This window comes from Lineus longissimus, chromosome 8 (genome assembly GCF_910592395.1).
Source record: "Lineus longissimus chromosome 8, tnLinLong1.2, whole genome shotgun sequence".
Classification (NCBI taxonomy): Eukaryota; Metazoa; Nemertea; class Pilidiophora; order Heteronemertea; family Lineidae; genus Lineus; species Lineus longissimus.
In genome coordinates, this window is record NC_088315.1 from 11,615,163 (window position 1) to 11,759,341 (window position 144,179).

Sequence of the window (144,179 nt, forward strand, 5' to 3'; positions counted from 1 at the left end):
AAAACTTATTTTGAATCACTGGGCCCAGCCCGAGTTGACCATCCCCTTTCATCTAAAATAGATCCCTCACGCGGTAACAAATAATGAGTGGTTCGGCTTCAATCTATATATATGCAATGGTCGACAGGATAAAGATAACTGTCTTCGGGCACTTCATTGTAGGCCTTCTTGCAAACATGTTTATATCTTTAGAATCCGCACTGGTCGACAGCCCGACGACCTCTGTTGGCAGGGTCTTTCTTCATTACCGGTATCAGTATCTCGCCGGATCAATAAATATTTGTTTATACATTTCTTGAATTGCTTCGTTGTATAACCATCGACCTGTCAACCTGTCAATTAGTAACACTATCCCGCACCTGTCGACCTAACCTGTCAATCAGTCACACGTAGGCCTACTATCCATCAGTCGACCTGTCAACTTGTCCACCAGCATCAACCCCTTCAGAACATGTGATTTATTTTTTCACACCAGGCGACGCCACTTTGTTTCCCATATTTGGCACACGCGTCATAATTTATTCATACGAATGAGGTTATGGGAATCCCCATTTCGGCTCGCATGTCTCAGTTAGTGCAAGCTGAGAGGCAACAGGCGAACGAGGTTGACAGAGATAATCAACACTAGGTACCTTCTCTCAAGGTACTTTAGCCAACACTAGGTACCTTGTCTCAAGGTACTTTAGCCAGAGTTCACACTGGATGACCTACCTGGAGCGGTTCTTTTGTTTTAGCGCGCGATTTTTACTTGACTCAGCCGTTTGTCAGTTTCTTGTTTTTAGCCACTGGAAGGCATCGATTGCTAATTTTTCCATGAATTTTTCGAAAATGGATCCTGTTCCTGGTAAGGTTTTAGTCTTGGCATCGTCTTGGGACATGACTGCACGTGGTCAAGGGCGTGGCCCGGGCAGGGGGGGGGCGTGGTCAAGCGTATCACAGTGAGGATGTCAATTTCCAGAAAAACAACGGGTAACATTAATTTGGTCCAACAGTAACGTTCTGCGAAGAATACTAGTACGTGTTTTTCTTTAGTTTGTGGACACCCAGTGGCCACTGTTTGGCAAAAAAATATGAAAGTTAAACAAACTTTGGGAATTGCTGAAAAATCGCTGAAAAATCGTCCTTGGGCACAAAATGGCTTTTGTTTTGCTTACCGGTAGAAGCGCGAAGCGCTTAGCACACGCACGCACACTCCATAAAGTTTTCAAAAATAAGCCCTAAGATATAAACAGAAAGGAAACAATTACCATTACCATGGTTAAAGACCTATATAGTGTTGACTATTTTCGTAAGATGCAGAGTAAATCAAGTGGATTTTGTGATTGGGAGGCCTGCTCTCGAAAGTTCATGCGACGAGGTGCAAACGCCCCGTAAAATACCTGGGAACCAGATGCTTAATGAAGATAAGGAAAGTAACCTTGTCCACCCGCTGCATCAAGCACAGGTATGTCGATCTACGTACATTCTACATGCAATGATGCTGCGGCATAAATTATGCCAAATATGGGAAACAAAATGGCGTCACCTGGTGTGAAAAAATAAATCGCTCAAAACATGCGCACACGCTACCTTATTACTCAGCACGTTGCCAGTGTTGTGAGCATGTGCACTTGTAACCAGGATAGTGAAAGTAGTCCTTTGAAAGTGAAAGGCAGAGTAAACTCGCTGTGGGCCCTGCACTCGCTGCAGGGAATCAGGATTTGCAAGGAAACTGGTCATTATCAAGTTCTATGAAGTAGTCTTTCTAAGTGAATGTATAATACAATCTTGGCGAAGATTAAAGAGATCCAGTCATGGCATAAGTCTTTATCGTGGTAAAAATAACTGGCTTACTGGACTTTGCGCAAAGAAAGCAACGCAACGCAACGAGTGCAACAGTCCCTAGACACAATGGTCCCGGAACCGCCGACAGGCGGCACCACCTCACGACGAAGGCTTTTGCAAACCGCTTCAAATGGTTTCATAAGTCATATTCCTGGTTGTGGATTTCGACCTCCAGTTATCTATGATAGAACCCGCTCCAATCGGTTTAACCGCATGGAATAGTTAGCACAATAATTTTCAAGGTAGTTTACGGTGAAAAGGAGCTCGGACGAAATTTGACTAGAAGAAAAAAAGGATTTTATCGGTGAATATCAAAACTGATGACGCGTCCGAAATTGTGAACTGATAATTTTTAGCAAGATCCGATGACGACGCAGACATTGCACAATTTTGTGACGTTGCACCACACACGATTTTATGACGTTGTACACCTCGTGTATGCACGTGTATGCTCATGTCATCGTGCGGTAAAATATAACAGCCACGGCTGCCGGTACTTTCGGTGTTTGCGCCTTGTAACTGGAAAGTTTGTGGAAAGAGCCATGTTTCAAGTGACATAAGCCATTAGGAATGCGTGTGTATTCTTTGGGCGGCTTGTAGTAATTAATGACACCGAGCTTGAAGTCAAGTAAGTAGTACCAGTGTGGGCCTAGGCCCGACCGGCATCCACTCTGCTCATTTCATGATTTGGTCAACGATTTGAAGCAGCCGTATCATACCCAAAAACATTCACAAGTGCAATGTTTCATGCCAGAAAGTTCCACAACATGACATGCACCAAACTTCTTGCAATTATGACGTCAGTGCATACAGCACATTCCAGTGCCCAAATGCAGCAGGGACAAAATCACATCAATGCATCCTTCTTCTCGTCAACCACAACTGTCCGATATTCCACGACATTTCTATCTGAATGTGAGTACAAACAGAACCAATCAACTTGTATCCGCTTCATCCATTTAACATCTGCAGCACAATGTGAGAGGACGCATTGCCTTCATAAGCAATGCATCCTCTCACCTCTCACCTCCAAACCTCAAACTGTCCAAATAAAACTTTCCCTTTTTACAAACTCTACAACAAAACTGAATGTCAGTATAAACAGCTCCTAATCAACTCATATAACCTTAAATCACTTTACATGTGCAGTATCGTGCGAGAGCTTCCACATCATTAAAGCCCTATGATCACCACAGGAGAAAAACCATCCACCATTGCCACCCCAAACCCACAAATACAACCCTACAAGTCGAGAACACCCTCCATATGGCCAAACCCACTGCTCCTTACTAAATAAGAGAAAAGACCACTAATGAATATTCATAGGTTGGAGGGCCTATCAATTAGACGAGTGCATGTTTTTCACTCTCAAGTACATATTTGGAGAGGTATTGAAAAAATATTTGTTGTGGCAAGTCTACAGATATAAAGAAATTATTTGATGAAAAAATTAATTTCGAATTTTGCTAATTGGGTAATAGTCTGTCTAATTTGTCGATTATAAAAAAATTTCCGTGGTCAATCACCATTTTATTTTTCACCATTTACTTGCCCGACTGTCCGGAATAACATAATCTAAATTTCAGATTCACAACACCACGCGTTCTTTGATGTGTCGCGGTCAAACACTGACAATTTAACTGCTAAAAGGCTTAAAAAATCAATTGTGGTCTTGTCTCCATTTACACTACATTTTGGGTCAATATAGTGAAAAAATTTGAATGTGCTCAAATCACTCTAATTCATTTAGAATATTGTATTGCTGATGATTTAAGGTCAAAACAAGCTAAAATAATGAGAAAAAAATCTAATTTGACCCAAATAAGAGTCAACCTAACCACGGTCTAAGTTCGGTTTCATTTTTACAAGTCTTGTTGTGTTGCCATTCATTTTGTAATTTCTTTGAAACTACTTAGGCCTTGATTCTGAAAGTTTTGCCCTAAGCAGCAAAGATATTCCTAAATCACATCCTAAATTTTCAGCTCCATAGCTTGCTTATTCTGGCCAGGGCAGGTCTTTGAATTTGGTGCTGTTGGCTGCAAAATCATGACTTTTTGTCGATTTTGTCCTCTTTCGTCGCTTTGGCACAGTTTTTACCACTCTTTGAAATGTCTCTCATTTCTCAAAAAATGTCCAGATATGACTTTCCTTTGTTGGAGAGTTGTGGGATGTCATCTACATTAGTTTGAAAAAAATCTCAAAATGTTAACCCCTGAAATGTACCTTCATTTACACTACATTTTGGGTCAATATAGTGAAAAATTTGAATGTGCTCAAATCACTCTAATTCATTTAGAATATTGTATTGCTGATGATTTAAGGTCAAAACAAGCTAAAATAATGAGAAAAAAACTTAATTTGACCCAAATAAGAGTCAACCTAACCACGGTCTAAGTTCGGTTTCATTTTTACAAGTCTTGTTGTGTTGCCATTCATTTTGTAATTTCTTTGAAACTACTTAGGCCTTGATTCTGAAAGTTTTGCCCTAAGCAGCAAAGATATTCCTAAATCACATCCTAAATTTTCAGCTCCATAGCTTGCTTATTCTGGCCAGGGCAGGTCTTTGAATTTGGTGCTGTTGGCTGCAAAATCATGACTTTTTGTCGATTTTGTCCTCTTTCGTCGCTTTGGCACAGTTTTTACCACTCTTTGAAATGTCTCTCATTTCTCAAAAAATGTCCAGATATGACTTTCCTTTGTTGGAGAGTTGTGGGATGTCATCTACATTAGTTTGAAAAAAATCTCAAAATGTTAACCCCTGAAATGTACCTTCATTGAGACAAGACCACTAATGAATATTCATAGGTTGGAGGGTCGAGGCCTATCAATTAGACGAGTGCATGTTTTTAACTCTCAAGTACATATTTGGAGAGGTATTGAAAAAATATTTGTTGTGGCAAGTCTACAGATATAAAGAAATTATTTGATGAAAAAATTAATTTCGAATTTTGCTAATTGGGTAATAGGGGGCGTGTTTTGAGTTTTTTCTGCAAGTTGGCTGAAAAGAGTGGAAATATTAAAGTCTGTCTAATTTGTCGATTATAAAAAAATTTCCGTGGTCAATCACCATTTTATTTTTCACCATTTACTTGCCCGACTGTCCGGAATAACATAATCTAAATTTCAGATTCACAACACCACGCGTTCTTTGATGCGTCGCGGTCAAACATTGACAATTTAACTGCTAAAAGGCTTAAAAAATCAATTGTGGTCTTGTCTCATAAGCTCAAATAACCAAACCCAGCTTGTTCCGAAAACTCTGGGTGTATTTTCCTGTATGCAATACACAGCCTGGTCATCCTAAGATCGTGGTTACATGGGGAGTTATCATTGCAAAAGTAGGCCAAACGCAAGCTGGAGGCGATCAAGCTAGCACACATAACTCTAGCAGTAGCACATGCAAGCCATGACATAGAATTCCAACAGTAAGGTTACACATACCCTTGGCGGTCGAGGCGATGGAATACTATTTTTAGTCACAGGTGATTCACGGGTAGTCAAAGGGACAATTATCTTGTTCTATTATGTTAGTTTGGAGTTTGAGTTTGGCTATGGTAATTGACAGGTTGCGCCAGCATCTTACTGTCCATACATTGCTGCTATGGTCAAATAGAGGGGCTACACTACAAGTGCAAATCACTGGGACTAGTATATTGTGACATGGGGATGGATAGGTGCCACAGCGCGACAAACGGAAGGTATATTACATATTGAGGTAAACAGGGGGCTGAGACCCGCACCACACCAAAGAGTAAATCTCAAAATTGAACCCATGACCGAAGCACTACACCACCCCATTGAAGAGAATATCTCAAGAATCGAACCCATGACCGAAGCACTACAGCACCCCATTTAGGAGTAACTATCAAGAACTATACCTATGACCAACACACTACACCATCACTTTGAGGAGTAAATATCCAGATTCAAACCCATGGCTTACGAACTTGAGGAGTTAATCCCCAGAATCGAACCCATGACCAAGCATTACACCATCCACAATATGCAGGTACGGCTATTCTATGGCAGTATTCGCCCCAAGTTTATTTTAGGAAGACAAAATGGCCAAAAATGATGGTCGCTCCACCATTGCGCTCGTTGCTTTATTTGCGCAAAGTCCAGTAAGCCAAAACAACTAGAACTAAATTGGTGATTACTTCTGATGCAGCTCATTCAGGCTACATAATCAACAACCTGAAGGGAACTCGAAACTGCCAATATTTATCAATGGAAGCTTACTACCCGCCTTAGGTTTTAACCGGGCCGTTCAAAACTCCCCATTTTGATAAGCGTTTCGCTATAGGTTTCCTTTTAAACAATTGATCATGATGTTTGTAAGGGATTTCCGTGCAACATTGCGGGATTAAATCACCATTTTTTTGGTTGGTAGTGAAAGCTGTTCTTTTCAAATTGGTTTAAATCATCGATGAAATTTGTTGGAACACTAAAAGATGATTTCATGGTACAAAGGATAGTAATAATATGCACATTTAGCGTGGTCCTCCTTTAATAAGGATATAATAATAATAATAATATGTATTGCACCCCCATAATTGGGGAAAAGAAATATACAAGTACATTCAAAGACAGTACATAGTATTTTAAATCATCAATATACATCAAACAGCAATACTGTGTTGACATGAATTTTATTACTGTAATATAGGAGTAATCATATACAAAAATTGTTCTATTTTGGCACAAACATTTTTGTTTTTAACAAAAATAGCACTATTTAAAAGGCAGGAACACCCAATATAAACACAAAATCATACATTTTTATGGATTGCCATTTCAGCATGATGTTAGTGAAACAAGGAATAATGTGACAGCGGACTACAGTGCACATGCTGCTACCAGCCATACAGGACAGTGCACTTATGCTCCTACCAGACATACAGGACAGCACACATACATATAAGGTAAGGGACTATGTATAATTGTACTCTGGCTATAATTATACCACTTTATCCAACTACAAGTACAACCAAAAATATGATGAGCATGGGAACGCTTAATAGTTTAAAATAAAAGTCCTAATTAATACATGGAGCTAACACTACCTCATTACAATATCTAAAGGAAACAGCCAAAGGTACGCATGTTTCATTTTGAACATGTGTAATAAATGTACATTCTATGGTTTACAATAAAATATCCTCACATTTCAATGGAACAAGCCATTCTGTAATAATTGTACATTCAATGCTTTACAATGTGTGAGCCATCACAGCAAAACCAGGCGCATGTCGTCCAGAAGATGAGCCTAAATGACACCAGGAGATAATGGAAGAAATTGATGTGCTCATATTTCACAATAGGCAGACAATAGAGAAATGAACAAACAGCCCGTCTCAACCTGCCAAGCTCAGAGCGACATGCGCCTGCTTTTGCTGTGACGGGTCACATATGTCATTTTTTTCAATTGCATGGAACTGAACATTTTCGGAGACATGATTGGCTATTTCTTTTAATTTTGTCATTACATTCAGAAAGCACATAAGGTTTTCTGGTTATCTCGAAAATACCTTGATGTACCATATACCGATGAAAAAAATATCTTGGTCATGAGCGAAGATGAGGGTGTTTTTAAACCCATACATTCATATACATACTTTCGTATAATAATAAACATACGCAAACTATAGGCAGCATATCACTTGCATGTAGAGTGCAAGAGAAATATTTTACGACCAAAGTGAAAGTTATACCAAACACATTATCCATGTTATAACATTATGATACAATAAGTAGCACCTCACCTCACTAGAGCTGGAAACCACTTTCATACAGTGATGTAAAAATGTATTAGGACACGTGGCATGGTCAGTTTTTCTGTTACAACATGTATAATTCAAGATAAGTGTACCGCATGAGGCTGACACGTCAATGTTATTCACCAATATCTCAATGACATTTCCTCAATGGTTGGTTAACAAAGTATCGATTGACATCAGGATATTGGGAAATTATCCCAATTCAAAATTTCACAAGGCTTTATGCTATAAAGCTATCTGACAAAAAAATATAATGAAAAATTCACAAATTATATTTTTTTCCATACTTTTCATAATCTCATCTACAGGAAACCGGCAAATGATTTTGGAATTATTTTCCACAAAAACCCATATAACTAATCACGGATTATTGATGAAAGTCATTTCAAGAAAAATATCTGTCGGCTGAACTGTTGTACTGTTTCGTGATATTTTGTGATAGTTTCTCAATATTCTTATAAGGCCATACTTTGATTACCAAATTTTGTGCAATTGGAAATGTTGGTGGGTTATTTGCGAATAACATCCTCTACACCACTGTTCATCTATTTAAGTTAAAATCAAAAAGCATTTATATAGAACTAAACTACTATAACATATCAATATCTAAATGGTAAGAAATACCCAGTAGGCCTACTACTAGTTCTACTTTTCACTCATAAAAAAATCCATAAGTAATAAGAGTGTGAAAGCCTACATTATACTGTGTAGTTACATTACAACGAACAAAAACCCTAGATGACTTTTTTGATGGTTTTGAGTACAATAATGTAAATAGAATATAGCACATTCCAGTCATTGTTAAATTTTCTAACAAACTGCTACACCTGAAGTTTACCTCTTCTACATGATTTCAGCTCATTCCAGACATGTATTATTGCATATACAGTGGAACCTCCCTTAGCGGACACCTCTCTATTAGGGACACCCTCTCCATTAAGGATTAGTTTTGGTCCCAAATTGGTTTTTTTCATTCAATTTGACCTCTCTAATCAGGACAGCACTGATTTGTCAGTCCCGTGGGTAGAGAGGTTCTACTGTACATCTACATAACATTACAGAAAACAACAGCAAAATTAAATAGGTAGGTGATTTATCTGCAGAGAAATTGTTAAGTTTTTAGCGGATCTGGAACATATTTCATATTCGTAGCCTATCTGCAGAACTCCCGAAACAAAACCTGACACCAAAATATTACAACTCGGGTAAAACTCTTTTTGGTACTTCCAGTACATTGAGCCTAATACATATTTGCCAATCACATGGTTGACACCAGGAGAGAAATGATACACTGCCAGCTAGTTATCCGCTATTATCAATTTTTCAAAAAACATTGTGCACAACGGCCATTTTCATGCAGGTTTTTGAATCAAGATCCTTTTGTTTTTTAGACTTAGGCAAGTTAGGTAATAAGTACCAGTAATATACACACATAAAACATACAAGAAATATCAAGGAAGTATTTCCTTCAATATAAGAAGGAACAAGCTGAAACAAGACATGTATTACATTTACATCTGCATGTATACAGAACATTACAGAAAACGTCAAAATTACATATATTTATAGCATGGCAAACTGATATTGCCCAAGCGAATGTAGATATATTCTCTATAAAGCTAAATAGGTCAGGTCTAAATAGATATATGTAGATATATTCTCTAAAAAGCTTTAACAAGAGGCCCAAGGGCCTGGCGCTCAGCTGAGTTGTTGCTGCGTTGTTCGTATATATTACATTACTCGTCAAACTCTACTAAACTAAGGACTCAAAGCCTAAGGATATTAGCTTCTGGATGTGTAACAGTGAATTACGGTAGACTGGCGCAATCTACTTCAAGCAAGCTCCACCCTTGCAATGTGTGCGCAAACAGATAACCTAACCTATATTGGACCATCAATTCTACACACAGCAACATGATTCATCCTCAGCTGTTACCATGATGATGATGATGATGATCTTTTTCGCAAATTGGTCGTCTTCTGTCTTTCTTCCATACTTCAGTGCCACCGGATGTAGTCTGCCCTTGTGGAGGGATCCTTTCAGCACCGGGACACAAGATCCATGCGAATTGAATCACATGGAGAGACTAGCCCAATCACCCGCTTTTGGCTGGGTAGAAATGGGTAAATCTCACAGACTGGACCTTAAACTCTAATGCCGACGTGTGAGGCCGGTCTGACAGATGAGTAAGTGGGGTCCACCTAATGCAGAAGGCACCAGTTTCCCTAACTAAAAGGGTAACATTAACAAAATGCTCTACCCAACTCTATTATTGCCTAAAGGCCTGTGTACACTAGTAAAATATTAGCAACATTTTTACATTTCCAGTTGCAACAAATGTTGCAAAAATGTTGCGTAGTGTGTACAGAGCAAAACGCGTCTTACAACATGTTGTAAAATTGTTGCAAATTAAATGCAATGCAATTCTTTGTTGCATGTTGTAAAAATGTTGCAAACTCTTCAGCCAATCAGAAATAGGATTTGCGTCATGTGATCTACCGGAGTTCATGTGACTTGAACAAGAAGCAGGTATAGCAACTCTCAAGTGAGTGTCTTGCTTCGTAGGGTGATGAAACCTTTTCTAGAAGTTTTTGTGTGACGGCTTGTCAGTCAGCCGCAACTCCTTTAGGCTGCGTATCCATAGGCTGTTCCGTGCCCTGCACAACATTCCCTTTTTACCGCCTGGCGCGCCACACGGACAATGAACCTTCGTTGGTGTTATTGATCGTTCCCATAGGTTATGCCGTGTCACATTGCGGGCATATATGCACTGTGGATTGGGAATATAGGCCCATATTGGGATTGAACATGTCCATTCTTTTGCGAGTGAACAACACGGAAGCAATGTCTGAGGCGAAATTAATTCAAGAGGTTCATCAACGGAAACTACTCTGGGACCCCGAAACTGATGATTATCATAACAAGCACGAACCTGTAATTTGTTGCTTAAGTCAGGTTTTATATACATGTACATGTCAATTTGATGTTGCAAGTGAAAATACAAGTTACTTGTATTTTCATTTTCAATATTCATAAGAAATTGTCTTCTGAAATAATGACAGCGTGCGGATAAACGCGATTGACCGCTGCGAAATGAGGACTACAAAGGCCTACCATGACCAAAAGGGAATATCCAATGGAGACTCAGGGCATAGTGCCAGGTCACAAGGCTGTTACGCCATAACGCCACACTACACAAGGGCATACCCTATGGATACGCGGCCTTAACAGGCAGTGGTATGCCCCATCATCCACCCTCATTTTGATCCAGGGCCTGGTCCATATTCTCTTTGGTTATTTCGCCGCCTCTTCCGTCTCTCAACAATGACAGCTAAAATTGCTGCAGAAGCACTCAAAACACATCTTCTCTCCTTGGAATCATCCATTTTCCCTCCAAAATACCTATTTCCCTTTGTTCCCACTAAAAAGTTTGCAACAATTTACCAACATGTTGTAAAAATGTTGCTAATTTGTTGCAATTTTGTTGCTAGTGAACACAGGGCCTTGAAGGGCTTGTTGCAAAATTGTTGTAAAAATGTTGGTAAAATGTTGGTAAAATGTTGGTAAAATGTTGGTAAAATGTTGGTAACATGTTGCTAATATTTTACTAGTGTACACCCTGCTTAAGTCAAGTGAAACTCTTAACAAACCTTAGCAGAATGCCACCATTGAAATGTTGATAATAATGATAGCAAGTAAAAACTTTAAACAGATAGACTTGATTTTTTTAACCAACTGCCACATGCGGTTTTCTTTATTTAGTAAATTTTGAGGTAAGTATTACAGAATGAAATACTTGAATACTAGCATTGCCTGGCTCTTCTGATGATTGCACTGGTGAACACCGAAGTCGATTGGATGTGCAAAGTCATAGCTCGATCCTCTCTCTTGGTCATCTTTGAGATGTGGTCACCAAATATGTTCAAATGCAGCTGCAGATCATTCCTGTCCTGCAAAACATGATGAGGAGATAACATTTTAATTTTGATAGAATAGGTAAGCTAGCCAAGTTTTATATCAAATACAAGGCCAACAACAACTGATAAGGCGCTAGGGCCGAATGATCAAGGAAGTTCATTGATATGATTGGGAATACATTGTGATAAGAGTGATGAATCGGCCCCGTTTGAAGCATTGTGCTATGTACAGTGTGCAAGTGTCAGTGTGTATCATATCGCATTTATTGTTTGTTGACATTTCAAATCGCTGGCGTCGATCCTCAATTACACTGTTTATGTACATTGGCAACCTTACCCGATGATATCAGAACGATGTTTATTATTGTCTTGTTTATTCACATTAGTTCTGCTATGTGACAAGAGTTATTTGTTGAGAAATCCATGATTTAAAGCCGGACTTTGACATCGTTTCTCAGACCAACCAAGCTGCATTTCGCAGATCGTTTTTCAACGATCGTCGACGAACTATTTCAAATTAATCACATCCAATTAAACAATCCAAGCCTTCCCTAATGTCATCAACATGCAATAACACAAGCAGCCAAATATCATCGCCTATGAAATTGTGAATTTAATGAGAACTTACCTCTGAATTGACAGAACGCGATCTATTCCATAGCATGGTCTCCTTACGTCTGAACTGCGCAGACTCGAGACGTGACGTTCGCTGCATGTGTGATTGGACGTAGGATAACTCGCGCGAAATTTAAAATGCTCTTCTTGGGGGGTGCTCACTAAATTGCGCCAGTAACACCACCTGGTGAGAAATTCATGAACTACGCCTATTGATAATGAAAGAGAAAGCTTTGCTCTATAAAATTAGATTTGATTCATGATCCCCAACTGAGAAATCAGCTGCTGGAAAAGTTTTTGGAAAATTTCGCTCGGTGCCACCTAGTGGCCAAACCGCTCATCCTGCCAGACCCACATTTGGTCTATTCAGGAGTCCTGAAGGGTCTCAACGCCTCAGAGGGAAAATCTATCGCCTATCCGCCATAGTTTTGAAACGTGCCTGTTTAACGGACAGACAGACAGACAGACAGACAGACAGACAGACAGACAGACGGACACTCATTCTACCATTTACTCATATGAATAGCTCAGCTTTTCAGCTGAGCTAAAAAACCCTCATGTAAGACAAATAACGTATCAATTAGCACACAATTGTAATTATATTTACCAATTCAGTGACTCCGAACAAACGCATTGTCCTTAAAAACTTTTTTCGCAATGACCTTCTCATGTCATTTATCGGCAAAACTTGCAGGAATTTCTGCATTTACTGGAACAAATTTTCTTTATTCACAGCCTCTAGGCCATTGATATATATCCGCATTGTTTAGGGCTCTGGAGGGTGAACTACTGGTCAGATTTATTTGAAGTTTGGTTTTTATTGATCCTTGCCTCAAGAAATCCGACCAGTAATTTGCCCTCCAGAGCCCCAAACAATGTGGACACAACATTTACGAATTGACTATAAAAGGCTTATCTGTTAAATGCAAAAATATTGCAATTTCGGTAAGATTACTTCTTGCCTTTTACGTCGAAATGAAACATGTCAAAGGATACTACCACCTGCAAGGCCTGTATAATAAAAAAGAAACTAATATGACCCATTGGGCGATATGAATAAAGACAAGTAAATGCTTTTACTATAATTTTGTACAGCAAGGCCTAGTGTAAATGTACATGGAGTTTTAGATAAAAGCATTTGCTGGTCTTTATTCATTTCACCCATGATGTTCACTGGCCTATTACCAGTATAAGTCTCAGCATAAAACTTTGACTGATGTGATTGGGAGCAGTAAATATGACATCATCAGAACTAGGCAGTATAAGTGTTGCTTATAGCTGAGCTATCAGAAATTCTTTATATCTCTATGGCATAAACCTGTCCTTATTATTGTAGGAAACTGTACCAGCTGTTATGTGATTAAGGTCATATTCTATGTTCTCTCACCTCTATGCCCAGAAAAATGCAAAGCGTCTATTTGATGTTTATAACACAATTAGTCAATCAACTGCTAACATTGCAATTGTTTACATTATACAGAGTCAAAATCCAGTTTGAGGAATTATACCACTTTTGAAGATGTTTTTTAACATATTATTGGAATTTATACAATATATTTTTCCCATGTTACCCGGCCAGTACACCTGTACGTCATTACAATGGGAGGATATCACAACACTGATGAAGGCATACATGTACGTTAAAAGAAATATAGATTGTGTTCAAACTAACGCTTCTGGCGATAAGCCCATGCTGCCAAAGTCATATAATAGGTATATATATATGTATGGCATGCCTGAAAAACCCTCGTAATGTCCTCATTAATGCCTCCTGTTTGTTTCTTCCTTGTTTTGAATGGTGACGGCCTCTGTCCAGACAGAAACAGCGTGCTTCACAAGAATTTCCCTGGGAAACATTCCGTTACTCAGCGAAGGAATTTCTGTGCCATCCTTGGAGTTGATGTATTCTGTTATTACATCAGCGAGGCTGAAAAATTTAAAAGAAACCTTGTTGATGCACATGTTGGGATTGCAGGTTATGCCTGACCCGCTCAGGCTATAGTAGACACTTTGGGGCAAAGACATGTATCCAGTTATTGGCATGGGTTGATTGCGCACAGAATGTTTTATTTTCAGAAAATATCTTTAAAAAAAAGATCATCAAAGTTACTTAAAGTGTCAGTATATAGCATTTAAAATCGTTCGAATCACAGTTTACTTGGGAGACAATAAGTGAGATAAATCAAAACTGACCAAATTTCTGTGCATAAATATTGACACATGAAAAACGTTGGGCTTTTTTAATCGGCCATTCAAGGGACAAATATCTTGGCGCCAAAAACATACGTCAGCCATGTTGGCGAAAATGACGTCATACCATGTAAAATTTAAGAAGGATATCGGGGAGTCGCTGATAAAAATGACACACCTCGCTTCAACAGTGGTTGTTTTGATGCAATATACAATCTTGTGACGTCACACCATGTAAATGGCAGCCCTCATGGACCAGTGCGGTTTTTTTGCAAGAATTGCCAGCGATTTAAACTTGTAATTAAAGGTAATTGAATGTGCATTAATTTAAGATAATTAGGTCAATTTTGGCAAAAATGCAGATACAACTAGTTAACCCTGAGCCGGCGAACTGTGACTTACCCGAAGTTAGCATTATCGACTGCATCCTCATCGTTTCTACTTTGCTGGGCATTAATGTTCAAAAGAATGCACTCGTGGAGTTCTGACACGAAGGTGTCAATGTTAAGATGCTGCAGAGCATTGTGAAGTGAATGAATAACATCATCGTCCAATGGTTGATGGTAGTCGTTGGACACAGTATCAAATGGGTCCTGTAAGGAGAGTTTGCTCAACATTAATATAATGCACAATACAATGCATCAATGATCACCCACCAAAATACTTCTCAAGACGAAAGCCTGCAGCACACTGGCCGCCAACTTTGGCGACAAGAAGCGTTCAGCTGACGCCTCTCGACGCCGAAGTTGGCGGCCAGTGGATCCCGGTCAGAGCACACCTGCCCAGAATCGGCGTCCAGTAGCGTCTTTTCCGCCACTTTAGGCTGCCATTTTGAAATCATGTGACATCAAGACGCATACTGATTGGCCATAGGCTTGCCGCCGACGCCAATTCAGACAGCAATCCGTAGGACACCTGGCTTCTTCTTGCGACACGCGTCAAAAATCAAACATGTTAGATATTTTGCGTTTAGTTGCGGCAAGTGGCGGCAAGTCGCGTTCGCCGACACCATTCGTAGCAGACTAGGGATTTTTCAGGTGTTCAGGACTTTTGCGGCAAAAAACGCCTGTGAACGCCGAAGTTGACGGCTAGTGTGCTACGGGCTTTAAATGGGCATCACAAGAAATCAAAGGTTTTGATTAAAACCCTTTTAATGTCACAGAGACCACATTATGTGTCAGCATATAAAATGTTACATAACGTTACATATTCAACCAAAATTACGGACAATGCTCCAGGGACTGGCTTTTATAAGACAACGCAAACCCCACTGCTCTTTATAACTTTGCAGACTTTATTTTGAGAGAAATGTGCAAAAGATGCATGAAACATTTAGCGCATGACCTGAGAGTGCAATACAAATGTTCAATAAAAATGTTTAATTGCACGAGAATGCTCGAGATCATTTCTCATGCAATCCAGACTCTGATTGTTGAAAGACCGTTGACTTTTACGTCATTTTCATTGTCGTCCTTTTTCCACATTATTGCGTTGGAATTCAGCCAGGTCGCGAAGTCTTGACGATGTCATGAGATCGTGACGTCGTCAACTCAAGCATTACATCTTCTTCGACGTTTTCACGTCATGAGGGATTCGGGTCAACAATGACAAAACTTGCCTTTTTACCTTCATTTTTGTACTATTATGGCGATATTTGTGGTATATGATAAATAAAAACTGCACTCGTGTCTGATCCTCATCATCCAGATCACACTCAATGATTTTCTACCGCCTGTAAGCTCCTGACCTGCCACCTCGAGTTTTCAGGCCGTCAAAAATCATCTTGTCCAATCTGGATATGAGGATCAGCCACTCGTGCAGTTTTCTTAATTGAATGTTTAATGATGGATTAAGAACATTTCGCTAAGGGGGGAAACACACTATGGACTATATTATACCAACGTTTCGCTTTTATTCAAGCTTCTTCAGGGTAAACTATTTTCACAAAATACAGACAGATTAAGGTACTGCATGCTTCTTGAGAGACTAAGACCTCATGACCATTAATATCTTAGAGTAAAAGCACATAATAGAATCATTTGTTGTCGGGACACTGTCCTTGATACTTGAAACTGGCCCAGCAATATTTCTTGCAACTGCTTTCCCTTAGGTTTTGAAAAATGTCCAAGAGAAGATGAAATGAAGATGAGAACTGATGTACATGTATAACACACACATTGTTAAATAAAATGATGACGGTGTACATGTAGTTACCGATTGGTAGTGGAACATTTGTCTTGACCTCTCCAAGGACAGAGTCAACCATAGAGACTGGATGTGCATCAGTAGGCAATGTTGACGGATCTGAAATTTAAATTTCAAAACAAATTACTTTGGAATTAGATCAATGAGGTGCTCAAGGTGTTCAATGAGTGGATTTAGGACTTAAAGAGAGAGAAATGGTCAGATTAAAAATATTGTGAACTTTCATAAATTCGCCCGAAGAGGCACATACCTGCGTCGTGAAAATCTTCTCAGACATCTTAAGGGTGTCACACATGAATGTGATCAGTTTTGCCTTCGGATCTCCACCAACCGAGAGGAGGAAGTGGATAGCCACATCAAGATGGGCCAAAGAGTCAGGTAGGCTGTGATAGTGGAGACGGCAGTCTTGCACTATCTGCATCTGCATGGCATGGCTCAAAGGCACCTGTAGAATGAATAAACAAACAAAGGGTATCAGGACAATTCCCTCCTGGACAATCCCCCCTCCCCCCGTCAATTGCCCCATTCAAATTGCCTCCCAGTAATATTACCCTTCGAAAAATTTCCTGAGATCTTCCTTTTATTTATTATGAAAGATCCGTTTTTTCCACAATGATTCAATGAGTTCTTGAGTTTCACAGGATCCGCCATACAATGTTTCAAGATCCTTGTAGTCATAGCCATAGACAATTTCGAAAAATGAAGTTAACTACAATTGGTCGACAGCTTCTCTTAAATGGGTTTGCACAATGTTAAGCAGAAGGACTTGGCTGGAGGGAGAGAGACTTGGGAGTGCAAACAGAGGAGAAAACACCTTTGTAAAGCAAAAGTTCAGCTCCAAAGGGGCAATTTAACAGGGGCCCAAAGGGGGCAATTTAATGGAAGGGGGGGGGGGTAATTTGACTGGGAATTGTCCTAGAACCCAAACTAAGGATGTCTTTTTGTCAGAATTTAGCTCAGACATATTTAGAAAAACAAATGTTATAAATTTGATGCCAAAGTAAGCCTCCACTAAATTTCAATTCAAGTGAATAAAACACTTCAGTTGCCTACCTGAGAAATCTTGGACCTCAATGCATGGAATTCAACAGCGTTACTGTAATCCCCTCGAAAAACAATGGATGATACCTAGATAAACAGAAGAGATGATGAATACTCATATGAAGTAATTATTAGAAAGAGACACTGCCAGTGAATCCCTAGGGCCCTCATTTTATGTTAACATGTTTTTAGGCAATGAAACCAAAGCGCACCATTTTTTGGATATGTTTGAAAAATACCCACTTGCGAAGATTATGCACGTCATTCATTATGGCAAATCTGCACAAGAAAAACTTTCTGAAATAAGAAATCGTGTCCGATGCCCTTCCTGCTGAGTTTTGTTTATAATCCTGATAACCTTATAGTTAGAGGATATATGTTGTAGTAATTTCATAGGTAATCTACCTTTGGTCTGGGAGTGGGAGACCTTGCCACTTGCTATACTGGCATTGCCAAGATGATAAAATATCAACCTGAATCATTAGACCACATGCTGTCAATTTGAACAATAGAGCAGTCCAAAAACACCGCATAAGACTGCATTCGGATCCGATCGGATCAAACCCCATTCCAGACCGGATGTGGTGTCATTCAAATATACCCGTTTAGACGTTCAACAGAATGAGGACTGATATGGACCAATTTTTTTGGGTTTCACCACCAATCCGCAGGATGTCGTGGTGACAGCACCGATTTAGCTCTAATACGCATGCGTGTAGGTAAAAATTTACTCCACATCATGACATGAGATCGCATAAGGCCCGATTGCGTTTAGACGACCGAATTTGATCCGGATGCATCCGGACTTACCTCGAAGGAGCAAAAGAGGTGGACCACTTGGAGTCCTGATGGGACCACACGAGTCCCAATTGGATTGCGTTTAAACCCGGGAAATTCAGACTGCATTCAGATTCGATCGGATCTCAGCGGGTCTATTTTCAGTCGTCTAAACGGCCCTATTGAGCCGAGAATTATTTCCTTACAAAATAAGTGGAAATGTGTAAGATCTCATTTGATGATAATTTTCAGCGTTCTGGCGCATGTTGGAATTACAGGAAAGGTAGACATATGTGGTATTAAAGTGCTCTAACATTTAACACTCTGACATAGGGCCTACCTCGAACCGCAACTTTGGTTTTCCTCTAAGAAGTCTTTCCTCAAGTTGTCTTTCTATTCCACTGAAGTCATAACTGATGACAGTGCCCTTCCCGATCTCCAGGGAGTAGTTGCAATGGGCAAGGACCATGGGTAGAAGGTCCTTCTCAGGGTCATAGGAGATCAGATGTGCGGGTGTTGCTTCTTTAGTGCTGAACTCGGGCAGTTCACTTGATCTGAATATACAGCAGTTACATCAGTAAGTTTTCTACCGGTCATGGTCAACTGTTAATCACACTCATCCTACTTTTAAGATGTCCAATTTATAAAGGCATATGTCAACTTCAGGCGACTAACAAAACAGAACACCTTTAGCCTTTGAATGTTGAAGGGTTATGCCATTTTATTGTGATTGAGGAAAATTTGATGGAGTTTCACAGTAATGTTGAAATATATTCTGTTTGTATATCAACGCAATTGAAAATTTCCAAATTCAATTGCAAATTTCAAATCTCTAAGGGATGCCTTTAATGCATTTCCCTAAAAGGACACTTAATAGGTGTGTCAATTCACCACATGTCAATGTAAGGCCAAATAATCTGATTTGGAGACAAGATAATTTCATTGTAAACCTTTGACAATTCTAAAACAAACACGCACACTAATTTTGTCATGTATATGGTATCGGTTGGTTGGGTCTGCAATGACCATGCTGTTTATTGTTTAGTTTAGCCTGCTACATTGTAGTGTGCACATGCATATAATTAACAGAGCGCGAAAATATCATGGCTGAATTGTGAGTCGTTGTCGTTCAATGTCAGCTGTCCAACAAAGTGAAGTTGGGCCTTAGTAAACGCCCGTCCTACGAACCCAAGGACGTAGCAGATTTCATATTTATAGGTCTCAAAGAACCAGCTATGCCACTGTACAGACCAATTTAGCTGAACTCACGCTTTCTCCTTGTATCTACAATATGACATGATGAATTCGTTGTGTTTCCTCGTGAGGAACTCAAGCAGCATGACAGAACAGAGGCCTAGTCCCTGCGAACATGGAATTAGCATGGCGATAGGCGTTTCACCATCCACAGCCAGCTCGCAGTTGTCCCGGGGGAGTGTGTACCCACTCGCGGCTGGAAAAACAAACGCAACAATTATACTGCTGTTTGCTTCATATATAATGAAACCGAAAAATGCTTTTTAACCATTAAAGAAATTCGGCTAGCCACCATTGCATTGGACAATCTAAGGGTCTTGGGCTTACGAATTTTAGTATGGTGTTTTCTAATGAGTAGGCTACATAAACAGCATTGAATAGCTTACTGTATGTTCGAAGTGCATCTCGGACACACTTCCAGGCTTCAGCAAACTCGTCCACCAATTTCTTGATCTCGTCCCTTTGTGCTACTGTAATAAGAATGAACAATTGAAGGATTTAAGTGAACACACAGATTTACACCGTACGCCTTCATGACCTAATCATGCACAATAAAACTTGACACTAGCTGACAACATAATCTCAAATCTGCACCAGATACAAATTTCCACTTCCTTAGTTCTTGGCTCATTCTACCAGTTTACAGGAGGTGTTCTACTGATTCAGATAGATAACACAATATTGGCAGTGCCAGCACAGCCGGTAGCAAAGTCTCACACTCCCAGACCAATGGTAGATTACATAAGATTACTACCACTTTCTTCCTTAAGAGCTATCAAGGAAATAAGGATTAGAAACAAGACTCGGCAGAAGGGTCATCACAGATCCTATGGTGTGTTCACACTGGATGCGAATTGAAACCGAATTCCGTAGAGCGCTCTCCGGAATACGAATTGATTAATCCAGTTTCAGAACGGTCGCGTCACACTGGCCCGAATACGCATTCAAATTGGTTTAAAACGCGCCACACTCAATGCATACTAACCACGCGCCATCTATTATTATTATTATTATTATTTATTAACCTCCCATATGGGAGAATAAAATTTACGAGTACAAAACATATAAGTATATAATATCACAGTATCACACAGTCATTATTAACAAGATAAAATCGCGTAAGGTGCTTGACCATTTCCATCTCCCGGCCATGCCTATTGCCAAAGTTCGGGTCAAAGAGGAGTGTCCTCAGCGAGTCAACACCACCGTCGCTATTAGCGGAGAATCCCGGCCTCGCCCTCGAAAACGAGGCCAAAACCGGGGAAAACCCCGCCGCGACGATGTTGCTGACCAGCGTACCTTTGACCAACGAACCGGCGGCAACATACCTTGCCAGGAAATGGAAATGCAAGTCACGTGCAAGGGAGTTGATTTTTCCCTATTCTATGGCATAACGAAAAACGATTTGAGTTAATGAGATCATTTAAATACATCAGTTAACTAGTTCGGAGCACTAGTTCCCGCGGTCAAAGGTCACTTTCCATGCGCCGGGCGCATGCGCAGTGCGATCGAAAACCTTAATTCGTATCAAGCGCGTCACACTTGAAATCTCAATACGGTTTCGTTGATTCGGATTAGCTGATTCGCATTCAATTCGGTTTAAGAACCGTGTTGGTTAAAGCGGATTGAGATCGGTATGAACCGAATTGAGTGTGACGCCCCAATACGTATCAACGTTTTAATTCGAATTCAATTCGTGTTAAAACCCCAGTGTGACCACGGCACTAGACAGATTTCAACTAATATTCTGTGAGGAAATACATGCGATTTTCGGCTCACTCTACAAGTTGACAGCATGTGGTCTATTGATTATCTTGACAGTACCAGCACAGCAGGTATGGCAAAGTCTCTCACTCCCAGGCCATTAGTAGATTACCGGATATATCTACAATTCATGCTTCCCCTCAGCTATCAAGGTAATTATTGTTGGTGTAGTAGCACCGCCAAGAGCCAGGAACCTCATTTCTTCCCTAAACAATTCTGATAGCAAAAAATTGTGTCACGCAACCTCCAGGGAAATGTCAGACTTACCTTCGTATTCCTGCAGGAATTTGCTGACCTTAATGCGCTGTGCATCCGCCTGATTGATTCTATGCTGGTATTTCTGAAGCAACAATTGCTGCAGTCTGCTGATGGCTGGGAGATGACACATGGCCCGCAGATGATGTTCCTAAAGGAAAGCAATTCCCAAGACACAAATGAAAGATTAATGTGAGACACAGGGCAAGGGTTTGCCATAATATTTATTTATGTACTTGTACAGTCTAGCTCATATTAATATCAACACCTATGATTTGTGATATCTCTCAAAACTTCACACTGATTTCAATATAAATTGCCCAGAATTGTCACAAATCCTGTTGTCCATACAAGCATCTTAAGTACTCCAAAAGGTAGACCTTTACTAGATGGATAAACCATGAAAAACAACTTTCTACAAATCCATTGAGAAGCTTTTGCTTTAAGTTGGACAAAATATCGTCGTCTGAAATTGGAAAAATACATGTGAAGTATGCCCTATAACGATAGTTTACTTCTTTTAACATGGTTGATCTGTACACCCGAAAGGCTGTGCATCCGTATTTTTGTCTGTTGATCAATATATGTCTTGATGTGATGTGTTAATTGGTGATTACATATTAATGAAGACAATAATACACTTCATTGTAATCATAATGATGATACAGACAACAACATTTGCGACAACCTTGTGCTAAACCAAATTGAAAACGGTTGAATAGTTTAGGAGATATCATAAGTTGTAGATGTTGATAATAATATGAGCTGGACTGTATTGGACACCACAAACGGTGCATTAGAACTCGATCTTGAACACTGACGTAGTGCATAGTTTTCTTTTTCACTTTCGGCTCTGTACTGCTCATTTCTAGATAGATTTTGATGAAATCTACAGCTTATTAACTTTTCATGTATTTCTTCAAATGTGCCAAGTTCCATTTGAAAATGTCCATAAAAAAATAGGATCATGCCCAGTGTCTTCAAAATCATTCATCAAATACATTTTTCAGACTTTATTTTCAAACATTAGTCAAAAATTGTGCGAGGGCCCAAAATTAGATGCTTATTATCAGAAAAAAAGGACCAGTTTGAAGAAATCGGTCAGGTCATCTTCTTCTAAAAAAGCATTTGTGATCATTTCCTTCCTTGGAAAAATGACATCAGCGACAGTTGGGTGGCCTACCATGTTGCCAATAAACATGCTATATTAATTGTTTAACTGTTATGGTCGTCGGGTAGGAAGTAGCATACATTTTTGAAACATATTAAACTGGTCAAGATTACAGGAAAAGCTTGTCTAAGACACGTCATCTCTAGCCTTACCTCTTGAAGGAAGTGACGTAAGATCCTTGTCTCCTCACGATCATGGTCATTATCATTCATGAGCTGTGTCAGGTGGTCCACCGTCACCCGGTATCGATACTGCCACATCATGTGACTGTCGTGGATCTTGTTGACATCGACATCATCACCAAGTGTGACCACTTCGTGTATAATCTTGATCAGGGGATTGTTTGCTACAAAAAAATGATCTTTCACACTTGAATGACTCACAGCCAAACATGATTTTAATTGTTAAAATACAAAAAATAATTGGGAATTATTCTGGCACTAAAACAATAGCAACACTCCAAAATCAGCCAATTTGGAAATGCTCCACAAAGGTAGCACACTGACTCAAATTACAACTCAAATTACCTGGATTAAGAAGATTTCAATCAACCAGTCTCTGACTTTGGGAAACAAGGTCATTGCAAAACCTTTATAAGAATACAACTCTGTCAATATGTGCAATGCAATACGATTTGCTTCATTAGCGTCTCTCTGCATTTGGAAATTCAAATTCATATAATGCAAGGCTTATGTAAATTTATGTGAGGATAAAACATGCATTGCATTCGAATGAATAAGATACTCACACAAACGCTCGTCACTAAGCAATCGTTCATTGATTCGGTTCACTTTGACATCAAAGTCCTGAAAACAAACCCATGAGTTCATTTCTAGAAATTGGAAAGATGAATATTAATGATTTTCATGTTCAGCTTTTGTTTAGGACTCATACTCGATTCACATTCAACTCAATTCGTAAGCGCTTTGCTATATCATTACCCCAGCTTTTTGGCGTCTACATTCCTCTTCCAGCTCATCTCCCTTGGAAGTATACAGAGGCCAACTGCCTCTCAGCACTAGCACTCAACACTTGTGGCTATCTCTGCCAGCAAGGTACCCTTCAGTCCTGGGTGGAGAGAGCAAGTTAGGTAGAACGCTTGCTCAATGATACAAAATAAAATAGCCGTGATCCCTCAGAATGTCGAACATACAATCCGGTGCCCTACAGTTGGAACTGGACTAATGTATATTACCAAATTTACCAGCTAATCAATGTGACTTTGTACATGCCTTTTATATTAAAGGGTCTAAACTTACTATGAAACATTGTCCATGTACCTGTAGCGGATGGCAATTATGATACATGACAGTAATAATGATAAAGCAACCTCACATTCTAACAGGTTTTTTTAAGGATATTTTAATACTTAAAAGTACTTTAAAAAAAATCAGATATAGAGGGCGAATTAGGCTAAAGATCCACGCCAACTTTTAGTGATGCTGCATAGAATACAAAAATGACTCTTCCTAACCAGGCACCCCTCCTTCATAAAATAAACAACTACCATTGATTCATACCACCGAATGAAACTCACATGCAGTAGAGGCGTCACATATGCTTGCGAGAAGGCAATCTCCCATTGCACACGGGCATCTTTGGAATTCAGGTCCAAGTTAAAGCAGGCATCACCTACAAGGAGACGATTACTGAACATCTGATATCTGTTACAAAGGTATTATTATGAATGCAAACCAAAACATTAGAATCTTAATTTAAAAGTGCATGATTTGCAAAGCCCGAGTCAAAACCAATCCACATGACATTTTCACATTGTCAATAGTCGCCGAATAGAATGTTGTTCAGGAGGATCGTGGCCTAGCTTGCAAGTTGTATGCCACTGCAGAATATTATAAAGTCTGCCACCAGTTTCAACCTAGCACTGATAAGTCAATTCCACTCAAGCAGCAAAAAAAAACACCAGGCCAAAACCTCAATTTGTCTATGGCGAGGAGTCTTTGAAATATACAAAATCCATTGGTTCGTACTTCTCTGTTCTTCCATGAATCCACCACCGACAAGTAGAGTCATAACTGACAAGCAATCATCAGGCGACTTCCCAAGAGCCCTTGCAAGCTGTTGGATATCGTGGCGAATATGATCTAATAGGAATGTACAGACTTCATCGGAACCGATGTTTGGTCTGATCATGTCAGCTACAGCCTAGAAGAAATAGATACTGGTAAGGTACTGAGTGTGGTAATGGATGAATCTGAGGTCATTTGTTTGACAGTACCAGCGTATGAACCACAGTAGACCGTGTCTAATATCGGTAGCTGTAAGAACTGGTAATTTTTTTTCCTGAGGGGTGAAATGTTTTTCAAGGTCAACTGTCAATTTCATCTGCTACCTAAGGTTGCGGTCAGTAGCCGGTTTATTCAATTTCATGAAGCATTGACTCTTTAGAAGTAGAAGTGTTCCCAATCCATCAAGACCATGCCTACTGCAACCAATTTGCTATAACACTCAATTAAATACCTGGGTGGATATGCATGCAGCTGAAAAGCAGGCAACTGAGCTGCAAACTGTTGATCTTTAACCGTCTGTGACCTTCTTGATAAGCAGCTGTATCAAATTAGGTTATTGAAGAAAATACTTGTCCAGTGTTTTCCAATGAAAATGCATCCCCTCTTGTTTAGAGCACAACCATGTACCACAATAATAACTGGTTACAGCACAATAGATCCGACGGCATCCTGAGATCAGACTTTTTTACTCTTACCTCATATACAAAACCCTAAGAAAAAAGCAGTACAATCCGCTGGTAAGAGTGGCTGTTCTGAATAACTTTACACACCTCATATAGTTTATGTTAAAATTTGTGGTACAATACAATAAAGACAGGCCATAATAAAATCTAAGAAGTTCCTAACGTTTCGATTCCTTGAGCTACATCGATCTTACGCTGTTAAACATTCTGTTGAAATGTTGTTGTGCCTTTATTACGAAATGACATAAACTTGCAGCGGGGATGTGCAATTCAGCAAACAGCCTTCGAAAGTTCAAACGTAAAAGTGGATTTCACGTGACGAGCGATTCAGTCGACTATTTACTTTTTCCTGGGCAGTAAAAATGTACCTTCTTACTTCTTGTTCAAAGGTCCGGCGCCGATCAGTTACTCTACGGATGAATATGTTGATTATAGGGCCCACAATAGGCTTCCACTTAGAACCTCACGTATGACTCGATATTGCATCAATTGCTTTGATAATACTCTCTTTCACACATTAAGAGGTCAATCCCAAGAGTGTACAGAAAACATGATTGACAGGTTACACAGCCCAATTCTATGTTCCATTGGCTACTAGAATTGTTCTAATGGTGGTCATTACAAACAGGTGAATTTCTGACCAATTGGGCTTGATATAGGGCCCATATTAGTATATTTGACCTGCCAATATCAATAGTGGCTGGTACTACCAAGTTTACAAGGACAGACCTCTTAATGCGTAAAAGAGAGTAATTTTGCCGCGGGAAGGGTATTGTGTTGCTGGGGCGAAATACACTTTTAATACAGGGCGACGTTCTGATTGGGCGTGCTAAAGTGCCAAATCCAGGTTCCATGTCAAGAAAACAGTGCTCACTGCTAAAGATGCGATCAAGGTATGAATCAACTTATGCATTCGGATCTGAGGATCTTGGGGAACAAGTTCAAAACTAATCAACTCTATTTTAATCAGCCGAAGTTAACATCTCTTATATTGAATGGGAAGAACGTTAGAACTAAAACATATACTAAAATAAATAGGTGACCGTTGTGACCAATATGTATAGATCATTTGTTGTAAGTTGCATGACCGGACCCCAGCCTTAACGACACACCTTTCATTCCTTTCGCTGCTTAATTCAACCAGTCACAGAGGATCCCGGCAAGTCTATTGTGGTCTGTAACCGGTCTATAAATTTGGATAACCACCCTGATAAAACAAGGCAACTCACATGACCGTCGGCGTAATTATATAATTTTTAAAACAAACCTGGGCATCATGGTTGGTGCCAATATGCATAGATAGGTGGAGTAGCAGTCGCAGGATGATCGTAACAGCCGGAGTCAGATCACGTTCTGGGACAGGAGTTAGATCACTCATGTCTGCTCGTCCTAATATGTGGCCGGTCTGTGTGTTGTCCCTTTGAAACGGGTAGATTAGGAGATCACATAATGCACCGAGTTTTAATACTTTTTAAATTTTATTTCAAAAGGACAACTTGGGTGTGTCTGGGAGGATAATGTGCCTACTCAAAAATGTGCCGACACATTCAGCATCAAAGTAATACCGATCTCCAATAATAGTTTTCACTATTGATACAAGGCAGTTTTAGACGTGGTTTGCGAATTTCTGATAGTTCAGTTTACTGATTTTATACTGATTCTATCTGAGGTCATATCCCTGCTGGGATAAAAAACAAACATATCGCATGTACTTTTAAAGTTTAAGTGAGGGGCATAATTCATCCAAATGCCACTTGTATGACAAATCATCTATTATTGTGACTAACAAGTCAGTGGATTCAAGCCACCACAGTATTGACAGAACGGTCTGACATGAACTACCTACCTGGTATCCAGTCTAACGTTCCCATCCGCAGATACATTAGCTGTTCCACCAATTGTAACCCCACATTTTTGGCACTTCCCTCTATGATATGGTCCACCACACTGCAGTAAGAAAACAGAAACATTCTCCTGGGTCTCGAGTGCCTTTTTACTCATTTGATAAAAGCGAGATTCTCGCTGACAGAGTGTGTTTTCTCCTGTCCCAAGTTACCTTCTACAATTACACAAGTCAACTGATTTGTGGTAATCGTCAGGAGTGTTACATTGTCGTAGAATAGCACAATGACAGTGATATAACTAATTGCTTAACCCTTAAAGCTGCACCCCCTGAAAAATCACGAAGCAAGATGTAACGGAATGAAGCAAATTAGAAACTTCAAATCAAATTGCTAGTCAGAAAGACATAAGCCATAAAAGAATGTTGATATTAGCTTTCCTGGTGTGGATCATACTGTTTTGTAAATCAAGTCATAGTTTGTTATCAATTATTTTAAAAGTTTAATTTTTCAACTTACATCTCCAATAATGTACGGATGGCCGTTGCTGCACGCTGGAAAAGTAATGTAAGTAACAGTAAGCTCAAGTCAAAAATAAACATTCACAAAATCATAGAGCATCTTGAGCAAATTTCTGGTCCTTGTAAATTATGAGAATAACAGTTAATTTGGCACAGTTTATGATATAGCATGACACAAATTGAAAATTGAACTCGAATTTGAAAATTTCTAATCGTGCCAATACACACTGAATACAGATTTCAACAATGCCGTTGCGTAGACAGATATAAACAAATGCTATAAATACCAAGTTTCAGAACATTTGCATGCATAATAACCGTACTATGGCATTATGTATTTCCATTTTCCTGAGCTACAATGTACCATTAAATACAATGAATACCAACAGCATACCCCTTTACCTGCCTACATCGATCACTTTCATTGTATTTTCTTGTGGCTCAGGTAACTGGAAAGATTGCCACACTCCAGAATGCACTTTGCTGAAACCTGGTATATATAGTATTTGTATATCAATCTATAAATTTATATTCAATACGTATTTAACACCACTGGAGACTTTCAAAACAAATTTCTATATGAAATCAAATTTTTAACAGCAGTTTGTTCTAAAATCAAATGCAACAAGGTAGAATTTGTATGTCTGACGAGTGAAAAGAATGGAATATGAATGAACGAGGTGGCACAGGTTGCCTATCAGATGAGTAAAAGGAGGGAACATGTATGGAGAAGGAGATGGCAAGATCAGATGTCAGGTAATGAAATGGTCCAGGGACCATGTGCTCACCTCGGGTAATGTAATGAATGTCATTTGCAGTGGATGTGAGGAGAACAGTTTCTGGGTAGTTTCACCAGTTTTGATTCCATTGAATAATATCATTCTTCTCGGTTCAATGGCACAAAAGAAAATTACCGGTACCATCTAAGTATAGCATTTTGATTATAAAGTTGATTGAATTTCAGGGTTATTGAAGAGTGTATGTCAAATGGAAATTGGTTGAGATCTGTTCAACAGTTTAGTAGTAATAGGACTTTGTTGGATTTTCAAGATGGCGGCCATATTTGTCATGGGATTTGACTGAAAATTAGGGAAATTGATGAGTACATAGATATAAATCACATGAAATCTGGTTGCAATCCAACTTTATTTAATTTTCAAGATTGCCGCCTGGCGGCCATATTTGAAGTCCGAGTGGGACAAATTTTTGGGGTAGAATAGAGGGTCCCTAGATATATGTCCTCACAAGTTTAGAACCTTCTAGCTCAAATAGAAACAAAACGTTTCACCTATCGGTGATTTAGTGAATTTTAACCTCTGTGACCTTGAAAAGTAGGTCAAATCAAAAACCTGGGTGATATGTCATTTGACCATCTTAGATACACCCACCATAAAAATTTCGTCACTCTACTATGTACAACCATTAGCTTCAAAAAGGTAAAAACAATTTCCAAGATGGCCGCCTGAAGGCCAGGAAGTAGGTCACATTGCGAAAAATAAAATAAATCTGGGCATATTGCCCAAAGCTACCATCGCACCAAGTTCTAGCCATCTAGCCCTAGCGGTGACAAAACATGCTCCGCTAACGGACGACGACGGACGCCAGAGTTCCCTTTAAACTCCCCAGAGGTGAGCTAAAAAGTAGAGAACGTTTGTGGAGCAGGGGCTGGCACATAAGACAGAGAAATGTAATGACCAACTGCTCAACCGCTTAGCAGTTTGCTCCTGCTGATGTCCCCTTTGCTAGCAGCCTACTTCCTTTCCAAGAGAGACCTTTTGCAAGCACAGCCAGCTAATAGTAGCTATCTGGATATTCCATTACTCTTGTGTAGCCAGTTGAGGTTTTTGAGAAGTGCCATGCAGTTACATCCTCGAAAATCCCAATCTGATGTCTTATCAAAGATTATGTTTTTTTCCATTTTTCAGCATCTGACCAAAAATGGCAAAATATGCAAAAAATGGCTGTTGAGCAGAAAGCCAGAAGATGAAATAGAATAAAATGGCAAGGGGCGGATTGCTCCCCTCTGGAACTTTAGCTACGGTCTACACTAGCCAACATAAACCAACAAATGTTGGCCAACATCATGTTGGGCCTTGTTGCAGAGGCATGTTTGCTCTTGTTTGCCAGTGTGGACGGGTTGAAAAACAAGTGAAAACATCAGCAAACTTGTTGGCCAAAGTTAGGCCATGCACCTTCTGAAAAACATGTTGGTTGGTGTTGGGCAATCAGCAGCCAATCAGGGAACAGATTTGGATCATGTGATGGAGCTACTGGGACAAAATGGCAGCCTCAATGAAAGATAGAGAATGGCAATTTCAAGAAACTGAACATTTAATTTCGGAATACGAAAAGCTTCATCCATTCGCAGGAAATTCTTGAGGCTTTTGAAGTCTGAGGCCATTAACTCTTGAAGGAGGCAGTGATAGGCCCCATGCATGCTTTTTCCACAGGTATGGCTTTTGTCAGTTGCGGCGGCGACGGGGGTTAATCACAACTGAAAGAATGGCTGCTGAAGCACCTAGGCATGCTTTCTTCCTGTGGTTCTCCATTGTTTTAAAGAAAAATGGAGAGAAATGACTGACTTTCCCTCCAAATTGCCCTAAAATTCATGCCAAACACGGCCAAACTTGTTTGGCAATGTTTGCCTGTGTTTGATAGTGTGGACGGGTCCCCAAACATTCACCAACATGATGTTGGCTCATGTTGGCCAACAATTGTTGGCGAATGTTTGCTAGTGTAGACCAGGCTTAGAGATGTGCAATGAAAATGCTCCATAGACTATGTGCTCAACTGGCATTATCTTGCCAAAGAGTGGCCAGTTAAAAATGAATGATAATTTGAGTACACTGTTCCCTGTTTTAGGTGACGGTACCGGGTACCTGAAAAACACACCAAATCACAGCAAAGTCTTGAACTTTGACCTGTACGACCCTGAAAATTGGGTCAAGGATACAGACGACTGACACTGAAGTATTATAGACTAAACGTAGGCCTATAAAACGATGTAATATCTCCGAGTTTAAAATGTAGCCAACTCACCGTAAAATACTGGATTTTCTTTGGCAGTCTTAGCAGCAAGAAGAGCAGTTCTCAGCTCTTCAAGATGATCCTGGGGCATGGTCGGTAGATAAGAGGCCTGTAATGATTCGGAAAATCCCTTCAACCAAAAGTAGTTTTACATCAATCTCTCCAAAATATGCACAACTGATATTCTACCAGGTTGTCCACTACTCGTTTTTAAACCAATCCACCAAATACTGTAATGAAATGGCCAGGGCCATTGTGCTCACCTCATGTGGAGGAAAGATGGATAAAGAGCATGGTATTGTGTCATGTAGTGCTAGGTTTGATGTAGGTCCAAGCAATTACAATTTCCCCAAATGGCCAATTTACAGTACATTCGACCTCTGTGACCTTGAAAAGTAGGTCAAATCAAAGAAGACCCGGGTGACACATTGAATGGTTGTTAGAATTAGATGTACCTATGATATAAAATTGGTGCCAATCGGGCAAGTCATTACTAGGAATAATGGCATTTTGAAGAATTTAGGATTTGGCCCCCTCCCTGGAGGCCAAACGGCAAATCAGATCGCACCAAACTTCGGTACCTGAGATCACCTGACCAAGGGGTACATGTGTACTTAATTTGTGATCAATAGTCATTGCAGTTAAGAAACGTGCCATAGTTACGGCCTGACGGCGAATTTACGCCATTTGACCTCTGTGACCTTGACAAGAAGGTCAAATTAAAAACCTGTGTGACATATACTGTATGGTGATTAGATGTACCCATGATATCAAATTGGTGGCAATCGGGCAAGAAGTTAAGGAATAATCACATTTTTAAGGTTTTTGGATTTTGCCCCCTGGTGGTCAAGTGGTGAATCATATTGGACCAAACTTCGGTCCCTAAAATTACCTGACTAAGGGGTAAATGTGTACCAAATTTGGTATCAATAGTCATTGCAGTTAAGAAACGTGCCATAGTTACGGCCTGACGGCAAATTTACGCCATTTGACCTTTGTGACCTCGACAAGAAGGTCAAATTAAAAACCTGTGTGACATATACTGTATGGTGGTTAGATGTACCCATGATATCAAATTGGTGGCAATCGGGCAAGAAGTTAAGGAATAATCACATTTTTAAGGTTTTTGGATTTTGCCCCCTGGTGGTCAAGTGGTGAATCATATTGGACCAAACTTCGGTCCCTGAGATCACCTGACTAAGGGGTAAATGTGTACCAAATTTGGTATCAATAGTCATTGCAGTTTAGAAACGTGCCATCGTTACATCCTAACAGCCAATTTACACCATTTGACCTCTGTGACCTTGAAAAGGAGGTCAAATCAAAAACCCGGAGGATATATGATGCACCTTTGCTAGAAGTACCTACCATATTTTTTTCAAAATTTCCCGACTACTATTAAGGGAGATATTGCATATTTTCACTTTTAAGGTTTGGCCCCCTGGTGGCCAAACCATGAAACGAATCGGACCGAAACTTGGTCTCCAAGGTGTCATTACATAAGGGTACATGTGTACCAAGTTTCAACTCAATAGCTCAATAACAGTTACGAAACGTGCCCTGCTAACGGACGACGAACGACGACGGACGACGACGACGACGACGACGGACGACGGACGCCACGGTATGGGATAAGCTCACCTCTGCTAAGAGATGATCTAAAAACCAAGCATATGCAAAAATACCACATGGAATTTGAGAGAACTCTGGTGTAGTGCATGCAAAAAGTAGCTGATGAAAAAGTTAAACCTGTTGTCAGCACAGGATATGTATTTGCTGGTGGTCATCCCCACGGTAGTTTAGAATACATCTAGAGAAGCTCACGTCCGAGCTGCTCCAATCCAGTGATGTTCTTGGAAGAGGATGCTTTGTCTATTGTTCACTGTGTGACAATGAGGAATACACCCATGCAAAGGAGTGTTCCAACTGCTGCTATTTCTGATAACATTTGATGTCTACAGCTTGGGGAAGCTATGTCAATAGCAACAAGGCTGTCTAATAGCTTGATAAACAAGGAGAAATATTGTGCTTTTTTCTCTTTTTCTATAAGCCCAACTTGTCCATCATCAACTAAATTTTTTGTAACCACCTTGCATGAAGCGGACGGCTTGTCACGTACCTAATTACCTACCTTCCAAAAAATCATTGTCTGCAGTCCACATTATCACAATTTAATTTTGTATCTTCCTCACTGCGTTCTTAAGGACATTAATATTGATAAACAGCAAATTATTACCATTCTGCACAGTTCACTCATCATAGGCGTGAAAGATATCAAAATTGATAAAGAAACTAGCCAAGTCACACTAACCACCATTTTGCGTGGTGCACTCATCATAGTTCTGAGAGGCTTCAACAGAGCTGGTGTCTTGTTCGATGACTGTATCACAAGGTTGAATAACAGCAGCAGATTTTTGATGGCCTTGGTCGTTTCGTCAGCCCTGACAGGTTCAGGACCTAATTGTTTGGACTTGGACCTTTCTAGAATATCATGGGCAGCTTGCTGTAATGCAAAATTTGTTGCTTAATCTCACATCACATCAAAAACAATGCAATGCACAGTATAAATGTAAAATTATGAAAAGATAGGAAAGAACTTGCACTATGAGAACAGGACTGTTGAAATCAGAAAGATAGTTATTGATTGCATAAGAGTGGGTGCGTAGGTTTACCCATCGTCACTTCAATAAGAGCTTGTATTTCTACTAACATTGAGCTACTTCATGTGATTTCATTGTTGATACTTATTAGATTACACTCAGGCCCAATAACTAATCAAAAGTTCACATGGCAGTATAGTCTGCATATCCTTTTACTATGTTTTAGTACCGTGAATGAGTCTGGTTACACTAAGGTATGAGGAAGTACAATTTTGAAGGAATACGACATTTACTTCAAAAAGCTTCTGATAACCTAGAGCTTACTTAATATATAACCTGTCAATGACAATTCACAATTTACACTTCTTCAGATAAGAACATAATCATGCCCGTTTATGTTGAGAATCTTACCTTGTTCTTCATGAAAGTCTGGTTAATACAGACACTCAGCAGGTTGTCAATGATCTTGTAAAGAAAATAAGACCAAAATCACCAAAAGACAATTTTATAAAAGACATAAGCCTAAACTTTTGTGATTTGTGAAGGAAAATGGTAAATAATGACATTTAATTAAAAGCGGATTAAATCTTTTCTATTTGGTCAAAATTAACATTCTTTTATGAAAATTACACGATAAAGGTTGGAACTAAAACATTAATTGACGTAAAAAATAGATGACGTCTTGTTATCAATATGTTACTGATCTTCTTTTGTTGTAAGAGCGCACTGGATATTGCATGGCCAGACCCCCGCCTTAACCCTTTCGGACCTGAGCAACCGTGACACGGTTGATCTTGACCCCACCGCAATTACCCGAGCAACCGTGGGGCGGTTGATGCAGAAGATCGTTGATAACTAGCAAATTACGGTGCTGCCATCTTCAAACTGCCTACGAAACCAATGTCTACAATCAATGAAACCAGTCTCGCTGGTTTCAGGGATTCCCCACCGATATATACGGCCGCAGTAGACATTTGTACTCCATGCATTGTATTATTATTATTATTATTAAAAACATTTTTATAGCGCTTAACGTTGTTAAAACTTCTAAGCGCTTTACAATTTATAATAAAACATAACATTAATACATGATAGAATAAAAGTCATTACTAAAAAAAAACGTGCAAAGGATTCAAAAGAATTTCTTAAAAATATGAGTTTTTAGTGCAGTTTTAAAACGACCCAGGGTACTCTGGCCACGAACACTATTTGGAAGCTCATTCCATAGCTTTGGTCCCGCCACTGCGATATTTTGGTGCGTAATCATGTAGACATTTGTAGACCATTAGATTAACCTTGTAGAGCAGCAGCGCGGCGATATGGCGGCAAAACGGAAAGCACATTTGTCTACCGAAGATGTTCTTGCGGCGCTCGATGATGATAGCGAGTCCTATTTAGATCTGGGGGGTGAAGATATGGAGCTGTCAGATGGGGAAAAGTTCGACCACTCGGACCATGAATCATACAATCTTACATGTCGCAGTTGCGGGTGTGAAAAATTCAAAAACAGGGTGATCTTGTATTTTTCACCTAAATATCAGGTAAAAACAATTTGTTTATCACAGATTCAAAGTTCTAATAGTTATAATAAAGATATAATAACAAAAAAAGTGATTTCTACCTTTTATTTTGGCTGATATATGAAATTATGTCGTTTTCGTCAGATTTTGACGTTTTCGCCCAAAAATGAGGAAAATGTCCCCAAAATCATAATTTCAAAGATAATTGAAAAAAAAATGTGTGAAAATGAAGATGCCCCACCCCCCTACCTATTCCATGCAGTTTTTGTTCGTGGTTCTTGAAACTAAGAGAGCCAAGAATTTTCAAAGTAAAAAAAATCACTTGCGGACAGTTTTGAGAATATGCTAATGAGGTCACATGACCTCATTAGCATTAAAAAAAAAATTTTTTCCCCACCAAAATATTCTCCATTTAGTTGTCTATCCAACCCAAGCAGTCATTTTCCTCTATCTCTCTTATTTTCAACACACCAGGCCAGCAGAAAAAAGCTCTAAAAATCCCCATTTTGGGCCTGGGTAGATGGGTGGGTTAGGTGTTGGGTCCGAAAGGGTTAAGGTGAATATTGCAGTGACCCGATATTATTGCTTTCGTAGCTTTGTTCTTTACCACTAAGCAACGTCCTGGGTCCCTGAAACTAGCATACTGTAATGAACCTATACTGGCCAACAAGAAAATGAAAAATATGACGTTTCTTGCAAAGAAGGATTGCTGGCATCTTTTTGGTCACCTAGTGCCATAAGATATTACAGACTGCTGCAAGGCAGTAAGAAAATGGTTCGATATCTGAAATCAATTTGGTTTTTAGAACTTCATCAGCGGCAAACGCTTTATTTCTAACGAAAGGTTACCATGCACTTATCCAACAACATGCACATGTGCAATGAAATGCCAAATCTGATCGGGTTAAACCTACCTCGTCACTTATCCTGTGCTTGACATTCTCCTCAAACATGTTCTGAGCGAACACCGCCTGATGCAAGGCCAAAAGGCAGGCCACTTCTTTTACCCGGTTCTTTCCCTTCAACCCCTTTAATAATAACAAAGAGTTACATTTGTAAGCACATGCAATAAAACAAAACAAATGCGTCTTAAGAGTAAGTAGAAAGTATTTAAAATCGTTCGAAATACAGTTTACCTGTGAGACATTAACTTGATATATCATAAGTGACAAATTTTCTGTGCCGAAATATTGCTACATGACCAATATCAGAGATTTAAATCGGCTGTTCAAGGGGCAAATATCTTGGCGCAAAAAACAGACGTCGGCAATGTTTTTGAAAATGACGTCATACCATGTAAAATCCGAGGATATCCTCGTGTCGCCGACAGGGCGGGTACTTGCGAAATTTACGCACCTCGGCGCAATAGAGGTCGATATGACGTAACATACAATGTAAATGGCGGCCTCCATGGACCAGTGCGTTTTTTTTGCAGGAATGGCCAGCAAAACGTTAATGGGCCCATAGAAGTTCTATACTACCATCAGATATCCGCTCAAAAGTTTCTGGGTCGTTTTAATTAATGCTCGCTGTGACTGTAGTAATGAAAAGCAGTGTGGCTCTAATCTACTTACTCTTTAAGTTAGCTAGAAGAAAGGTTATTTTTATGAATGCCTTAAACAATGTTAAAGGACGTCAAAACAGTGATTATCAATTTGGATCCTGAATATTCTTTCAACATACCTCACAAGTTGAAGCAAAATCCTGCAATGGTTTTCCTAAGGTGACATTCACCACTGAATCCCGTAACCTGGTATAATGATCACCAAACAAGACAAGGCGATCAATTCCATCATTCTGAAACATAAGAACATTTTGTTAGAAACAGGTCCACACGTCATAGTACAGAATGATATATTTCTTTTCACTACTGAAAAGTATCTAAGGCTCAGTCCTGCTTTGCTCCAAGACAAATTTATGTGTAGAAGTTTGTGCTGTGCATATTCCCTAATTTAGTGCTTTAGCAAAACGCCTCCTGGCTAAACTGACTCAGAGCAAGTATCGTATAGTGAAATGGGATATTGCACTTCCTTGCCGTTTATCAGCACAGCCTCAAAGTGAGGAGGTCGGGTTGTGGTTTTTTATGCCCTTGTTCGCCAACGTGATAGCAAATATATTGCAATATTGAAATCCCCCATAACTATGTTATTCACATGTCTTCAAAATGCATATCCTCACCTGGTTATTCCTGGCCTCCTCTGGTAGAATCCACCCGAGGTACTGGACTTGGGAGACTTGGTGCAGACAGTCCATGCCATATGTCCGGCAGAGTTGTTTAACTAAGTACAACCTGGAAAAGAACAAAGATCTGCAATTCACAAACATTTTATCATATCAGCAAGGTGACTTATTGTCAAACTTCTCAGAGCAGTACCACATTTTAATTCCATTAAATCATAGTTTTCTTCTTTTTTTTAGTGATATACTATTAAACCAGAATTTCACAGATTTTAACCATCTATTCAAACTATCCTGCTTTTTCCTAGTTCGACCTTGGTGGCCAAGCGTCTGGCAAATTTATCACCCGCCGTATATTTTGACAGTATGGAAGGAAGGGTTAATTAAAGGCGAACGGAGCTGCATAACTTTCAACCCAGATATTAACATGAGCCTGATGGATTTTCACTTCAGATGAAACTAAGGAAAAGTTTGTAGGTGCAAAATGGTTTCATTGTTTGATGAGGCATCCATACGCAGTAATAGAAAGTTACATCTGGAAATAAAGGAGCAGACTGTGAATTTGAATAAAACACACCTCGGCCAGTCTGATTTGCTGTTATCATGAACTGCCCAAGCTGCTTGCCATAATTTCCCAACAGCATCTCTATCATGCCCATCCTCCTCAGCTACGTGGAGCCTGTACATCATCTCAGCTGCAACGCCGAGACCAAACCTAGTCTTAGCAATAGCCTCCACCTTGTTGATGTCAAGTTCTTCTCTTTCCAAATTGTTGCAAGCAGACCCAAGGTGTTCTGTTGCCATCCTTATTCTCATCTCCAGGACATCACCCCTTGAGTCACTGCTGCAGTGACTGTGGTAGGAATCCTATATGTGTACAAAAGGTATTATAAGAATAAAGTAAAGTATGAATCGCTCAACACAACTTGCACTTGAAAAGATGTTTCGTTTTCAGATATTTCTATCATAGCAGAAATTGGTCAAATGATAAATCAGCCAGAAACTATAAGCTATACTGGACAAAACCCCTCCCGTTATCATCTCCAACAATTACTAGATATGCTTCCAAATGCTGTTAGTTCCTTTAATAACCTGCAAGCTTTATTAGTGGTAACATGGGTGATGCTATTCTTTTGTAGTATGTGCATGTATGTTGATTTGCAGGTTCATACATGTAAGGTCAGGGCCTTTAAATTTGGAGGGATATTAATGATGTCTCAATAGGCAATTAGGTTCTGCCTGTACAGATCCATGATATAATTCACTTCTTCATGTTCTCATAAACATTTTTGATAAGGTTTTAAATGTCAAACCAAGAAGTATAACCATTAAATGTAGTCATGAAAACCTGCAGTAATAACATTATTTTGTTTACCTCATAGCATCGTGTGCACAACAGGGACAACTCGATAACATGGTTTTTATTTTCCAAAAAGCCCTGAGATTTCTCAAAATACAGCTGCAAGTGTTCTCGTACATCATCAATGCTGAAAAAAAAGAACAAATAAAATAAAATGCTTTTCCGGCAAACAAATGTTGAATGCCTTGCTGAAACCCTGCAGTTGCTACCATTATTTAACTTTTGCAAAAAATACTTCTACAGTTTTATTGGGTTTTTTTTCACAGCAGTTGTAGCAATCACGCGAAGCGACATTTGTTTTAACCGACAGCAATCTTAAAGTTGTTATCTAGAGGTTCAAATCTCTCTGTAGAACTGGTGCAACAAAATGACGACATGGCACACCAAATTGAGAAACGTATTTTAGGCTGTGGATGTTGCCAATGTTCGTTGGAAAAAAATGTTGTTGCAGTCCAAATCGCAATTGTCATCCCTACATTCGCGTCATCCCTACATTCGCGTCATCCCTACATTCGCGTCATTGACACGCGCGACCCAGTGCATAACTCGTGCATAAAATACACGAAACGTAGAGAGAAGCGTGTCACTGGTGCGTCATTGACGCGCAACTCGCACGTACATTGCGCGTAAATGATGCGAATGGACAATTACAAAAATAGAAACTCTGTCAGGGCTATTGCTTACAAGCATTTAGCAGCCCTGGACAAAAGTAAAATTACAAATTTTCATTGGCTTAAAGGGAAGCATTAACTAAGTCAAAGTGGTATCCAATGTCATTCTGTGGTATCCTATGTTTATTCCAGTACAGCAGTGAACAATGCTCTTGACTTACTCATATCTCAGTAGTAGCTGCAACAGCAGAGACCTCAGGACAGGAGTTGGGTCAATACACTCATCATACACAGTAAACTGTTTCGTGCGGGAACGCAATCTGCTTTCCTGGCCTTGCGGCTCATAGATTACATATGACATGAGAATGTTCACGACATCCTGCTGTGGAGGCGAGTCCTCGGCAAAGCAAAGCTGAGAGATGATGTCCATGAAGAACTGGTTACTAGCGTTGATGTACTTGTTGTAGGCAATGTCAGCATCTCTGAAAAAAAGAGGAATATTAGTGTAAAGGATACCCATGACATTGTACTATGGTTTCAACCTAAGCATGCACAACAACGGTAGATCGACATGAACCTATAAGCAGATACTTTAAGAAATCCGAGGAAGGATGCTTATGTATGTCGTAACTATGTTTGGTTCCAGCAAAAAGATCATGAACTGCTTGCTATTAATAGTTGCTTGGGCTTGAATCAGTGGAATTTTCTATCATCATGGCTTATTATGTGTGTGCAGAATATCAACCAACAGGGTGAGACACACCTAACTTTTCAGCGTGGTTATATAATGGTTATTATCAAAGATGGGAATTGGACTTGTTGGGGTAAGACGTTTCCTACCTATTGCTAACTCTATCAGGGATTTGAAAAGCCTCGGGGATTTCTGCTTTGCATTTCAGGCAAATGCGGTCATCTGCTTCAATCTGGTCATTGAGACATTTGCGGCAGATGGAATGTTTACAAGGAAGTTGAACGGGATCGCTTTTTTCTTCCTGACATCCTGGACACTTCAAGTGATTTCTGTGGATAAAAAAATTCGGAGAAATATCAATTAAGTATATTAGATCATGGTAGGATGTGCTTTTCTCTGTGAGAACGACATTCTGGGGGCAAACAGAAATTTTATTATAATGACAGATAGGGTATATACCTATATAATACAGACGCCTATATTTTCAAAACTTACTTGTACAGTTTCTTCACATATCTGTTCTTGCATGTTTTTAAGTACTTAGCGACCTTCTCAACAGTTGATGCTTTCTTGAAATCAACATCCTTACTCAAATACTGAAATGGCACAGAGAAAAACATGAGATAAGGTCATGGCATTTATTAAATTTTTCATTTTCTGACCTGCATTTTAAAACTTTTTGAAAGAGGACTCCACGACCAGCTTTAAATGTGATTAACCTGTAGTGCTACCAGTCAGGAAAGGATTCCTGATGTGCGAGCTGTCGCCAACTCAGAGAGCTCTGCCTTTCACACCAGCATAATCAGCTGTGATCCTGATGACTAAGCCGTATCTGCCATAGCTAGATTTACGAGTTGCCCCGAGATTAAGCTGCATCTTTCCTAAAAATAGGTTAGCGCAAGAAAGCATGCATCAGCGCATTGGTTCACGACCACTTGACAATTAAGAAGATTAAGTGAAATTCTACACATTTTTTACACATGTAAAAATACTGTAGATCCAACCACAAGTCAGCAGAGCTAGATTCATTTCCTTGAAACTCCCAAAACAAGCTAGACTATGGTATCTCTAGGCATATACTTTAGTATTCAAGTCGGGGAGTTTTGACTACAGTTAACATGCGAAAATCAGGCAGCGCATAAAAGAGTCACTGTGCAATTAAAGTTTTGTCAGTAGATAACAGTTTAAAATGACCCTGGCCTGATTCCGTTGGTTGATATTACACACAAATGATTTCTGACAAAGATTTCAGAGACTCAAAGGCCATATATCAAGGTTTGAAAACATGCTTGATACTCATGAAATATGTTGAGGGTTAAAAAAACAAGATCCCAGACATTAAAAAAATTCTAATAATAAAGTCATTATTTAGTTATTTCAATTTTCAATTTTAAACTATTTGAATTTCCCACCACACACAACTTTAGATTAGTTCCACATGTGGCCGCTAGGGATTTTTTGATGACGTAGATCAGGTCAGTCAGAACAAAGCAAGATGGCTTCCGCATACAGTTCAGAGAGTGAGAGCAGTGAATTTGAGGATGTTTTGGTCGATACAGAAGGATATTTAAATGTTGAGCCGTACATGTTCGAGCCATTAATATCACTAGATCATAATGAGAGTGATCATTCGGACGAAAGTGATTAGAATTTGTGGTTAATCAATTTGCATGGCAGACCTGCCGATATAGCAAAGAAGACATTGATAGACGGTTGCAGATGCATAACATGTATGCTTTTTGATCAGACTAATGTTGCACAATATTGTTTCGCCTCGTCTGTGTTGTATCGCCAGTTATGTCATGACGCTGAACTACTATTGAAAAGTGACGGTATTATGCACAATCATCTTGACGTGACGATATAATGCCGTGCAACGTTAGATAGGCCTAGATGTCAGATGACAATAATCTGTCATTGACAGTGGCTGTCACTGACACTGACCTGTGTCGCTGTCACCTTGCTATGGCTGGAACACAAGAAGACACTATGCGGTATCACAGGCCCCAATAGGGCCTACACATTATGTATAACAACCGACCTCAGCAGCCTCGGGCATTAAATGCAATTGACATGGTTGGAACAGCTGTTTTTAACAAGTGGCATTTAATATTCAGTTGGATGCAGATATCCGGCTTCATGTGATAATCCGTATCGATAAAGTGATCACTGCAAAGTTTGGCCGAAGGCCCAGGCTTCCAACACTCCAAACGTTTGCACTTCCGAATCCACAGCTTCCTCCTCTCTCGTTCAACTGGCTTTGGAAATTCATGAAAATGGGTCCCATCCGTCATTCGATTGTTCTTTGTGCTATCCTTGACACAATTCGGAGCCACACAATACACCATAGTGAATGAAACACATTACTTCCAGGTGTGCATAATTAATTAAGGCCCTCCTGCTTTTATGATTGCATGACATGTACAGATAACCTGATCTACATCACAACTTTTGCTGAACCCGCCGCCTGGCTCTAACAAGCCAGTTGCTAGCCAGATTAGGTAATCAAGTTGTCAAACACATAATTGGCTATATATTCAAAATGGATGGAGCTAATTGCATTTGGTTTTCTGTATTGTATAAAGTGTTAGGTACACTTTTGAAATCGTCTTACAGCAGAAAATGCCCATTTCCTTACAAGAAATGGCCATTTTGTTAGTTCATACTTACCTATGGAACACTTTTGCATGTTACTCCATTTGGGCTCAAACACAAGAGTATCCCTTTAATTTTCTAAAGGGAGAACTGAGTTAACAGCTCGGCCGCCAGGCGGCGCCCTGACCGATCCCGCGAGATCGCGCCGATCTCATGCCGCCATATTTAGTCTTTACTCTTGAGCGTTAATAAAGAGTATGTCCCGTTTGTGGGGACGGCGGGAGGGCCGTGTTCCATAGGTAAGTATGAACTAACAAAATGGCCATTTCTTGTAAGGAAATGGGCATTTTGTGTCATTCAAACTTACCTATGGAACACTTTTGCATCGAATCCCAGCAACCTATTGGAGGTGGGAAACGAGGACTTACCTAAGGCTGAGCTGTTGTTCCATCCAGGAGGCACCACCGGCATATTAGCTAAGGAGGACCGCCAGGGGAAAGAAATGGGGAGAACCGGAGGACCGGTATTTTGATCTCGGTATTACAATCATATTATAGAGAGTAATAGACCCATTCTCCGGAAAGCGCTAGAATTGCGTAATAAAACCATCTTCTTTCCGGCAACAGAGCTTAGAGCAAGTAAGGCATGTTCAAGGGTGTAGAATGAGTTATTGCTAAACAACAATAAGAAATTGCGTCCTTTCTAGTCTACTAGGGGTTGCCTGGATTGTTGAAGATAGGGCATATCAAAAATGGCGCAAGATGCGCGTTTGACTCTTCAATCGGGCTTCCCCCCCTTTTTTGATCTAGCCAGGATCAAACAACATGCCCCGCAGACACAATCGGGCCGATTGTGTGCATGCCATCTACGAGGGAAGAAACGTCTCGTAGGTAGAAACGAGAGAATGTGGAGTGATTACTCCAACATGCAGCGGAAACGACTTCTTGAAGAGCAACTCCTCGGTAGTAGAAGATCAGAGGAAGTCTTCAAGGTGTTGTAGGAAAGACGAATAGTCTCCACAATCCACCTTGAAATAGTGGCGGCCGCTATCTCTCGTTTATTTCCCTCCTTATAGGACAAAAACAAACGCTCTCTCCCCTGGCGGATACCGGGAAGTTTTGTCCTATTTATGTAGAACTTTAGGGCCCTGACGGGACATAAAGTTCTGTCAGGAAGATCATAAGAGATCGTTCCTGACAGAGAGGGAATAGTAACCGGGGGCCGAGAGGCGGCCGGTCCCTGGTTCTTCGCCAGAAATCCTGGTATGAAAGCCAGGATAACCTCCCCTCCCTCTCTAAAAGCCAGCTTCTTAAAAGAAAGTGCATGGAGCTCTGATCTCCGTTGGGCGGTAGCCAAGGCTACTAGAAAGACCGTTTTGAGTGTCAGATATTTCATGGATGAAATAGACATGGGTTCAAAAGGATGCCTCATGAGCACCTTAAGGACAACAGAAAGGTCCCATTTAGGGGTGTTGTGAACCGGTCTAGGACGCTCTAATAACATTCCTCTGAAAAGAGGGGTTATTTGGTCCTCCCAACGAAGATCCCAGGTGCTTAAAACACGGAGGGTAGAAGCGATGGCGGACTTGTACCCTTTTATAGCCGTGACAGATAGTTGTCTTTCCGTGAATAATTCAATAAGGAAATCAACTAATCTGTATATAGAGGGAGAGATCGGATTAACTCCGTTCTCCCTGCACCAGGAAGTGAAGGTAGACCACTTTCCTTGATACACATCAAGGGTAGACCCCCTTTGAGGTGCGGACATGCGCTTGACAGCGATGTCCGAAAAGCCTCTCTGGTGGAGATGCAACTGGATAAGTTCCAGGCGTGAAACTTGAAAAATCCAGGGTTCTGGTGATAGCATCTCCCCAGGGGGTGCCACAGGAGGTGCTTCCAAGTAGGAAGACTCCTGGGGTGGTCTATCAGGAGCTCCAGCAAGGCTGGGAACCAGGCCTGATTTGGCCAGCAAGGTGCGATGAGAGTTATTCTCACCGGGTGGCTGGTCAAGATCTTGTTCAGGACTGGTTGGATGAGAGGGAGGGGTGGAAACACATATGCGTTCAGCCCGACCCAAGAGGCTGTAAGGCTGTCGACTTCCAGGGCCTCTTCGTCCGGAGGTGGAGAGTAATAGATGGGAAGGCGATTGTTCAGCCTGGTGGCGAACAGATCTACCTTCGGAGATTGCCAAAGGCGACAAAGGTCGTCTACAATCTCCTGATGGAGTGTCCACTCTGTCTGAACTAGCTTGTTCTGACGGGACAGGGCGTCGGCAAGGATGTTGCGATTGCCCGGTATGTGTCTGGCACATATCGATACTCCAAGGTCGGCACAAAGATGGTAAAGCTCCCAAGTTAGCTGGCAAAGAATGCCGGACTCTTTGCCTCCCTGTCTCCTGACATATGCTACTACTGTAGAATTGTCGGAGAACAGGGTTACTCTCCGATTCTTCAGGCGAAGGGAAAGAGCCCTCACGGCAAGAAGGACAGCCTTCATTTCCAATATATTTATTGGAAGAATGGTCTCCTCCCTTGTCCATAGACCCCTTATGGACATGTCCCCGTTGTTCAGATGTGCTCCCCACCCTAGTAGGGAAGCATCTGTGAATAGGGACACTTCTGGGGGCGGTGGAGCAAGATCTACACCGCTTTGGAGACGAGTCTCCGACTCCCAGAAGTTCCAGACGTTCTTGAGTAGGTATTGAGGTATCAATACCAACTTGTCTAATGGGTCCCTGTGGGGTTTCCATCGAGACATTAGAAACATCTGGATGGGACGCATATATAGACGGTCAATGGGGATTTGGTCTGCTGCAGAATTCAGAAGTCCCAAAAGGCTCAAGCATCGCCTTGCTGGAGCTTGAGTCCTTCCTCTGAATTCTGCGATGAGATGAAGAATTTTCTTTATCCTGTCTAGGGGGGGCGGCATTTTCCCTATGGCCGTAAGGAACCGAACTCCAACGTAAACGAAGTCTTGGGATGGTATTAATTCTGACTTTGTTTCGTTGATAATCCAACCTGCGGAAACTACTTTTTGCTTTAGAACCTGAAGTTGTTGCAGTAGTAGTTCCCGCGATTTGCAACGGAGTAGCCAATCGTCTAGGTAGTGATGGAGCTTGAACCCCATCACGTGAAAGGGAGCGACGAAGGCTGTGACTATCGTAAAAATTAGGGGTGCCGATGCCAGACCGAACGGCAGGGCCCTGAATTGATACGTCTTTCCTTCGTAATGGAATCGAAGGAAGTGTTGATAGTCTGGATGGATCGGTACATGTAAGTACGCATCCGTTAAATCCATCGATACCGCCCAATCGTTGGGCTGTATCGCCGTTGCTATAGACCTGGTGGTTTCCATCTTGAAATGAGGAACATTCAAGAAGGTGTTTAACCTGGAAAGGTCTATGATCAGCCTCCATGTCCCTGCTTTCTTGGGAACCAAGAAAACGTGGCTGTAAAAGCCGGGGGAGCATGGATCTTGAAGGACCTGGATAGCTTGCTTCTCCAGTAATGTCGCTTGGAGGGCAGAGGCCTTGACTGGGTCCTTCGGTGGCTGAACTGGGGTTGGATATATGGTAGTCGGGGGGGGGGGGGGGAGGGGGGGTACGGTTGAAATCTAGTTTCACTCCGTACCTCAATATGTTTGGGACTGGGGACCCCTTTGGGCACCAATCGTCCCAAATGTCTGCAAATTTTTACAGACGGCCCCCGACTACCGGAGTCGGCTCCTTTTTGTCACCTCTTCCGGCCAGCACCCCTTGGGCGAAAGGAGTGCTTAGTCGGACCGGATCCACCCTGGTTAGAGGAAGTATTTTTCCTCTTTCCAGTCCGGCGACCCTCCGCTTCCCGTCGGAAGGATCCAGCAGGAGCAGGCTGACTAGGCGGGGTAGGCCTAGGCAGGACCTGCCTGGCGTACGGGATTGAACCCGATGCCTGCTGGGGCCTCTCTATCTTTCTAGCGTTAGGTAGAGAGGTCTTGGCCCTCTGTGTCGCAGTGGGGGCATATAATTTGTCCCAATCTTTCTGTGCTTGAGCCGCCTCTTGTACAGAATCTGCGAACAGGAAAGAACCGTCCATAGGAGCGGTTCTTAAGGCCCCTTCCAGCTGGAGGGATCTGATGACATTGAGAGAGCCCAGTGCGGCATCTCTACGGAGTAGGACGCTATTTGCTGCTGTCTTGGCGGACAGAGCAATAGCGTGCCTAATCGAATGTGACAAGGATGTCACAAGCGATTTTGTGTCATCAGATAGTGACTCATTATCTTTTAGGGATCTGGCTAGGGCCAGGTTAGTGTGCTCTGCGTAGGAGAGCACCGCTAAAGTGTTTTTGGCCAGACCCTCTTGTGCTCTAAGGTATCGGTAAGCCGAGGAGGAGGTCACCCTAGGCACGAGTTGGTCCAGCTGTACATCGTCCTTTAATATGGAAGTCGATGCTGCAGCTGGACAGCCGGCCGAGCTGACTCGATAATAGTCAGCGCGGTACTGCCTAACGGGAGGAAGTTGTGCCGTGAACAACTTCCCCGGTTTACACCAAGCTTCCGGTCCGACTGCCGGAAGGACAGGGATGGAAGTACGTTGGTGGGCGCCTTGTGAGTCTCTGATTGTTCGCTCCAAAAGTTCAGAGACTGCTACCACCGACGGGGAGGGAGGAAGGAATTCAAGTGCCCGAGTGGAGCCTTGAGAAACCTGTGGATTGGGATCCACTTCCTGTCCCCAGAGTGAAAAGGTCGGTGTTGACAAGGCTGGCAGTTCCGGCGGGGTAGGGCACAGATCCTGCAGGAGGTACGCTCTGATCAAGGATCTGAGTGTCCTCATATCCGACAAGATACTGGCCTCCTCTGGTGACAGCTCCTCCTGATTGGGGGAGCGGTAGCCTGGCTGAGAACTCTCGTTCTCAGAAAATTCCTCTAAAATAGAGGAGTCGGATGGTGGGTATCCGATGGGACCAGGCGCACCAGAGGAACCGGAACCCTGCTCCAGATGGCTGAGTCTATCAGTAAGACCTGCTACCATCTGGATGAGCTGGGACAGTTGCTGTCCCGACTCGGGTTCCGGACCCGACGTGCGGCTTCTCTCAACGACGGGCGGTTGAGGCGAGGGTGAGCGCATAAGCGAACCCTGGAAGCCGTATGTACGGGCGAATGGGTCTTCCGGAAGCGGAAGATGCCCATATTCTGAACCAGAGTTCAGATGTCCTCTCTGCGTAGCTCGTTCCATGGGAACGACGCCTCTGCTACGAGGAGGGGGTGGCACTTCCGGTTGGTTCCACCCAAGAGGTTGGCCAACGTAGGAAGGTGCCTGCATTTCCGGTAGGACGAAGTCCGAAACCGGAAATGCCCGTAACTCCTTCGCCGGTATGGAGCTACCGGATGCCCTTTTAGAAGGAGGTACGGAGGGCGGAAACGCTGTTACCGAAGACGCATGGCGTTTCGGAGGTGGCGTTATAAAGTCCGGCCCTACTCTACTGTGTCCGTTAGGACTGGGGTTATTTCACAGTAAAGACTGAGAAAAACCCCCAGTAGAGTCTTCGGTTACTGAATGAAATGGCCAGGGCCATTGTGCTCACCTCATGTGGAGGAAAGATGGATAAAGAGCATGGTATTGTGTCATGTAGTGTTAGGTTTGATGTAGGTCCAAGCAATTACAATTTCCCCAAAATGGCCAATTTACAGTACATTCGACCTCTGTGACCTTGAAAAGTAGGTCAAATCAAAGAAGACCCGGGTGACACACTGAATGGTTGTTAGAATTAGATGTACCTATGATATAAAATTGGTGCCAATCGGGCAAGTCATTACTAGGAATAATGGCATTTTGAAGAATTTAGGATTTGGCCCCCTCCCTGGAGGCCAAACGGCAAATCAGATCGCACCAAACTTCGGTACCTGAGATCACCTGACCAAGGGGTACATGTGTACTTAATTTGTGATCAATAGTCATTGCAGTTAAGAAACGTGCCATAGTTACGGCCTGACGGCAAATTTACGCCATTTGACCTCTGTGACCTTGACAAGAAGGTCAAATTAAAAACCTGTGTGACATATACTGTATGGTGGTTAGATGTACCCATGATATCAAATTGGTGGCAATCGGGCAAGAAGTTAAGGAATAATCACATTTTTAAGGTTTTTGGATTTTGCCCCCTGGTGGTCAAGTCATGAATCATATTGGATCAAACTTCGGTCCCTGAGATCACCTGATTAAGGGGTAAATGTGTACCAAATTTGGTATCAATAGTCATTGCAGTTTAGAAACGTGCCATCGTTACATCCTAACGGCCAATTTACACCATTTGACCTCTGTGACCTTGAAAAGGAGGTCTAATCAAAAACCCGGAGGATATATGATGCACCTTTGCTAGAAGTACCTACCACATTTTTTTAAAAATTTCCCGACTACTATTAAGGGAGATATTGCATATTTTCACTTTTAACGTTTGGCCCCCTGGAGGCCAAACCATGAAACGAATCGAACCGAAACTTGGTCTCCAAGGTGTCATTACATAAGGGTACATGTGTACCAAGTTTCAACTCAATAGCTCAATAACAGTTACGAAACGTGCCCTGCTAACGGACGACGGACGACGACGACGACGACGTACGACGGACGACGGACGCCACGGTATGGGATAAGCTCACCTCTGCTAAGAGGTGAGCTAAAAACGGGAACCCACGTCAGTAACCGGAACTGCAATCGGCGGACCGGAAGCAGGGTGCTCCCGCGGGTACAAAGGGCTTGTACTCGGGGGAGCGGACGACAGAGGAACCGGAAGGTTCCCTGACGTCCGGGGTATATTAAACCCTTGGAGACTTATTGGATGTAAGTCTCCCTTGGGACCACAGACATTAATAATGTCAGATCCCGCATCCTTCGCAGCCGCGGCCGGAACCGGAACTCGGCTGACGGAAGGGGTGGTGGCGGGAGGTTTGCTAGACCTCCGGGTTATATGCCCGGAAACGGAACCGGAAGAGGGTTTAGGCGTCTTCGCGGCCCGTTTCCCGCCACCAGACGCATTCCTTTGTGGTGAGACAAAGGATGCCGTCGGAGGGGTACGCCATATAAAAAATGGTACCAATGACAATGAAATGGCCAGGGCCATTGTGCTCACCTCATGTGGAGGAAAGATGGATAAAGAGCATGCTATTGTGTCATGTAGTGTTAGGTTTGATGTAGGTCCAAGCAATTACAATTTCCCCAAAATGGCCAATTTACAGTACATTCGACCTCTGTGACCTCTGTGAAAAGTAGGTCAAATCAAAGAAGACCCGGGTGACACATTGAATGGTTGTTAGAATTAGATGTACCTATGATATAAAATTGGTGCCAATCGGGCAAGTCATTACAAGGAATAATGGCATTTTGAAGAATTTAGGAGTTGGCCCCCTCCCTGGAGGCCAAACGGCAAATCAGATCGCACCAAACTTCGGTACCTGAGATCACCTGACCAAGGGGTACATGTGTACTTAATTTGTGATCAATAGTCATTGCAGTTAAGAAACGTGCCATAGTTACGGCCTGACAGCGAATTTACGCCATTTGACCTCTGTGACCTTGACAAGAAGGTCAAATTAAAAACCTGTGTGACATATACTGTATGGTGGTTAGATGTACCCATGATATCAAATTGGTGGCAATCGGGCAAGAAGTTAAGGAATAATCACATTTTTAAGGTTTTTGGATTTTGCCCCCTGGTGGTCAAGTGGTGAATCATATTGGACCAAACTTCGGTCCCTGAGATCACCTGACTAAGGGGTAAATGTGTACCAAATTTGGTATCAATAGTCATTGCAGTTTAGAAACGTGCCATCGTTACATCCTAACAGCCAATTTACACCATTTGACCTCTGTGACCTTGAAAAGGAGGTCAAATCAAAAACCCGGAGGATATATGATGCACCTTTGCTAGAAGTACCTACCATATTTTTTTCAAAATTTCCCGACTACTATTAAGGGAGATATTGCATATTTTCACTTTTAACGTTTGGCCCCCTGGTGGCCAAACCATGAAACGAATCGGACCGAAACTTGGTCTCCACGGTGTCATTACATAAGGGTACATGTGTACCAAGTTTCAACTCAATAGCTCTAACAGTTACGAAACGTGCCCTGCTAACGGACGACGGACGACGACGACGACGACGACGACGACGACGACGACGACGACGACGACGACGACGACGACGACGACGACGACGACGACGACGACGACGACGACGACGACGACGACGACGACGACGACGACGACGACGACGACGACGGACGACGGACGCCACGGTATGGGATAAGCTCACCTCTGCTAAGAGGTGAGCTAATAAAAACACTGGGAACCCCAAGTAGGCCAGAAAGGACGCAATAATTAATGGAAAGGAAAACATGCCTACTTGAATTAAACACTATTGCAATGGATCTGAGTCTTGTTCATTACAATAGAGCGGAGAATAGCCTACTTAACTCTACCCTACCAAGATCAAAATAATGGAGCCGGGTCGACTAAGCTAGCTAAGAAAATGTCTATAATTAAATAGACTGGACAATACTACTGCCAAGATTAGTTTGGCGGTCTACTCCGTAGGTGAATGAACCCAAAAATCGTCTAGACTTGGCTGGTTGAATTTGGTTTTAAATCGAATTCACGGCAGCTTTGAAAAAACGATGTGCTTCGTAGAAGCACAAGAGTAAAGACTGAATATGGCGGCATGAGATCGGCGCGATCTCGCGGGATCGGTCAGGGTGCCGCCTGGCGGCCGAGCTGTTAACTCAGTTCTCCCTTTAGAAAATTAAAGGGATACTCTTGTGTTTGAGCCCAAATGGAGTAACATGCAAAAGTGTTCCATAGGTAAGTTTGAATGACACAAAATGGCAAAAAACCTTGATATATGGCCTTTAACAATTAAGATGTAAACACAACAAATAGACTGCTGAGTATTTTTGTTGAATATTCACCATCCAAATTGGACCCACTGAATCAACACGATCTGCTTCAGTCTTGACATGGGGTGGGCACACATGATCCATGAAGAGTTGGACAACACAGATCCTAGTCCATAGAGGCCTGGAAAAGAATAAGATTAAAACATTTGCAAAAACATCGGGTGGCAAATGAAAAATATGCATTGTACTTTTAAGCACGTCTTGTCTCAATGACCAATTCATGCAAATGTCCTGCAATTTTCCCAGCATCAACAATAGGATTTGCTGTGGTTGCGGTACACATTTAAAATTCATAGTCAAAAGGGCTAATCTGCCCTGAGAAACTGAGGTCTGGCTGATTCTAGTGCCACATTCAAGGGCTACTTCCAGGAGACACATAATGTATGAATGCTCAAAAATGTAGACTAATATCATCCCGGATGAGTAGGAGTAGGCGAAATGGGAAGTAGGCGAAATGGGAAGTAGGCAAAATGGGAATTAGGCAAAATGGGAGTAGGCGAAATGGGTGTAGGCAAAATAGGAGTAGGCGAAATGGCTGTAGGCGAAGTGGGTGTAGGCGAAATGGGATGATACCATCACACTGGTATCTAGTTTCATACCAATAAAAAACAAAAGTTATCAAAAAATGTTTGATTAATCCGTTTTGATGGAGTAATTATGATGTCATCTAAACTAAGAAAAAGTATTGTTGCCTTGCTGACCGTTTTTGAGCCATCAAATATATGCCGTATGCCGTTTGTATTTAAAGGTGGCTTAGGTAGAAAAAAACGCAGTAAGAACGTACAAAATGCCATAATGCAGTTATCATGCATGCAAATTTGCTGAAACTTGGTGTCTATAGTATCTGTATATCTGTCTACACAATGGCAATGTTGAAATTTATATGATGAATATTCTAGCTATGTAGCTGTAAATTTTCAAATTCATAATTTTTAACGAACGGCGTAAGCCTTTAATGTATTCACTGATATAGAGGAATTGAGATTTACAGGATAACATGGTAAATGTCATCATTACAAATACATTTTGCACTGGCCCGATTCCTAAAATTCTTACCTGTACTCCTCCACATATTTCTGGCACAATGCTCCTAGAGGTAGGCCCTGACCATGAGCAGCAGTCTGCTGCATGATTCTCTCAGCCAAAGGCTTGAATAATTTGACTCGGTCAATCCACAACCTCCGCCCTTGTATCTTTTTCTTTAATGGATGTTCTTGTTTTTCATGCTCATCGTGAACATTATTGATGTGGTCAATAATCCGGATGAGGACAATCACATCAAGGGTCTGTAAAAAGAGACAACGAGAACATAGTTCTCTTCAGTACTATTAAGAAGATACTACTAAGATAGTCCATATATCAGCCCTCAACCGTAACCCGGTGACAGCTTGCAATTGGCTTCTTTAGTTACTGGGTTGGTCTATCAAATTACCAAGCTCACCCCAGGGAAGATTTGTTGGCCGTAATAGGGCCAACATATCCTCCCTATTGTTTCACGCAGTTAAATACGCATTTTGAACACGATGTTCAGTAGATGAATTGAAAGTGAGCATTAAAAGATCCGCTTTACATGCCGGGCATTACCAGTGGCATGATCATATTGTCCTGAGAAGTAAAACAAGTCGACTATCATTGATAACTCACCATCTCTGTGAGTGTGTTGCTGAGCTCTTTATGTTTGCTTTCTATGAGCAATTCTAAGCACTCAGGCCAGATACTGCAGGCATAGATGAAATGATCCAAGCGCTCACGACACTTCGCATGCGTCAAGTGAAGTTTCTGTATCGTCAATCTTGTGCCATCCTCCCCATCTAGTTTTAATGTCTGACACACTTCCCTGAAGGCAATCTTGAGAGTCTTTATCAAAATCTGAAAGATTGAAGTCAATTCATTATTATAGGAAGATGCAATATGTTTTGTTTTAGTGATTTTTATTCCATTAATAAAAGTATAAAGAACACATACATAAATTTCCTAGGGCTGCCGCCCCTGTATCTAAAATAATATAATCATCATATCAACCATTATATCAATACCGGCGTCGTAACCCTATTGGATTTTTGCCGGAATAATGGAGTCCGCTACAGGCTACTCTCCACCTTTATAGGATCTTTTACTTGCCCTAGCACAGACACTCAGGTACCAGGGACCACGACTTTTAATCTCATCCGACAGACCCTCGAGTATTTCAAACGTTGAACGTATTGTGAAGAGCCAGGAATTGTTGGTTTAGTTCCTTGAAAGCCACGCCGGTTCATACAAAAATACAATCCTGGGTTCTCCCCGTGCCCTATTGCGTGGTTGCCAGCAGTGTTAACCACTAGGCTATGAGGCTCCTTAACATAATCTGATAAAAGTTTCCTGACTTAACATGATCAGTTAACATGAGTTAACATGAAAACAAGGCAGGAAAGTGGCAACAAAGAATTAACGCTGAATTTTGTGGCACAATCTTAAAAGCTGTGTTCTACATATAGTCTGTACACGATTCGCCAACATTTTCTAAAGAATATTTGACGCATTGTCGGTAATTCAATAACCCCTTTGTTGCAATGTATCAACTCCAGATCTCGTATAACATTGTTTTTCATGAAAAATACAATGCACATTTTTGGTGCTGCAACCATAACAGCTTGGATCGGTACAAATTATAGAAGCAGTCAAAGCACAGTCAAAACCACTGTTCAATGATGATTGTTTCGAGGTGTTTTAGAATAGAAAATGATACCTCACTGCCAGTATGGATGTCTCACAAAACACTGCTTGGGCAGACCTTCAACGCCCGTTTCAGCCATCATTTAAGCACCGCGCTCATTGTGCTTGTTAAAACGACATATACCTCTAATTTGGTACCAATTCCTTCAATCACAAATAATGTGGAAGTTCCTACCTGTTCCAGGTCTTCCTCAACGGCCTTGAAGCACAAATGAACGAAGTCTTTCAAGTACTGTTCCATCAATTCATCCTGTACAGTCTCTGGCTGGTCTTGCATGAATCTCGTCAATGATTTTCCCACAGGGCTCTCCTGGAACAGCCTCTGGCAAGTCAGTTCCATCTCCTCTCCTGGTGCTCTTTGTGCTGTCTGTATAATCAACTCCATTTGTGAGTGTATCTCCCAGGAGAAAGGAAACTGAGGTTTGAACAGATGGTGACCGTTGCCTGTCTGTGGGGCAATCATTTCTGTCACATCAACATGGGTTGTGGGCGACTGGAACTGCGTGTAGGATAGTGGAGTCACCAGATTATCAGCAAACATTTGAAGCCAGAGTTGTCGGATGACGTCGTCAAGCCTTGTCTCGTTTTTCTTGAGGATATCGAGATTACAGTTTGTATCCATGTAGGCCACTAAACCTGCAAGGATTGGTGTCAATTTGTTTTCCATCACCATCTGGACTGCCTTCCTAAATAGAAAAACATAAAAAATACAAATTATAGTGTAGGACAGTTTCCAAAATGTTGATTCTTGACATGACTACCAGCTATTCCAGAAAGGCCATCAGGAAGATAAAATGAATGAAACAACATACCTTTTAAATGACTATGAATCAGAGCTAAGATTGGCAGAATTTGGAAGAAATGTTCAGATCTGTATTTGTTTATGCATATAAGCATGCAAGCATGAGTACCTTAGCAGGGACTGCATACGGATGCATAACCCAATACAAAATCTGGAAGTTTTGTTACAAGTACATGTATTGCCGATCATGGCGCTGATTAACATCATGAATGAAACCATTTACATAAACCTTTTTTATGTAGCCTTCCATTTAAGGTGATCGAAGCAGGCTTCAGCTGTAGTCAACCCTCTACTGTCCTCCACCTGCAATTGGTCTCGGGATGTTTCAGGTATTGATATCAATGAGAAAATTTAAAATGTGCCTACCTGAAGGTTCCAACCCGATTGATGGTTTCCGTGGCAGCAGCTTCCTTGCTCAGCCAATCACTGGCCATCGAATGTACTGATGTCCTGCCTTCTTTTTCTTGGAAGAGCTGGAGCACTCGAACCTTCATGGCAGACATCAGGGAGTTCACATCTGAAAGCAGACCTAATATTAATATTTATCTCTTAATGTCCACCAGACTGCTATACAATATACATGTATATGATAAAATAGGCATCCATCTGTGTGATTCTTACAGTTTTACTAACCTTTGTAAGGATGTGAAAGGCCAGCTATATAAATTCTTTATAGCTAAGGCCGATAGTCAACTCAGTTTGCTTTAGAAAAGCCTATTAGACTATACACTACTGGTTGTTTAATGCCAATGCGTGAGCCTACCTTCTTTCTGAGAAACCTTTTCCAAAATGATGTGCAAACGTTCTGTGGCTCTCTCAGAAGGCACAAATTCTGGATCTTTGACGATAGAAGCAGCACTCTGGATACATGATTGAATAAGGGCATCTACATCAAGGAATTGCTCAACCGATCTATCAATAGGGCGACATCCACCATGCTCTTGAGCCCTCTGTGTTGTCATCTGCACAATCTCATTCAGTCGTTCAGGTGAAGGTTGAATTGGCCATGTTTCATGGTTTTCAAGGTCAATTCCATCGATATTGATGTCAACACTTTCAGGAGAAAGTGGTGGGGTCAGCAGTCCTTCCCTTGGGACATGAACATCGTCAATGAATGAAAGGGCATGCTTTTGCTGGAGGCACTGTCCAATTCCTTTCCCAACACTTCCTTTCCTCACAGATTCCCCTATCAGATCACCTATGGATTGTTCAGACAACTTCATGATGGCAGGCTGGTGAGTAACACGAAGGTCGTCGATATATACAGAGGACCACCTTCCACCCTAAAACGGTACCAAGTGATTAATTGGGATCACCAGGGCCTTTGGTATAAAGTAAATGACCACACCGAAAGAACACAGATCTCAAAACTGAAATAAAGGGCCTGACAAAGTCGGTTCTCATATACCTTGGTAATGGTTTTGATTCTATTCCAACACATACACGTACATACACAGATAAAACAGTGGCAACAGGTACCCTAAGCCAAGTAAATTCTATCGCAAATTGACAAGTCTGCAAAATTAGATGTTCTGCACGATGCATGAAAATATTATTTGGGTGTAATATTCAATGCTAGCTTGCCTCACTTTTGAAACTAGCCATCATCACATCATCTTACTTACTTGGAATCCAATGAAGCTTCCTGCCATCACTCTAGGCATCTGGACAATAAACACGAAATGCGCCTTTCCTCTCATTGTATTTTTCGACTTGGTGAACTCTTCCATAATCTGGTAGCGTGCACATGCTATCAAGTTACTGTTCCTGTCACCAGAGTCACACTGGAGAAGCATAAGTCGTTCATCATTGTCCTGCTGGTCAAAGAACTTCCTGAAGAAAAAAAAACATCAACTGCTGTCACACCAGTACCGGCCTACATGAAACAGAAAAATATCTTACAAATAAAAAGTCTCATGAAGAAGTAACCACTAAGCTTACCTTAACTCCCTGGAAAACTGTTGCTTTGTGTCCATTGCCTGCAAGGCCAGCAGGGTGAAGTTTTTTCCAATCCCCAACCTCCGGGACAAAATCCGAGCATCGTTCTTGGCAAAAAGATGCGACTTTGTGGTCACCTGTAAACAATGCAAAGAAGTATTCCTCAGCAAATTAGTTTAAATTCAACAACATAATCAGTGGTATCTTAAATATGATTTTCCAATGAAGTAAGTTATAAAATCATCATAATCTTCCACAATGTACTTCCCTATTGGTCATAATATATCCTATCATTTCAAGCTTATCATGATACAGTTTAGCTTACATTCTCAGGGTGAAACCAAAAAAACACTCTAAGCTCCACCTCTCATATTCACAAGTTCTCAAATCCAGGTACCTCATAGAAGATATTCCTTTTTTCCTCCAACAGACTTGCTACAAAACAGATTTTGCGTTCTGATGATACAGCAGTTCGCAAGGCGCGTCAACAAATATATTTCTTACCTCCAGGAAGATACCTTTTCCCGATGTCCTATCCTTCAGGAGCTGACTAACAACTTGACTGAGGCTGTCATGAGCTTGCTCGATGAAGTATTTCTCAGAAAGGGCTTTCCATTCAGGAGCTAACTGTGTATCTTTCAGCCTGACAACTGATTCAGGTGTGGCACACATCAGGAGAACATCTTTGCACCGATTGTAAACCTGTTGTAAAACAATGACAGAAATATCATCATCTATGTTATCAATAATACATATATTTGATTTTAGCACATAAGTAAAATTCTGGACTCAAAATGTGAAAAGGGCAATTTTTTATCTTATTTTCAAAAAGGTGGTCCTTTATTTCACAACTCACCTTTTCAGCCCATCCAGTACTGGTCTCATCTGCATCCAGTTCCTTGCTAATCTGTAGAACAACAGACGCTGCAGTGTCATCATGGTAACCACAGAATACATCACCAGGGACAATTTCTTTCCTGCAATTAAAGTTACAATTCAGTACAATGTATAGTACAAGAGACACGCAGAGCATTCTACAAAGTTTTTGTGTCGTTTGGAAGTTCTATGCCACATGAAATGAAAAGGCCAGGGGCCATTGTGCTCATCGTATGGGTTTTTTGGTGTATGGTAGGAATTCATACTGGTTAAGAAATATCTGCATGTAAAGTATATACATGTAGTTCAAATCAAAACCGGTATGACAAGTGATGTATCCTCACTTGGAGTACCTGGCGGCCTGAATAACTACGCTGGCGAATGAATAGCAAGGAATGAGATGAATGACAAGAGAATGGAACAAGTAGTACATGAATGTACCAGAAAGTGAATTTATGGCAGAAAAGGAGATCTGGACAGACTAGATGGAATCAAGCTTAGACAAATGGGGCCAAATTCATAAAGGGCGTTTAACTGAAAACAAAATTTAACTACTGAATAGACAGATTCAGGTCCTTCATGTAAATCTTCACAGAATATGAATAGGCCCTAATTAGGAACTAGGGAGAAGTTACACACATCTAACCCTTAAACGCCCTTTCTATATTTGGCGCCTAGGGTGGACGGCAGCTGTGAAAGTTTTATTGGAACTGCAGCGAATTAAGTAGTTGAGGGGTTCTTTTGTCTCATCCACTCTTCAATACCTTTAGTTTGATGACAAACTCGACTGCCTTCGCTCCAACTGTGTTTAAGCAGGTCAGTGCAAAACTACTCTTTCAATACCTTTAGTTTGATATCATTAACGGGACTGCCATCCTCTAACGGTGTTTAAGTTGTTTAGTAGGTAATAAAAATAGATCCGGGCAAACCTACTCTTCAACACTTTTAGTTTGATATCAAACACGGATGACACCTTTAGCTTTAACCGTCACCAAGTAGGTCAGTTGAAAAGTAGGTCAAATAAAAAAAACACAGTATAATATGTAATGTATCCTTGCTGGGAGTACCAACCATAACAACTTTATCGAATACCAATCACTAATGAGCGAGATATCACACTTTCTAGCGAGATATCACACTTTCTAGATTTTCGAGAAACAGATCAGACCAAAATTCAGTGTCAGAGGTAACTTGACCTAGGGGGTCATGTGTACAAAGTTTCAAGCCCATAGCCCTAGCACTTAGCAATTACGAAATGTGCCTCAAACGGTCAATTTACACCATTTGACCTCTGTGACCTTGAAAAGTAGGTCAATCAAAAACACATATGATATGTGATATATCCTTGCTAGGAGTACCTACCATAAAATGTTCATGAAAAACAAATCACTAATAAGTGAGATGTCACACAATTTATATTTTAAGTTTTGGCCCCCTGGTGGCCAAGTGAAGAATCAGACTCTACCGAAATTCAGTGTCAAAGGTCATCTGACCTAGGGGGTCATTCATGCAAAGTTTTGAGTTCATAGCCCTAGCGGTTAAGAAACGTGCCACTGTTTTTGAAATAGGATATGACGGGCGACGACGACGGACACTGCGCTGTCGTATAGACTCACCGTACCGGTGAGCCAAAAAACGAAAAGCATTGTGGCTGGTGTATCAAATGAACCAGGTGCCCAGGTTGAGCTCAATCCTACCACAAAAAAATCAAAAGAAGTCCTATTTGAACTCACCGTCTTGACTGAGGTACTGGGGTATTGAATTTCGGTGTGACGTAATCTTTTGCCCACTTCTCAATCCTCTTAGTGACCTTTATCTGCTTCTCACTTAACATGGTCGTCATGGCCAGCACATGTTTTTCCAGGCGGTTGATTAGCGGAATCGGGAACTCCTTGTACACGACCTCCTTCTCGGCAACCACTATCAACCTGAAAATTGTCAATGTTATAAAAAGTCAACATCATGATATAATCTGGTCAGCATATCACTTCTATTTTTACTTTTCCCCTCTCGTGTTTTAAAATGATTTTTTAAATTTTAGTCAACCAGCTTTAAAACAGCATGCTACAGGCCTTTTCAAAGAAGACGAATCAGCACCAAAACAAATCAAATGCACACACTCAGAACATGTCAGAAGGCCTAAGCCGACTTCAGACAATGCCTAGTGACACGGTGATCCTTTGTTGAAAGTGAAACGCATGACTGGTCAGCACCAAAACAAACTTCTTCGAATTCGTCTATTCAGTAAGATACAGTATACTACTTTCATTTTGCATCAACTGAGTCATGCCTGGCTCAACTGACTAAGTGCTCCCTCCAAACACCTTCGATCCACTTACCTAAACCTAGCGTCAACCCTACACTTGACACGATGGGTGCCAAGTCCAAGATCCACGTATCTCTCGCCTCCCATGTAAACATAGTACTGATTGAGAGCATCATACAAGGACTCGTACAACGACTCCAGGTTCAGAAGTACCACGGTCTTCCCGGTCTCCATACACTTCTTAATGCGGTTGATGTTACGGCAGACCTACAAAGAAAGATACGTCAGAGCACGCTTTTCACAATTTCTAGATAGGGATCAAATCGAAATATCGCAGAAATAAACAACAAATCAACGAACATGATCCAAATAAACACTTTTTACTGGCAAGTGGGTCTAATATCGACTATAGGCCTTCTAGTTTCAAACTAAAGACCATCTTATTTTAAACTGCACTAAGTAATATGCCTTCCTACATGGTAAAAATCAATGATTCAACTTTGCTTAAAGATTGCCAGCATACTCCTGGTCATGTTCTTCAATCTGAAATCTGTTGCAGTTTAATAGCATAAAACAAACGACAGACAAATACGAGTCATGGTGCTCATTAGCTTCTTGCAAAGAAACAATTTGGATGGTCCTTTAGAAGCTACACACAACATTTTAAAGAGTCAGTAGAAAGCATTAATTTTTTTTCAAAATACGGTTTACCAGTTAGACAGAAGTTTCTGTGCAGAATGATGATTGCAACACGAATTGCATTTGGCATTTAAGTTGGCCCTTAAGGACGAATCGTCAGCTCAGGGTTAACTAGTTAAATCTGACATTTTGATTGTTCCGAGAAAAACCCAATCGAAGATTCAAAACTCAATGGAAATGCAGTTGTTTTGAGGAGTGTTTGTGCATTACACATCAACCGGTACAGCTACTACAAGTACGATTTAAACTTGTAATTAAAGGTCATTTAAGATAATAAAATCAATTTTGTGCCAAAAACCTACGTTGGCCATGCTGGGGAAAAATGATGCAAAAGGAAAGAAAGATATCAAGGTGGCGCAATGTAAACTTTTCTCCAACCTCAAGGAATAAAGGCAACAGGTCTACAACTCGCTACAATGGTCCGATGTGTTTCATAATACTGTATGGCCAACAAACCTGAGTATATTCCTGGTCACTGCGGAAGCTGCTCCCAAAAATGACAATGAAGTCTTCCATGTTGAGGAGATGCTGCTTCAGGATGCCTAGGGCTGCATAATTCTCTGTCAGGATGAGTAGGTATCGGCTCTCACTGCTCACACCATCTCCTGATAGACATGCTTTGATCAAGCCCTCTGTATCACATTTGGGATCATTCGGCTGAATTCACAATGTAGAAAATGCAGTTAAAGTTTAGACACACAATAGTCCTGTCACTGAACAGAGAAGTCCATATTAAGATCGTTTTTAGATAGAAGCACACAATCAGGCTCTTTCTTGTAAGTGGTCATGCTAAATTCTTTTTGCCCCCAGAATGGACTGCTAATGCCGGGGTGGCTAAGAGGACGAGCTCACTTTGACCATTAAATACTCCAAAAGGCACAGCGCACCACATGGCCTCTGGCAGTCAAGCTCCAAACCTAGCCTTCCCGTGGCCGGGGTGTTTCAGCCAATAGCGGTGGTGCGAAAGGCAAGCCACTGGCGCCTCAAAACAGATTGCTCTGGGCAGATGGAGCTGATCAGCTGTTAAGGCAATTCATCTAGAAGATGGAAAACTCTGATCAAAAACCCGGGCTGATGCTGTCCGATCACCCTCTTATTGGGGCTAAATAGTGTTGGATGTCAGCAGCCAATGGCAGACGAAAGTGCATGATCACTTCAACGGCAAAGGGCATAAGAGGAGACATTGCTCCCACTGACCAGCTGACACTTATACAGGGCATGAGCTGCCCACTTTGGTTCGAAGCGAGAAATAGCGGCCAGCCAGTGATCCAGTGATAACCTGGACCATATCGCCATAAGGGACAGAGTAGGCTGGTGACAGTGGGAGGGTAAATGTACCTAATTGAGAGTAGTGCCTGCCTAATCCATATTATCCACCTGAGAGACAAGGCCCTCAAGGAAATCTCTACACTCAAGATTGCTGTTGCCCAGGAGGTTGTACAAGCAAGTCTACTGAAATTGATGAAGGCCACCATGCGCAGCAGGGCCAATTACGGGCTACACATAGCTAGATGTGCACCCAACAGGGCAATGGAACAACAGCAGCATGTGGAGAACCAGGCCTTGAGAATCGTTGCAGGTAGCACAAGCAGGAATGCAAATGACGCTCTTCATGACTGGCTACGGATTCCAACAGTCAGAAAGAGGCAGATCATACTGGGAGCGAAAGCCCTTCTGAATGCAATCAAGACAGGAAGTCGTCCCATGCAAGCAGAACTCATTGACAGAAAGGGTGCGCTATGATTCGAGGATATCTGTCCAATCGACAACATCAGATGGGATGGCTGGGTTGAGTGTTAAAAGCACTCCATTGACACCACCATCATCGGCTCTGGTCAATGGAGGGACAAGATTGAAGACCTCAACAATGCCATGGTAAGCGAGTACATCTATGAGAGGGCACCAACTATTGTGATTGCGGTTGATGGATCGATCAGAGACGAAGTCACTGCCTGGGCCGGAACAGTATGGAAAGACGGAAAAAACATATTCGAATCGCCAACGGGCAGACATGGAAGGTCGACCTCATACCGGGCTGAAGGAGAGGGACTACAGGATGCCCTGGCATGGTTGCCTCAGAACACCATTGAACAAGACCATGCACTGATCCTCACTGATTTACTGAGCTTGGTTAGCAGGTTACAGAATAGGATGGTAATGAGCACATGGATCTCCATCATCCTGCAGATCCCGGCCAGGATTGAAATAGCGTTCATCCCAGCAGGACACGCTGGTATCAAACTAAATGAGTAGGTGGACAAGTTGGCTTGGGGAGTGGAACCTTTCCGTGACCTCGTAAAGACTTCTGCAGATGTGGTGCAGACCCTTGCGAAGGAGAGCCGGTACCTGCAGGTGGAGCAGCCACCGTCATGGGCAAAGCAGATACTTTTCGATAGAGAAATTGCGTAGGGCAAAGGTGGCAGAAGTGAACTCCGGGGCTAGCAAGGGAAGATCAAGTCACAACTCCTGATGGGCCAGGTCACCCAAAGGACCATGGCAAATCTACTTGAGATGCTAGAAGGGAGAGGACCTTGGCACTTGCCAAAGTCGCTACTCTCCTAGTGTTAAAGACATGGCAAGGCAGGTAAAATTCATCCTCGGTAAAATTTCCTCTAATGGCATACATCCTACACACTGTGGATAGAAGCAACAACGTAGGTATTTGATAACTGAGATATTCCATTCACTTCTTCAACTCACCTTACGTTGTGTACTCATATTGGGGAATTTGTTCTTGAACACCTTTACTGGATTCACATTTTCTATTCCACCGAAGTTTCTGCGGACAGCATGCTCTAACTGATGCCAGGTTGGAGCAGCTCCTGATTTCTCCGCAAAGGCATATACCATTTTGACCAGACTGAAACAATCAATGGTCATAGCTTAATCACATGTATCATTTTGGTAAGATAAATTGACCTCACTTGATCGTGATGCCAATAAAAATATGACATGAAATCTCAGCCAAAATCAATCATAACCAATCCTAAAATAATTCTTTGAAAAAACTGAGATCCACTACTCTTTTGAGGTGCAATGTGGAAATTCAATTATTTGCCTTAAACATTATCTGAAATAACCTCATTGTTTCAAAGAATGAAACGGCCAGGGGCCATTGTGCTCACCGTAAGTATATTTAGTAGACAATTAATTCATGCTAGTTACAGAAAGTGTTACAGTATGTAGCCAAATAAAAAAGTTTTATGAGGTAAAATCAAAAACCATGTGCAAGTACATGTAATACTGTATGGTGGGTTAGCTGGTCCCATGTTCATCAGACTGGTGCAAAAATCACAATTCTTAAAGTTTTCAGATTTGGGCCCAAGGTGGCCAAGTTGAGAATCAGATTGGACTGGAATGTGTTATCAGAGGTTATCTGACCTATACGGCCATGTATACCCAGTTTCAGGTTCATAGCTTCAGTCGTTTTAAAAGAAACGTGCCAAAGTGACACTCTAACAGCCAATTTTTGCCGTTTGACCTCTGTGACCTTGAAAAGTAGGTCAAATTAAAAACCCGTACGATATATGATGTATCCTTGCTATGAGTACCTACGACAAAAGTTTTATCGAAAACAAGTCATAAGCAAGATATCACACTTTTAAGACATCCACATTCGGCCCCCTGGTGGCCAAGTTGAGAATCAGGTCGGACCGAAATTCAGCACCAGAGGTTATCTGATATAGGTGGTTATATGTACCAAGTTTCAAGTTCATAGCTTTGGCGGTTAAGAAACGTGCCATAGTTAGACTCAAACGGCAAATTTACGCAATTTGACCTCTGCGACCTTGAAAATTAGGTAAAATTGAAAACCTACCTGATATATGATGTATCTTTGCTATGAGTACATACCACAAAAGTTTTATGGAAAACAAGTCATTAATAAGCGAGATATCACACTTTTTAGATATCTACATTCGGCCCCCTGGTGGCCAAGTTGAGAATTAGATCAGACCGAAATTCAGCACCAGAGGTTATGTGATATAGGGGGTTATATGTACCAAGTTTCAAGTTCATAGCTATAGTGGTTAAGAAACGTGCCATAGTTTACACTCTAATGGCCAATTTACGCCATATGACCTCTGTGACCTTGAAAAGAAGGTCAAATTAAAAACCCGTATGATATGTGATGTATCTTTGCTATGAGTACTTACAACAAAAGTTTTATCAAAAACAAGTCACTAATAAACGAGATATCACACTTTTTAGATATCCACATTTGGCCCCCTGGTGGCCAAACTGAGAATCAGATCGGACCGAAAATCAGTGTCAGGGGTCAGCGGACCTAGGGCATTCTGTGTACAAAGTTTCAAGTTCATAGCCCTAGCAGTTAAGAAACGTGCCACTGTTAGGATACGCCGACGCCGACGCCGCCGACGACGACGACGACGGACACAGCGGTATTATATAGACTCCCCTAACGGTGAGCCAAAAACAAACATATGTGACTAATTTCATTCAATGAATTACATTTTGAAACAATAATTTTCCTATTCAAACCATTCCAAACCATGCAGGAAATCATACAAAAATAATTTCAGTACCCCAGAATTTGGGAAAATCCATGGTTTCAAAACCACACAAAGTTTGTGTTTTCATTCTTTCAAATCATATTGAGGTGCATTGTTATTATTTCAAACTACATAACTACTCGTTTTGAACTCATGGTTCAGTAATTTATGCAAACATCAGTGTTTGAACAGTTACAGTTCCATGGAATGAAACCTTGGAACTGCTACGAATGTCAGCATAGTGTTCACGTAGAGACCATGATAGACAGTGATAGCCCACTGTGCATGTGCAGTGACTATACGTTAGACCATCATATGATACAATAAGTTTGTAAGCAAGGCACAATTTTCCATGGGGTGGAAACAATGATATTCGCAACTGTTCATGTGATGAAAACGATTAGTTTCAGCAAAGTCTATGGTTTGAAATAATTACGTTGCAACTCATGGTTTGAAAGAATGAATGTGTCAATATTGTGTGGTTTTGAAGCCATGAATTCGCACAACTTCCATGGTATTGAAATACTTTGGTACATGTTTTCCCGGTTTGGAAATAAACCGATGGTTTGATAAATAAAACAATGAGATTATTTCAAATAAAATTGGTATATCTTCAAAATCCCACATAGTGCCTCTTAGTATTGGGTGTAACCAAATATGAATAAAGTCATTAAACATGCTTAGTGTAACCAACACTGAAATAATCCTTTGAAAAAATTGAGACCCACTGCTGTATTGGGTGGAATCTGCAAATTACCCCAAAAATTATTAATTTCAGTGAGGCTCACAATAGTACAATACATTAACTTGTTTTACATCACAATACCTGTAGAAATCCCTCAGACCAAAAAACTCTCGGATTTCGTGAGATGACATCCGGTAGAGTTCCAAATAAGCATTTGCCATTCTTGGAATAAGTGGCCTTATATCTTCTAACACCTGTTTCTTGGTCGAGCATATTCCCCTAAAATTGTAAAAATAGTCAAGACATAACGAGACCTTTTATAAGCCTCACTGAGGCAAAAAGACAAAATTTAGGAAATTCAAAACAAGTGACCCAATTTCATTATAATCACAACTGAGTGCGAAAAATCAAAAGGGCAATAATAAGGAACTTACTCCGCACTCCGAATGAGTTCATTCTCATCAGGTACATCACGCTGGACAAGAATGCCACGATTCATTTTGGCAGGATCAAGAGCCCAGTTGGAGATTCCAATGAATGCCACCTTCTTGTAGTCAGTAGAAACAACATTATCATCATCATCATTACCATCATCGTCAGTGCGATCATCATCAGGTTGCTCATCGTCTCCACATGTACCATCTTCAAGAAGGGGATGGAGTGTCTAAAAGATGGAATAACTTACTTGTTATCTAATCGATCAAAAAGTCAATCCAATTAAAATATGGCGAAGTCGATATATTTCAAAGTCGATGTATTAATCTTAAGAATACAATCATTAATCTTGCATCTCCCCCACCCATCCCCCATTCCCAACAATCGGGGAAAAAATGTAGCAGACGTTAAACATGCGGACTCACCTTCAACGGCATTCGTGGTGAATCTTCAGCCAATCCGACCTCATCCAATACGACAACTGACACAAACTGTTCCAAGTTCTTTTTCTTCTGGAACATTGCGCACTGTTTGAATGTTCCTTTGATACCATCAGGTGTGGCCAATGGAGAACATTGGAATGATACCATGTGAACCTGTACAATCAATAAGACATTTGAATTGAGATGCCATTCTCATGCTAAATGCATTTGCAGTTTTGTACATCTGATATGAGATTAAGAGAAAATAGTTAATCAAATATCAAGATGGATGATGTAAGAGGGCCATAGCCACTTCAAACACAAAATCAGGGGCAGGTCTTCAATTTGCGATCCTTGATAGCATCACATGTTGCTTCACTGATTATTCAAAAATCGAGCCCTTAGGCCTACCTGCTTTAAGGACTTGAAGAGAGGGGTCTTAGCAGTCTCTCCCTGCATAGCGTCTGTCACAATGAGTTTCGCCAGAGATTTTGAACTTCCAGGCTTTCCAACCAGGAACAGAGGTATCCTCAGCTCAATACACACAACCATCATAAACAGGTTCTCCTTTAAAGCCTGATTGTGAGCAATGTTGGGCTCTGTGATTTGCGCTTGGTCAAGGAAGAGATCTTGGCATCTGAAACAAAATATTCATGTCATATCAGTATATAATTTAGAGGGGTATGCCGTTTGTTATTACTGGTGGTAGAGGAATATTGAAATGCAGTTATACACAATGCCGTCCACTCAGTTATTATGCATACGTCTTTGCTGAAACTTGGTAGTTATAATATTTGTATATCTAGTTACACAACGGCAATGCTGCAATTTATATTTAGTACATTTTAACGTAATTGAAAATTTCAAAATTCAAGATGAATTAAAAATTTTTACGAATGACAATGGTCTTTAAAGGCCTACGCCGTTTGTTGAAAATTTTCAATCTGAAAATTTCCAATTGCGTGAATGCATACTGAATATAAAGCATTGCCGTCGTGTAGACAGATATACAAATACTATGAATACCAAGTTTCAGCAAATTCATATTCATAATAACTGCACTATGGCATTGTTTATTAGTGGATTTTTTTTTAACTTGACCACCAGTAATTAGGAGCGGTGTACCCCTTTAAGATGTTTTTGGTCATCTGACACAGGCAGCACTTTGAGCAAGCTGTGATCAATGAAACTAACTAATCTGTTGAGCACAAATCACGGGGCCAGTCAGTGACATGCACATTCATTCCCTGTGCACAGATATAGCTATTTAAAAAACTTACTGCTACACAGCTTCAGTCTACATGGTCGGTCAGTACGCAAATGACTTGCTCCTCTATGACAAAGCTGAATATGGTTCCATTAGCGCTGATGGCATCGTTTAATGATGGTCACTTTATGAGCAGGCGCCTGTATCATAAGCCTAGTTCCATTTGCACTAATGGTATCTTGATGACAGTCACTTTACGAGCAGAGTTTATCAAGAAGGTAACTTTAAGATATCACTACTATAATGGACGTAGAGGTGTAAAAGTTTGTAATCTAACTCCTCCGTCAGTTCCTGAGAGTCGAGATTGATACAGAGTATGTCTTGGCAGGCTTTAAATTTGGAATTCTGGAGCGATTATGGAGAAATTGCATTTTTATTTGCTTCCATATAAGGGCATGGTCATCATCATAAGGTAGGTTGTCAAAAGTCAGGAGTTCTTATTGGCATAAAGTGGCATTTCATGAGTCAACAGTACAGAAATATACCGAAAAGAAACCAAATTGCAAAACAAATATCGGTGTAAATTGTTCAGGTACCTACGAATGCTATTTATTCTCCCATTTCATGTTAATTTCAGTTACTGTATTAACTTTTAACTGAGAGAAACAACCCCTCTGACCAGTATGGCTTTGCAGGTGACCATGTGATTCACCATCTTCACCATAAGTAAATATTTCTAAACACTCACCAATATGCATCTTTACTTACCAAACCTGCCACCATCAGCCAATTTAAGCTTCTTTACCTCTGTGACCTTGAAAAATAGGTCAAATCAAAAACTCCTGTGACATGTCATGTGTCGTCATTACATGTACCTATGATAAAAATTTAGTGATGATCGAGCCCTCAGTTATAAGGGAAATAGCACTTTTTGTGTTTTCGGTTTTAGCCACCTGGTGGCAATATCAGGACCGAATTTTGGTATCCTGGACGCAAGGGCCCAACGCGCCGCGTAGCGGCAAAAAAGCGAAGCTGGCGAAACATTTATAACGGGTCACCGTCACTTATTATTGGACTTATAGCGCATTCAAGGTTGCAACTATTTTGCTTTATAGTGTCACCAGGAAAGAAAAGCATGCGACCTAACGCCGATCTATTTGTATAAAGTGATAATTTGAAGGTATATAGTAGGAAATATCAATAAAATAATCATTCCATGTCGTCTTTTGAGGGCATTTTTGATTGTAAAAAATATATGTGTACGTCACCGTAGTCTCTGCAATGATAATTTTATCAGAGCCGTCTCGCGCAAGTAGAAGTTCTTTACCTATTAGTTCTTCACTTATTAGTCTCAACGTCTGGCGCAAAGCCAGACGTTTTCCATTACGATTTCACTACGATGTTTGACAAGAAGGAGCAGTGCGCGAGATATGCTAATGAGCAGACTTCCCTCGCTTGAGTTTCTGAAGAATGTTCCATATCGCGCTAAGCTCATCACTGCTGATTATGACAGGCGTGCAACGGTAAGTATTTGCTCCCCAACTTCCACCCTAATACGGTACAATAAGTTACCATTTGATGGGAATGGGACAATGCCCTCACTGTGTATGGAGTCATAGGGATAAGAAGACATTATTCATTAGTGTTGGTACAAGTGATTTTGCCCAAAAAGCATGTGCATTCAAAAAACAAAATATGCAAGGTATCACGTACATGACCATGACGACGTGCAGAAAGTGCACTGGCCAGTGCATACCCTATGGCTATGTACTAGTAAACATGGTAAACATGAACAACATCATTATTCATCGGCAGGTCATTTTACTCCGAGCTTTTCCTGAAACATATAGCCATGATGATTAGGCCTACCATGTACCATGACATGACCAATAACAGCACCAGATCATGTAGATGTCAACAAGTTCACATGAACCGTATAATCCTGCATGGCGCATGTGGGGCATGCGTCTAAACCAAAGCCCCAAAATCACTTGTTTTGGTCTATTTCACTTGTGTTTCCCCCGTCTCCCAGTCCATAATACATTTACAGTTTACAATCCCCGATCATGGCCCAACAAAAGGTCATCGGTTGACTAAAGGAACACAACTGTTCAATGGATTTATAGTTGAATGCGATCAAACTACGTCTTTTCAATCGTGGATTGTAAATTTAACCCCATGGGCCTAGGGAAGGCCCTATAACAATACTTTCGACACAGTTATTATCTCCGCTGCCTCCACCATGTTACACGCAATGCTCACTGCTGATTTTAAAAAATGCACCACCTAGTCAAAACAGGACATATGTTCTTCTAGGAATAGATCTCTTTCCAATATTTCGTCATTCCACTATCGTCATCACCTATGATACTTTCATTGACATTACAGGCACACATCCACAGAGCACTCTTCAAATCATCTACACAGTGGTTATCCAACTAGGATTATAAAGGTAATTTCTAAGCCCCGCACAGTGGGTTTCACTCTTGATAAAGGGGCACTATTGCTAGCAGCTAGGTAGGCAAGATAAAGTTAGACGAAGTAGCCGATAGGGGTCTCTCACCCCTCAAAGTCCGTCACAACTATTCAAGCTTGTACAAGGAATACATGCAGCGCTGACTCTCACAAGACCCAATGGGAATGTCGCACAGTCATCTGTCAAAAACAAGACCTATGTTGTAGTATGATCTCTTGCCAATATTTAATAATTGCACTATCGTCATCACCTCATCATACTTCATTGACATTGCAGGCACACATTGACATAGACCACTGTTGCAATGAACGACACAGTCGCTATCCAAGTAGCATTATAGAGGTAATTATCATTATCATACCTCATTAGCATGTGAACCAATCGCGTCGCGTCCTTTGCGATCACGGCAAAGCCTCATGGAATAATGTCTTTCATTGTTGAATAATTTTTCATATTCCATGCCTACAACTTCAATTTCTTCATATTCCATGGCTAGAAGTTCAATACTAATATAATATCCAAGATAAAGTTACAAGAAGTAGTCAATAGGGGTCTCTCACCTCTCACTGTATGTCCACACTATTCACGCTTGTACGAGGAATACATACAATGCTGAATCTAACAACACCCAGTGCCCTTACTCTGTATATTATAGTCACTGGAAGATGGCCCATTTCACTCCTTGCTTCTACTTCACCTATAGTCTCATTGCATACGCCTCAGTTCTATGATATCACATTCACTTTCAGCTGTCATGCAACGCAACAACTGTGCTATCTGCCATCGCACATCAACGAAGAAGTGCAGCCGCCCACATTCCACCTCACATCTGTCCGACCAGCTGCAATCCTCGAGGACGCCCCACTGTACCACGATTTCACTACGATGTTTGACAAGAAGGAGCAGTGCGCGAGATAGGCTAATGAGCAGACTTCCCTCGCTTGAGTTTCGGAAGAATGTTCCATATCGCGCTAAGCTGACCACTGCTGACCATGACAGGCGTGCATTGGACTGGTACAGGTTGGAACTGAACATTGAATATGCTGGTGGTGACGCTTTCTGATGAGAAGTTGGTCGTGACTGATGCAGTATTGTTGGACTTGTCCACAGCATCGTTCAATCATTGCTCTCTGAGCTGCCTTGATTCTGTACTTACCCAAATACTAAGACCAAATGCCTGTTGACTGTGCTTTAAGAGAGACTGGCGCCATGCCTAGAGATATGACTGACCCCTATTGGCAAATTTGTATGACTTTATCTTGCCTACCTAGCTGCTGCCTATAGTCTCCCTTTAACTGCGGAACACTTCAAAGTCGATAAAATGCCATGTTCCACCTTTTAATGTGTTCAGACCGCCATTTTCAAAATAATCAAGTCAGGACACTGCCTTCTAGTCTCATAATAAATTTTGCTTTCCTCAATAATAACATTTCTTCTTCTTCAATGCTTTCATCATTCCAAACTTCTCCTCCTCTGACTTTTACAGGGGTACAGTCATGGCAATCAAAACCCAAATACTGAGACCAAATGCCTGTTGACTGTGCTTTAAGAGAGACTGGCGCCATGCCTAGTCTCTCTTAAAGCACAGTCAACAGACACCAACCCCCTCAGACTCAGAAACCACAAACGCCCAACCCTTCCTGCTACCTTAATACTTCTGGGTGTCATTATATAGGGGAACATATGTACCACCAGACGAAAACGACGATGGATGACAGATGCCGCACCAAAAGATAAGCCCACTTAAAAGGGATTTGCATGCAGCAGGCCGCTATGTAAGAATACTACTTGAAATGGATATGTCGCATCCTTGAGACCGCAGACCTCAAATTGAAAGCTTAGTAACTCTATTCTGATTGGTGAAAATTATTTTTTTATGCAGAATGGGAAGATATAGGTTGAAACTTAAACATATGTAGTATCAAGAATTGATAAAGACTCATATGGAAATTAATAGATTACCTTTTGTCATCAGTATATGTTTTGCTGTAAATGCACATTGGATGTTGCATGACCGGAGCCTTAAAGGCCTACACCATTTGTTATAAATTTGAAGGATTTAATAGAATTTGACAATCTTCAATTGCATAAATACGTATTGGATATAAATTTCAACCCTGCCAAGTAGACAGATATACAAATACATATATACCAAGTTTCAGCTAAGTTGCATGCATGATAAGTGATCCTTGGCCCCATGATTAAATACGAATGACATACCCTTTTCATGTCGACCATAACGACATAGAAAGGATTCAATACATCTAAACTGGATCTACAATGTACATACTCAAACGGGGTTACGCACTATCATTCTTCACATTTCTTATAACGTCGACAACCTCCTGGTAAGCGCTCTAACCTGGTACCACCTAAAAATCAAGATCAAATACCATGGAAGACAGCGGAACAGGGGGAAAGTAAACTGCAGCGCCATGAAAAGAAACTACAAATGATTCATACCTGTTTATTTCGTCAAGAATACAACGGGGGTCTGGAAGTGCACAAGGTTCTTCGAAATGCTCTGCAATAATGTCTCGATATGCACCTCTGGTTTGTTCTTGCAGACACGCATGGTAGCACACACCGAGTGCAAGGATCAGAGAGCGTGTTACATCTCCAACAGTTTCTTCATCCTGGAAAGAATTCATTCCATGCTTGACTTGAGATGGAAACCACTGCAAGTTATTACATATGATACAGTATTGATCCTGTTCTTTGCAAGATCAATTCCTGTCGAGATGTCCCTTGCACATTTGGCCATTTGCCAAAGCAAAAATCTGCAGAGAGAGCTGAAAATTATCACCGATAGAGATCCTACACATTCACACTAATACTTGGCAATAATTCTTGGATCATTCTTCCAGTTGACAGCATGTTGTCTAATGATTCAGGTAGATATTTTATCCTCCTGGGAGTGCCAGCACACTAGGGCTGAAAGGATGAATGTCGTCCTGGGTGCCGACAAATGGTACCCAGGTTCGAGATCAACTGGACAATAAGCACCCTGGGTGCCATTACACTAGACAAATAGCACCCAGCTTCTTTTCGCCTGGCTTATGGATCTTAGGGACGAGGACGGTTCTTGCAATCTCGTTTTATCTCGCGCCGTGGTACTTGTGGCATTAGCAGTAAATAAATAAAAAGAACAGATAAACAGAAAAAAAACGCGTTTAGGCCTAAAGGTCTTTGAAAGCACATTTCGGATAGGCCTAAACGCGTTTTTTTCTGTTTATCTGTTCTTTTTAACATGACATAACATGAAAATATCCTTATAGAAATTACCTCATCATCCGAATCATCCATCAGTTCTTTGAGAAGTTCAATCCGTTCATAGAACCACGCCATCACATTCATTGTCCTCTCAACATCCCGAAGACTGACAAAGCTACATTCATTCTGAAAGAAACCAAGAACGGCAGACACATTTCAATATTTCCTTTCAAGATTCGCTATCTTTTTTAAAATAGCCAAAATATGCAGTGATGTGCAAAAGAGATGGCCTCATGGATCGCTTTCGTATATATCAATCAGGCAATTATTTTCATGTTTTCAGGAAAAACCCAGCACTAGAGTTTTAAATAAAACTTTATGTAATATTCCGGCTCCCTGGGGGCCAAGTTGAGAATCATATTGGACCAAAATTCGGTGTCAGAGATTATCAGACCTAGAGGGTCAAGTGTACCAAGTTTCAAGTTGTAAGCTTTAATGGTTCGGAAACGTGCCATTGTTTATGCCAATTGACCTCAGTGACCTTGAAAAGAAGGTCAAATCAAAAATCCGTATGATATGCCATGTATCCTTGCCAATCAATACTAAGCTTTTTAAAACTTTTTTAGTTTTGGCCCCCTGGTGGCCAAGTCAAGAATAAGATTGGACTGAAATATGGTGTTGGAGGTTATGAGGTAGAGAGTCATGTGTACCAAATTTCAAGTTCATAGCTTTAGGGGTTAAGAAATGTGCCATAGTTACACTCAAATGGACAATTTATGCCATTTGACCTCTGTGACCTTGAAAAGTAGGCCAAATCAAAAACCTGTATGAAATGTGATGTATCCTTGCTAGGAGAACCTACCATAAATATTTTATGGAAAATCAGAGTCACTTATAAGAGAGATATCACACTTTTTAGATTTCCACTTTTGACCCACTGGTGGCCAAGACAAGAATCAAATCGGACCGAAATTCAGTGTCAAAGGCCACCTGACCTGGGATAGAGACGACAGACAATGATGACGACGGAGGAAGGACACAGAGGTAATGTATAGACTCCCCTATAGTGAGCCAAAAAGTTAGCCAGAACATGACTTTATGCTCTTTGGAAAATTTAGTATCGTCAACCAATTGCCTATCCAAGTTGAACATGTTAAATGGCATTGAACAACCAACTGTATAATATCTACCTTGGTTTGAATATTCAGAACTTGGTCTTCGCTCAGTAAAAATACATGTAGAGTAAATAATAAATATAACGATGGCCCAGTTACTTAAATGAAAATGCCAGGGGCCATTTTGCTCACCGGTATTTAGGTGACGACTTAATTGACAATGAATGTTTTTTGAGATAGGACCGAGGAAGACTCTGAGGTACTACTAGTATCTGTATCCTAATCATAGGGCACTTCATATGTCATTGCAGTTAAGAAACGTGCCATAGTTAGGCCGCTGTGACCTTGAAAAGTAGGTCAAATCAAAAACACATATGATATGTGATATATCCTTGATAGGAGTACCTACCATAAAAATTTCATCAAAAACAAATCACTAATGAGTGAGATATCACACTATTTATGTTTTCAGTTTTGGCCCCCTGGTGGCCAATTCAAGAATCAGACCGGACCGAAATTCAATGTCAAAGGTCATCTGACCTAGGGGGACATGCATACAAAGTTTTGAGTCCATAGCCCTAGCGGTTAAGAAATGTGCCACTGTTTTTGAAATAGGATACGACAGATGACGACGGCCCACGACGGCAACGGACGACGGACACTGCACTGTTGTATAGACTCACCGTACCGGTGAGCCAAAAATACAATTTTGTCAATGTCATCGAATAAAGATGTTATGTCCCCGGACTTGCTTATGGAATAAACAGACACATTTTGGAATTGAAATCTTCAGAAATACAGTTGTGTAAAAAGTTTGATGTCAGGAAAGTCATTTTTACAAACCTGTTGTGTTCTCATGAATCTCTGAGAGGCAGCAAGGATGTTTGTGATGACACGATTCAGTTCAGGTCCGTTCGGTATTTGCCCGTTCTGAAACATAGAAGTCATGTAATGCTGGTTTGATAACGAATAAATATGGCCTCTACGACTCCAAAATAAAAATATACCCGAGCAATTATTTTGTCTCAATTCACGCAAAATTAACCCATAGTGTGAGCCACATGTCCTTAACCAATTACAGAAAAAATCTAGATCCAGCTAGGCTCTTTAAATCTAAGCATCCTGGGATTTTTCATCGAGACATGCGAAAAGACATGCATTGCCAACCATAGGATGCACACGACACGAAACGTTCTCATTTCCACGTGCCAAAACCAACGCATTTGATTGCACAAAATTGGCTTGAAGAATCACTAAAATCATTACTAGAAATTACCCTTGCTCTGCAGGGAATCTTAAGCAAAATAGAGTTTGGATGGCCGTAGAGTAAAAGATTATGTTGTGCTGCACGTAGTGTTCCTTGAATCTACTTTTAATACTTGTGGCGGCCAGACGTGCGGGATATTAAGGCTCAACCGAGATTTTAATAACAAACAGAGCTAGAGAAGCAGTGTATTTCAATGATTATAGTTTGGCCGGTTAATTTCACAATTTACCGCATCTTCAAAAGAACAATATATTCTGATTATTATTGACTAATGTGATTAGATATATTTAACTAAACCATCTTCTGCCTGAAATCTGTGAAACTCTCAACCAGTGCGAAAGTGATCTCCATAACATGGTCTGATTTCAATATGAAACTGTGAGCCGTTGAATTTGGTCTGGAAGACATGACGGTTGGATATGCAGTAGCTGATATTGTAAATCTTACATGAACTTGGAAAATGATAAAGAGATTTCATTACAATTTACATGGTAGGGGTAATTTTCTAGGGGTAAGGTACATGTAATATGGGTCCTTAGATTGCGTGTTAAGTCATACGCGGGAGATTTGAATAAGAAGCACAGAAAAGCGTGATCCATAAGCTTTGTACAGTTATCAATTGTGGAACATCTTGAAAGCATACATTTGTACATTCATCAAATTTTGAGTGTACGCATATTTTTTTAGTCAAATTTAAAAACACATGACATCCTATATCTATTCTCTTATAAGTTCAAATAATAATTTGGGGCTGCAGGCTATTAGATCCATTTCGGGCAACAGAATCAACTACATCTACAACATATGCAGTAGAAATAAAATGGGAATTAGATTACCATACTACATAACAGAATGTACAGACATTGTACAAATGGGATCTGAATAGCAATTATATGATAATGATAACACTCACGGCCATGTATCTTTGTACCATTTGTTTGATGTACATCCTCTCCACCTCATCGCTGAGTTGTCCAAAGTCCCAGACTAGAGGCAACATGCTCTGTGGGAGTGGTTGAACACGGTACACCAGGTGTCTCATTGGCACACGCCCTGAAATCAAAAACATTGATAAGTTGGTTTATACTTTGCACTGACTTTGCACTGACATCAACATCTTTAAATCAAATATAAAGACTCTGCTCTTTAAAAGAGCCTTCTGTAAAGCGCCTTGAGCGGGACTAGTGCCTGGATACGTGCGCTATAACAAGTTGCATTATTATTATATCAATTTTCTAGGGGTAAGGTATATGTAATCGGTAGATGTCGTCCTGGGTACCCCTAAAAGGTACCCAGGACGATCCTGGGTACCTTTTAGGACACTAAAAGTTACCCAGTTTGAAATTCGCGCACTTTTGAAACCTGCCAACGAGGTTCTTGAAAACGGTACTGTCAAAACCCACGTAGTCAAAATGCGAGTTTCTGCCGATGATTTACACAGGTCTCAAGCAGGTCAGGATGGCATGGCTCTTCATCATCACCATCACCATCATCATCACCATCATCATCATCATCATCATCATCATCATCATATTGCCGTATTAAATCCATTTCACTCCGTTTATGTGCAAAAAATACGATTTCAACAGATCAATAGATCATCCTTCTTGATGAACTGAGCTGATTTCGTGCACTGCAAAACGCTTAAGTACCGTTTTCAAGAACCTCGTCGGCAGGTTTCAAAAGTGCGCGAATTTCAAACTGGGTAACTTTTAGTGTCCTAAAAGGTACCCAGGATCGTCCTGAGTAACTTTTAGGGGTACCCAGGTTTGGTCCTGGGTACCCAGGACGTCATCTACCGATTCGGCCTAAGATTGCGTGTCAAGTCATTTTATTGCTAATGTTAGTTGTGATATTATAGTTTATGTCAAATTACAGTACCTATTTATGTCAATCTGCCAAGTTGGTCTCAAACTGTTTTCCTCGGACTCCATATTCATCCAATATTTTTTTGTTTATGAAGTTGATTCACAACAACTGCATGTCATGATGATACCATAAAGTGTTCAATCATCTTGAACAAATTGTTGAAATTAAATGATTTATTTGAACCTTGAAGTTGATTCAAATAGTTTGGAGATGAAGATCCGCTGAGTTTTCATATTTATGTAAAACCATTTTTGTAGTCCTTTAATGACAAAGAACATTTTCATGTTGTCTTCCACTTGACCAAACGGTCTAAAGGGTTTAAGTCTGACGCTGGGTTGAATCAATCACATGTGCGTGGTTTCCTCTAAATATATTTTCTAACTTGTTCAGGGAGTATGGAAATGCTATACAAGAGGCAGATCGAAAATGAATGAATATCACTCACCTAGCTTGTCAGCAGTTTTATCTGCTTTGACATTGTATCCAAGTCCAGCCTGTTCAAGGTTCTGTATCATTTCCTTGGTGTGCCTGCAAAAGGGCAATGGTTCAGGTAAACAGGTATGAGAGGTTGCCATTGATCTGTGCTGGAGAGCTGAAAAGTCTCACCGACCGAGATGGTACACATTTCCACTTTCTCCCTGAGGAAATCCTTCTCGGCTCATACCAGTTGACAGCATGAGGTCTATTGATACAGGTAGATAATATCATCCTGGCATTGCCAGCAAAGCAGGTCGCAAGGTCTCTCACTTTTAGACCAAAGGAAGATTACGTAACATTGCTATAGCATGCTTCTTTGAGCAATCAATGTAATCAGGACAATGAACAAAACTCAGCAGGGTGAATTTCTCATTGCTAAAAGTTTCTCTAGCATCGATTTGCCATACAGTGTCCCATAATTTGGCATACACATTGAAATTGCCCTGATTGAACTTCAAACCTTTCTGTTAATCTTACTCAATCATCGACATCTGATCAACATTATCATGGTGATACCACCATAATTTGATTTTCAAAACAAGCCAATTGGGTATTATTTTTTGGCGAGGACTTACTTTCTGTAAGGATTACAAGCAGCCACAAATTTCAATCCAGCGTTGGTGCTGATCTGCTCGCCGTTAATACTGTTGTCACACATAATCTCCTTGATGAGACCAATGGCTTCAGTAGTGTTGGCTTCATCGAAGAACAGGATGGTGTACATCTTGGGGTTGTTCTCCCTGTTCTTAACTGCTAGTTTCTCCGCTTCCTGAACTTTCTTGATTATGTCCAAATGAGTTGTTCCACCATGGATCTGAAGTTTGCAAACTGTCTTCTTTAAAAGGATAAACAATCATTGGCTGCACTTGACTACATAGCATTTTTATCCACTTCACTGGCCCCCTATTGCGGGTTTATGTTTAATGGCTAGCCATTCGAAATGGGTTGGCGCCCTCGTTCTCTGCCCAGGATCAAGTAACCAGTGAATGGTCAATGCTAAATGGACCCCTGTTACCTTCGAACAACAATAACTTCAAATCAATATGTCACAACATATCGGAGTTAATCCTAACCAATAACAAGCGTTTTAGAAAAAATGGGCCGAAAGACTACTCTGAACTCTTATATATCGCTTTACCTTCATAAGCACAAGGTTCTTGATATCTTCATTCAGTGGTACCTGCAGATCACACATGAACTTGATGAGCCGCGTCTTTCCACACCCTGTCTCACCCATCACTACAACTGGGATACCACACCTAGGCACATAGAAAATTTTACTTAACATTATTTTATCTTATATTCAGCTCCATAGAACTTTGAAATCAATGATCTAATTTCAGAACACCTCGATCACAATTATGTAAAACAATCCACCCCCAAAGAGAAGAGAAAACAAGGCCAGTTTTCACAATGTTGCTGATAATTGTCTTTTTAAAACCAGCTGGCTACTAGCACTCTTCACTACCAAAAAAAGCATGATGTATGTTATTATGCATACCTAAACCGCATGTAAATTGCCAACATCTTTTTCACGTTGTCAGTTGTAAGTTCGTAGGTTTGGTCAGGATCGTTCCGGTTGGCATCGTTCATATCATCCAAACCCATCACATTACGCAGCCGTTTAATTTTGTCAATTCTGAAAGTAAGTGGTCCACCAATAAATTCCATGATCAAAACCAACCTTGAGATCAGCATTTAAAAAAATAGCATCGCAAAGCGAGCATAACCCCTCAGCTCACACACGCTGGAGGTGACATGATGGTGAAGTTAGCTTAGTGGACTACGCGCATCACTCATGAGATAGGTGAATGTAGTTTGTGTGAAAACAGGACCTTTTTGGCTGTCGAGCAAAACTGCAACTGTACATAATGGCATGATAAGTCCATTAGACCATCATCAAATTCGAGCATCAATAGTTATGGAGGCACGCTATGTTATATAACCTCTGTCAAAAAGATATCAAAGAAAAAAACTTGGGTTTTACATGTATGTGATGAAGTCTCACGAGCAGTGTCCACAGTAAAAATGTCATGGTTTTAGCAGGCAGCATTCATTAGATATAGCGAAAAGTAATTGTTCACATAATGCACCCTCATGGGGCCGAAAATCATCTAAACTGCCAAAAGGCACAATGGCACCGTAAGAACTTTGAACCATCCAAAGATGAAATGCCTAGCATTAAGGTTAAGGAGATCCGGAAACGAGTTTTTCAATGGACAGACGGACAGACCCTCAGATGGACAGACGGTGCCCTCCTAGACAATTATACCACTCTAGCCGTAATGGGCTGAGGGGTAACTAACCTTTATGGGCTGTGGGGTAATGATTCCCCAGTCCAGCAATGCCTTCAATCATTGACCAACAAAGGAAGATAATACGTGAGTTTGAATATCAGTTTCAGGCACGAAAGGTTTTCGGAAACAATATTTGTAGAATCTACAACTGCATAGATGTCTGCAATGTACCACAATAGGGAACTTTCGCAAATCCCTCAAAACAACTATACTCGAACGCTTCTCTCATTGTTTGACCGCCTGATAATGCAGTCGTACAATCGAATAGGCCTCACATTGACGTTCCGAGGGATTGGCAAAAAATCCCTTATAAAAGATGACTGGGAGCTCCAATCAAAGGTTCAGTGAGTTTAGATTTAAGAAACAAGTGGCCCAAGGGTTTGGCACTCAGCTGAAATACATGGGTACAATGAACACAAAATGGAAAGTACATTGATGGTACTGGTCTGTTTCAACCTCGATTTTGTTAACATATTCATATGCCAAAATATAACGCATGCATACCAAATGAAAAAAGACCCTTGGACAGATTATGACAAAATGTGCCACTTATTAGTGAAATATAAGAGCTTGAGCCCTATGACCTTGAAAAGTACGAATTGATGGATGGGAGGACAAACACCGCTCGAACTTTAATGGAGAATCCATACCACAGAGGTCAACAATATACCAAAGTAAAAGGTGACAGTTGACTTCAACAGTGTAATAAAATCAAGTCAATGCAATGAAAAGTACATAACTGCAGTTGTAGTTGCTGAACCTACCTCCTAAGTGTGTCGAAGTTCTCAGTGAGTTTAACGCCATTTCCTACCAGGGCATCAAAAAGTTGTCGTGACATGATATTTGTATTCAGTATCTGTCTCGTCTGATTATCGATCAGATTACCGGTCCTTCTGTCGATGTTGAAGCCAAGAAATGTGAACGTTTGACCATCAGGGTTAAAGAAGATGTATGGATGTGGGCTGCAAAAATAGAGACTATTAAGATGCTTTTTCTTGATATCAACAAATATATATACTGCACTTCAAAAGTATCTTTCAGAAAGCAATTCTTGTTAATATAAATGAAAATTGTTGTCTACTTGTTGTTTAAAAGTGGTTCTGATAAACTTTAACATTCTGTAGCACCAACCTTGACTCCCATCTCCTACGTAGAGCTAGCAGACCATCATCATTCTCAACCTCTCCATCTTTATCTTCATCCTCTCCTACCTACAGTGATAAAGAAATTCTTTCAAGTTAAATTCAAGTTTTTGGGATCACAAGGTCTCTCATTTAACTAAATGAAATGGTCCAGGGACCATGTGCTCACCTGTGTCAAAGGGAAGGCTATGGAATCAGTGATTCTGACATTGGGAAAGCTGTATATATCATTTTATGGTCAGACCAGCAATGGTCAATGATCCTGTATGGTCCACATGATGTGCATTTGTAAATACAAGGTCTAATTTGGTGTGGTAATCAGTTGTTTCTTCAGTGACAGACGACCTTGACCTTGTGACCTTGAAAAGTAGGTTGAAAAAAATGCAGAGGATATATGATGTAACACTGCAAGAAGTACCTACCATATTTTTTTCTTCAAATCTTTCACTTTCAGACCAGTAATAAGAGAGAAACCCCATATTTTCATTTATATACAATACAATAGATCATTTTTAGGGCGCATGCAAAGCTGCCTATGCCAGCCTCTACAAAATTGGGAGGATAAGGAAATACCTAGATCGTCACTCAGTAGTAAGGCTTGTGCACGCATTGGTTGTCTCCCGACTAGACACTAACAATGCCATACTCTATGGTCTACCAGATAAGACCCTGGCTCCTTTGCAACGTGTGCTAAATTCCGCTGCTAGGCTTGTTTGTCGCCGCAGGAAATTTGACAGCATCACCCCACTGCTCCGCGAGCTCCATTGGCTTCCTGTCAAGGCAAGAGTCGTTTACAAAATTCTGACTCTCGTACACAAGACAGTAGTGAGCAGTGGGGGTCCGATGTACCTGTCAGATTTGCTGGTGGCGACAAGCGGCTGTACGAGGTCCACCACGTTCAAGGCGCTTAAAATCAAAAGAAGTAAGTCCAGGTATGGTGACCGCAGCTTCTCATGCTGTGGCCCATACCTGTGGAACAAACTTCCTGTTTCCGTCAGGGCTCTACCAGAAACATCATTTAAGAGGCAACTCAAAACTACCTTGTTTGAGGACTATTTAGGGGGGGTGGCGCCTTGAGCGTGGTGGACCACGGAAAGGCGCCCAATATAAGTTTTTCAATTCAATTCAATTCAATTCTTCTCAGAACGGAAAAAGCTGTTAAAAGCGCCACCTGGATTTATGATTAAAATTTCCCAAAGAGCCAAGTCTTTAGCTGGCCTCTGAATGACACATAGTCCTCAGCTGATCTCAGAGAGCCGGGCAGGCCATTCCACAGCCTTGCAGCGCAGACAGAGAAACTCCTGTCCCCATAATTGCTTCTGGTGCGTCGCACTGCAAGACTGCATCCTGATGATGTAGCACGCGTAGTGCGGGAATGAACAAATGGACTGACCAGCTCCCTGAGATAGATAGGTGAACTGTTCCCATAGACGGCCTTATGCGCCATGCAGATGATCTTAAACTGCGATCGCAGGTGCACTGGAAGCCAGTGTAACCGCTTCAATACTGGAGTCACATGGTGGCGTTTCCGTGTCTTTGTTATTAACCTGGCCGCAGAGTTTTGCACTTTTTGCAATGGGGCAATAGTCTTCTTGGGAAGACCGTGGATGAGACCATTATTATAGTCAAGGCGGGAGATCACAAGCGCTTGGACAAGTCGCTGTGTACTGGCGGTGTCGAGGTACTTTCTAATTCGGCCAATATTGTGCAAATTAGAGAATGCGCTTTGACAAATCTTTCTCACATGGACGTTCATGTCCATGTGTTGGTCGAACCAAGCACCCAGGTCTCGCACAGCATCACAGTGGCTTATAACGGTCCCGTCAACATTAAGTTGAGTCACTGACGGACTTCTACGAGAAGAAGTTATTGCCAAAAACTCTGTCTTTGAGCCATTGCAGTCACAAGAAGCCACAGCCCCACACTCCGAATGCAACATTCCACTCGTGCAACAGTTAAACTTCCAAGTCCTAGATTACCATATGGAAAAATACCAAGTAGCTTATTTATGACCTTCGGCCCTCTGGTGGCCAAACCTTGAATCATGTGAGACCGCAATTTGGCCTCTGAGTAGCGATCACCCAGGGGTACATGTGTACCAAGTTAGAGTTCAATAGCTTCAGCGGTTACAAAACGTGCCACTGTTGTCTAACAGCAGTGCCCTGGACGACCTTGACCTCATGACCTTGAAAAGTAGGTAAAAAAACCCGCAAAGGATATATGATGTAACACTGCAAGAAGTACCTATCATATTTTTTTTCAGATTTTTCAGACCAGTATCAGGCAAGTAATCGCATATTTTCACTTTTAACATTTTGTCTCCTATTGGCGGAACTGTGAATTGTATTACGCCAAGATTCAATCTCTGAGTAGGGGTCACCCAGGGGTATATTTGTACCAAGTTTAAGATCTCTGGCTAAAGTGGTTACGAAACGTGCCACCACTGACTAACGGCGTTGCTGCCGACTAACTTTGACCTCTGTGACCTTCAAAAGTATGTCAAATCAAAAACCCGGATGGTATGTGATGTCCCATTGGTAGAAGTACCTACCATATTTTTTTCAAATTTTTCGGACCGGTAATAAGGGAGAAAACACAATTTTTCCATTTTTGACCTCTGGCCGCCTGGTGGCAAAACCGTGTATCATATGAGGCTGCGATTCAGTCTCTGAGTAATGGTCACCTAGGGGTACATGTGTACCAAGTTAGAGTTCAAAAGCTTGAGTGGTTACAAAATGTGCCACCCATGTCTAACGACGACGACGACGGACACTGCGTGATGGTAAAGGCTCACAGGTGAGCCAAAAATGAGTGACTCCAGGGCCTGATAAGTGGTAATGCAAAGACAAGAAATTTGAGTGCAAACGCACGAGAGTTCCCGCATATCAGCACCGGTTCTTGTCAAGATGAAAACAGGAACGATTACCTTTGTGCTTGAAAGATACCCAACTCCCAGATGGAAAAAGCCTTAGTACAAACTTGAAGGAAAAGTGCACATCAAATTGGCTGCAGGAAACTGCAATCATCAATTCCTAGTTGACTGCGCTGGAATACTATACTCATATTTACACCAGTCCTGCAGAAAATGTTATCCTTACCTGCGGTCGAAGTAACTGTGGTGTTTCTTCTGACACCATCAATGATCGTGTGGCAAAGTCCTGAATGATACATAGAAGAAGCGTACACATTCATAGTCGTGAAATCAATTCAATATTATCCTGAGCAAGTAAAAGATTTGTACACGGTTTTTTTTAGATCCACGGAACACAATCATCTTCCTCTGATGTTCAATATTTGACACCGCCTCCATTGCCTGCCAGTTCTAATGCACTGTTTGTGGTGAGCAATCCCAATTTTTATCACTCTAGGGCAAAATCATTTGTCGTGGCAGTGGCAGGAGTTTACTCTAGCTACCTACCTTTGACATCTGAACCATGAACTTCACCACAAAGACTGTGAACCCAGGTAGAAACTCCTGGGCAGAATCTGAGCAGAAAGCAGAGCGCTCTGCATCAGCTAGCTGAGTGTTGAGGAAGGAGGCAAAGTTGTGCAACTCAGACCAGGAAGGATCACCATTCTCCACACCACAGTAACTAGATAAGAAAGGAGATTGGTCAAATATTACTCTCATTGAACATTCACACCAGTTTATCAATTTAAGGTCCACCTTCTTTGTAGAGTATTGTGCCAATTATGTTTAACTACCACTCGACATTATTGATAAACGGCAAAACATCAAAAAGGCTCTGTCGTGCGTGTTCGTTGTATTTTCTTGTGGTTCAGGATGCAAGATATAAATATTGCTGTAGTATAGTCCTCCTGCGTGCAAATCGCTGAAACATAATGGCTTTGGTGAAATAGATTGATGTGCAGTACGTATTTGAACAAAAGGACATTTTCAAAGTTCACGTTTTCTTTCAAATTTTTTAATTCGCTTCAGCGATATAACATGTTTCGATTCCCAATATTTTCTAGACATTGTAAAAAGGCCTTTTTGGTGGTAGTCCATGGCAATTATCAAATATTTTTATATGTAACGTACAGAATCAAAAATGTTTGTAAACTTTGCAATTCTTAGAGCCTGGAATTAGTTTCTTCGGATTTACCACCAGGGATTCTACAGAAACACAGAAAGTCCTGGCTCTTTCACAGCATGCATTAAAACAATATAAAATCTAGTCAGGATGTTGTTCAGGATGGGACTAGCACAGCATTGCTTGGAGAATACCTAGGTACTGGTAGTGTCTGTCAGAAAGGGCAAATAATGCGAAGGAGAGCAACTGAAAAATAAATGAATATGTGACTAAATAGCGCTTAATCCAACTGGTCGCTTAAGGTGCGTCACATCAATACCCCCAGCTGTTGCAATTGGCCTATGCTCTCATGAATCAATCTGAATCAACAGTATTACTAACCAATAACAGGTCCGAGCAGCAACTAATCATGAGTACTGCTCGGCAATGTGCAAGGCCTTTGCTATTATATGTGGCAATTGCAATGAAAGTGAAAACTTGTTGTACATCCGCCTGTAGAATCCCACACAAATTACAAGAAGAACAATATACTTACCTCAAGAGCAACTCCAACCATAAATACAAACGACTTGACTGCGTTTCAGCGGAAGTGAGCGTCTTGAGGTGATTGAACGGTCTTCTGAACTCCTGGTGTTTGCATATATCTTCATATATCAGGGGAACGTTGACCAAGAAACCTGAAAGATTCAAGAATGACCTGGAAAACACCTGATATCATGTTGGCCATTTAAAAGGTACGCACTTCATCTCCTTAAAGAAGCAATTGATAATATGAACTGACTTATGTTGCCATAGATAATGAAATCCAACCACCCAATCATTTACTTCATTCAAGGCATCAACAATAAACTGAGCATGAATAATTTATGCTCTTCCTGGAAGGCTATGTTTTCAAATATCTCAAACTGTATTGACCTACAAAGCAATTTGCTTATGGTGAAGAGAATGACTTTCATTGAATTGGTGATGGTCTACATTTTACATGTACTGGAACTGTATATATCACCTTCAGCAACAGCAACAGTGCAACAAAAACTTCAGATTGAAACACTGATATACACAAGAAAATATTAGCAGCATTTGAAGACCATGATCCTGAACCATAATATGTAGTGCATTAATCATAGTGACATGGGCAGGGTTCGCACAGCAAAAAGACTTTAATGTATAACTCTGAATATCTCCCATTGTTATATAATAGTATTACACACCCCAAAGCCTCAAAAAACATAAACTGTCAGTCCCGTCAAGAAACTTGGTTACAATCTCGCAGAGTGTGGCATTCATGTGACAAACCCATCATTTCTGTCCAAGATTAATGTAATGAATACGAACAGCAATTTATCAAAGCCTCCTGGTTGCTCCCTGAAACCCCTGACTGATTTCTGTGGAGACCGGGGTAATAATTTGATATCCCAAAGCACTTTGAGTGAGAACACTAGTGTCACGGAATTGTGCTATAGAGTAGACTCATTATTATTATGATTAATATTATTATTAATTGCTTCCACCTGGACTTTAAAACACTTTGTTTTGGTGATTCAAGTTTGTCTGGTTAAAAAACCTGCATCAAAATAGCTTAAGAGTACGATGCTTGAAGGGTCATTGTGCATGTCACTATGTGTGTGTAAGGAGGTGCGCATGTTTACAAAATTGAATGAAACGGCCAGGGGTCATTGTGCTCACTGTATAGATATTTTGTGGTTAGGAATTCGACCTGGTTAAGAAACGTGCTGCATGTATAGTAATTGCAGTTCAAACCAAAGTCGGTATACTTGCTTGGATCACCTACCATTAAAAAATCACCAAAAATAATTCACTAATTAGCGAGATATTGCACTTTTTCCCTTTTTAGTTTCGGCCTCCTGGTGGCAAAGTGGAGAATCAGATTGGATCAAAATTCAGTGGCAGAGGTAACATGATATAGGGAGTCATGTGCACCAAAGTTTATAGCTTTAGCGGTTAAGAAACATGCCATAGTTACACTCAAACCGCCAATTTTCACCATTTGACCTCTGCGACCTTGAAAATTAGGTCAAATCAAAAACGCATAGGATATGTGACGTATCCTTGCTAGGAGAACTTACCATAAAAATATCATTGAAAGCAAGTCACTAATAAGCAAGATATTGAACTTTTTACATTTTTTTAGTTTTGGCCCCCTAGTGGCCAAGTCGAGAATCAGATCAGACCAAAATTTAGTGTTAGCTGTTATATGAATAAGGAGTCATGTGTACCAAATTTTAAGTTCATAGCTTTAGCGGTTAAGAAACATGCCACTGTTTTTGAAACAGGATACCGAAGACGACGACGACAACGACGACGACGGACACAGCAGTGTTGTATAGACTCCCCTACGATGAACCAAAAAGGAGTAAACTGGCTAACGTTTGGAAGGTCCTACGGTAGAATGTTCGCTTTTGATCTCGGAGGTTTTGAGAGTCGTGGCTTCTAGAACCCTAAACCATGATATGTCAGTAAATAAGGACCGGAACTTTTTTGCTAGGGGGAGGTTTTCTACTGATAAAACCAGGTCAAGGTGCCTCAGGTTTGTGTAAATATCAGTCACGTGGCAGACGGAACAGAAGCTTCAATGGAATACCTTCTGGGTTGGTTTCATTCCTCAGCATAGCCAATGTTTCCTTTGGAGGATGACAAGTCACACTGGGCAGAATATTCAGCATCTGGTGGACATACTGGACTTTATCACTCCCCTAAACAAAAGACAATGGAGAGGGGACTATTCAGCTTTCACACCTTTTGAAAAGGGACAACTATAATAATATGCAGTAGAATAATGATTGCAAAATTACGATATTCATAACGCAAAAAGGAACAACACAGTGAGCACAGGTACTATACACTACTGATTAGTGATATGCCGATAGCCACTTAACAATCACGTGCATGTCGAAGATTGGCGGAAAAAAATCGACCGGCACCTCTTTACAACTCTTCATTGAAAATCATCCATTTTAAAACTGCTAATGAGCCTAACTATCAGTATGACACTACTCACAGTTGTCCTTTGCACTTCCTGTTTCAAGAGAGGCAAATTCTCAATCATGTACAAGTCAGATGGATGGCGTCTCCAGCATCTCCCAGTAGCATCTTTCACGCAGCGGAGAACAAGTAGATTGAACAGAACATGGTTGACCCCTTCCACCACCTGGTAAAATTGTTGACATGATCAAGTAAAAACATACTGTCTGCATACCCACGCTGATCGAGGTATTTTCTTTGCATGCTTTGTGTTATTTCTGCTCCAAGCTCTATCTCTGTCAACTCCAGAACAGATGGAAATCAATGTCCAGTATGCACCTCACGAATTCTACGAGGGGTGGATGTCTTGTAATTGGTTCACTTTTGCAGATTTACGAGATGACAAACATGTTTTTACTCTGTTTTGACATGTTACTCCTCTAACATGTTGTCATTTTGTATTGTCAATGTGTCTTGTATTTTATTCTCTTTTATATCTACTTTATTCTATATACCAATGTATTTTGTTTTACAAGGATGAATAAAGTTTGGTAATTCATTATAACTCGCATGTAGCTTCCTCCCGGGCGCCATCAAAATTGATTACATCTTTAGCAATAATTTGCATAGCTAAATTGATTCTCTTTCACTTGGTGCCACATGTCTTGTTTAAAACATAACAATTGCAAATACAATATACATGTATCCTATTAGCATTACCAAGACTTTATTCTTGATTTTTAAAAAAAATTTAGATGCCTTCACTCTCGACACCTTTGAACTATTAGCATATCTCCGTCCAGAAGTGCAATTAACTTTGATGGTCACCTTATCACGGCTATTCTAAAAATTAATTCAACAAAGTTTTTGCCATTCAGATTTGGAAAAATATGAAAATAATTGTTTGAAGATTTAAAAATTCCATACAGGAAAATGTCAGCACCTCCACGCGCAATCACCATGTTTCAGTTAAAAAAAGTAGTATACTCAGTAATTGGAAGAATAGATAGTTACCGGGACTGAGATTCATGACAGGAACAATCTGTTTTGTTTACCAACATGTAATTAGCAGTATAATTTACTTGGGCATTGAGGACGATAACCGTGTGTGCATGGGCGTTGAGGGCCATTGGGGCCATAGCTTAGGCCCATTTTGTGAGACACGGGCATGCCATATCTTAGGCCCATTTTGTGCGACTCGGGCATAGGATTGGGGTTGTCTGAACAACTCATTGCCAAAAATATCAAGTAATTATCCGATAAGCAACACAGTTGACAAACATGCATTTCATTTCCACTTTAACAAACAATTTTCATACGATCTACTTTCACATCAGTATACACACACTTGGGAGGGGACCTTTCTGCCAAGAGTGAGAGTACTCATGCGTACGGGACAGGGGTCCAAAAAATGAAAAACGATGCTTAAGATGGCTCCTTTGAACTCAATATTCGAGCTTGGATAAGCATATCACACTCGATCAGCTGACAGAATAGACATGTTTTTCTACAGGTGGATTCAGACTTCATGATATTTATGTTCCGTACAGAAGATTTCATTTGAAGCAAAACGGTTCCAGATTGAAAAATAAACATCAACACTCACATCATGTCCAATGTCAATGTGGAACAGGGTTGGTTTTATCTCTTTCTTCACATTGCCACGTTTTTCGACCAAGTTTGCCACCAGGTTAGCATCTGTCATGTGTCTTTCATGAAGGCGGACAGTTATGGCCCGACTACCAAGTAACTCGCTCCGTTTCTTAATCAGAAGGCTCTTCCCAACCCCAGCTCTTGAGGATTTGACAAGACGGACAGACAATCTACAGGTTTAAGAAAAACATATATAGATAAACGTACTACATGTCAACAATGACAATGAGGTCTTTAGTCTACAATTGCAATATCATTGCTGAAGTGAGTTCATTTTAGCCTTATTGTTAAAATAATTCAAATGATATGTGAAATATTAGTCCGCAACAGTCGCATCAGTTGCATGACTGGCTTTGAAAACTTCTTAATAACCAGTATTCTTCCATGAAAATTGTCAATATTCAGGTATTATTGCCTGATACAAATTTTAATGGTTCCCTTACTTTTCAAATTCAACCTTTGCTGCTGAGTTTCCACCACAAGAATCCAGGTCCTTCTGGAACTGCCGATGGAGGTAGTCCATTACTTGCTCAGTTGTACAGGGAATCAATGACCTTCTGTCTCTATCTAGAGCTGTAACAATGCGCGCGGTATCTTCCCTCTCCGCAGAACAGATGATTGCCAACCTGAAGTCTTGAAATTAAGAGTTCTTTGAATAATAGGCCTACATAGATAAGCAGTATGAACTTCGCTTTTCAACCTGTGAATAGGCCGATTTTTTTCAAAAAGGTTTTAAGTATTTTAACCACATTATGTGATCCATGAGCATGTTGACTACTTTATCGACTGCTTTGGATGATTGAGCTTTATTTTCAGGGATTACAGTTGACCTACCACACTGAAAAATGTTTCAACATTTTGTAGTTAGCTGGTAAGTTCTTTTAAGGAAGCAGAAATCTAGAGAACCAAGTGAGTCTTCAAAAGTTGCGGCCAAGACAATTGTTTGGGTGATGTTGGCCAGCCAACAGCTCTCAGTTTTGATGCAAAAACAATTTTTCTACCAGGTGGCAAACTTAACCACAGTGATTCAATTAAAGGTACCTTCTTTTCCCTTGATGGAACTATCAAGTGACTTCTCAACTTGGTCGCTCACATCATAATCTAAGAGGTCTGCATTTACAAGACAGAATATCTTTCTTTGCTGATCATTCACAGCCCGCTGCCACAGGAGCTCAACCTGCACGAAATAACAGAATTTATTTGAAACACAATTCTTTTCTCAATAATCCATGATATATAATATCATACTTCATACACAGACATAGCCCAGGCTGCAGTTGTTTAACCTCTTGAGTACCGAAGTGCACGCCCTGTACCGGGCCCAATGATTCTATCAGTTTCTTCATCATCATCTTCTTTACCACTACTGTCATACATACAACTGTCATCATCGGTACTAAAACGTGCCCAATTCAACCGACGACTCATAAACGATGGCGTAAATGCAACGAAAACAAACGTGAAATCGAAGATATTTCACTAAAATGGTCGATACACGTGTTGGCAACAGTGCCCCTTGACAAAATTCACGGAATGGTCGGTATAGCCATCTATTTGTAAAAAATGGAACTCTAGTGGAAGCAGACGATACACAGTGATCATAATACCGCCATACAAGTGTGCTGGCAGTACTGGAGTATCAATGATAAAACAATATAATATGATATAAAATGACTGCAATTGCGGACACTAAAAGTACAGAGATGTTAGAATAAATGACCGAAATTGCGGTCACTAATGGTATTCAAGAGGTTAAAAGCACAAACTTCATCGATTTCAATTCAACCCATCTAGATTTTCAAACCGATGTCAAACCGAAATGTACCAGCCTCATAGTAAGGGTAATGACATATCAAGGAGCAGTTGAGCAACTGAACAGTGAGAACAACTTTGGGAAGGTTTTTCGTAGCCTGCAACAAGATGGCTTTTCTTGTATAAGAACAATTACTCTCAATCATTATAACACAATTAATGCCCCAGTAAAAAAGACTACGCAGCATTGCCGCAGCTAATTTGCATTCCATCCAAAACTATTTGCCACAACAATCTCCAACTAAAGGAAGCATACATGTACCTAATGTCATTAAAAAATTGCTATATATAAAAGAGACAGACTAAAATTGTGAGAACATGTCCATTGTTTTTTAGTTGACTTAATGGAATAAATACCACCTTGTTTGCATAATATATAGACAGTCTCACCTCCTCAGCTGTAGTGTGAACTGTGCACAACAAGACTTCATCATCATTTGGTAGTGGCACATCTTCAGGTTTGTCATCCATATACAAGCTCAGAGCAGTGATATACACATCATCTGCAATGGTAGATCACACAGTTAATACTGTTGCTATAGTCACTCAGTGTTCTCCACAAGGCTATTTGTCAGGGTGGCCCACCCTACCTTGGAAGATACACCCTACCTTGCTCTATAACTTTGTAGAGGGTTCCTACAGGGCCACCCTACCTCAACTGGCTGGCCACCCTACCTTGTGTTGAACACAGCGTCATGAAAATCAAGGGTATCACCCTACCTTGAGAAAACCCTGTGGAGAACACTGGTCACTATAGTCTCAGTAAAAGATACCAAAAAATAGAAGAACAAATTTTACTAAAAAATGTTACCGTTAAACGTTAAATTGTTGCTCAACATTGCCTATTGGACATGTTTGACATCACTAATTCATTAATATGCATTTGAATCTAAATGGATTTTGATTCGAACGTTTGGATATTTCACTTGTCATTTGCACTTACCTTCTGGACAAACGATGAGGTTAGGTCGTCCTGACTTCAACACTGGAGGGAAGGATCTCTTTATCACAGTATCTTCTGAAAAAAGGCAACATTGTTTTAATCCATCACCCAAACTAACTGGTCAGGACGGGCAATCATTGTAATAACCTGTGGAGTTGCCTATCTATTCATATGTATAGCAGGATCATAATGAAGAGAGTTTCTCAGGTCACTCCATCTCTAAAAATGATAATTGCAGTTATGTTATAGATTTCTAGGTCGACTGCTTCTGACAACCAAGTCTACCTTACCTCTGTCAGCAAGTGCATCTAATATCATGCCAAGGTGCTTCACACTGAGGTAGTCCTTCACACTTGTCGAGACATTCTCAAGGAATCCATGCCACAGGTCCCTCAACTGATCACACAGTCCCCTAAAGTGTAAGCAAAATGAAAATGTCAAGTAATGTTGTATATTATTTTTCACTTGAAACGACCATAAATGATATGGATTTACCCTTTCATTGCGTCTACCCGGTAGTACTGGGTATAATAAAATGTTAATGTGCATACCCGGTATCACCAGGTACTCAATAAATCCCTCACTAAAATTAGTGCCCGTATTGCAAGTGCCATCGATCGTTTTTTCTATAAACTAGAGCATATTTCCATGTGTTCTAAAACAGTGAACACTAAAATGGCCGGGCGCACAAGGTCCAACGCACCTTTTTTTCCCTGAATAAAGTGTACCATAATAGCTCATCGAGCTACGCCTTTAACTGAAAATGCTAGGGGCCATTGTGCTCTCCATATAGATATTTAGTAGACAAGGGCTATAGTATATATGCTATTTAACATCTGTGACCTAGAAAAGTAGCTAAAATCAAAAACCTATGTGACATGGTGGTGAGATGTACCCATGATATCATATTTGTGGCAATACAGCAAGTAGTTAAGCAATAAGATGGTTTTCAGATTAGGCCCCCTGGTGGAAAACCGTTCATGTGTACCAAATGCGAGATCAACAGTCATTGCAAGAAGCGTGACATAGTCAAAGCCTAACAACCAATTAATGCCATTTGACCTAGTGAGACATTGCACTTTTCAGTTTCGGCTCCCAAAGAGGCAAAGTCAAGAATTAGATTAAACCGTAATTTAGTGTCAGAGGGTCATGTAATGTAATGTTTATATTTATATAGCGCTAATCAGTAAAGACTGCTCAAGCGCTTAATACCCTGGTCTCCACAGAAATCAATCAGGGGTTTCAAGGAGCAACCAGAAGGTGCTCACTTGAATTCGACCAGTAGGGGAACTAAGCAGTGACTCGGCCGGGAGTCGAACCCACGACCTCCTGATCATGAGGCCGACTCTCTTCCACTGCGCTACCGCTGCCCCATGTGTACCAAGTATCAAGTTCATAGCTTTAGCAGTAAAGAAACGTGTCATTCGTACACTCTAACTGCCAATTGACGCCATCTGACCCCTGTGACCTTGAAAAGTAAGTCAAATCAGATCAGACAAAAATTCAGTGAGGTCACCGGACCTGGGGGGTACTGGGCTAACAGTTTCAAGTTCATAGCTTTAGCAGTTAAGAAACGTGACACTGTTTTGAAACAGGATACAAACTACAGACAACGACAGACGCTGGACACTGCGGTATTGTGTAGACTCTCCTATGGTGAGCCAAAAAGCACAAATTCTAAAGTTCGAAACCATTAACATTTTGATTAAGAAATAAAATTATCCAGGGAGATATTCACCAGGAGCGTTTCATGAACACCAAATGCTTTAATAGAGACATTTACTGACATTTTCCAACAAAGGCACATGTAGTTGGTTGTACCTTCTTCTTAGGTGTTCTTTGATCAAAAAGCTAATGCGGTCTTCATTCTGAATTCTTTGCGCTTTCATCATCAAACTGATGAAAAACAAATAAATTTAACATAAAATGAAATGGCCAAGGGCCATTGTGCTCACCGTATAGATATTTGGTGGTTTAAGGAATTCATCCTGCTTAAGAACCATGCTACAAGTATAGTATATAGGTCAAACCAAAGTCGGTAGACATGTGATGTATCATTGCTTGGAGTAACTACCATACAAATATCATCAAAACAAGTCACTAAATAAGCGAGATATTGCACTTTTTACCTTTTTTAGTTTTGGCCTCCTATTGGCCAAGTCGAGAATCAGATCGGATCGAAATTCGCTGTACGAGGTTACATGATGTAGGTAGTCACGTGTACCAAATTTCAAGTTCATAGCTTTTGCGGTTACGAAACGTGCCATAGTTACACTGAAACGGCCAATTTATGCCATTCAACCTATGTGACCTTGAAAATTTTGACAAATCAAAACCGTATGATATGTGATGTATCCTTGCTAGGAGAACCTACCATCAACATTTTATCGAAAACTAGTCACTCATAAGAGAGATATCTATCTTTTCAGGTTTCGACTTCTGGCCCCCTGGTGGCCAAGTCAATAATCAGATCGGACCTCATTCAGTATCAAAGGTTACATGACATAGGGAGTCATGTGTACCAAATTTCAAATTCATAGCGATAGCAGTTAAGAAACGTGCCATAGCCCAAATGGCAAATTTACACCATTTGACCTCTGTGACCTTGAAAATTAGATCAAATCAAAAACCTGTATGATATATGATATATCTTTGCTAGGAGTACCTACCATAAAAACTTCATTGAAAACAAGTCGCTAATTAGCAAGATATGGGGTATTGTCGTCACGTGCGCCGTCCGTCCGGGCGGGCGGGCGGGTGTCTGCTACTTGGTTTCTGTGGATTTCTAGGAGAACGGCTTTGACAATCAATTCAATTTTTGGTATGTACATTGGGGGTGACTAGAGGAAGGTTCCTTTGAAAACGGGTTTGTTCCGATTATCAATATGGCCACCAGGTCGGCGTGTTTGAAATTGGTTTCCGTCCATTTCGAGGAGAACCCAAATTTATTTTTGGTATGTACGTTTGGGGTGACTAGAGGAAGGTTCCTTTCGAAAATCGGCTCGTTCTGATTCTCAATATGGTCACCAGGGCGGCGTGCTTGAAATCAGTTTCCGTCAATTTCGAGGAGATCCGTTCGTCCAATTAAATTTATTTTTGGTATGTATGTTGGGGGGTGACTAGAGGAAGGTTCCTTTCGAAAACTTGCTCGTTTCGATTATCAATATGGTCACCAGGGCGGCGTGTTTGAAATCGGTTTCTGTCAATTTCGAGGAGAACCATTCGTCCGATCAAATTCATTTTTGGTATGTACGTTGGGGGTGACTAGAGGAAAGTTCCTTTCGAAAACCTGCTCGTTCTGATTCTCATTATGGTCACCAGGGCAACGTGCCTGACATCGGTTTCCGTCAATTTCGAGGCGAACGGTTTGGAGGATGGAATCAATTTTTAGTGGGTGTAGGCCTTATGCATTTTTGTAAGGGGAAGGTTCCTTTCGAAAATCAGCGCGATTCGAAATTCAATATGGCCGCCACGCTCACATCCTCAAAATAGGTTTCCACAATTTTAATTTCCATAGGAGAACCGTTCGTCCGATTGAATTCATTTTTGGTATGTACGTTGAGGGTGACTAGAGCGAGGTTCCTTTTGAAAACAGGCTTGTTCTGATTATCAATATGGCCACTAGGGCGGCATGCTTAAATCGGTTTCCGTCGATTTCGAGGAGAACCGTTCGTCTGATCAAATTCATTTTTGGTATGTACGTTGGGGGTGACTAGAGAAAGGTTCCTTTCGAAAACCTGCCCGTTCTGATTCTCAATTCCGTCAATTTCGAGGAGAACGGCTTGGAGGATGGAATCAATTTTTAGTGGGTGTAGGCCTAATGCAGTTTTGTAAGAGGAAGGTTCCTTTCGAAAATCAGCGCGATTCGAAATTCCACGCTCACATCCTCAAAATAGGTTTCCACATTTTTAATTTCCATATGCAAACTAGCCACTCCACTAAGCCAACTTCACCATTATCTCACCTTCAACCTTAATAGGCTGAGGGGTAATGCTTGCTTTGCGATGCTATTTTTTAGTTTTGGCCCCTGGTGGCCAAGTCAATAATCAGATCGGACTGAAATCCTGAGGGGTTCTGTGTACAAAGTTTCAAGTTCACAACTTTAGCGGTTGAGAAACTGCCACTGAAACACGATACAGACGTCAACGACGACGGACACTGCTGTGTTGTATAGACACCCTTACGGTGGGCCAAAAAGGACACGATTCTTACAATTTTGATTTATCCAGCTGGTTAAGTAGTTTAGAGGTTACATCACTCATTGTTGGCTGCATTGCGTTAAGGTCATCTGCTGTATCATCGCTCTCTGAGGACTCACTTTGATCATCATCGTCATCGTCTTTGTCTTCGTTTTCAAAACACCACAGTGTACCTGGTTAAAGCAAATATAGTATTCAAACTGACTTATTACCAATAAGCACCACCCAATCATCCGCCTTGGCAAAGAGTGAAGCCTAATTTTTACAGCCGTTCAATTAGTAGCCCGATATAGTAAGTTATTTGCTTGGCAATTGTAACTCTAATGGTCACACACTAGCATTTGAATAGAAAAAAATTGAATTTCTGATACATGGTCTCAATTCCTAGGATGGATGCGCTTTACGTTATCAATATATATTTCTTTAATGGACGATGGGCATTAATAAGGGCAATATTACCCAGCTGTCGGCTTCTCAGTCAACTCCTATTCTACATAAGTCGTTTCAATCAACAAATTGTGCAAAAAATATTTTTCAAAATCTGACTGAATTATCACGCTTTTCCGATGTTGACTCTGATTTAACCCAAGTTAGCTCTACATGCGTCGATCCTTTCCATGTAGAACAATTATTAGCTAGGTTAATGCATCAGAACTTCATTACTGTTGTATAGCCTATGGAATTTGACTCTAATACCCAACTTGAAATGAGGACTATGCAAAAAGTATCAAAAGCACATCATAAAATCTAACGTTTCGTCTGTATATAAAGCACAGTATACAATGCACATCACACATGACGTTTACATTTTTTATCTTAAAATGTATATTGAAATCATTTTGCCATGAAATGCATTAGTACTTCTTAAGATAAAGATGTCTTCAAGATCCATCTTTCACTGGTAAAACTTGTTTGAGATAAGTTCAAAACCTTAAAAAGAAAAAAATCATGGCGCTGCTTTGATAAACATAGTCAGAAAAGGTCTTTGAGTAAAGAATAATGTACTTACAATCATCCACATTCAAGCCACATTCCTTGACAGCAAGACGGGCTAGCTTTTCCGAGACACCTCCATCAGTTAACTTCTCTAGAACTTCTCGGACATCAGGTACAACCTCAGCATCCTCTCCTGATTCATTGACAGGGGTCTCTTTTTGAATCGGAGCTGTATGCACCCTGAAGAAATTCTCAGCATCGTCAACGGCTGCAATGAGGTCTTCATGTGTAAGGTGACATTTGATATTATGAAGCATATCATAGGTCGTCACATCGAGTTGTTCCTTATTCCTGACTTTGGCGAAATCACCACGCAATGTGACAATCTGTGCTGTAGTAAAGTGGTTCAGCTGAGGGAATGTCGAGCGTTGTTCGCTTAGGTGGGCCCGCCATTCATTCAGACAATCCGCCATGAACTTTTCCAAGTGATGAATCTTTCCAATAACATCACCCTCACGACTGTCCGTCAAAATGCCTTCTTCGAGTTGAATGTTCACTTTCAGTTTCACGTTTCTCTTGGGATCACAGACAATCGTTGAGACCCAGTCGTGGAACAGTACGTTGCCGGCAAAGCATATCTTCACATACGTTTTTGCAAGAGTAGTCACGCCCTCAAAGATCTACAACAAAACATATCTGGATCATGTTAATTTTGTTAAATGAAAAAAAGGTCTTGCATTTTCTGAGGACATGATTTTATCAACATTGTCTTTCAGGATTCACTTCTGAAACACCAGAATATAATGTAAATATAAGTTTATATTACCAACCAACATTCTTTATTTGCCTATTGCCAGAAAATTACCTCTGTGAATCTGTCAACGGCATGTTTGGAGCTGTCATCCTCAGCTCCCCTCTTCGCTGTTGACACCAACATCAATTTGCTCTGAAGGTCAGTCAGTTGTTCAAAGCTGTATCTTTTTGACACTTCACCTTCCTTCTCAGTTGGAACAATCAGCTCTATCACATCCTCCATTTTCTGGAAACAGAAATCCAGATTCGTTCAAAAGAAACATGAGGACTGGTAGACCTAAAAATGTTCTAATGGTCATTTGGTGACTCATCTTGATCACCAGACTTTTTACATCATTTCAATTCAAAAAAATATACTGCCCACTTAAAGGGAGTATAACAAGCATTGTAAGCAGAGGGAAATCATATCAACCCGATACATTTTATTTTGGCTACACCATTTGAATATGACGTCTTTGCATGGATCATAAAAATATATCCAAAATCTAACCTTGTGCCCTTTCTTAAGATTTCCAACTTTGTAAATTCCTCTTGCGTTGATGGCATCAGCTTCACTCAGAGAACTGACCTCTACAGAACCATGGGAGTCTTTCACGAATTTCAACCAGTCCATGAGACCCTGAGTGCTTTTCTAAAGTGGAAAAAAATGTTTGAAAGTTAACAAAGCAACCAGTTCTAAAACAGAGTAGTCTCTGGTATTCAGATATCCATTTATTCAAAGGAATTGATTGAAGGGAATGGGAGTATTCTCGCTGCAGTCCAACAAAACACAGCTCTTTGTAGCAGTGTGTTCTTACCAATTTCTTGGGCAACTTCGGATCAGATTTCAAAGCTCCCCAGACCATCTCACAATGGCTAAGGAATGTCTCCGCATCTGCATCCTCAGGCAGGTCACAGATGAGAGGCGCATAGCCGGTGATGACTGAATGGAGCACGTGGACACGATCCATGTTGTAATCTCCCTCTCCTGCACTGATGCTTGCCAGGTCAACAAAAACTTTTAGGTCCTTGGTGCCTGAAAATCAGAAATAATACAGATAAATCCAGCAATAACTATGTTTTTCCCAAAACCACCTCTCCTCTGAAAAACCCCAGAGAGACCAAAGTTTGGCATCAATCGCATTTTCTTAGTGGTTAATCATGAACAGACAAACAGCAGAATTCTGACCAGACTCACCCATAATGATAAGCATCGGTGTATTTTCAGATGGTCACTGGAGTGATTCTACTATGCCTTAGTCTATCTTCCATTCCATTTTCATTGAATTTCATCCCCCCCTCCCGTGCCGCCACCATAGATTAACACACAAGTCAGAAATTAAATGCCAATGGTAATCATGGACAGCAGGTCACCGAAATGCATATTTATCTTTAATGTGCCTTCCCGGAAAGTTTCCTAAGATCACATATTCTGTTACATGAAAATAAGAATCACCTCCAATCTCCTTTTTGAGCCATTTGATCAGCTCATTGCATTCACCAATCACTTGCAGACATCTTATCTGTTCCGGTGATATATCTTTATATAACTGTCCTGTTTTGAGTATTGTCCTGTCCATGAGGTTAAGGGATTGGTTTTTGCTTCTTTCCTGGAATCGAAAGAGGTATTTTAAGTTAAGATTTCAAAAAAAAAGAAGTAGTTTGTGCTGAGAAGAAGTAAATGCCACAGTTACTTTCTTAGTCGTCACTATAAACTAGGAGAATTTGAATAATCAACTTCACTTTGTTTTTACAAAAAACTTGTTAACAACCTAACTAATTGCCCTTAATGATATTGTTGGTCTCTTACTCCCTAATTGAAAACATACTGGGAAAAATTTGCAGCATACGCTTAGAGTGAGAAAAATTACAGATTCTTTTGGATTCACTTATTTAATTCTATTTGATTGGTACATCTCCACAGACCTTTGACACAAATCATAGATATTTGGCACCTCTCATCACAAATGAAAACCTTTAAGTAATATGTTAAGTGGGTGCTTTAGAGACAAAGCTCTCCATGTTTTAGAAATGTATGATGAAAATAGTTCCTTCGTCACTCACCACATTTGCAAGCATTTCAAGAGTCTTGAAGTCTCCTGCCAAGCCAAATATATCCTTCACTTGTAAAATTGCTCTGGCTCCATCAGCATAGTGTTCGAGCTGGTAGTACACCTCTATTTTTCCAAGCACTACACCAACATCCAAATCATTGTCACCGAAGTTTTTCATGGCTCTTAATTCCTCCGCAATGCTGGGAATCCTGGCTTCAAAGACACTGAAGTATTTATCAATGTCTTGTAAAGTGGCATTGCCAACTTTCAGACTCAGAATAACTCGATGCCACTCTTTCCAGGCAGGGGCCCAGATGTCTTCAACGACTGCCTCGAGATCTAAAGTTTCAATGGCTCCCGAATCGACCCGTCTTGTTTGAAGATGTCCAAGTCTATTCCAGATGTTTTTCAAGATGAGGCTCAACTTGACAAATCCGACATCATCCAGAATGCCAATTATTGCTGGATGGATGGCAAACGCTATGATTTCAGGCAAAGGACGTCCTTTCTTATAATAATGTTGATGAGGTATCGGTGTAACCAGCTCTCTGATCTTAGCATTTTGCACATCACGTTGCACTATCTGTCCCAGCGGACCAACATTCACTGAAAAAAATTATACAGTATGCTATTGGTATGTATTGATACATTCCAGCAAGAAAAGATTACTATCTATCTACATTGTACTAACTATCTATCTTTGATCCAAGGCATAAGCCCTTCAATAACCACTCTCAACTAATTGATTGTGATCGACAGCATGGAGAGCAACTTAAACATGTTAAAGCTATTGTCTCCTCTGAAAAACTTGAAGCATCCGAATTTTAAATATCATAGAATATGGAGGGGCACAATTCACATATTACAAGCTAACTTTACAAGTGAACATGTAGTATGCTATCAGCTGGAATTTTGTACAAAGATTGTCAAAAACATACAATTACTTACCACAGGGGAAGGAACAGCAAGCATCAATGAGAAGCTGCAGTTTTTGACACGTCTCCCTGTAGTATTCTAGCTCATATTGCCGCATGTCGAGAAAGGCAATCACCTCATCTCTCACAGTTTTCTCATTAAGTGTCTGCTTCCTTCCAATGATTAAGACTCTACTGAGGGCGATGAACGATTCCTTGTTTTTCATTATCAGCTCAAACTCTTCGACACTAATATCATGTGACCATAATCGTTCATGAAGATCTGTAATCACTGATGCAGCTATTGCCATATTTTGCTTGCATTCATCCTCCAAAATTGCATTAGCCCTACCTATAACAAAGGCAGAGTTGATAATTAAAGTTAACTTACTTGCCCTGAGGAATAATTCTAAAGAATCTGAATTGCTTTATTGTGTAACATGTAGTTGCTTTTCAAATTAAAGACTGCTATTTAAGTGCCCTAATGCCAAGAAGTGACGCAAAGCATTGAAAGGCAACCTCCTCCTATCACTCCAAATGAAACACACAAGATTGGCTCAAACACCCACGGCATCTGTCAGCTACTCTCAGGGACGATGCCAGGGCTTCAACATTTTGCTCCCTCCTACTGAGGTCAGGGCATGAAACAGTTAACAGCTGCTAAGAGGGCTAGGGTAGGTCTTTAAAACTTCTCACTTTTTTTTATATATAGCACTTAATACTAGTGCATCGGTGTTCATCTGGATGAGATGATAAACATTTTACTATAATGGATGTTGTGGTGAATTAGGTTTCAAAGTGGGGCATCGGAAATGCGTTAAATGTTTGCAGCATTTGGCCTAGTACGTGTGGATCATATCCAAGAGTGTCCTTGAGGGTGTCATAAGTTGACTATCTCGATGGTTTTCGGATATTTTAGGAAAACGTCCACTTTCATGAGAGCACGCTGACTGAAGAGCTGTAACCGATAATCGGGGCGCAAGATGACTCTACCAGTGTCGCCGGGTTTTGGTGACCTCATTCTCCAAGGCAGACAGAATATTCACGCATATTCTCTCTGCCAGTATTAGCTTTCCAGCATGGGTAGTGCATGCACAGACCATGGTAGGGATTAGTAATTAGCATATTCTATTTTAGTCCAGAATGTATTTGGAGAGAGTAAGCCCTGACCTGGGGCCAGTGATAAGGATCATTCTGGAGAGAAGATAGAAAGAGACAAACTGATTCAGTTGCATCAAACAGTTGTTATGCCTGGATGAAGAGAATAAGTACAGTGTTGTGTAAGGTCAGCCGGAGCTTGCCCTTGATTTATTCAATGAAGGTGACCTGGTCTGTCTCTTTGTGCGCCTTTGGTTCAATACCGGGAGTGGGTAGCTGACATGCCAAATGTGTGCAGGCCTTTCTCGAAAAAGGACTTATCACTGGTCTCAAAGCATTGTGCAAAGTAACATACTATGATCAATCTTTTGAAGGTTCAGGTGTAACATTTTTTTAATTCCCAGGATAGAGTGTTCAGGGGTCAACGGATTTTACCATGCAATCTTTGTCAGAGCTGAATGTCAACAGTCTCTATTGAATCACAGTTTAATTTATCACTAACAACAGGGAAGACCACTTTCTCCAGGGGATATTTAAGATGGCTACGTCAAATAATGGGGCTCCAATAATGGGCCATGAGTTACACATCCCTTTTACAACCATGCGCTGGACCTCAGGACACCTAGACGCTCGATCTGTGCTGTTGCTTGCATATAAACGTTTAATTGGTCTGATATCAGGCTTAATGGGTAATTTGCTAGTGCTTCCTATGCCAGATTTAGCAAGGTACTAGTATGGAGTAGGCATGACGCCACCATCTCAACCAGCACCACCACCACCAAACAAAATGTATCAAGTATTTTCAAACAATGATAACTATGCCACGGTAACATCACTCAGGCCATGTAATGTATGGGTACTGTAACACTCAGTTTGTAGGTTATCATACACATGTATATCTAATAAAACTATGTACTGGTAGCTTGTATTAGTAAAGATTCATTATCAACTAAGGCAGCACGAAATAGTCATATCATCAAGGAAATTCTGTCGTCATTATGCTGCAACGACGCCATGACATAGCAAAGGACTGAACAAAGACGTTAGTGACATCTTGAGATATTATGGTGAAGATTACAGGTAAGGTTGGTGACAAGCTCTCACGGTAAAGGCTTTAAGTATTGTCAAGTTGATCAGATAGAGTTTCGTAAATTGAATTACAACCTATTATTCATGGTTCCCCTTTTTAAGGTTCAATGATTCACATTCGAATCTAGATAAGTTTATCCTCACTTACAGCAAGGGAATTGTGATTGGAGAGTGTTGTCAGTGTAAGCGCGATTTAGGGTTCTGCATCCTTATTTGATATTTGAGGTGTGTTGTCTGGCCGTTAAAAGAAACAAAGCACAATTACTTAAACTTACCATTTTGATAGATCTCAAGATATCCAGGTGATGCTGGCCAGCTTAGCAGATGCAGGAGGATCCTATCTCTGTTGTCCGAATTCCCCACTTCCTTTCTCCAAGCGTCCCTAAATTTTCTTGACACAAGATATCGGAACTTCTCGGATGAACTGTCATAACCAATGCGAAGGAGGTCCACCTCATTCTGTCAAAAAAGCAAACTCTTTCAATAGAACAATGTTCATCATTCAGTGAACAACAGAATGCTTGCCGTTATTTGCAAATCTATAATTTGAACACAACACTTTTCGACATGTCTGCATTCGTCGTCAGAAATGGTATAATTGCATATGTCATGGCGCTGACAAAATATGGATCTTCAAAATAGACATTTAACAACGAATGATTTATTTCAAACATCCATCATGCCAGCATCACACAAAGAGGTAACTTAAGCTGAACAGATTACTCTACCATGACCTGAAAGAATCATCCTACGTACCAAGATATCGAATACTGCGCCACTGAAACGTGTCTCTATCAGCTTGTGGTACTTGCTGAAATCTATCAGGCCACAACAGAACATTTCCGCACGGTCTCGAGGGCTGACCTGCATCAAATGATAACAATGTGTATCAAATATCATGAGAGCATATCTTCAGAAAAATTGAAGTAGTTATTGATAACTTTTTTTCATTGTTTGTATCGGATAGGCAATAAAAAACGTACTGAACATATCACATCAGAATAGGTATGCGTTGCTGTGCCATTCTCTTCAGTAACATCAAGTGTCCTGATGCTGATTCCGCTTAATAATCTGGAGCAAGAAAGCGAGATGAAGCTCGACTTCTACCAAACTGTGTATTCTTGACTGTAAAGCCTCTCGTAACACGGTCTTTGTCAACTGATGATCTATCTCCTCAGAAATCATCTGAATGAGGGTTTGCATGGCTACGACAAACTTGACGAGATGGCTACGCTTGATCAGTTTGGAACGCTTGAAGGCTCTGAACTTTGGGCAAAAGTTTCACCCGTAGAGTTCTTGAAAATTGAAGTCCAAAGTCGGAGAACATAAAGACTAGTAACTTGGAGAGTCTTGTGACATTCAACTCTTTATACCAACCAATCAAAGCCAAGTAAGTTATAGAACTTTTATAAACATGATAAAACAACATTCTAGAAATCACGAGACTGCCAATATCTACAGTCAACTTAAATACACTTAGTCGCTAATCGGCATTGCGACCAACACATCAGTGTGATTCAGAAGTTCATGAAACTATACAGATTTATGTAAAATGTTGTTATCTTGGAGTACTAAAAAAATATTATGATCATAACTTAAAATCTAAAATCATGAGAGCGAATAGAAAATAGAATCTTTCTTTCTATGTCTCCTGGAAGCAGAGCTTCAAGCACTCAGGTTAGAGGATAACAAAGTAAATAAACTTAAACTAGAACATTTGATTTCCTCCCCTAAGTGACCAATTGGCCAGATTATGAATGATGTCATGTTTAAAGGTCGCGATTGACAAACTGGAACAGAGAAATGCCACTTGCCCTGTGATCTATGGGCATAAGGAATATACATAAGCTGCGCTTACACCACGAAATATTGGTGGACCAATTGCACTTACACCACCACATTGCCGCGACAAATTGGTTCGGCAATCCATTGCCGATACAAATTGCCGAGCGAATTTGTCCCACCAAGCTTGATGGTCCAAATTCGCCCGGCTTGTTAAAAGCTCGGCTTTGTCGTGGTGTACGCGCAAATGGCTCGGCAATTAGCTAGTTAGATGGTTCGGCTCCAGGCGGCGCTTTCGAAATGGTGCTTTCTGCGCATGCAATTTATTGTTTGCGCGCCATCTGTAGCCGGATTTTATAACTAGCTGCAGCGCTGGTGTAAGCGCTTGGTGGATTTTCGATGGTGCGGCATTGGTTCCCGAACCAAGATTGGTGGTCCATTTTCAGGTGGTGTAAGTGCGGCTATTAACGTCTCGCCAATAATTACGTAATAGGGGTATTTTCTGCAGATAATTGTAAAGCAAACAGTCATATCTAATTGGTTCTTCGCTTTTCAAAAGATATTTATTTCCTCATTAGTTCAACTTGCCCCGACAATGTGGCGACACTGACTCATTCAATCAATCAATGTCATTGAAAAGTTTCAAACCGCACCTCCAACACGCCTCCTCGTCAAGTGCCGAATAACCTCCAATATTGATTAGCCACCCATGCAAGAACGTATTTCGGTGACTATGACCTAACACATTTTAACACACATTAACTGATGGGTTAGGATAAATCCTGTCGTTAATGTTGCATAAAGTGTAGGAAATGAAAGGCATGTTGAGCAAACTTTGTGTCAACTTTTAAGAGAAAACATCAATGACTTCATCGAGGTCACGCTCGAGCAAGCAGGATGACATAATGTTGAGAAAAGTAAAATGGTGAAGGAAAATTCTGAGATGAAGTTTTAAATTCATTGGCATCTCCACACTGTTGGAGTCAATATTCAGCGCGATCAAATTGGCACTACAGTTCGCTAATGAATGTGAATACATTGTTACGGCCACCTTACCCAGCCTATATTATTTGGCAAGATTATCCGAATGAGTTCGGGTCTAAGTTACTTGTTGAAAGCAGAGCCTTATTGAAAGACTGGTGAAAGTGAATGTTACGGATCTTGAAACCGCCCTTACGTAATTTGGAACACACTCTTTGGTTTCAGCTGAAGTAATTGTATATGCCATTGTAAATATTGCAAAGCAGCCCAAAAATGAAGGGTGGTGATTCCTTAGTTATTGGCCTTGCAGTCACTCAGTAATTATGTTGAAATGGGTTAGGCGAGAAATTATGAATAAGGTAAAGGCCTGAAAATAGTTTTGGTTACATTGACTATTATCATTGATTTGATTTATCATCATTGGTCTCCAGCAGAATGTTGTCCCCTATATTGGTAATTATTTGGTCACTGGAATTGACGCAGGGATTATATATTCGCAAATAGGCCTTTTTTGATGATCAACTATTTGGTTCATTAAATATCATTTGAATATCCTCCAGTCCAGTATTCTGAAATTGGACAATTGATATTGTAGAAAAAGAATGATGCTATGTCATTAAGCTTTTCCAAGGCGAGTGTGCACATCGCTGAAAATGTATTTTACCATGATTATTTTGCCATGTTGATTAAAATCTACATGCAGCCTTTGACGAGGATTATTGTTAAGATGTTCACTCAAGGCAATTGGTGTATTTTTTCAATATTGCACATACATGCAATTCGCCTTTTGACATTCAGGAAATCGTTGACCATACACATACAAAAAACAATCGCACAGTTCTTCTCTGGTGACCTATCATCTCCAAGAAAAAGGACCTCATCAAATTTATTTGTACCGCAAAATCATGGATTCCCACACTGCATGAATTTCACCCCAAAATCATGTTCTTTTTGAAATGCAGCACCAATCTATTCTAATACGATGGCCAAATCAATTAGGATTCTACTTTGGGTTTTGTGTTTTGATAAAAAAACTAACTAAAACACTTATGATTGTTACGTAAGGGGATCTCTGTTCGCGAATGCTTTTCCCAGATATGCATTTACATGTACTTTGCGTAGATAGTAGTTGTGCTTCCACCTAGTAAATCCCCATGTTTTTGGCGCTTCCACCTTTGAATTGCCGTGCTTCAATAGACCCATGTGTGCAAACCCCGTGTCTGTTAGCCCCATCGAGCTCGATGGGACTAATTTAAACACAGGTTTGACACGGGGTTTTCTAATAGATGGAAGCGCAAGAAACACGGCAATCTGTAGTTCCTTAGCACGGCGACAGAAGGCGCGATTGATTCCTGTAATTGCTGTCCCTACGGCACATGCGTGATACACATTTTCTAACCTCCAACATTTACAAAACACAGGAGAGGTACTAACTGCAGCGGCACCAGTCGCCGGATCGACGTACAATATCTTATGCTGATTTTATAGGTGAAAGTGCTCGTCGGGTTTTTTCTTACAAACGGCGAAGACACGAGTGTCGAAAAACCCGGGGATTTTGATAGGTGGAACTAAGACTAATATTTGGATCATTTTCTGGGTTCAGATTTTTATCGTTACCTGAGTAAATACAAAGAGACTGCATTGATTGCCCCCAGCAATGCTGGCGTTTTCTGCTCTAAAACCTTTTTAAGACCTTTTGTGCATGAAATGAATGTCATTTCCTAACCACGACACAATGACTCCGTGCCTCGACGAGCAATAATAAACAATATTATGTATAACCCATAACGTATCATAGTTTGGCGGGTGATCGAGCACACTGCAAGTGTCCACATACTGCCCCATGTGCTTGGGCATGTTATCATTATAATTTTAACAACCTTGTTTCAGGTAACAATTGGCAATGTAGTCGAGGTAATACTGCCCGCCTTCTAGCACCAATTATAAGAAGTAAAGACGAGGCCAACCTCTACATCCAGGGACTACTTGACTGGCAATACAAAATGGCTGCACCATAGACCCTGTTAACTCAACAGTCTGTCATATGCCACGTCGAGGTCAGAATCTGGAGGTGACGAAGTATGTGTGACCACTGACCCATCTATTTGGCCGTTATATGTCACCAAATGTTTCTACATGACAAGAACATTTTGTTGCCGACCAAATAAGTTTTAAATTGAGAACGCGTCTTACAGTAGACATAAATGAAGATACCTGACACGAACATACAAAAATAAATTCTTTGTCACTAATTTCAATATAATATTTTGCCACCTGCTTAAAATAGTACCACCATATAAACAAATCCAAGTGGCTGTCATTTAATCCTGATGACAAGTCTTTGTTGCAGTCAATTCACAATAATCATGCAGCAAACAAGGCAAATGGTAACTATTAGTCATTAATATTCTAGATAATGTAATATGAAATATTTTAAAGCAAATTGTTGTTTATTTGCCGAATTGGGAAAATAACACAGTAATGATAACCAAAGCTCAAGAGCGAGGAGGCTTGGATTGCTTTTCATATCATTACCAGAAGCAAAATTATAATTTCATGTGTTCATCATCATATGTTACAGATAAAATGACATGTGATATAGCGAGTGACTTCATTGAAATTTATGTAAATTGTCATTAACTGATCACTGAGCTTTTATTTTTTAGGTGTGTCCAGGGGTTAATACGAGGACCACTGGAAGTGGGGAGCACATTGACTCCAGGGAATAGAGGTTGACAGAGTGCTCCTTTATTTTGATGTATACAAATCTTGGTCCTTCCCCGTCTTTTTAAAGGCTGGAATGGAACGAGGCAAAGGATAATTCTCAACCTACTCCGACTGCATGGTTTGACCGTAAGCTCGACGTAGAGTCGGAAGTTTTATATGATTTAAATGAATTTAAACTCTTTTGAATGAAGGTAAGTTAAAAAGTTGGTGAATCTAAAAATCTGACCATAAAATTTCAAGTCAGTGCACCATCATATTTGTTTCTCTTTCCTGACCGGAACAAAGCTGGCGGCACACTGATTTGCATTTTTGTGGTCGGACTTTTAGTTTTGCCAAATTCTTGCTTTCCTTTCATTCAAATCAGTTCGAGAAATGTTAGAATTTGGATACGTATTGGAATTCAGTTACACATATCAGAATTCAGATACCCCATATCAAAATCCGGATACCCCTAAATCTTAGGAAAGGGCTTAACTGAAGGACACGCCCACTACCCACCAAGACCACCTTTGTGAAGACAGATTTTAGAGCTTTTCTTGGCTTCCATTTCTGAAACTGACCCCAGATTTTGGACCACATCATTTGCACCATTTTAGAAAGTACCGAATTCTTCAGTCCAAAATAATGGACACCTATGATGCACAGGGAAATGTACATCAGCTGGATGTGATTGCTGCTTACAAGCTAACGCTCAGGAGAATTTTCAAAAGCCGGTTTGACAGTGTTGTGCACATTTTTTACTAAATCATGCAAACATAAACTGCTGTCCTATATTTGTTTCCTCCCCCCAATGGACGGATATATTAGTGAAAATCTGGCCCAAAGTATCAGAATATCCGAATTCTGATATGGTATCTGAATTCGGATACGTGTCCGAATTCTATATTTTTGAACTGAAATGAGATGAATTTTCAGATATCCTCAAAAACAGAATAAAAAATATGGTTATCTTCTTTTGGTCATAAAATCTTTTATGTTCTTAGGCAAGAACCTCTAGTGAAGTCAGGTTTTTATTATGAAATATGCATTTCTTTGGTTTCCTTGTTCATTATGAGCATTTATGGGCACCTCTATTTCTTGCATACCACAAATATATTTCCAAAAAGTTTGAAAGAATCTGATCTGCTGCACTTGCAATGACTTTGTCGAAGTACATCGAAGCAGAAATATTTTCACTTTGCTTCTATAGCCATTACAACTGGCTGTTTTCAGCTTGACCATTATCGCAGAAACTTATGAAATGCTAGGAAGTATAAGATTTTTCAACAATATCGTTCTTTCTCACCTTTAAAATCTTTTGAAATTGAATGGTACATTTTGAGCTTAATCACATCATCACTACTGCTTTATCTATTTCTGGTCACCATCCAGAACAAGTGTAATTAAGTTTGGACATGAAAGTTTAATCTCTGGGCCCAAATGCCAAAGAAAATGATACCATGTAAGTAAAAGGTTCAATATATTATGCATCTTATTAAATATCGAATTCAAAGACTTTCCAAATGTCACATTTCTATTTTAAGGAAAGATGAGGAATTTTTACACACAGCAGACATATCTTTCAGCTCGGTTCATTTTTTTTGCCCATCGACACTACCACAACTCCTGCCGGTATTGCTTGGAGAGGCTTCACATCTTGTACCAATGGTCAGAGATCCAATGGAATGCATAATATCTTGGCAGGGCCGTATCTAACGTTTTGGACCTGGGGGGCATATTGTTTTTGTCCCAAATATGTATAAAAAACACATTTTTCTCAAACTGGGGGACAAATACTTGCGCTAAATTTTACCCTGCTTGTAACTGGCAGACATCTCTGTGATATGGAGGCAGAAGCTAGGGCGCAGCGTGCCTTGGACCATAGATGTTGAAGTGACCGGTGAACTTGATACTTCAAGATACCTTGACCTTGATACATGATTTAGAACCATTTAAGGATTGACCCTACATTGAAAATGATTTAGGCACTTCTTAAAGCTTGGGGGAAGAAACTTGGTCATTCTATACTTACTTGTTGGATCCTGTAAGACAATTTGTCAATCAAGCCTTGAATCCAGAACTGATCGAGACCACCAAAACCATATTCAACATAAAGAAGTTTTGAGAAAATCTGAAAAGAAGCACTACAATCAGCAAGATTTGTCAGCAATGAGAATGGTTACTTTGGAAGGTAAATTGGACCTCATCTGCACAAGTGACTTCTGAAAGCAGATACACTAGTACTAGGGAACAGTATTTTAATACTTGTAACTACTGAGATTGATATAAAACTTTTAAAAAACATATAATTTTGATTGTTTTGTGAATCACTAAGCTATGATTTTCTGGGTCACAGGCATGTGTTCTCAAGAAAATGAACCAGAAAAATCAACAATATTCTCCAGTGAGCATTACAAAAGGCACAGGAGAATATCATGTAGCTTGGGAATATATGAAGTGTAAGTAGATAACAAGTGCCCTGTCTACAGTATATCACTACCAAAGCAGGATGATGACAGGTTCACACAACACTATTCATGAGTCTCGCACTCTTCTCATGACTAAACACAAATATATGAATAAAACTTTACCTCTGGTTCCAGACCATCGGCAAGGGAGAAGTGTGTTCTTTCTTTCATCCTTACAGGCAAGATTCGATGAAGCCAACACAAGATGCTTTCTTGAGCCCATCTAAGTTTCTCCTGTAACCACGATAACACAGCTGCATGATTGTGTTCATCCATGAACGTGCTTAAATAGTTACAATAGCTCATGCTAGCCGCCAGAACTCCCACTGCATCTGTTACTAGGGTCCGTACTTTATGCCACCTACATCCTTGAGAGTGAGTTTCACTAATCAACAGGTTCACCAGGCTCATGGACAGGCTAAGAAGGTATTCTGCATCTCTGGTTCTCTTTTCAAAACAACTTCTGTTAAAAAAGGAAACCGAAACTAAAAGACAGTTAATTCAAATATTAAAGTGGATACTACTTTTTTTCTCGGAAGAACAACATTGCAAAATAGATACCATATGTAAAAGCGGTACAGAGCTTATGTAATCTGTGTATGGGTACCAAATACAAGTACTAGGTATGATGATTTGTTTACTGAATGTAAGCCATATTCATCCGGTATTTTCTGGGGTAAAAATATTCATTACACTGGATAATCGATTCCCCACATTGCAGAGCAGCTTATCATGCCTTCCTGTTTGCCGAGGTAGCCTGGCCTGGGAAAGGTTAATTTGCATGCCTTGATTTTGTGCGTGCACCACAGAGTTACACGCCAGTTAATTTACCTCAAAATTTAGTGGATATGATGACATATTGTCCATCTTACCATCTGGCATTATTTATGTTTTTATGCATTTTAAGGAGTGTTTCCAAGGTTTATCAGTGTTTCCAAGGTTTCACTAATTCCATACTTTATCACCTACCGGCAGAGTCTGCTAAGTCCACCAAATCCATTCAGCGTCAACAGGAATTTGACTAGAATTGGAATTTGAAGGATTAAGGAAACAATTCCCTATGACTATGGAGTGCTATGTACTAACATGACTAATCTGGTGCAGCAACTCTTACTTACCTAACACACAGAAGTAACCAAAACTAAATTCGGAGTGATACCATGGACATCGCACTTGAGTCCCATTTTCATTCGATGATTATGAAAACTTACCTTACTACATCTGGTGTCGCCTGGAGTGCCTTGATCTTTTCAACCACTGCCCGACAGCACTGTTCAATAACCTGCATAATAAACATGTTCACTACTGTACTATAAATGACCTCTGTAATAACTTTCTCCTGAAACCAAAAAAAAAAAACCAAGAAAAAGGCCAAGGGCAATTGTGCTCACCATAGAGATATTTGGTGGTTAAGAATTTAAGCTGGTTAATTAGGAAACAAGGGAATTTTATGCCAGTTAACTTAGCCTGTGACCTCAAAAAGTAGGCCAAGTCAAAAAGCCATGTGATGTATAATATCATATGGTGGTTAGATGTACCCATTACATATACGTATATCTATTGGTAGCAATTGGGCAAGTAGTTAAGCACGATTTGGTCCCCTGGACTGTGGCCAAGCTGTGAATCAGATTGAACCGAACGTTGGTCCCTGCATCACCAGACTATAGGGTACTGTACATAAACCCAATGTGAGATCAATGGTCACCGCAGTTAAGAAACATGCCCCAGTTAAAGCAGACAGATGACACTGGACGTCGGACACTGCGGTATTGTATAAACTCTCCTAAGGTGAGCCAAACTACATTATATTCTATCAATGTCTCCAAAAATTGTTTACTTTAAAGTAACAGGTTTCTCTGATCTTACAATATTGATAATAGTGAGTTTTTTCATATATCGCACAATTCTTTGGCAACTCAGTCTTAGCTCAGAGCCTTCCTATCCCAGCCACTGGCATTCTGAATAATTTGGTTTTCAGCTGTGCTTTAAAAGAGTCTGTTCAGAGAGTCTGGGGGGGTCTTAGGTCTTGTAGACACCCACGCTTAACTTCCTTTTATGTGGAGAAGTTGCTCCATGTACAATGGTCCGGAATGCCTAAAATACTTGAATGCCTGCATGAGGATCATGTTTTTAAAATAAGTTTACTTCATGATCACACTTTGATTCCATGAGATTGGCTTATCGTTTTTTGCTCTCCGATTATCCCACACCTTGAACTATAGAGATATCTTGGCTTGTGGTATTCGACTCGATGACTCGACGACGCGATGACTCGATGACGCGATCAAGTTGGAATCTTTGTAAAGAATATCACTGCCTGGACTGTAATTTATACATAGAATCATAAGTGGAGGAAAATAAAAAAGAACCGATCATTACCAACCCCTTTCCAGCTGTTTTCACCGTATCTAATCCGACCATTTTTCGTTTCCTACAAGTTCGCATTTTTGATAAAACCATGCGCCATGTTGCTATGCAAGCTTACCGTCAATACAGCTGAATACACCTAAATATAGCTGGTTCAGATCAACCTCCTACCCAGGTTCTTTACGAGCAGAAATTCCAATGTTAAAATGACACGCGAGTTCCTGGAGACAAGGTTGGCTCTGGATATCCGTTCAGCACGGCAATATTAAATGTCCTATACACCTTTCCAGAAATGGGGCGCTGAGTGTCCGAAATAGTGATGTCATAAGGGGAAACTAGGCCTGTGGTGGAGGGACAAAGGAGATAGTCATGGTTGACCAACACACTTGGATGCCTTTAATGACGGACAAGGGGGAAAAAGTTAGTTCCAATGCAAGCCACCAATTTCGGAAAGCATGTATAGGGGCTGATGTATTGGGGGGGGGGGGGGCAGATGTCAAGGGGCGGAAGAGGGACTGAGTGACTGAGTCTAAAAAACTGCACATATGCGAAATTCCGATTGTTGACAGACTACCACATGACATCTGACATTGGCCACTAGAAGCTTGTTTGTCAATTAAATCTCCGGTCATTTTGCATGCTATGAAACTTCCGCGAGTCCTTTAAATATCAAAATCAATCGCGGGGACCAATCTTCAGTGGCCATGGCTGGGGGGGGGGGGGGGGCACATCCTTCTACATACCGTAGCTGGGTATGGGAAGGCCGAGCTAAAACCTCTGCTGTTGCAGCGGTAGCCCGGAGACCAGGATCATGGGATTCCGTATTTTAGCAAAATCCATAGCAACGATCGCGTCATCGAGCCATCGCGTCGTCGAGTCATCGAGTCGAATACCACAAGCCGATATCTTAGCCCGGGACCCACGGGACCTGTCAGATAAGTCCTGTGGTCTTTATATCACACAACAAAAGAAAAGGTACACTACCTTGTAAAGTAAAGGTACATGACTTTCATGTTCATGTTGGGTGTTGGGTATTGATAACATCTGTCTATTCATGATTTGATCCATGATTTGATCCAATAGGTATGGTCTCACTCCACAGTTCCAAAATCCGGTAAAAGTGTCCATCCCCTAACGTATAGTTTGTATAAAAACGGTGTGTTCCTTTGAATTGGCCATGATATGTGCACCAATTGAGTTAGTTTATTATGCAAAACTGCTTTAGTGAGGTAGAGCAACAGAGATTCACCTCTTATCAACCATAATGCATTGGGCGCAATGATTACAAAATGACACGTGAATTTTGGGGTATTCCTGATTCAATGGTCACTTTGCGCCGTTTTGACCAGGGATTTTTCCCTCAGAGTATATGGGGTGCGAACATGACAGAACTCTAGATATTTTCGGCCCGATTCTTGGCCACCTAGCAGGATTTGGGGTGTATCAAAGATGGCACCACCTACTGGTAATAAAACTAATTAAATGCACTGAAAGTGCCTTAGAAAGCTTTCTAAGGACTCTGCCGTCATAAAAATGTGAAGGTTTGGGTATCTGGTGCCAGCAGTTTGGTCTCTGCATGCATCTGGTTAATGCCTTGTGCATGAGGAAACCAGCCCTGTAAAATATTTAGTCGCCCTCCAACTTCAAGCACCCCGCTGATACTACACACAGTGATGATCGGCATATTTACCTTATCTACCTAATGGCCAGCGTAACCAGTGATAACACTCAGGCCAGAATCATCATGTGATCATGACTAATTTACTGTGATGAGGCAAAATTAGAAGTAATTTGGTCAACTACAAAGCATCCAGGATGTGATAGCAAGATCGGTTATGTAACAACATATGATGACCTCAGCCTTTGGTCGGGCAACTCAGCAGGAGGTTACCTGGCTCAGATAAGCTGAGAGCTAAAGTCAATAAACTATTCCTCAGAAACTCTCCCCTCATCAAATATCCATCCCCCCCCCCCCCGGCATCTAAGGCATTTTCCATTAGCTGGTGGGGGATGGTTAGGAGATAATTTTTACAGGGCTGGTTTCCTCATGTGTGTCGCACCAGGCACTGGTTTGACATCCCGTCTGATGAATTTAATGAAACTGTGGAGTGAGACCTAGGGCATACGATCTAATGTTATGCCTCACAATACAGGGCAGAAAGCACGAGTGTTCTAGGCGTGTTGAGCTCAGGGAGATTTTGACACCCTCTCACTATAAATCTCTCTAAATGCATTCTTAATAAACACTATACTAGAAAAGTCATACACTTTTTAAAATTTCGGGCTTTCCTCAGGCACTATAAACCCGATACAAAAAGACTGAGGCCATGGTACGTGTTAGTGCCTGAGGAAGGCCTCATTCGGGCCAAAAATTTGAAATAGCGTATGACTTTTCTAATACAGTGCTACAATATACACCATGTATTTTGCAGAATACATCCATGTACACTAGAAAATACACAAGTGTTTTTGAGGCTTTTCGTTTTTCGAGGCTTTTGAGTACCTTCACAAGGCGCGGGGACAAACATCTTATACACTGTTTTTCTTTGCACGTGGCCAACTGTATGTTGCCTTTTCCCAAGCCAGGATATTCCTAAAATGTTCGTCAAAGTAGACACCAAAAACAACCGAGGCCAACAAGAGGGGTAAAAAATAACTCTGAATGCTGTTTTCAAAGAAATACTGTGACTGTAACCACAGGCCATGACACACCGACTGATTAGTGTACAGCCTATATAGCTCTTCGCAAATCCCCGTGGAGCACGGGTACAAGGGAAGCACAGTCCATACCAGTGAGGTGAACGACGCACTTCCAGATTGATACCCCGAATTAAACTAGCCCTATCTGACGCCAAACTCCCCTTCACCCTTAACTTCCCAATATTGATTGCTTACTCTATGACAATTAACGAGGCACTGGGACAAACATTTGATAAACTCGGCATTTACCTGCCAGCCCCTGTTATGTTTTTTCTCATGGCCACCTGTACGTTGCCTTTTCCCAAGCCAGGATAGTTTTACATTTTGTCAAATTAGACAGCAACAACACTCAAGGCCAACAACAGGGAAAAAACATAACATGGAATGCTGTCTTCAAAGAAATACTGTAACTTCCATCTCTATCACTCTATCTATGGTGGGTGTAGGGCCTATAGTTATTCGCAGCTCCGTGCAGAGCACAGGTATTTGCTATGTTAATGACAAGAACATGGATAAATTTTTACTAGAACTAAAATTACCTCCCGATCCTGCAAGTATATATAATCCTTTGTTCTTATGTAGTAATAGCATACAGCTATGCAGCAATCTGGTGGAAAGTCAGGCATGGAAGTTGCCTGAAGGAGATGCCGCCAGCTGACTGTAGTCATTAGGGTCCTTGGTAATAGTGGGTCAAAGTCAAACAGAGGACTCAACTTCTTCACCAAGAAATCAAGTTGCCTTAAATCAAGAAAATAGAAAGTTTGCAACGTCGTGCACAAATTTACTATGGGCAGTTCATACTGCAAACAGAGACTACAAAGCAAACTGACTACTTGGACCAATATCCCATATAATGTAAAGACGCCACGAAAAATGATGACAGGCAATTTACGCTGGGCTCCTTTCTGTATTGTAAGTGTGAAAAGAAAGTGTGACACCAGCTTCAGGAGGTGCCAGTCCAAGTATCAAGCACAATCTGCTACCAGATGTCTCACCTATACTGATAGAAAGCCTTGGATTCACGATTGTGGACCATGTGGCTGAATGCTGCTTAATTACAGCATTTCAGTACAGTACACCATACTGTGATGTACATAGTTGTGACCAAGGTGACCGAAGGGGTTAAAGCTGACAGGTTAAATAAATTATCCTGAGTAAGGTCGAGGCAAAGCACTTGGGAATTTTTGTGATGTACATTTAGACCTTCTGCTGAATATAGCCATTACCCCTAGTGTACAACGGAAAGCACCGTCTTTCTCTGCCTTTGGTTTGATGATTTTGATGCAGTAACTTAATTATTTCAATGAGATTGTTATAATCCAAACTCTATTGACTATTCTACAATTCTATTCTACGGACTTTGTGTTACGTGAACTTTAATTTGTGTTACGTGTCGGGTAGTACATACCACGCGCAGGGAGCATAGGGGCAGACTGATAAATAACACCGAGAAGGCCGCACAAGACTTTGAAAGTAGGCAGAATGAAGGCGGAGTCCTGAAGTCCGAATGTTGAGTCCAAGCAAGCTGAAGGCAGGGGTGCCGCGACGTGAGAAAGCCGAACAAAAGCTCCATGAGGAGGCCGAACGGAAGCTGTGCTAACAGGGACGAATCGCTGGGTCAAGAGAAGAGCACGGAGAGAAACGAACGTAAGATACAACCTGTATGAATGATTCGAGGAATCACGAGGCGTCAAGTCTGTATGCGTGCTGAGGTAATGCAATTCGAACTTAGTGAAACAATTGAAACCATAACGTCTGCTCCCATCGCGAGAACTTATGTCGACACGCACCGCTACTCAGTTAAAGTCATTTACAATACCTGTTTATATGTTATTTTGTGAATTAAACTTGTATATTATATTTCCTTTCAAAACCTCGTTCAATTCCTTTATACACTGTATTGATCTAGTGCACAACGCGACAACCCACGGAACTCGCCTTCGAGTTCGTAACAGAGATTAATACTGAGATTGATATTTTGGCACATGTCAACCATATTAGATGACTCCCTTGGTGATACAGTCAAGAGGCTGGTGATTAAGTTGTGTTCGGTCATTGCCTTCCGGAAATATATCCTGATTTAGGCTTGCATCTCTGAAGTTTTCACAAGTGCACCTTACCGCCCCTGCTGAGAATGGCCTTGCTTGGTTGTGCAGCTGGGTGTAATGGCTAAATTCAGCAGAAGATCCAAGTTGACCTGTCAGTTTTAACTAAAAAGCAAACAACTTACAATCTGCCCTCAGCATCCATGGCGTTTTTGAATTTGTCCTGCATTTGATCGAATAAGCGCACACCCCACCAGCCAGCAGTCTGGTGCATATCCCGATACTCTTGCCGATGGTCTGGAGGCTCGGTCAACGCATGGATAAATGGAGTCATGTAGAGCCACTTCTGAATAATTTCAGAATTTGGAGCTTGAGCATGCTGAACCAGTAACATGCTGGCGGAAAGTAGTGGACTCGAAAGCGACTTACTGAAGAGAAAAAAATACTGAAAATCAAGTTACCCCATCACCAGGCAGTCACATTGTTATTCAAGTGGAACATAGTGGCTGCTGTTTTATGACGGGACAAGTTAACATGCTCCCAAAACACAAACCTTCATTCCCCAATGTAGGCATTTCTAGTTTTACATCCTCAGAATCATTGCTGCAAAACCATACAGCATCCTGTTTCCAAACAAAACAACAAATAACAAAATCACCTCAGAGTTCTGGACTTTGTCAGGTCTCGGTACAAGGAAATACAAGTCATATTGATTATAAAGACATATTCTTTTATTTAATGAAAAAATTGCTTCATAAAAGCGGGTCGAATTCACTTTTTGATGAGGGATTGACAGTTCATCAAGGGGGATTATAGGTAAGAGCATGGGGGTCAAATCGGTGGTCTTTAACATGTTTGAGGGACAATATAGGCATTGACAAATTTTGCCGTAACATGGCAAGTTAAAGTCATTGAAAGTTAGCTTTTTAAAACGCCAGATGTCGCCCCTGCAGCAACCCATTTCATCCGCGAACCTGGTACACAGGGCCAGTTCTGAAACCTTGTACAGAATAAAACATCATTGTCGGAGGTTACATCACTGCTAGCGTGTGTATTCAGAGCTATTGCGATACATAGCAGGCCTGTATTAAACCGCGGATTAGCCGGAATTCTGGTCATAGAAGTGTCGGTTTTGGGATAGCATGCATCGGAGTTGAGGGAGTTGAAATGGTTGGCAAGGACATAAACAAAGTCGTATATTTTAATGCCTTTGAAGGCCATTTCAGCCGTGAGAAAGTGATATGAATTTGGTGCAGTATAGCTTGTCTCTTGGGACCTAACAAACAATGAATTCCCCCCACTGCCAGGGACAAATATGCACATTAGGAACTGGGTCAATTTGACTCGGCAATAAATACATTCCTCATACAGGCATGAATACTAGTAGTTTTGGTTTTCAATGCGACAAGAGGGTCCCCTAACTCAATTTTGTGCAACTTACGCTCCTGCCAATAAGACTCCCTTTTACTTGTCAGATAATTAAACAGCATTTTATTTTCTCATTATCAAACTTACTTCAAGTCGTTGAAGTGTTTTGAGACAGTTTCCATGAACGGTTGGATACACCCGTTATTATCCGGTCTGAGCAGGAGACACTCAAGTACTACATCAAGGTCATCCAAATCTGCCGAGAGTTGGCCCTCAATCTTGCATATTAGCTGGATGATGCACAGTGCAGACACTAGACGAATTTCTGCATTCTCCTTGGTCCAGATTTTCTTTTCCTTTAGCTGTGCCTTCATGTGCTCCTTCCATGGCTTCAGATATTGCCACAGGATCTGAAGATGATGGGGAAAGCAGCAGGATAAAAATCACAGCACTCAACATTGATTAAAACCAATCAATGCGATTCAATCCCATTATACTCCCATTTACTGTTCACACAACTAATAATATTTTGCAGCATTTCTTTTGGCTATCACCTTCTGATAACCATAGATATATGGAGAACAGAATCTGACTGAATTTACTTATCAATCGCCCTGGAAAATTAGTTTTTCCAACTTGCCGAGCTGCATACAGGCCTCCCATAATCTGATGCTGGCCTGCCTTGAGAAAGGAGTAACAATATGAATTAAAGCGCTGATTACTAAAACAAAACAAAAAGTCACACTAAATGTGAAATTGAGTCAAAACCATCTTAATATTAAGTCCCTTGTCGGAAAAAATCTCCTCAACCATTGTAAATTATGAACCTACCATATTCTGAACAAGATACCACCATACTGAATTCAGCGTTTACGCCATGGTGATTTCAGAATTTACCATGCTCACCATGGTGAGAGGTTTTACTGTCCCAATTCACCATGGTGGACTGTGTTTGATAAAGAACATGAACTGTGGATTTACCATGGTGAAAAAGGACCCGCATTTTCCTGTAAGGGTATGCCATGGGCGATCTGTTGAGTAGTAAAACAACACACTCACGTCAGGCAACCCCAGTATTGCGTGTTGAAGTTGACGGGTCGAAATATAGATTCATGAGTAAGCTGAGCACTAGGAAACGTTTGTGATGTGTATTTGGATATTCTGGTAAATATATTCATTACCACCAGTGTGTTTCATTACCCCAACCTCTACATCCGGATGGGGACTACTTAGCAATTCAAAACGGCTGCACAATAAGAGCACCGCGTACCAGAAGTGGGGGAGCTTAATGACCCCTGGGAATAGAGGTTGCCATTACCGCCAAGGCTCAACTCGAAAACAAGGCATTCTCTGCTAACACCATAGGGTACATTTCAATTAAAAGTGTTGGCAATTACAATATAAGGCTAGTGATTAAATTGTGATCGGACCTTATCGTCCGAAAATTTTATATACTGATCTCTGGATGCGATCTCTTCAACCTCTATTGTCATCGGTCAATGCCAGGAGTTGGGGGGGGGGGGTATGAGACCACACATCCAAGACAAGAGCAACGCAGGGCGTGGCATATGCCCCCGTGAGCAAATTGAGTTGGTGTATTAGGAAAGTAAAGTGTTTTTCAGACAACCCCGGGCAGCTGGTGTCATAGCTGACTGGGTTTAGTTGACATCGTCAAAGAGTCATTGGTCTGTAATGCCCCCTGTACACATTATCATTTTCTTGATGCACAGACAGACGGATGGACGCACGGACGGGACAAACGGACATCAGTGAAACATAATGCCTCCGTAATGCATTACAATTTGGCGGGGGCATAAAAATGTATTTGATCAGAAAAATGGTTCTCCTCGAAATTAACGGAAACTCATTTCAAGCACACCGCCCTGGTGGCCATATTGATAATCAGAACCAGCCTGTTTTCAAAAGGAATTTTCCTCTAGTCACCCCCAATGTACATACCAAAAATGAATTTGATCTGACAAAAGGTTCTCCTCAAAATTGACGGAAACCGATTTCAAGCACGCCGCCCTGGTGGCCATATTGACAATTGGGACGAGCCTGTTTTTTCGAAAGGAACCTTCCTTTAGTCACCCCCAACGTACATACAAAAAATAAATTTGATTGGACAAACAGTTCTCCTCGAAATCGACGGAAACCAATTTCAAGCACCCCGCCCTGGAGGCCATAATGAGAATCAGAATAAGCCCGTTTTCAAAAGGAACCTTCCCTTAGTAAAGGTCAACCCACAGAAAAAGTTTCGTGGTTATCGCTAAAAGCGTTCTCCTTAAAATGAGCAGAAACGAAAAAGTTTACAGATGCCTGACGCCTGACGCCTAACGGCTGATGCCTCATGGCTGACGGACATTGGTAAAACATACTGCCTCCGCAATGCTTTACGCATTGGCGGGGGCATAAAAATTATTTCATGAATGCATTTTTCCAGTCAAAGCGAGGCATTTTCTGTCGTCTGCTCACGGAAACAAAAGAAGTGAAAGTTTTATTTCCTTCAAACAGCAAAGAGCTCCAGCAATGGGTCCATACAACCCGAAATGGGACCGTACATCCAACCAATGGCAGGCTAAAAATATTTTAATCCAAATGCACATCACAAACATTTCTAAGCACTTGGCTACGGCCTTATTCGGGAAAGTACATTTGACCTGTCGGCTTAAGACACAATTTAGAATGAAATGTCCTGGGCACATTGCGCTCATCTGGGAATCATTTAGTTGCAGATGAAATGACATATGGAGGTTAAGTTGACTTTTAGATATGACAAAATGTGGCACTGTCAATGACACTTTTAGAGTTTGACCTCTCTAAACTTGATAAGCTTGGTCACAATTGACCTGAATTGAGTCAACAGATGCCCAATAGGTTTCTCCATATAAAATTTGAAGAATCTCAGACAAATAGTAGCGAAAAATATCATTGTTCTAGCTATCAGTGTTCATGAGATATTGATAAAACAAGGTTTTCAAAATGGCCGCCTGGAGACCAGAAAGTAGGTCAAATGGCAATGATTTTTTTGTGTCAAGTCATGTTGTCATAAGACGTACTCACACCAAGTTTCAACTTTCTAGACTCAATAGTGAGCAAACTTGCCCCTATTGTTGACAGATTGGACCGCCGGACGGACGGATGTGCTCTGCGAGGAGAGTGGACGGACAGACCCACCGACCGACGGAAGACGGACAAGACGTGATGAGATAAGCTCACCTATATGAGCTAAAAATGAGCGAAATACGTTTGAGTGCTGAAAACACACTAGCCAAGTGATTATCATTGAAAATGCGGTGCTAAAACAACGCAAGTCCAGGGGTATCACAGAGCTGCCCTTTTTTGTCAGAATCCAGTGTTTTCTTTTTTCTATATTCTTTATATCATTTAGTGTGAGGTTTGCCACAGTAAGGTCAACAACTCTAAATGCCAGATAAAAACTTTAAAAATCTAACCATTGAGCTCCAAAACTGCACAACTTCAGATTCTGTTACATCCACTTTGTTCTTTGAAGATTTAAAATAATGTAAATATTTAGGGGTTCAAACAATAGCAGGAAAGATCAGGTAACCACTGCATATCATACTGAAGCATTGCATACCCCTCTTTAGAAATTAAAAGGTTTTTTACAAAAGTGGACTTGTGCAGGTTTTAGTACTCAGTGCTTCAATTTGAAAATGAAATAGAGTTCTGTGCAGATGTCTCTCCTCATTATTATTCACAGACAGGCACAGTGACTCTTGCATCTTTGTCAAAAGTCACCAAAGGAGAGGCAGTGATTCTGCCGACTGTAGAAAAAACAATCCTTCCCAACCCAAAAAAACAAACATTTGCAGTCAATTTAAGGCATTTCTAAGTAATGAGCCGCCAACCAAAATTTAAGAAGGTTGCTGTAGCAGCCTCATTTTACAAGTAACGAGTTTTTCAAAAATAATATTTCTTTAATCACTCCCCAATGGGTCACAGAAAATTGATAGCAATCAAATCTCCCAAAACGTGACTGTACAGTTAAAAGTCAAACAAAATTCAAGACTGTTAACACAGTGACCATGTTTTAGAAAATGTTTTGAATCTCATTTTACATACCTCCTTCCATGTAGTGCTTATTGTCTGCCGATATTCAGACTTGAGAGATCTCTCCATATAGGTGTAGACCCTGTCTATACGTCTAATAACTTCATATGCAGGGGATGCCATCAGGTCCTCACCTGTCCTTGATTTGCAGCAGAAGAAATGCCATCTCGGCAGCATCGCCAGAGTGGCTTCCTTGACATCATCCCGATGTGCTCTACGAGATGCTCCAGACACAGATTTTCCGATATTCTTTAATGTGTGCAAAAAACCTTTACTGTCCTCCGGTGGAAGATTCATCAAGCCATCGAACAGGTCTAGCCGATCTCCTGAAAATAGAATTGGCACATGGCAAAGCATTTTAGAGGACCTTGCACAAATATTTTGATGGACATGATCGGAAGCCAACCATGGTGGTTTGGAGTTTTAAGTCACCATATAGGATATAGCTATGGTACTTATTTTTTTCTAAGTACAATTCAGAATGCTGTCAATGATATATACTGGTAGTAATGTTATCAAATTACATGTATATGATAAAACTCATATAATTCTCATAAACCTGAGAACTAAACAAATTCCAGTTGGCATGGAAATGTTCCTCACTTTTAAGTGCTGCTCATGAGAATTTGACGGCAATGACGATGGTTTAAGCCCTGTTCTGGTGATCCTTTGGCTCATGAAGGTAGCAAGATGCAGTACGTAATGCTTTATAGTATTCAGAGAATATGTTTAGGTTGTTTAGCATAAACTGATTTCACTCGATGGATGAATCACAACTCCAAAATAATGATAATAAGAAGAAGAATTCGTGCGTACTAGGAAGAGAATGAACCACCCTACAGAATATTCAGACGGGATAGCTTACCATTTTGCCGATTCATTTGGAAGACTCGATTGGCACTATGTTGCTGATCTTTGCCAAAGCCATGAAGCCATTCAAAAACGTGATGTGGCTTTTTCTTTTCAGACTGATGAACAAACACATACTTGTACAGCACTTGACCCTGCACAGTTTCCGGGATCTCGACAACAAGTTCAAACAGAACGTATCCTTCATTCTCCCTGAAACAGGCATTTTGTTAAATGATTTCGACCCTGCACAAATTCATTGCCATACAGTACCGTCAATGCCCGACCTGAATTCTTTCACAGCATCACATTGGAACGTTTCTTACATTGTAATTATGTGTATAGACTGTAAACACAATCAGATCAAATCAAACTTCCATCTACAAGGTAAATCGACAAGCGTAATTACAGGCTTGTATAAACCAATTGGCATTTGCCAATTGACCTCGACTCATTCTCCAAAGCAGATGTAATAGGCAAGCATATTCTCTATGCCAGTATAGTGGTGTCCGCTGCACGTGTATTGCATGTATGATGTACACAAATGTATGCAACCAATCAGATTTTTTTAAGTTGGGGGAAATTGTTTTTTATTGGACTTTGGAATATATCATAGAGACATTCAAGATGATTTGATGTCATCATCATCACCAAGTCCCTAATAAACAGTAAAAAGGGCATGATGTATTTTTCCAAGACTGAATGGGGAATTTAAGGGTGACGAATCCTTTTTTCTCTTGCTCACATGATCTTAGGTATTGAACAACGTATTTTAACCACTAGCAGACAACATCATTTCACAAATGTGTATGGGTTTAAGAAATCACCAGGCGTACTTTTTTAGATGTTTTTAAAAATACCACCGTGCTGAGTCGCACATAACACCCCTCGGCCCGAGACTAAGTAGAGGTAGGTAATAAGTTGACGAGTGAGTAATGCTGATAACAATGCATTTGCAGATGCGTATTGAAGAAGATATGCTGAAATAGTGTGCAGCATTAAGCCATAAGTGTTTATGTCGTCTCGATAGACAGACAGATTGACAGACGACCCAACAGACAGACAGACGCCGAAGAGCACGACAACATCCCTCAGCCATGCCACTGGCAGAGAAGAAAAAAATTATAAATTACGGCTCATGATGCCCACCCAATATATAAAGTTATGGCAATCTTTCAAAGGCAAAGCAATTTCATGCCTATTCAAAGCCTATCTGATACATACTCTATTTCCTTCATCCTATGCTGGTCACTTCGATCAGATGATCCACCAAGATGGCTATGGTTAAATCTTATACAAACGGAATCCTTTGAACGGTTGTAAACGAAATCTTTGTGAAGAACGACATGGAAGTGCACCTGACACTTTCGAGAATTTGCTGTGCCATGAGACTTCGGATGAGGCTGCTTCTCCTGATTTTTCCTTATAAGTAAATGAAAAATAAGAAACATAGTTTTACTACAAACTGTATGTATATAGCACTGTGACAAACTTCAATATCAATGGCAAAAGTAAAAGTACAGCCCGGATCACATCCTTGTTATTTTGTACAAAATACAGCTGACCCGTTAGAGACCATGAGGTCAATCACTACAGACCAATATTTGCACCAAAAAATTGCATGTGAAACAAATCGGTCATATTAAGCAGACGTTAAAGGGCAAACATCAAGGCATCAAGAATAAGGGGTTTTTACACTCTGCGTTTTTGACGGTCTAGGACTTATCCATTTTTCATACACGTCCTTAACACAAGAGTGAATCTGTTCAGTGAGTTTTGCCCGTACGTCCACACGTTCGTTCAGCTAGAAGTGATTCATTCAAGGGCAGGCCGCCACGGGAAGTCAAACAACACGTACAAGATGGCCGAACATACTAGACTAAGAACCTATAGCTAGACTCCAGGATATTCATTGTATGTCAAATATGAAGTGGGATATAGCCAAAAATATAATTTAGTGGGTATCTTGTTATATGACTCGGACTGCACTCCATTGCACATGACCCAATCACAGCTACTTGATTGGTCCATCCTTAATTAGAACATGCGTCTTGTGCATCCAACATCGCAAGGATCAGAAAATGGTGTCGTAAGTACAGACCACACTGTGTGTTTTTGTTTTTTGAATAGGCCTTTAGGCCTGTACTCACTGACCCGTTTTTATCATTGGAAACAAGAGGCCTAAGGTCCTGGTGCTCAGCCGAAATGAATTGGATCAATTTACACAACATAGAAAGTACCTGGTAGGTCACTATCAACCTTGATTTTGTTTATATATTATTGAGATACCTGTATCATGTAAAAAGACCCTTCGAAAAATAATGACACAACGTACCACTATCAGTGAAATTTAAGAGTTTGAGCCTGGGATCACCTTGAAAAGTAGGTCACCTATCAAAACCTGGGGGATATGTAATAGAGAATTATTAGATACACCAACCATAAAAATATAGTCATTCAAGCAGCAGCCAAAGGCATTGAGATGGCAAAAACGTTATATCCAAGATGGATGCCTACCAAATTAGTAAAAAAAAATGAAGAAAATGTAAGATGCAAAGGTAAAAAGAAAAGTAGGTCAAATCAAAAACCTGTATGGTATATGTGATGTATCCTTGCTAGGAGAACCTACCATAAACATTTTATGTAAAACGAGTCACTTATAAGAGAGATATCACACTTTTTAGGTTTCCACTTTTGGCCCCTTGGTGGCCAAGTCAAGAATGAGATTCGAGAGATTAATCAGCATTTTGGGTAAATAACGTCACAGCATGTAGAATCCCAGGTGAATGTCATCAGGCAGCTGAAGTACCAGCACTCAGAAAGCGAAGAGGTGGAAGGTGACTAAAGACATTACATACCACAAATATGTCCAAGGACATTGTGCTCTGACGGAGCTACGAAAGAGAGCCGTAAAATGTTTGTAGAGAGTGACTGTAGAGCTGTACCCGCTAATCGGGGTGCCAGATGGCTCTACCAGTGTTCTCTACAGAATATTCACGCATATTCTTTGCTTTCCAGCACCATGAGCACGGATGTAGTGCAATAAATATGTGCTTCCAGGTACAGAACACACAATAGTGGTCCTAAATGTACATTGTTTAGTTAGCCAAGGTTAGCCAGAGCTCGCCCTTGATTTATTCAATGAAGGTGACCTAGTCTGTCTTAAAATGGCTCTATCTATCACCGCTGTCAATATTTCAGGTATCTGCAGAGGCACTCAGGACATGGACTTAGAAGCGTCATGCCCAGTTTCCCGTCGCTAAAGGGTGTTTGCGCTGACAAGTGCACTAAGCCTTTTAGCAGTTCAATTGTCAATGCTTGATTGCGACGCATGGGGTTGTAAATCTGAAATTTTGATATGATATTCCGGACAGTCGGGCAAGTAAATGGTGAAAAGTAAACTGGTAGTTGACCACGGACATTTTTTGATAATCGACAAATTACACAGACATTGATATTTTCACTCTTTTCAGCCAACTGGCAGAAAAATCTCAAAACACCAAATTATTGCCAAATTATCAAAATTCAAAATTGATCTGTAGACTTGCCACAGCAAATATTTTTTCAATACCTCTCCAAGTATGTACTTGATAGTTAAAAACACACTCGTGTGTAATTGATAGGTCTCGACCCTCCAACCTTATTCATTGGTGGTATTGTCTCAAATGGAGGCAAGACCACCATTAATTTTTTAAGCCTTTTAGCAGTTCAATTGTCAATGTTCGACCGCGACGCATCAAATACTGCGTGGGGTTGTGAATCTGAAATTTTAATATGATATTCCGGTGGCAGCCATCTTGGATTTTGACACGTTTTTATAGGGTTCTTACTAATGTCTATATAAACACAGATGTGGCATCTTGGATTTTGAGGTGGTGATCTACTCTTCGATTGGGTTCTTACTATAAATGCCTATTTAATTTCCCCCACACACCAAATTTGGCGTTGATACGTTGCTGACTTCCCTTCTCAAAATATTGAGCTCACACGCATCCTCCCAAGATTTCAATATGTAAGGCGGCAACCATCTTGGATTTTGACGTGGTGACCTACTTTTCGATAGGATTATTACTTATGACTATACGTACCAACACACCAAATATTGCTTTGATACATCATTTACTTCTCTAGATCGGTCCACAAATGCACTCGCAAGATTTCAACAGGTAAGGCAGCAGCCGTCTTGCATTTTGACAAAAGGATATTTCATGCCCCCCTTTCGTTCTGCTGAGTGACCGGGGACAAAAAGCTGCTCGAGTACAGTCGTCCATATAAAGCCCTTTGCCCAAGACATTCATCAAAGATTATTCTTTACTGACTGTTGTCAGTTGGGCTTGTGTTCTGGATCTTTATGTGCCTTTGGTCTGATATTGGCATTTTAAGTACTGGGAGTGGGTAGCTAACATGCCTAATATGTGTAGGCTTTTTTGGAAACGGGACCTATCACTGGTCTCAGCGCATTGTGAAAAATAGCATACTGCTTGTATAATCAATCTACTGGAGGCTATGGTGTAGCATTTTTAAAAGTCTCTGGATAGAGTGTTCCGGGGACAACGGGGTCTATTTATATTTGTCAGGGTTGATTGTCAGCAGTCGCTATCGAATCATACCTTAATCTATCACTGACTTTAGGGTTGGCCACTTTCTCCAGGGGATATTTACAACAGCTGCACCGGAATCGTCAGGATTATTGCTCTCATGTGACTAGGTCATATTATGGGGTGCCAATAGGTAATAGGTAATGGGTAATTTCCTAGTCTTAATAATGGGAAAAGTGCCACTCTTAGTGTAATTTTAGAGTTTGACTTCTTCTACCTTGATAAGTAGGTCCCACTAACCTTATTTTCTGTCAACATATAAAGATGCCTAATAGGTGTCTGCAAAATCACTCTGAGAAATTGACAAAACATCATAATCAGTGAAATATTGTCGACATATCAAAGTGGAAGTCTGGGACAAATAATGACTTAACATGCCACTATTGGAGGAATTTAAGAGTTTTACCTCTGCGACCTTGGAAATGAGGTCAAGTTTAAATTATGTTAGCCCAATATTCAGTTCTTCAGATTAATTGTTAGCATTCATTTGAAGATCAGACAGTGACAGTTTGTTAATATATGACCCCCACTCAGGCTTTTATGACATTTGACCCACTCAAACCTAAAAGGTAGGTCACATTGACCTCAATTTTGGTCATCATGTAGAGATGCCTAATGAGTGTCTACAAGCCAATTTGAAGAGTCCATGTCAAATACTATTAAAGAAATGTGTCAGTTTTTGGTGAAATTTTAGAGCTTGATCTCTGTGACCTAGAAGAGTAGGTCAAATCGAAAAACCTGTGTGATGTGTGATGTATCCTTGTTACATGAACCCACAATAGATATTTCGTCCCACTAGCTAAAACCATGAACAAAATGGCAAAAAACGGATTTTCAAGATGGCCGCCTGGAGACCAGAAAGTAGGTCGAATTGCGAAAAACAAAATTTATCCAGGCACATTGCCCAAAGCTACCATCGCCCCAGTGGTTACGAAATGTGCTCCACACAACGGATGACGATGTACGCCGATAGACGACAACAGACGACAAAGGAAACCATGTATAAACTCCCCGCAGGTCAGCTAAAAAGTTTATGCCAAATAGTAAGGAAATGTGCCACCTTTCAGTAAAATTTAAGAGATTGAGGTCTGTGACCTTAAAAATTAGGTCAAATCAAAAACCTGTGTGATGTGATGTTTCCTTATTACATGAAATTACCACAAATGTGTTTTGTTGCTCTAGTTATAACAGTTAGCTTCAAAATGTTGAAAAACGTTTTTTCAAGATAGCCGCCTGGAGACCAGAAAGTAGGTCAAATTGTAAAAACGAAAATAGCACTACCATCAGGCTATTAAGTCAGCAGCGGCGGGTTACCAGATGTGCTCGGCTTATGGACAACGATGGAGGCTGACAGACGCTGACGGAAGAGGACAGACACCACTGTATTTATAAGCTCACTTACCAAGCTAATTGACAATCGACCATAGATACACTTAAGAGAAGAATGTATGTCATCCAAAGGATCTGTATGTTTGGCAAGTCTCATTCCATGCGAAAAAAGACAGATGCAAATACACATGGTTGCAAATACGCATGCACCAATAATGTCCCAGTAATTGCCCTCCGCTTGGTCTGCCTCAGAAATGGTAGGTAAAACCTGGACACCGATTTTGATTGCTGGACTTTGTATCATTGGATCGCACTGCCTGGATTCTAAGAACCTCGCATTCAGTTCAAGATGAATAGCTGTTATAGGTAGAGCAACAAAACGACAGCAGTTCATAGTTGATTTGATTCGGTAACCTCATCACATAACCAAACTTCCACTGACACAGAATCAACCAATGTTTATAGCGTTGACCTCAGTAACTTGCACAGTAACATGACCATCCCTTGATCAAAAAAGATGCCTTCGAAATAAAACTGAAGTGTAATTCGCTGACATCAAAGGCCAACAGGTAGCCCGACGGGGCTTCATCAAATTCACGGAACAGACTGGACTGAATGGCTGGGACGTCAAACTTTCGGGGCAGTTGATGATGTGACAGTACTTATCCGAACGCGACTTACTGATAACAGATTTGCACATGTCTATTTACGATGTTATACACATTCTTTGTGGTGATGTAGTGCTTTGTTGTGGTTATTGGTTAGATTCTGTAAGATTGTTTAAATCCTGCCCAAGTGGGGTGACCAACGCGTTCATCAAGGTGACCCATTCAATACAACCGCAATTGGAAATGGAAGATTTATTCACCACTGGATTCTTAGCTCCGCTCTGTGATATGGCCTAAGTCCAGCCTCTTCACCTACCATGCTCATAAGACCAGGTTGAACATTCCCGCAGCCCAGCTGGTCATTGATTCCGGCCTGTATGCTGTTGTTTTTTATTGCTCTAAAAGTCCCAAACCATTGGTCCACTCAGTCCGTTCCATCAATTCGATAAAGCCCACTTGAGGCGAGATTTATTGAATGCAGGTGATGCAATCCAATGATGCAAGACTTAGCGTCCAGCGTCCAAAATCTGCGTCCAGGTTTTTCCAACTACCCTCAAAAACAATAACTGGAAGTCAAGTCGCTAATGTAGTGCTACATCTTTGCACAAAGTTTCTCGAGATAGGACCTACAAATAAGTTTCTAGCCCCTGAAAAGTATTTTTATGATAATTGAAACAGACACAGATTTTTTTATATATACTGTATATATGGCGTAAATATACTCTATTATAGTACGAAAATGATAGTATACTTGAAGATATTCATTGGACCTTCATTTTCTCCCGTTAAATCTCTCACATGACATGCTTCTTACCCGCCTTTCTTCTTTTGATTTTTGCCTTTTTTTGCTTCAACTAGGTCCTGTGGAGGATTATCTCCTTTCCGATAACCAGTGTTCCCATTTGCCTTAAAATTTAAAAAGGAAATAACCAGTAACAGACAAGGGCAACGAAATAGGAACATTTCTTATTCTAAAACTATAAAATGGGCAACTGAAGCAGATACTGGTAAGACTGAATATTAAGTGCCTGTTTGGTGGCTTTGTCGAAAGGTTTCCACAGTCCTCTATACCGATATAAACCTGATATACAGAGATATGTACCTATTAAAGTGATTGTAAAGGTATGAAATTTGTGTTTGTTAGGTGTAATTATGATACTTGCTAATGGCACAAGGTATATGTTTACTGAGCTGAGCTGGACATACAGGGCCTAGCTGGATGCTATTCTTCTGCGGAAAGATAGCAACAAACACATTGAGTTCATGCTGAAAAGCAAGAGATATTCAGGGCAGTATATTTTGGTTACCATTACCTACTTGCGAAATTCACGAAAATATCCTGCATGCAATGTTTTTCAGTTCTACAGAACATAATAAAAAAGTTAAATAACATACCATGTTTGTAGCACCACTGTGTTTGTTTTGCTCTTCTTTCTTTGCCACATCTTCATCTTTCAGTGGATCAGAAGCAGTTTTAGCATTGGTCTCAATGCTGTCTGTGTCTGGCTCAGGTTGCCGTCCACCACCACTCTCATCAATCCCTCCAGCATCTTTCTCCTGATCTTGTGAGTCTCTCGATTTGTTTTTTTTTTTCATCCTCTTTCTCCTGATTGGTAGGTATTGGTATTGATTCAACTTCATTTTTCAGTGTATCTGCTTTAGCATTGGTCTCAAAGCCGCCTGTGTCCTTCTTATTATGTGACTGTCCTCCATCATTTCCATCAATCCATTCAGCATCATCCTCTAATGACTTACTTGTGTCATCCACACCAGTCGGATCCTTTGGAGCTCGGAATTCTCTCTCTTTTTGATGCTCTTTCTTGGGCGGTGCTGGTGTGGATTCATCTCCATCAGCTGCTTCTTTGTTTGCCCCAGGAATCTCTCCCTCCACCTGGCTGCTCGATGCTGCATTCTGATTGGCTGCATCAGCCTTTGCTCCATGTTCATCTTTCTTTTCTGACTCTCTAATCTCCGTCTTTTCTCCCTTAGTTCCTACACATTTTTCTCCTGCTGCTTTCCTGTCGACTCTAGATGCTTGTCCCAAACCTGCAGCAGACTCTGCTCCATGCTCATTCAACGTTTTTGGCTCATGAACCTCTCCATCATTCCGGTTGGTTGATACACCTTTTGCATCACTTATATATGGCACATCAATCTCATCAGCTGTACCCTTGTTTACCTCATCTCCTTCAATAGAAATTGTTGTTACTGATGCAGATGTGTTGTCTTGATGCGTGATTGTGCTCAGACTTGTATTTTCGCTCGATCTCTGGGTTTGAAAGGGGACTATGTTACCAAAATTCATCGGGGGGTTACCAAATACCGTTTGCGTTGGCATTTTATTGTGTTCTGGACCATCACCACCACCACCAAAACTTGTGCTTAATGTTTTTTTCCCAATTTTACTCTCACGCATATTGTTCCCTTCAGAACGGTTGATGCCAGTGGCACTATCCGTGACTCTGTTCCTAAGGTTATACGCATGATGCAGGGTGTCTGGCTTTCCACGCAGCGCAGTCTCTTTGGTGCTCTTCTGCCATGCTGGCCTCAGGTTCACATCCGTTTTCATGACTTCTGCTGCTCCTGCTTCTGAAATGATAAAAGACCACCCAGTGAGTTATACATCTATTGAACACTATGTACCAGTTCAATGTTTATTCTACATACTTTGGTTGCAGCATAGCACTGTTATCCTCACAGTGTATAAAGCACTGAGCTTTGATTTTGCGGCAGCAGTTATGGTTCGAGACCACTAACTGGTTGGGTTGATGCAGAATATGAAAGATGTCAATTCAATGTTTGAATAGCTAGACACCCTAGGTGTTTAGAATAGAAATTGATATCTTATTATCAGTTTGGTTGTAACATCAAATATTGCTAGGTGGAGCTACACTAATTTATAAACCTCAGCGAGGCACCTTGATTTTGCCCAACGTCTGAGCGCAACCCCTTGTGGTATTTGGTGAGACAACCAATATCTCCAATTATTGAATTAACAAACGATATGTAGACTCTCTGGGCAAACCATTGCGTCATCCTAATTGGGTCTCTTTATGGACTGCCACAAAGAGCGGGAATTCGTGCAGCTTGACGATTAGCCAATGGGCATTGCTGTAACAAAGCTGTCAGGACATTTTCTGTCACCGAATCAGAATGCTCAGCATATAACGCTTTGGCATACATAATAATGATAATACTGTAACTGATATTCATACACTTCATTCCTACACTTCATTTCTCCACTGGTATAAATGTATACTAGTTGACCTACATGTGAACAAATAACAAACAAAACAATTAAATGCAAACATCTTTGGAAGATCAAATGTCAGGTTACATAAGGTAAATTGAAATATGACTACTTTAAACTTTATTTGTGCTAATTAGTGAAATTCATTACAAATGTTATTCCGACTACAGCACCCCTTGCCGCCAGTTGATAAACTATCGCCACACATTATGGTTGGCAAACAGCCAAGTCGTCGGTACAAAACCTCCAGAAAGCTCACCACTTGTTACCTTATGTAACCTGACATTTTATCGTACAAAGGTTTTGTCCGGAGTGTAACAATATGCAGCTAGAAAGAAGCTCAGTCAATGGAGGTAAAGCCGTGAGTGTGCAGCTCATTGTACGACAAAAAATGTGCTGATTTAAATGTGCTGTGGGTTAAAATAATTTATCATCAACAGATAACTATATCGCCAACAGTGGAACTGCAGTTCTCCAGTGACTTCGACCAGTTAGATGGTGCAGATGTTTCAATCAATACCGGCGCCCTCTAAACAGCCTCCTACCATCTCATGTGGTGTCTTCCTCCCCCTTTCAACTAACAAGCTCTGGCTTCCACCTGAGGATTGCTCTGGGTAGTCATGTTGGTTCTATGTGACATGCAGACATGTCCGGACCGTTTCAGGTGCCATTTCTTCGGCAAGAGTGAGGCTAGTGTCCATTTTCTCCTCCCTTCACCATTGTTTCCCACATCGGATTGAACCAGCGTACTAGTATCCCCAAGTTTCTTCAGAGTGGGCTGTCAAAGACGTACAATTTGCAACCAAGAATGCGCTGATCAATGTGTTAAAATGATTAAGAAAGCATGAATCATCAAATTGAAATTAAAATGCTAATTTCAACAATGCAGATCATGGGGCTATACTGCCAAAGCTATCCATACATAATCATTAACAGGATCTGTTCTGAAATTCATCTGACTGTTCATTAATGTCCAAATCATTTATAGTGCCAATTTGTCGAGGGGTGCCGAAATTATCTTATTTAATTCTCAATGTGCAGCAGATAATGAGGTAACTGGCAAGTGTTCATGCGGAACCCTCAAGGCCAGGGTCCGGTTGTTAGAAAGCATGTTGGCTCCTAACATCATGCTGACATGTTGTGACATGTGCATTGATGTACATGAAACAACATGTCAACATGATGTTATAAGCTAACATGCTTTCTAACAACCCGGCCCTGGAATTAAAGTCCTAATCAAGAGGACAGAACAATTTTGACGCTGAAAATCCTAAAAGGGTTGAGAACACACATAGTTGAACCAAAATTATATAAGCAAGCTAACCTTATATATTTTTTTGTTTAACTTTGTTTTCAATATATTTTGCCTCTCAATATCTCAATTTTATTGTATACGACGTAGGAGTATCAAAGCCTTAATCTTAGGGTGGCCGATACCATAGATGTGATAAGGACGACCGGGTGTAAGTTTGAAAAAAAAAATTACGCCACGCCATGCCCAAATTTGCTGGAACAAAAAACACCTACACTGACAGACAGATGATGTCAAGTGGAACGTAGGCCATCCAATACTGAGACACACATGGCGATTGATAATACCCTTCCCTGGCAATTGGCACGAACCCTTCTCAAAAATGCCAAAATCTTACCTGTTGCAGGGCTGGCCAGTTTTCCACAGCATGGGCAGGACTGACCAAGTTGAACAAACATCTTGCAAGGTGCCCCATCATCTTTTCTGCTTCCCTGACACTGGATGTATTTGTTCTTCTGTCCACATGATTGACAGAAGCGCCCAGTTGAGATTAGAGTGTTGCAAGGTTGACCTTTGAATTCTCCATCACAAACTGGTAGTTTTAGTGACTTCGTCATATCTGTGAACAGGAAGTTATCAATACAGCAAACAATGAAAATACAAATTGAAAATATTAAAACCAAGACTAACCTGTTAACATGAGTATGAAAGCATTTTCTGTCTGCAAAACTTACAACATTAGGCCACTAGATGGGCTTTAAATAGAGTCAAGATGGGTCCAAATCGGTCATTTTTAACCCTGTGGTTGTACTTGGTACCGCTCGTGGCCATGTCAAGTTGGACAACTAACATGAAAGGCATATCATGCAAGCAATGACAGGGGATAATTATATGTGACTGTAACTTAAAGTTTTAAATTCACGATGGGTCAACTCAGACCTCTGTCTTCCAAAGGGAAGATCAGTGGCGTAGTAGTGGTTAGAGCACCAGGTTCATAATCAGGAGGTCGTGAGTTCGATTCTTGGACGGTCACCGCTGTTTCGTCCTTGTCTCCTTGAGCAAGGCACTTTACCCTACTTACTTCTCTCCACCCAGAAGTAAATGGGTAGGCTACCTAGCTGGCAGGGATGTCAAACTATGAATGATTGTCCTGAGCGCTGTATAGCTGCAGCTAGGACCTGTGATATTCCCAGAGAGTAGAGCTTGAATCATGAATGTACAGGCCAATATTGCAATTTTTACCTATTTTAGTTTTGGCCGCCTGGTGGCCAAGTCAAGAACCAGATCAGACCGAAACTCGGTTTAAAAGGTTACATGACAAAGGGAGTCATGTGTACCAAAGCGATATATTACATTTTTTATTTTTTTTAGGTTTGGCCCCCTGGTGGCCAACATTACATTTCTAGAGCCCTTGATCCGGATTCGGTTTTTGCTTTATCTTCCCTCAAGATCGTCCACTGTTCCCGAACCGAAGCACGAGCCTAATACCTCATCCCCAAACAATAGCAAGGAGGCTGTTCCATAGATCAGCCGCCCTCCCAATTACTAATCCAACAGATGGCAACAGAGTTTAACACCTCCTTTGAGTTGAGGATATGGGTCACTGCTGCTATGTGTGATTATTGCATAACCAGAGGTGTATAAACAAGCATAATACTAGACAATGCAGTCTGTATCACCCCAGGTAGAGATTAATTACCAGCATATATTCTATGCTTATTGTTTTGTGTAGCTAGGACTACTCTGTGACTTTGATGAACAAAAATATCCAAAGATTGTGAAAGTTATTTTGTTCTTAGGATGCTTAATTTGGGCTTATTTTGATGTAACTTTGACAAACTGATTATTACGTCTGTGACTACATGAATATATGAGCAGTTTTTGCAGTGAAATGTCTCAACTTACAAAATGAAATGGCCAGGGCCATTGTGCTCACCTCATGTGGAGGAAAGATGGATAAAGAGCATGGTATTGTGTCATGTAGTGTTAGGTTTGATGTAGGTCCAAGCAATTACAATTTCCCCAAAATGGCCAATTTACAGTACATTCGACCTCTGTGACCTTGAAAAGTAGGTCAAATCAAAGAAGACCCGGGTGACACATTGAATGGTTTTTAGAATTAGATGTACCTATGATATAAAATTGGTGCCAATCGGGCAAGTCATTACTAGGAATAATGGCATTTTGAAGAATTTAGGATTTGGCCCCCTCCCTGGAGGCCAAACGGCAAATCAGATTGCACCAAACTTCGGTACCTGAGATCACCTGACCAAGGGGTACATGTGTACTTAATTTGTGATCAATAGTCATTGCAGTTAAGAAACGTGCCACAGTTACGGCCTGACAGCGAATTTACGCCCTTTGACCTCTGTGACCTTGACAAGAAAGTCAAATTAAAAACCTGTTAGACATATACTGTATGGTGGTTAGATGTACCCATGATATCAAGTTGGTGGCAATCGGGCAAGAAGTTAAGGAATAATCACATTTTTAAGGTTTTTGGATTTTGCCCCCTGGTGGTCAAGCGGTGAATCATATTGGACCAAACTTTGGTCCCTAAGATCACCTGACTAAGGGGTAAATGTGTACCAAATTTGGTATCAATAGTCATTGCAGTTTAGAAACGTGCCATCGTTACATCCTAACAGCCAATTTACACCATTTGACCTCTGTGACCTTGAAAAGGAGGTCAAATCAAAAACCCGGAGGATATATGATGCACCTTTGCTAGAAGTACCTATCATATTTTTTTCAAAATTTCCCGACTACTAAAAGGGAGATATTGCATATTTCACTTTTAACGTTTGGCCCCCTGGTGGCCAAACCATGAAACGAATCGGACCGAAACTTGGTCTCCAAGGTGTCATTACATAAGGGTACATGTGTACCAAGTTTTAACTCAATAGCTCTAACAGTTACGAAACGTGCCCTGCTAACGGACGACGGACGACGACGGACGACGACGGACGACGACGACGACAACGGACGACGACGACGACGGACGACGGACGACGGACGACGGACGACGGACGCTACGGTATGGGATAAGCTCACCTCTGCTAAGAGGTGAGCTAAAAAGAGGTTTTGTTAGCACTCTCTTTGCATTAATCTACAAAATAGAGTGTTTCAATATTGGTCGAAGTCTTGCCTAAATTTTGTTGAAACCACTGTCTGATTGATGACTTTGATTGCCTGAACAAGAATATATATGCTATTTTACCTAGAGACAATTTATCCTAAAATTAGAATAAAAGGTTTTATAAACCCCACTTTCACATAAGAAACCTAAGAAAATAGTGAAATGTCACAAACCTTATTCTGAGGACGCTTTGTGTTTGGGCTAATTTTGTTCAAACTTTGACCGACTGATGATTAGGTTTGTGTGAACATGAATTATGAGCAATCATAGAAGTGAAATGTTTCATTTTACAAAATAAAAGAGGATTTGTGAACACTCGCTTTGCATAATCTACAAATGAAGGGCTAGGAAAGTAAAGAGGCCATTCCTCTTTCACGGACATTCCCCTTTCATGGAGTCCTGACAAGACTTTTCAAACCTATTGTACAATAAAGCGCAACCAAAGGACATTGTGATATAGTCAACATATATAGCAACACATAGTTGACATATGACCCTCTTTTCAAAAATCGATGACATTTAACTTTTGATTAGATTCATGAGGATAAGCCTTCTCAGTAAAATCTACTATTGCAGAACATTTGAAATTCTGTAAATTTTACAAATAATTTGAACCACATGAGCGCGGGATACTTTTTGTGCTAAAACATCACCCTGCCATCTATACACAGACAGGAACACTGCAGACATTCATCGAATCAATACCAAGCAATTACGTCGTCGGTATGTACCGTCAATTGTACAGTAGATACATGTAGAATAATGTATAGAAATCTGTTTGTATGGATGCTCTCCGCCTGTTGGTCATGGTTTTTGGCTCACCGCAGGGGAGTCTATACAATACCGCAGTGTCTGGCATCCGTCGTCGTCGTCGTATCCTTATTTCAAAAACACGTTTCCCAACCGCTAAAGCTATGAACTTTAAACTTGGCACACATGACCCCCTAGGTCAAATGAACTCAGACAGAAAATTTTGGTCCGGTCTGATTCTTGTATTGGTCAAAGCCAAAAACTCGAAAAGTGTAATATCTCGCTTAACCCTTTGACTGCCGAACGACGTAGATCTACGTTTTAGAAATCCAACAGTCGTCTGCCAAACGACGTAGATCTACGTTCTTCTGTTTACATCACTACGCGCCAGGTGTCTCTTGCTATACATGCTACCTAACGATGTATATCGAAAGTGGGGATTCCCCACATGTGAGCAGACGATCGTTAGACATACTACGCATAGTGTATGGTCATCCTAGGCCCTGAGGTGACGTCAGGTACAGATCAGGACCAAAAAAATGGCGGCATTCCAGGTTGGTAGTTTCTATGGATGAAATGGCCAGGGCCATTGTGCTCACCTCATGTGGAGGAAAGATGGATAAAGAGCATGGTATTGTGTCATGTAGTGTTAGGTTTGATGTAGGTCCAAGCAATTACAATTTCCCCAAAATGGCCAATTTACAGTACATTCGACCTCTGTGACCTTGAAAAGTAGGTCAAATCAAAGAAGACCCGGGTGACACATTGAATGGTTGTTAGAATTAGATGTACCTATGATATAAAATTGGTGCCAATCGGCAAGTCATTACTAGGAATAATGGCATTTTGATGAATTTAGGATTTGGCCCCCTTCCTGGAGGCCAAACGGCAAATCAGATCGCACCAAACTTCGGTACCTGAGATCACCTGACCAAGGGGTACATGTGTACTTAATTTGTGATCAATAGTCATTGCAGTTAAGAAACGTGCCATAGTTACGGCCTGACGGCGAATTTACGCCATTTGACCTCTGTGACCTTGACAAGAAGGTCAAATTGAAAACCTGTGTGACATATACTGTATGGTGGTTAGATGTACCCATGATATCAAATTGGTGGCAATCGGGCAAGAAGTTAAGGAATAATCACATTTTTAAGGTTTTTGGATTTTGCCCCCTGGTGGTCAAGTGGTGAATCATATTGGACCAAACTTCGGTCCCTAAGATCACCTGACTAAGGGGTAAATGTGTACCAAATTTGGTATCAATAGTCATTGCAGTTCAGAAACGTGCCATCGTTACATCCTAACAGCCAATTTACACCATTTGACCTCTGTGACCTTGAAAAGGAGGTCAAATCAAAAACCCGGAGGATATATGATGCACCTTTGCTAGAAGTACCTACCATATTTTTTTCAAAATTTCCCGACTACTATTAAGGGAGATATTGCATATTTTCACTTTTAACGTTTGGCCCCCTGGTGGCCAAACCATGAAACGAATCCGACCGAAACTTGGTCTCCAAGGTGTCATTACATAAGGGTACATGTGTACCAAGTTTCAACTCAATAGCTCTAACAGTTATGAAACGTGCCCTGCTAACGGACGACGGACGACGACGACGACGACGACGACGACGACGACGACGACGGACGACGGACGCCACGGTATGGGATAAGCTCACCTCTGCTAAGAGGTGAGCTAAAAAAGGAAGCGGGGAGATAACGAAGTTGTAGCCGATTCAGATAGTGATGATGATATTCTAGATAGTGGAGAGCAAAGGACTACAGAATACTAATAGATGGGCGAGTTTATTGAATTCCTTATATTTTTCATACAATTCTGAAATATACGTATAAATGTCTGTTTTTCAGTCCGCGGAGGGTTTTTGGCCAAAAGTACAAAATTCCCCAACTTCAAGGAGGCTGTTTCAGTTCCTACCATACAAAAATGTATATTTGGATACTTCGACATGAAAGAACAAGCTAAGGGATCACGTCCAAAGTCCGCACGCGATATTCGCCGGCGAAATTGACCCTACAGTATTTCGCCTGCGAAATCTGTCCGAAAATCGACCGGCGAATGAGAGGCGATAATATAAAATCGCCGGAATGTCAGATGCGAAATTCGCCCACAATCGCGCCTATTCTTCGATTTCGCCCCAAAAATCGCTCCAGGCAATAATGGAGCGATTTTACGAAATTGGTGGCTCTTGCATTCTTGTCCGATATTCGGAACGATTTTGCAACGACTTTCGGAAAAGGCGGAAAAGTGCAGTCACGTTAACAAATCGGGTCATACTAAACAGCGTCCACCAGGTTTAAACACATACATACATTAAAGCCATCAAAGTAAAATCTAATGGTCATAAACGAAATAAGCATGAAATTTTCAGGAAATGTATTTTTTATGGTGTACGTATTACGTTTTGGCCACAAAATTCTATTTTGATGACTATATACCCGACTTTAAACCTGGTGAACGCTGGTGGACGCTGTTTAGGATAACCGGATACTACAACGATCTTGATTGGTTGGCTGAGACTCGGAAACATAAGCCTAACTATGATTAGCTGTATGATTCGGTACATTCTGCCACAATCCTTCGGAATCCATACCATAATACTAAGAACCTCAAACCTCTGTGCCAAATTTGTGTAGCTCCTCGTGGATAGATGTGATGTATATGATTACTGCAGTCAGGTTGACCGGGAATTCCAGTTTGTGTTTTTGTTCGGTCTGCTATCAGCTGATGTCGGAATACGCATACTACAACACATGTAGGCCTCTAATATTCGCTTCGTTCCGATGGTTGGTGAGAGCGAATTAGGCGCGATTATTATTTTCGCCTGCGATTTTTATTCAGTCTGAATTTTCGCCTGATCATAATAGAATCGCCGAAGCAGGGAGCGATTTGGAGGCGAATGAGTGTGGCGATATTCGACCAGGCGAATTTTCGCCCCGATTCGCGCAGCGAATATTCGCGTGCGGACTTTGGACGGGATCCCTAAGGGCTATAGAATACGGAAAGGTTGATGGGTTCGTTGCACTCCTTCTATTTTTTCTGTAATTTTGAAATAAGGGACAAAACGTCCGTTTTCTGGCCTCACTGGGTATTTTGGCGAAAAAGCCTCTGGCAGTCAAAGGGTTATTACAGATTCGTTTTTGATAAAAATGTTATGGTAGGTACTCTTAGCAAGGATACATCACATATGATGCGGGCTTTTAATTTGACATACTCGTCAAGGTCACAGAGGTCAAATGGCGTAAATTGGCCATTTGAGCGTAACTGTGGCACGTTTCTTAACCACTAAGGCTATGAACTTGAGACTTTGTACAAACAACCCCCTAGGTCAGGTGACCTCTGACCCTGAATTTCAGTCCGGTCTGATTTTTTACTTGGCCACCAGGGGGCCAAAAGTAAAAACATAGAAATGTGATATCTCGCTTATTAGTAATTCGTTTTCAATAACATTTTTATGGTAGGAACTCCTAGCTAGGATACATCACATATTCTACGGGATTTTTATTTGACTTACTTTTTAAGGTCACAGAGGTGAAATGGCGTAAATTGGCCATTTGAGCATAACTGTAGTATGTTTCTTAACCTCTAGGGCTATGAGCTTG

At 40.8% G+C, this 144,179-nt stretch overlaps 1 protein-coding gene across 3 annotated transcripts; it reads right to left on the reverse strand.

The window, feature by feature from the left end:
* Positions 1-6,309: 6,309 nt before the first annotated feature.
* On the reverse strand, positions 6,310-119,598 carry LOC135492752 (E3 ubiquitin-protein ligase RNF213-like). Of its 3 annotated transcripts, none has more exons than XM_064779387.1 (81): positions 119,524-119,598; positions 117,833-118,031; positions 113,438-113,508; positions 112,350-112,689; positions 111,791-111,889; positions 105,046-105,153; positions 104,565-104,748; positions 102,137-102,454; positions 101,199-101,794; positions 100,591-100,744; positions 99,953-100,170; positions 99,646-99,786; positions 99,208-99,381; positions 98,416-99,022; positions 97,420-97,579; positions 93,498-93,619; positions 93,208-93,282; positions 92,655-92,767; positions 91,494-91,629; positions 90,896-91,085; positions 90,406-90,622; positions 88,837-88,986; positions 88,420-88,531; positions 86,353-86,494; positions 85,202-85,376; positions 84,882-84,941; positions 81,773-81,852; positions 81,406-81,603; positions 79,846-79,983; positions 79,483-79,603; positions 78,920-79,158; positions 78,313-78,395; positions 76,912-77,051; positions 75,575-75,661; positions 73,689-73,802; positions 72,867-73,039; positions 67,132-67,357; positions 66,724-66,894; positions 66,298-66,527; positions 66,005-66,142; positions 63,368-63,527; positions 61,124-61,324; positions 60,042-60,235; positions 59,436-59,630; positions 57,683-57,803; positions 57,331-57,528; positions 56,830-56,963; positions 56,514-56,721; positions 55,652-56,171; positions 55,255-55,405; positions 54,262-54,772; positions 53,016-53,240; positions 52,428-52,657; positions 51,402-51,492; positions 40,346-40,446; positions 40,000-40,179; positions 39,381-39,641; positions 38,564-38,675; positions 37,766-38,055; positions 37,189-37,300; positions 36,694-36,807; positions 35,925-36,038; positions 33,902-33,955; positions 33,202-33,393; positions 30,903-30,999; positions 27,862-27,896; positions 27,348-27,448; positions 26,769-26,919; positions 24,780-24,954; positions 24,329-24,423; positions 23,540-23,597; positions 22,944-23,137; positions 21,633-21,771; positions 19,988-20,071; positions 19,617-19,797; positions 18,688-18,901; positions 17,583-17,657; positions 16,780-16,974; positions 16,539-16,628; positions 14,727-14,917; positions 6,310-14,061 (listed from the first exon to the last, which is right to left on the reverse strand). In XM_064779387.1, exons 1-81 carry the CDS (start codon positions 119,565-119,567, stop codon positions 13,896-13,898), a joined length of 13,953 nt encoding a protein of 4,650 aa, XP_064635457.1. In that variant the 5' UTR covers positions 119,568-119,598; the 3' UTR covers positions 6,310-13,895. The 3 variants fall into 3 exon arrangements, with proteins under 3 accessions (XP_064635457.1, XP_064635456.1, XP_064635458.1); XM_064779386.1 differs by having other exon boundaries at positions 51,384-51,492; XM_064779388.1 differs by lacking the exons at positions 24,329-24,423; positions 24,780-24,954 and having other exon boundaries at positions 51,384-51,492.
* Between the last annotated feature and the right edge of the window lie 24,581 nt (positions 119,599-144,179).

Coding starts and splice junctions, on each gene's coding strand:
- LOC135492752 (XM_064779386.1), bottom strand. CDS start 119,567: ATGCAGGACAAATTCAAAAACGCCATGGATGCTGAGGGCAGATT. Junction 99,382..99,645: donor ATCTTAAGAAAGGGCACAAG/GTTAGATTTTGG, acceptor TTCTGTTTCCAG/AAAATGGAGGATGTGATAGA. Junction 23,598..24,328: donor ATGTGACGCCTCTACTGCAT/GTGAGTTTCATT, acceptor GTTTGTTTTCAG/GACTTTGATGTCAAAGTGAA.